Here is a 136,582-nt window from a genome sequence, read left to right on the forward strand (position 1 = left end):
TCAATTTCTCCTCAGGACTATGTAAAGCCTCTACAAATGTCATCTAAGATTACAATGGCCTTTAACCTATTAGTCAACATCTAGTTGAGTTCCTTCAAATCCATAATTCTTAAGCGTGTTAAGCTTAACTTCAGTACTCTGAACATATTTATCACAAAAAAACCTGGCAGAATACTATACAAAATTCACAGTAAAAGCACTTCAGAAGTATTATGCCCTACTGCAATAACTTTTCGGGGAGGACCTGCAACTCTGAAGGCCTTCAAGGTTTCCTTTTTCTGCAGAATTGCCTGCGCAAGAACAGGAAGAGCATATACAAGTGGATGGCCATGACAAGAAGGACCTGGTCACAACATTAACTATATTCTGAACTGGCATTACGCATGGTGCAATTAATGACAAGTGTGCAACTGAAAACAAAGAGTTTAGCCACCTTTGTTCCATCACTGCCTTGTTTGATTACATATGAAAAGAAAGAATGGTTGTACTGTCAGATTAAGCTTGTGGGTACTTTATCTGAAACAGAATTAATAGGTTTAATTTTACATATGTGACATGTCAGTTGAGAAAAAAAATTGAAATTTAGGTAGCTGATGTCCCTTCTGTCTTTGATGAAGAAATGATCATCAAAAATAAGAAATCATTTAGTGCATATAATGAGGTTGGAAATTCTTGTTTCTTAATTACTTTGATGCCGTCTCAATCCGACTAGTATACAACTATTCGTTGCAAATGAACTGATTAAAAGAAAGAACATTATTAGAAAAAAATAAAAAGATATTGACCATAGTTCCTTTTTGCCACATTAGTATCCAATTCTCAATTGACTAGAAGTATCATCAATGAGATATGTAATTAAACATCCATTAGATTACAAATCAATTGTCCAAAAGGAAGCGGAGGAGACGATAAATCTTTTATTAGCTTTAATTACGGTATTGAGTTTGGATTTTTATATGTATAACCATTTTAAAATTTTAAAAAGTTATTGACACCAGTAAATTTCATATGCTCTAAATTAATTAAACTGATTTTGAATACGAAACCAAAACTTTATTATATTTGTTAACTTTCTAAGGAAAAAATTTCAAATAATGTTTTGCATTACTGAATTAGGTGTATATATATAGTAGATGATACGTCACAAATGATGTAAAGGGGAGACATTGTATACAATAATAATGGTGAGATGGTGGAGGGGAGGAGAAAAAGAAAAGGATATCCCTGGAGAAGCCAAGCCAAGGTATTGGTCCCACCGTGAGAGCGCTCTTGCATGTGATCCCCCACTTTGCATGCTTATTGCTTCCCCGTATAAAAAGATGGTGGCTACATTGTAATTGTATTGTAGCGTAGGAAATAAGAAACGTTTCAGACATGCATTTCTAGAATGCCCACTCAACCTAACTAATGCACTTCTGGTATGCCATTTTCCACCTTGCATTCATACTGCCAGCTCTCATGCAGAATCGATTTATACAGTTCTTCCTGTGACCTGCATTCTAAATGTCTGAGGCTTAAATGAATCGAATCTCCCATTTCAAGTTTCGGGTTATAAACAACTCGACTTTGTTGATAGTGCTCGCTATTATCAATAAATCAAACTCAAATTTCTTAATACTTGCTCGTCGTCGACTCAAGAGCTGTCTCGTTTACTTTATTACATGTTTATGATTCTATTTGTAAGCTAGCTAGTCGTTAATGGTCTTATTAATAGGTTCTTAAAAGAATGAAAAATCTATTTCTTATATTATAATTATTATTATATATAATATTTATATTATTTATATAAATTAATGTATATTTCTTTATTATAATTTATAATTAACTTGTGTAAAATTAAGTGTTTAGTATTAATCAATTTAATAAATTATATTATTAAATAAAATAATAAAATTCAAATTAAATTATTTTTTAAAAATAAGTTTAAAATAAAATTTAATGTGTCAAATTTCATATAAATTCAAATTGATTCGAATTTATTATTATTATTCATTTTCAGCTCGAATCAAATTCGTAGAAAATAGTAATGATCAAAGATGGACTTGACTCTATCCATTTACAAATCCCAAGAAAAGCTATACTGTTTTTCTCCAAATTTCCTCAGGAAGAAACACTCTGCTCAAAGAACCAGACATGCAAAGGAACTCAGAAAGGAGAGATGGATACAGAGAGTGAGAACTGTGAAGACGAAGCAATTGCCGCGAAAGAAATTGACTTAGGGGAATGTAAAATTTTGGTGTTCTTCTTCTTCTTTTTCTTTTTCTTTTTCTTTTTTTCCCATTATCGAGTAGATCCCACTAGCTGAGTAGTTCTGGAACTGATTTTCAAGGTGTCTAATGACATGACACACACAATTCATTATAAGAGAATTGTTAATTATCTGATTAGCATTAGCAGTGTTCATCATCATTGAATTATGGTGGGCGACCACCTTAATTTGCAATAAGATTCATTGCATAATTTAATAACCACTATCAAAATTCTAACTTGGAATTTCTTATACGGCAAGATTGTTCTTATTTTTCATTAAATATTTATCCGATCTTATCAAATGAGTAATTTTTACTTACAAAATTTATATATACTATAATAAATAGAAAAATAACATGTATACATTTTACCATTAGATGATCTCTACAGAAAAATAACACAAATTCTACTACTAAAAACCCATTTTGAATATGTCATTAAAGTGAAAATAAACACACACAAGCAGAGCAAATAAAAAGATATTGATCAACAAGCTATCTTATAGGCATACCTATGAGCTACATATATATAACAATAACCACTTTGGAGCTTGGTTTGATGGCACCAACTTTCAAATACCATAATGAGTATATCACATGGAGGCTACTTTTCCATGTACCTAAAAGGTGAGAAGAAAAAATATTATGAAGATTGAAGCGAGTGGCATAATAAAATAAGTGTGATAAGTCTACTAATCTTGATCACATTTTTTATTATTTTGTGAAGAAATTTTTATCATGAAATAATTCTGCCAATACAAAAGCAATTATCCATCGAGATAAGCAAGTGGACTTGGAGAATGCAATGTACGAATACAAGCTAACAGGATTAATCCTACTCAGAATGTGTGGTCCTAATCAGCTAATTAATTAATTAATACATGGATTTAACTATTTTAAGAAATTTTAACATCACTTTTGTTTTATGTATTAAATGCAAGAAGATCATACTTTTATAGAACTTGCTCAGCTGCTGGTGCCTTTGTTCAGTTCATCACAGATGGTTCAGTGCCAGCTATGTAAAGCACGTAATCTATGGGCCGGAAAAGACTTATTCAGGTGTATATCTTAAGATTATAATGTATAAATGAGATATATATTTACAGGATACATTCTATAAGTATATATCACTATCATCTGTGGTTATTCTCGTTTCATGACTTATACTGCAATTAATTAATGCTTTTCCTTTATTATCTTCTCAAAACTTTTAAGCAGGCTTAAAACACCGTGTGGATATGAAACTTAAAAGATCTTAGAAATCTCAAGTCTGATCCTACTGAAACGTCCCTATGGATGGTCTAGTGCATCTTCATATACAGAGATCTTCCATGCACTACCGAGATATAAATGGTATTAGTTGCATGGTATGAAAAAAATAAAAAAAAAAAAGGAAATCTCCACAGTGACACTGAAATGTCAGCAGCTATTCTTATATATATTTCAAACAGTTGTATTTGTAATACGAGTATGGCCCAAAGATTATCAATACTATTGAAATCTTTGCTCACCAATGCATAATCTTCATATTCAATCATAATACCACAAGCACACTTCCCTATCGATTATATCTAAGGAGGATTTTGAACAGAAAGACCCACTAATCTCAGATATAGTTGTTAGAGAAAGTAAAAAGATTTCGTAATATTTGCTACAATTGACACTTGGAAATTTGTTGTTGCTTTTTTATTTATTTATCTCCAGATGAATTAAACAGCCATTGGGTTATCAACTATATCATTGCTACTGCTCCATTTGTTTCACAAGTATTGATAATTAAATGGCTTATGGACGGAACAGTGTAACAAGCAACAATATTATATGGATTAATTGATGAAAAATGGATCCATTATATCTGAGTCGGATATCACTGGAGGATAAAATAAAATAAAATAATGTCCAATAAGGGACTGCTAAATTAGCCGAACAAATTTACATGAAATGTTGGGCACAGCAAAAGCACACTAGTGGGTGTCCTAGTGTTAGTGTACATCTGTTGGACCACTTTCTGGGGCCACCAAACCAACATCCAATTTCATGTACCTTCAACCACTACAAGTAAAGAAAAACGCGCATTTGGACCCAGTACCATCCTTATAAATACCCTTCCTTCCGCATGCATTTCCAAACAAAATTTATCGCTTTCAAAATACCATCTCATGTCTACCCAGAAAATTCTTCCAGCACTTCTCCTTTTGTTATTAGGTTTAGGGATATGTTCTGCCAAAAGATCACTCCTTACTCTTGATGCACATATTTATGGTGGTGTAAGTGGAGGAGGTGGAGGTGGCTCGGGTGGTGGTGGTGGTTCCGGATATGCAGCTGGAGGGGAACATGGTGATGCTGTTTATGCAGGCGGTGCTGGTAGTGGAGAAGGTGGTGGTGCTGGCTATGGTGGTGTAGCAGGAATTGGCGGTGGGGGCGGAGGTGGTAGTGGCGGCGGCGGCGGTGCAGCCCATGCAGGAGGAGCTAGTGGTGCTGGATATGGAGCTGGTAGTGGTGAAGGAGGTGGTGCTGGCTATGGTGGTGCTGCAGGAATTGGTGGAGGTGGTGGAAAAGGAGGTGGGGGTGGTGCTGCCTCTGCTGGAGGAGCTGGCGGTGCTGGATATGGAGCTGGTGGTGGTGAAGGAGGTGGCGCTGGTTATGGTGGTGCTGGAGGGATTGGTGGAGGTAGTGGTGGAGGCGGCGGAAAAGGAGGTGGGGGCGGTGCTGCCTCTGCTGGAGGAGCTGGCGGTGCTGGATATGGCAGTGGTGGTGGGGAAGGAGGTGGTGCTGGCTACGGAGGTGCTGGAATAGCTGGAGGTAGTGGTGGAGGTGGGGGAAAAGGAGGTGGCGGCGGTGCTGCCTCTGCTGGAGGAGCTGGCGGTGCTGGATATGGCAGTGGTGGCGGCGAAGGCGGTGGTGCTGGTGGACATACTAGTGGTGGCGGAGGAGGAAGTGGTGGTGGTGCTGGTGCTGGTTATGCTGGATCAGGTGCAGGTGGCTACGGTGGAGGTGAAGGAGCTGGTTCTGGTGGAGGCTATGGTGCTGGTGGTGCAGGAGTTGGAGGTGGCGGGGGTGGTGGCAGTGGCGGAGGTGGTGGAGCCGGTTATGCTGGAGGAGCCCATGGAGGTGGATACGGTAGTGGTGGAGGAGAAGGAGCAGGTCATGGAGGTGGTGCAGGTATTGGCGCAGGAGGTGGTGGAGGCGGTGGCTCTGGCGGTGGCGGTGGCGGTGGATATGGTGCACATGGAGGTGGATATGGAGCGGGTGGTGGAAGCGGAGAGGGTGGTGGGCATGGAGGTGGGTATGCTCCTTAGAAGTAAATTACTACGACGTTGTTATTGTGTAGACGCAAAATCCATCCTGAATAGTATTGATACAGAGAAGGTCAGTACAAATAAGGGGATGTGCTTATAGCTTTATATGTCCTACGTGAAACCCAAATGGTTGTTTCCGATAATTGTCTCCTTTCCTAAGTAATATGAATCTCTCTATTTATGCTTTTGTGCAACAACAGCTTTCTTTTAGTGGCTAGCCTACGTGCATGGCAATGTTGCATTCTTTCTTTCTTTTTAATTACATTTTTTAAAGAAGATAATAAGAGATTAAATTTTCAAAAACATGAAATCTCACTGGCAGGCATGCTGTGGAGAACCGTCATTAGTTGTCTAAAGGGAAAGAAAGAGTACAGATGCAAGTAGAGAATGTCTTCTTCTGCTTTCTCCATCTGTCATCACAAAATGCTGCTGTCTCCTTCGTTCAATTCCTCAAAACAGTGATCACTTTTTCAAGAAAGTGATAATGCAAATCTAACTAATTAAAGAGATGGGTCTTTTTGGGTTTTTCTAATATGATAGAGACCCAAACCCATTTTCCTAAAACAAAGCTTACATTATGGAGTCAAAGGCCATATTTTAACTGTAAAAAAATCCTGTATGCGAATTGTACTAATTAAAGACACACCATCAAATGACTGTAAAGACATGAGCCGTCTTCTTCTAAAGAAGAAAAGAAAGCACTGTTAGCAAGTCCACTGCTTCAGATTAATGAGAAACGTCCGATTTTGATCCAATAGTTCCATGCATAAATACTACGATAAACCACTGCAGTTCATGATATCAAAAATGCTCTAACCGTCAATATGTTTCCACGTAGTTACTTCTATTTGGTACGATCTTTTTTATAACATAGAATATCTCGCACTCTTGAATATTATGGACAATATTTAACTGTTGAATAAAACTAATATTCACAATCAGCATCAACGTATTTACTCATACCGCCACAGATTTCCTTATACTTTTATAATAGCCGTTGATATCGTGCTATAAAATAAGGTTAATTTGGCCTCCTAACTTTATCACTGCGGCCCGTATCAATTTGCCATTTATAGCTTAAATATATGTGAATTTTATATTAAAAAAAGGAGGAGCAAGCAGGGGTAGGACAAGGTTAATCGCAAGAAGGAAAAAGCAAGTGCAGTTTCTCTCCTTTCAAAACCAACCGCTCTTTCCTTAAACTCTCGCTCGAAAACTTGAGGAGATGGTTAGACTTCTAATTAAATGAATGATATGCGGGACCGTAAATTGCACTCGAAATCCTTGTTGTGATAGGGGTACTGGGTTTTCATTCCCACATGATAAAAAGCGACGCTTGAGCGGCCAGCTCCGATTTGACTTGCCCAGCTTATTACTAGCACATTCAAAGAGAGGAATACATATAACTAAAAGCCTAAACAATAAGAATTTAAGATATTTATCAAGAATTAAAATTATTCTTTAATATTCAATTCGTTCTACATGTAAGATTATATAAATAACGGTATATATTAGTGATATATTTTTATTTTAAAGTAGCAAGATGAAAAATATATCAATTATCTTTCTTTTTTTATGGCTTTTCAATTTTTAGAATAATTTTATATTATAAATTTCAACAATCAAATATTTTGAATTCATATATTAGGAATTCTTTTATATTTTACATGATTATTATATTCCTTACTGTTCCTCCTCGTGCATGCTGGTTGGGATGGTTTTTGGTGGCTTTTCTCTCCGATGTCACTTCTTCTGATGAGCGGTGCAACTTTATTAAGTTAAGTCTCCGTTGGAGCGACAGCGACAACAATGGTGAGAGGCTCTGGTGCATCAAATATTTATCTACAAGGACTATTTTGTAATTTACCTTTGATCGTAGGCCATTGAGCCGTTTATCTGTTACGCCATAAGCCTGCCTTCCAACAGCTTCTATCTGAACCCTTTTACCTACTCTCCTGGTGTTTTTCTTTTAATGTTTAAGGTTGTTGACCCACTTCTCAGGTGTGTGTCCATGCCTAGTTTAAACTTCTTTGTATCTTTACTTACTCACTTTGGCACCCTCTTATAGTTTTTCTTAAAGTTTGTTGAAGAAACTAACTTTTTTAAGGGAATTTTTAGAAACATTCTAAAATTAATAGAAAAATATTGTTTTATTATGTAATTTTTTTAAAGAATACTATTTTTCTAACTTTTTTAAATACGATATGATTATTTTTTAGTTTTTTTTAGTTGTTTTACTAAAATATAAAAAGAAAATAAAATTATATTTTTTTATATTTTCATACATTAAAAATAAAAAAATGTAGCACCGTATTTTTTATAAAAAATAGAGAATATAGATATTTTTATTATTTTTTCTTCTTTTTAATGCTAATAACATCATCCATTTATGACTACAGTAATTATTTTAACAAATCTTTTTATTCATTTACTAATATAAACTGATTTAGAGCGTGTTTTATAAAATTTTCGACAACAGCATTATGTTAAGAGTTTTAATGCTTTCTTACCTCCTTGCTAGTGGGTAACAAGCTCATTTTTCATATATTGATGATCTCCCAATAATGTCAAAAACTCATCACTATAGGCATCCTTAGCTTCTCTAAATCTAATTTCATATGAACCCAAAATTTGCAGGAAAGCTATATAAAAAACTTCCATCATGTACCTCTAACTTGTTCATAAGTCTCTAGCTTGTTGATAAAAAAAAAAAAAACCCTTATTTTCTGACTCTTCTCTTTGGTTATCAAGAACACTTCATATTTCTGTTTCAGCATTTATTTTAGTAGCTAGAAGAGAGAAAGCAGAACATAACAGTACAGTGACTTTATACCTTCAAATAGTGGAAGTATGTCAAATGTCTGTGCCGTATTAAATTACTGAACACTTTGCTTACTGTTATTTTAGCCCTGGTATAAACTTTTCCAAAATAATACTATTGTTTTCTTCATTTAAATTAATTAAGCCTTGTTGAACCAAAATAATGGTTTACCAACCATTTATTTAACTATAATCTAATGTATAGCAAAAGCTTGGAAACAGAAAATGAAAACAAAATGTTCTACTCAACAAATTAACTATAATTTGAATGAATGTATATGTTTTTCAAATAACCAAATTTATATATTAAAGCAAACCATCAATAACTATGGCAAATAAAAGTAAAAAAAAAATTATTCACCTCACTATCCACTAGTATAACCTTCTATTACTCCTATTTTAAGTATCAAATTTTTTGTACTCCCATCCTTTTTGTACAAGAATGAGTTTACAGATCTAAACAAAATCGAGATGGTATTTTATTGTTAGACATGATAATTAATCTTTTTCCTACACTCAGACATAAAAATATTGTACATTATTTCTAAGTATATGAAGTAATTAAGATTAATAAAGATAATTACAGAAAAAATATTGTAAAAACCATATTAAAACCTTTATTTATAGTGATTGAGAATGTCTTTTCTTATATATATAACTATTTTTTTCTTTTTTTATAGTGAATGTAAAAGAATAATATTATAGTAGATAAAGATTCATTTGGGTTTTATATAAATAAAAAAAAAGTAAAATAAAAACATAAAAATCTAATTAGAAAAGACATCTTGTAATTTTAAAATACTAATTAAATCTTTTTGTTTAACTTCAAAATTTTAAGAAATGATAAGGGCATTTCTGTCTATATAGAATTTGCATGCCCTGTTATATTAATATATTACAGTTGATCTTTTAAAAGTTAAAAGGTTTACTTATATAAGCCTGGGGCTTAATTATATATTTCCCAATTCTTTCAGGGGCTTTTTTGTTAACCCTTTTGCCTAGTTTATACAACAGATATAAGCCTCAGCAAAAAGGGTTCCATCGAACTTCACCAAATCATCCCCGCGCGTGTAGCGCGTTTCATCACTTTATTCTCCCCCTCGACGTCTAATAACACACCCCAACCAGAGCTCTCTCTCTCTCTCTCTGACTCTTTAATTTCTTTCGCTTACCAAACCCTAACCCTAAAATTTTCTAATTCTACTTTTTAAAACCCCTGAGAGAAAACCTAATACAATCAATCAATCTATCAATTTATCTAATAATCTCCAATGGACTCTGAGCAGAGCAACCTGTACGAAACGGCGTCGCAGCCAGACACGGGAACAGACGCATACACATTTCTCGAATTCAACACACAAGGCGAATCTGACTTTGATTATCCAGAATTCCGTTCTCCCGTAGCATGGCCAACGCCGTCGGATTCTCTAGCGGCTGCGACTTCCTCTTCCTCCGCCGTGGACCCTACCGCGTCAGACCACAGAGGCGCAGCTGCGGCGGCGACATCCTCGGATCACCACTCTGCTGATTCTGCAGCAGCAGCTTCTTCACCCGTGTCGTCTTCGTCTTCATCGAAAGCGATGCGAGGCGGCAGCAATAGTCAAGGGGTGGTGGAAGGGATAGTGAGTGCAATGGGAGGGTTGAATTTCGAGGAGACGGGAGATGAGGACGGATATGAGTTTGGAAAAGGGGATTTTACAGAGCATGCTTGTCGGTATTGTGGGGTTTCCAATCCTGCTTGTGTTGTTCGATGCAATATTCCTTCTTGTAGGAAGTGGTTTTGTAATTCCAGAGGCAATACTTCTGGCTCCCATATTGTTAATCACCTGGTCAGTTTCTTTTTCCTTTTTCGTTTTTCTCTTTTATTTTTCTTTTGCTGCTTGTGTAAAATGTTAGTACTTTTCTAGAATGTCTTGTTGTGACTGGAGTGATTAGTTTGTGATTATAGTTGAATTGATGGAAGGCATCTAAGGGTGTTGTGAAAGAGGTGCTAAACCATGTAAATGCAAGATCTAGGAGTGTGTTAGGTTTTATTTTCCTATATTCACTTTATAGGGGCAAGTTGTTTTTGAATTTTTGCATTATTTGTGGGTCTTTTAGTTTCTGTATTTTTTTGGGGGCAATAATTAATGTTTACAAGTGGAAATTTTAGGGACCTTGTTTTTATAGGCTTGAAATTGCTGGCTGGCAGATTGTTGAACTATAAACAACCTTTCTCAGACTTAATGAAGGGCAGTGAATGTTCAAAACTTGAAACGTTGTGTAGACATTTAGAAGTCTAGACTAGAAATCTTGAGGTGCCTATTGATATATTATTGACATTGGGTCATAAGCGCATTGCAAATAGTGTTTAAACCTTCTTTTCCTAATACAGCAACCTATCCATGTATTAATTTCACAGTTGGGATACGGTGGCATACAATGCCAGTTTCTGTATACTGTTTAAAGTGATAAAAGTTACCATGTAGCACTATTTCTTAATCTACTCTGGCTGGATCAGTTATAATGAGGTTTTCTTTTTCTTTGGCAATAAAGTTTGTTTGGCTGGATCTTTGCAGGTTCGTGCAAAACATAAAGAAGTCTGTCTTCATAAAGACAGTCCTTTAGGAGAAACAATACTTGAATGTTACAACTGTGGATGCCGAAATGTCTTCCTTCTTGGATTTATATCAGCAAAGACAGAAAGTGTTGTTGTTCTCCTATGTAGGGAACCTTGCTTGAATGTCAATGCATTGAAGGACATGAACTGGGATTTGAGCCAGTGGTGCCCCCTTATTGATGATAGATGTTTTCTACAGTGGCTTGTTAAGGTTGGTGGCAGTATTATTTCTTGCTTAATGATCTATAGCTGCAAAATGTTCTAAATGTATTGTGTGTTACACTTGTACGTTGCAGATACCTTCTGAACAGGAGCAGCTGAGGGCACGCCAAATTAGCGCTCAGCAAATAAATAAAGTAGAAGAACTTTGGAAAACAAATCCTGATGCTACCCTAGAAGATCTTGAGAAACCTGGCATTGATGATGAGCCTCAGTCTGTAGCATTGAAGTATGAAGATGCATATCAGGTGTCTGTTCTAGTGATTATTATGAAACTCTGGACGTAACATTTAGTATATGTCTGCTTCCTTACACGATTATGATTTCTTGTGTTGCAGTATCAAAATGTTTTTGCTCCATTGATTAAGCTTGAGGCCGATTATGATAAAGTATGCATCACAACTTTGAAGCTCTTTTCTATGTATTAGCCTTTTCTTAGGGAGATATTTTTCATGATATTTTCCTAATGAGAGAAAAAGTTATTCATTTTTCTTATGTTGCTTTTTCTTCATATATGGAGCTGTTTATTATTTTAATTTCTTATAGATGATGAAAGAATCTCAAAGCAAGGACAATGTTACTATTCGATGGGATATTGGCCTTAACAAGAAGCGAATTGCTTATTTTGTTTTTCCGAAGGTGCGTTACTCTTGTTTCCTTTTTACTCATTTCCTAGATTTTTTCTGTTCCCACTGTATTATTTCCGGTTGCTGTTTACTCTTTGTTCATCACATGTTTCTAGAAGAATCCTTCATTTCATAAATGAACTAATTATTCTCGACATTCTAGGAGGACAATGAGTTGCGTCTTGTACCTGGTGATGAGTTACGGTTGCGTTATTCTGGAGATGCTGCCCATCCAGCATGGCAGTCAGTTGGGCATGTGGTATTCCCTCTCTTCTTATGTGAAAATTTATTGCTTTATCTTTTCTGAATCTGCATTATTTATACTTGATGGATATTTGTTTTATTTTTATTTTTGTGTTTTATTTTTGCTGTGTCTCTATTAGGAAACATGTTGCAAGTACCCACATGCTGAGTTCTTTTTTTTCTTCTTATTATTTCAGATCAAGTTAACTGCACAGGAGGAGGTAGCACTTGAGCTTCGTGCTAGTCAGGTACTAATCCTAGCATATGCTTGATTACTCGCATCTGGTTATTAGAAGTGAATTGATATTAGTGCTAACCATTACTGTTGTATGCAGGGAGTTCCTGTAGATATAAACCATGGCTTCAGTGTTGATTTTGTGTGGAAGAGTACAAGCTTTGATCGGATGCAAGGTGCAATGAAAACTTTTGCAGTCGATGAAACAAGTGTCAGTGGGTAGGCAGCCTACCCAACTTTATTTGCACCTATTTAAACATAATTTAATGAGAAGTAGCTTATTATCTTGTCTGCACATAGTTTAGAACAATAATAGCTGAGATGTAACCCATGCAAGCAACTCAATGTGACATGCACTAAATATTTATAAGAACATAATTTCCGGCCTTAGTTGCTATTATTCTATTTGAGATGAGACTGGAATTGCTGTTTAGAATTAAACTCACCATATTCTGCAAGCTAATGGTTGAATTTAATTTGGTTTATGTATGATATGATATTACCTGAATCTTTTCCATGTTATGTGGTAATTTAAAGTAGAAATTGACATTGGATCTGAAATTGGGTGCATTGAAAGACAGTGGGTCAGGGCAGGGCCAGTTTAGCTTTCTCCTTCCCACCTTTTAGGAAGAAAAAAATAATTTGCTGGTGGGTATCCCCCTTTTTTAGAAATATTTTTTAAAATTATCATTTGTTAATGCATGTATTATTATATGCATACTTACATTTTTGACTTGCTTTATGCATGGATTATAGTTAACATTTGATAGTTAACATTTGAAAAAGAAAGACTGGAATTAAGTAATTAATGGAATATTCTCAAAACCAAACATGGTTTTACATATTGATAGAATCAAATTTTGAGTAAAAAATATATTTTAAAAGTAGGGGAAACATCAGTTTGGAGCAGGGCTGTGATTCCATGTTGCTTTAATCTGGGGCTGATATAGCTTAATTGAGGGAGAACGGGGAAGGGGGGCTTGAGTTTCATCTCTTAGCTTGCCAAATGGCTTGTACAGTAGGTTACTGTAGCCACTTTAGTTTTTCATTTCTTCCATTGAGGTGGGAGTTCAATTTACATATTGTGAATTTGAACAAAAAATTGTTGGGGTTTCTTTACAATGCTGCTTTGCATGCAGGTACATATACCACCATCTGTTGGGCCACGAGGTTGAAAATCAAAATGTTCGTAATACACTTCCACGTCGTTTTGGTGCTCCTGGTCTCCCAGAGCTGAATGCATCTCAAGTATGCTATCTTCACTGCCCATGATGGTGCTTATTTTGTCTCAGGAGACGGAGTTAATTGAAATTTTTTATTATGCCATAATAGACTTCTTGAATGTTAATACATTTATAAGTACTGTAGTGGCATTCTCCTATTTGTTTGGCTGGTGTATGTAAACTCTCTAATCCTTTTCTACTTTCCTTGTTAACAAATGCAAAACTTCTTCTGCAATGATATGAATAATTTTGATGGACGTTTTGTCCTAATGTACAAGTCTGATACCTCTGAGACTATGTTGGAGAATTTAAATATCTGTCTCTAAAAAAATTTAAATTGCTGTCAATATATACGCCCATGTTTGAATTTCATTGCCTCAGTTATGCTTACCTTTCGCCATTAATAGGTGTTTGCTGTAAAGAGTGTTCTTCAAAGACCTATAAGCTTGATTCAAGGGCCACCTGGCACTGGAAAAACTGTCACTTCTGCTGCCATTGTTTATCACATGGCCAAGCAGGGCCAGGGACAGGTATGTTCTCTAAAATGTATTATGTAATTCATATTTTGAAACTTGATCTCCCTTCCTGATGATACACGCACTCTTTTATCAGGTTTTGGTATGTGCTCCAAGTAATGTGGCTGTAGACCAACTAGCTGAGAAGATCAGTGCTACTGGTTTAAAGGTAAAACAGCATAGATTTGGCACATGAGAAGGAAAGAGTAGTGTTTTCCTGAAGGCTTGTTGCAATGTTCTTTTGCTTCCAAGCTATAATTGTTTCCTAATAGGGTTGCTCTGATTTATTCATTGTCTTAATGCTGGCTACTTGATGAATATGAATTTCTTGTTTTCTTTTACATCATTGAGAACTTGGTATAGTTGGTAACTTGGCACTATGATCATATTTGTCTTCTTACCGAGCACCGTTTCATTTATTCCATTTTTTTCTTCCAGAAATGCAACACCAAGTATGAGTTGTTGTACATTGGAAAGATTTCTAGCTGCTCAATTTGAGCCTTATATATTTCCTAAGTTTTAAATCAGTGAAGAAAATTAGTATCATTAATTTTGTTTATAAAACATTAATGTCATTAATTTTTTTTTTTTATTTGAATTTTATATTTGTCTCCATCTAAGGTTGTTCGGCTATGTGCAAAATCAAGGGAAGCTGTAAGTTCCCCCGTTGAGCATCTAACCCTTCACTATCAGGTTTGTTAACAAGTTTCATCTTACTCTTTCTCATTGCTGTCTTGTTTTCATTGTTCTTACCATTGATGATTCACATCACTTTTCTTTTGCAGGTTAGACATCTTGACACTTCTGAAAAGAGCGAACTTCACAAGTTGCAACAATTGAAAGATGAACAAGGTGTGTTATTTTCTGTTCTCGTAGTTAAATCTTTGTGCGGCTATGATCTTGGCTTTAAGATAATTTACAAGTTGTTAACAGGCTGATGTTTGATTTGGTTCCTCTTTGACTATGGATGATATTGATAAATATTAATTCTTGATAGTTGACGATTTGGCTCCTGGCTTTGTTGATATTATGCACCGATCTTTTAGACATCTTTCATTTATTCTGGTTGGAAATGCGAGTTTAAATCAAAAGTTTCAAGCGAGTGTATTGTTCTAATGGTTTTCTTTTGCTCCATCTTTCTTCTCTCTATTCTTTCTACACTAACAGGGGAACTGTCCAGCAGTGATGAGAAAAAATACAAAGCACTGAAGCGAGCAACAGAGAGGGAGATTTCACAAAGTGCCGATGTCATTTGTTGCACCTGTGTTGGTGCTGGAGATCCCCGTCTAGCAAATTTTAGGTTCCGCCAGGTTGAAATGCGTTTTTTGTGAACCTTTTGACTATTTGAGCATTCAGAAACTTACACCTTGTACCCTGTTTTAGGTGCTCATTGATGAGTCTACGCAGGCAACAGAGCCTGAGTGCCTTATTCCTTTAGTTCTTGGGGCAAAGCAGGTAATTTAGATCAAACTCGAACTTGCTAGCATGCATTACCATAACATGCTCTTTCTCTTAATGAATGTTCTCTATTTAGGTCATTCTTGTTGGAGACCATTGCCAGCTTGGTCCGGTCATTATGTGCAAGAAAGCAGCTCGTGCTGGGCTGGCTCAGTCCCTTTTTGAACGTCTTGTTTTACTTGGTGTTAAACCAATTAGGTTGCAGGTATTGATTACGTCTCGTCATCTATATCTATTAATGTCCTTGCACTTGTGCATTTCTGTCTACAGATGTAACATCCTGAGACTTTTATGGTTGTTTCTAGTTTGTATATATATTGTTGGAGAAAATACATTTGAACTACAAGTGAGACTTTTTTGTATGACAATTCAGTTTAGATAGTGAAGGAAATGTTAAAATCAGTGAAAATTCTGATCTAGATGCTAATACAAATGTTGAAGTTGATAAAAATTTCAATTTAGCTGCAGATGCATAAACCAGATGTTATGATGCAAAAGTTAATAGTATTTGAGATGAAGGTGGTGGTTTTTTTTTTAAATACTGGTGATAGTTAACCCAAAGGATATATGTGATATCCTGTGTGTTAGTGGTCATGTTTCTAACTAAATTTTCTGTCAGTGATATGCCCACATATTTAACAATTGTGCCAATTGTCTCCTTTCTCTTCATTTATGTGGCAAAGAAACTTCAAGGATGGAGAACTTTCATAGTTTTCATTAGCCAAGTTTGTTAAAATTGTTTGTTGAAGAATGCTGCAATTCTGACATGTTATGCTCTCTTAATTTCAGGTTCAATACCGTATGCATCCATCCCTTTCAGAATTTCCATCTAACAGCTTTTATGAAGGTACGCTTCAAAATGGTGTGACTGTCAATGAGAGGCAATCATCAGGAATCGATTTTCCTTGGCCTGTGCCTAATCGTCCTATGTTCTTCTATGTCCAGGTATAGTAGCTGCATATCATCTTTTTTATGTTACAGCTGACGTAAACTTTTGGAGTGAGAAACCAATTGTACTAACTGCAAGTGTATTAAGCTTGGCCGGCTTTTTTCTTGCGGATGATAACACATTTGTTTGTGCCCACAAAGTGAATGTTTTTCAGATCTAGTCGATGGCTTATTAGTTCAGGTGCCTCAAGCCTAAGTGCTTGAGAATAGTTGGATCAAATTCTTAGGTCTGCAGCTGTCTTATAGATAAGAGGCTTATTTTCTTTGCTGAATTTGGGTCATTGGGTGTTTTGGGGATTGGGGAGGAGAGCTACCTGCCATTCTGTAGACCATGGCCTATGGGCCTCCCAATGGATCAAGGAAAAGGTTTATGAGTTTTTAGTGATTTAATGTTAGAAAGAAACTATTCTGATAATATTATATTCTGAAATACATGAATGGCCTTTAACAATGTATGAGTAATTGCTTTTGTTCTGATACCAGTTAAGCTTTCTTTTTCTTCTATCCTTCTCTTATATTTTCAAAGAATGTATATTCTAACTTGATGGCTCCTCTTTAGATGGGACAAGAGGAAATAAGTGCCAGTGGAACATCTTATCTAAATCGTACTGAGGCAGCAAACGTTGAAAAAATTGTAACTACTTTCTTGAGAAGTGGTGTGGTCCCTAGCCAGGTATTTCTTTTCTTCAGTTCAATTATTAGTGCAGTTCTATTTTATGTTCTATATAATTGACCATGTTAAACATTTAACAGATTGGTGTGATTACACCATATGAGGGGCAGAGAGCGTATATTGTGAACTATATGTCAAGAAATGGTGCTCTTAGACAGCAATTGTACAAAGAAATTGAGGTGATGTTAGATTTTCAGATCTGGATTCTATTTGAGCTTTAGTTGCAATTGTTTTATGGTTTTTGTTTGTACAGGTCGCAAGTGTTGATTCATTTCAAGGAAGGGAAAAAGACTACATTATTTTGTCCTGTGTTAGGAGTAATGAACATCAGGTGTGTTTTCCGTAACTGTTGTTTAAAAGAACTTGTAAAACCGAAAATTTAAACAAGTTATGTTTGGTTTCAGCACCAAGTCTGAATGTTTAAGCTCAACCCAGAGCCTGAGTTTTGAAAACATTTATTGGTAGTCTTGCATTTATTCTCCGTGTGAGAATGTATTGCCATATTGCAAGCTTGTTCAATTATCATTACATGACACCTGTGCATGTGGAAATAGTCTATTAATATTAAGGGAAGAAAGTCATATATGTTGGACTTATATCATGATTAAATATATTTCTGATTGTCAAGAGCTAGAATAGACATTTTGTTTTTTGATGGTCAACTCTGAAGTCCTTGTTAGACTTGCATATGCCAAATTTTGAAATGTTGATAATTTAAATATTCTTTTGCTATCATTGGCGATGTTGGCATTTATCTTCTAGTATTTATGCAATTATGACTTCTTGCATCCATTAGAACCTCCTGCACGATGCTTTTTGATATGTTCTTCAGTCATGTATACTGTTTCTGTTATCTGTGGAAGTGCCAAGTTGTTGGAGTTATGCTTTTGTTCACTTACTTGCTTATAAGAGTCTCTTATGAAATACATTGTTGCTGGATTGCTGGACTTGTTCTTTTCAGGGTATTGGATTTCTTAATGATCCACGGAGGCTGAATGTTGCTCTAACACGTGCTAGATATGGAATTGTCATTTTGGGAAATCCTAAAGTTCTGAGCAAACAACCTTTGTGGAACAGCCTACTTACACACTACAAGGTATATCTCTATTGTCAGCTGCATTTGGTCTTTTTAAGATATTTGCAGTTTCTTTTATCCAAGATAGTTGAACGTATCACGGGATTGATTCCATCATTATGGTTTACTTTGTCAGATAAAAATCACTAAATCTCAATTCATATTGAGATGAAGTAATTTCAACTATATTTTAATGCAAATTCTGTTAAATCTGGGATATGATAGTTAAATAACTTACTTTAACCTAGTTTTAAAATTGTGCATAAGAATGATGGGACCTAGGAAGGCTGAGGAAAGAGTTCCTTTTTGGAGAGTGAGTTTATTCACTGAATGATGGGACAAAAGTTTTTGAGAGGTGCAAAGAGGTGTTTGTAGTGACAATAGAGTTATTGGTCGCCATTGATGTGATGTCCTTGGCATCATCTCAGGTGAAAGGATGCAAAGGTTCTACAATTCCAAAAGGAAGATCATGTGGGCCCAAGTCCTGTTGGTGAACCCCACTTTAAGCTCCCAAGCTAAACCTATATTTCTTTTTTTAAAAGAAAACCTTTGATTAACCTACTGGTACCCAATCTACAAGTAATTTTACTTATGTTAAGCCTAATATGAGCTTTCTATTCGAATCAGGTTCTGCATAATGTTGGAAGTTAATCATGGAACTTCTTGTTATGAGATGATTTACAGCACTAAGAAGTTGTCTTTAGAAGTGTTTACGAAACATTTACCGTTATCATTTGTTATTTCTGGTGTTTGCTACCTTGCATATTAAATAAATCTGCTCATTTCCATAAAATGTTTCATCAGGAGCACGAGTGCTTGGTTGAAGGACCTTTAAATAACTTGAAGCAAAGTATGGTTCAATTTCAAAAGCCCAAGAAGGTATGGTGTTTAAAGAAAAATAGTAGTTGTTGACCTGTGATAATTCTAATTTATTCATTTTGCTACTCTTGTTTTTTATTTATTTTCTGGTTCTCAACTATAACATTCTTGAGTACAGATGTGAATTAATTGGGGTTGGCAATATGATTTCACAGATCTATAACGATAGGAGACTCTTCTTTGGTGGTGGCCCTGGAATTGTCTCTAATGACAATTTTGGTTCTGGTGCATCATCCAGCCCAAACTCTGATAGAAGAAGCTCTCGTGGCAGGGGTATGCTTATTAGATATGGCAGACGTTTCAGAAGTCTATTGAGTCTCATGATTACTGTTGACTAAAATTACAGCAGGATTTATTCACTAATGCAATGTTGATATGTTGTTTTGACACTGGTGTAGTCTTGATTTATATTATTAAATGAGCCAACATCCACTCTATCCCATGTACAGGTTCGTATATGCCACCTGGGCCACCCAATGGTACCCATAAGCCCAGTGTCCACCCTACTGGCTTCCCAATGCCTCGGGTTCCTGTTCCTCCATTTCATGGTGGTCCACCTTCCCAACCATATGCTATTCCAACTCGTGGGGCTGTGCACGGGCCTGTTGGAGCTGTTCCTCATGTTCCTTCACCAGGAAGTCGGGGTTTTGGTGCAGGGCGGGGGAATGCTGGTGCTCCTATTGGCAGTCATCTTTCCCACCAGCAAAGCACACAGCAAACTATTGGAAATATGGGATCCACATTCAACTTTCCTGCTCTGGAGAATCCAAACAGCCAGCCATCTGTGGGTGGTCCATTATCTCAGCCGGGATACGTGAATAATGTATGTAATATCATTTCATTTTAATTAGTCTAATTCTGCTTTATATTGGCCAATCCTTTTTCTTTTACGATGATCAAAATAACCCCAACGAATTGCCGTATGTAAGTTTTGGGTGTTGTGAGATCTTTCTTTTTAATTGATTAAAAGCTGTTAAATATATGATACAAAATATGATAAATACATGTGTAGTATTCATGCTAAATTAGTCCAGTACTGGATACTTTATATCAGAAATAAATCCAATGCTCTCTTTTTCCAACTCTCTCTCTCTCTTGTGCACTCGCTCTAATTTCTTTTTCTCTTTCATTTTAAACTTTGGCACCGTTATGTGCTGAGGGTAGATGCCTGTGTAGTTTTATTGCCAACTGATTGTGCCTCCTGGTTGTTTATGTAGATGCCAGTCCAAGGTCCAAGTCAATCATTTCGTGATGGATTTTCTGTGGGAGGCATGTCTCAGGTATGTTTCTTATCTTCATGCACAAGAAGTTGATTCTGTGGATGCTATTGTTGGTATTAATTTCTGAGCTTTATTGCCATTAAATCAGGACTTCCTGGGTGATGATTTCAAAAGCCAGGGATCTCATGTTCCTTATAATGTTGCTGACTTCTCCACTCAGGTATGACAACAAAATACAGCATAATGCAATACAGTGCAAATGGCCAGATTAAATTTATGCATCATAAACATAAGTCTATTGGCAAACTTTTAGGTCTTGTTAGCTCTTCTATTGGAGTTATGATGGTATTTTAATCATACGCATTCTGCTGATATATAACTAGTAGCATTATATCATTTGGGCAACCTGTCTAATGCATTAGCCTCTATGTTGGTTTGGAAAAATTTATACTTGTGATTGGAGAATTTTTTACTTATTTTGGATATTTCATTCTTTTATGAACCTTAGGCTTGTTATCATATGCTGAATCCATAGGATCAGTATGGGTATGAATCTATGTTGGTTGATTGGGAAGTAAATGAGCCCAAATAGAGGGCTTTCAGCATTTTGGAATTGAACAAAGAAAATTGGCTGGATGAGGGAATTTGTGTGCCATTATGTGCTTTTTGTATTCCAAGCTTGCTGTAATTGATAGAGATTTGCTAAGGTCTCTAACATGAAGAAACTGCGTTGCAGGCATCACAAAGTGGATATGCTGTTGACTATGTTACACAAGGAGTGCAGGGTGGGTTCCCCGGCAACTTTATGAATCAGAATTCTCAAGCTGGATTTTCTCGTTTTGGTTCTGGAAATGATTTCATGTCTCAGGTATGCTCATCGAAGACACCATTAGTTTTGTTATGTCTTCAGTGCTGTTTATCTGTCCTCAACATGTATTATTTTTGTAGGATTACATGACTCATGGATCACAGGGGCTGTTCACTCAGATTGGCTTCAATGATGCCTCGCAGGATGATGTGTCACAGAACCACTTTGGCATAGCCAATCCAAACCCTCTTCAGTCTCAGGTTTTTATTATACCACTGTAGCTCTCGGAGGAAAAAAAGTAATGGAAAAAATTGTGAACATAGCAAAAATGTAGAAACATTTGGCTTAGGGTATATATGCATTGCGTGCAGCATAATGTTTAATTTGACGGTTTTGTCAAATTTTCATGCTTGTCATTAGTTTGATAGGTGGTTTCCCTAGTCCATTATTTTAAAACTGGTGAATTCATATGCAGGGTTTGATGAACTCTCTTTATTCTCAGCCCTTTGCCCACTACAACACACAGCCTCTAAATATGCAGTCTACACAGCAGCCTCAGCAGGGTCAAGGCTCCCAGAACCAGAAAATCCACTACAATGGTTGAGGGGCCATGGAAGTTTTTTGGCTGTGTTGGGTTATGATCTTTGCATTCAGCATCTTGGTTTCTGCTGTCATGTGTGCCCAGATTTATCTGCCAAAAGTGCGGACAAAGTTTGCCATCTTTTTAAGGTCGATTTATACTCTTCATAATCTAAAGAAGACCTTGGATGATGAGAATAAAGATGACAAGTTTGCAGTGGCTACGGTAAGGGGTCCATGAGCAGACGGAGGCAGCACATCCAAGTCTGAGAAAGAAACAGATAACCCCAATTGCCTGCTTAAAGTTATGTTTTGAAATGGTAATATTGTCCCAAAGGAGAGCATTACATGACTTGGTTCTGCCGAAAGGGTTCGGACTTGAAGATATGGGAATTATAGTATTTGATTCACAGGGAAACCCCGTTTGATTTACACACAAGCAACTACCAGAGAATCTGTACTGCATGACAGGGAAAGTCCACCTAACCCTTTCAGCTCCTCCTGACATGTAATTATACTCTTTTATAATTGGTTAGATGATGAAGATTTCTTAGGGATGTTCAACTGTGCAATCACTGATATGTTACAGTTAGATGGAGTTGGTGTAAGTGTGGAATTGGTTTTCATGCAAGTTGGGTTCCTATTTAAATGATTAGTCAGTCCCATTGTTTTATTGGGACTTTTGAGGTCAAGAATTGTACTATTGAGAGCCCGAGTATGTATATTATAATATGATATGATGGTGGTGATGGATTGAGCTCTTTATAGTTCTACTGTTGCATAACTTTCAGGTGTGAAGTGTTTAAAATTGCTACTTCTGAGACTAAAGTGTAGGCCAAGTTGATTATACTTGGCCTTGAAAGTGATCGACATGGGATGTTTACTTGAACCTAACTTTTGGTCTTTCCTGACCTGACCTTGTGCATGTGTACAAGTTAAAGTCCCTTCCCAGGTTGTTGTACTGTCAGTTTCTTTCTTCAGATGAAGTCAAATGGAAATCCTCTTCCTGAGTTTGTCACGCTCAAACCTTTGCATAATTAAGATGCCAATTTGGCCATTAAATTTGGAGTCAATTCCAAATAAACGGCTAGTTCAGTTTATTTTCTCACCCCGAAAAATGGGTGTTCCACAATCACTTTTGAACAAACAGCTGAATGTCGGTTTGCTCCTTGAATTTAGAGCAATAGACAATTAGCCTAGTTTATTAGTTATTTTCTTTTGATTAAGCAAAATGGATAGCTCTTATAGAATAGTCTTTAGATTTTGATTCTGTTAAATATTACCTTCTTTTATTAGTTTTTTGGAGTTAGTGGATTAAAAATATTTTAAGTTCGTTATCAAGCATTAAACTCAACTCAACTTAAGATAATTTCATGTAATTACATTTAATTTTACATAATTTAATTATAATGTTTAGCAACAAATAATTAAAAATACTTTTTAATTAATTTTTTATCTTATTAGAATAAAATATTGAAATTTAAAATAAATAAAAAAACATTTGTACCGCCACATTTTTAAAAGTTTAAGCTATTTTATTTTTAAGAATTACTATGAATTCATGATTGCTTTTCAAAACAATTTGTTATATATTTAAACAATTGGATTTATTAGTTTATCACTCAACTATTTCTCCAGAGTTTTCCAAAACTCCCTCCATATACATTTACGATTCAACTATATTATTATTAAATCAAAATATGTTCATCTTCTACGTTGCAATTCTCCGCCACCAGTTGAATCAAACAATACACCGCAAACACAGCTTCTCCTTCTCCACTTTCTCCTTCCATTTCCGATCCACCCATCATCCCCAACTCGTTCAAACACTCACTTGTCCAAGCCCTAACCTCACTCGCTGCCAACACTCTCCTCTCCTCTCCTCCCCACACACCCTCTTCAACGTTTCCCCTAATGCCTCCATTTGCTCTCTATCGTAGTGCACATCACTCATCAACACGACGTCGAACTGACCGTTTCCTTTTTCGCTTAATCCCCAAACTAGCTCTCTCACTTCCACCCGATCACCTAACCCGTTCTCTTCCACGTTCTTCATCAAGCCAAGAAGGACCGAAAAGACGTCGGTTAATGGAACTCGGCTAGGGCCGAGCTTGGCTGATGTTATGCCAGGAAGGCTAGTCCGGCTCCAAGCTCGAGGACTGACTTGCGTTGAAAATCTATGTTAGAAGTTGCGATCGCTGAGTCCCAGAGCCATGAACCGGTATATGCAGAGCCCGTGGTTGAGTCGCAGAGGCTGTCGTGTTCGTGGATTGTTATGTCTAGGCCGGCGACTTGGAATTGCCGTACGCCCATATATTCATGTAATATGACTTGGGGCTTCTCTTTCTCTCCGGGCAATGAGGTGCAGTGTTTTTGGTCTTTTCGGCTTCGGGGAAATACTTCGGGTACGTTTCATTGGCTTTTATACATATATTAAAAGAAATTAACAAATAACAATTTATTATTTTAAAATAGTAATAATGCATTAATTATATTCGTTATAATATTAAAAAAGATATTTATTAACTTTCACGTCTTTTTCTTTATATATTCATATATTCTTATTACATCGGATGACACAAGGAAATAAATATATAATATTTAAAAAATATGTAAATAATTGAGAATAAACAACATTTGATTTTGGTACACCATTCAATGTTTGATTTGGTCAAAGTTTTGGTGGTATTAAACAGTGTAAAATAAATTGGAAAGAAAAAGAATAAAATTGAGATGTTCCATATGTCTGTATGCATGACTGCTTATTGTTGCTATTATCTTAAAAACTATTAAAAATCAGTTGAACTGATCTCAGCTCTTTTCTCAATGCATTCTCTACTGACAGCCCTTTTTCTTAACCTTAGAGTAGACTTCTTTATATTTTTCTATAAATATATAATGTATTATTCTTAGCAGTTGTGTTTTAATTATGAATGATTAATTAAATCTATTTTATTATGTCATCATATTAATTTTTAATATGCAATAAAATTAAGATGTGTGATTTCTTCCATTAGCGAAGATAGAGATATCACACTTGTACGTGGCATCTTAATATTAAATAAGAAGATCCAAAGGCCCATGCAGTAAACCAAAATATAAGCAACCATTTTTTTGCTGCCCTGGTCAAAAGCTGATAAAATATAATTGGTTACTATTTCTAATTATTTTGAAATATAAATTTTCTACGGTTAAAAAGTAAAACTTTTATGTTTCTTTTCTTAAAACAAGTTCAAAATCGACATGGACTTTTTTAGCCTACAATAGACTCGGCTCTTCGCCCTACAAAGATTGGAAAAATACGAACTGGTCCTTGCACAAACCTATGTGTTTGTTTTTCTCTATAAAATACATGGACACCCAAGACCAACAAACCCTATTCCACATCTCTTGCTGCATTAAATCTCTAAACGACTATTGAATCCAAACAACATATATAAAAAATACAAAATCGGACTGATAAAGAATGTCCGATGCATCATCACTAGCCCAATCAAATGTCTGTAGTTTGATATTTAAGAGCTGAATCATATATAAAAATTTTAAATCTTTTTAGTTTTTTCATAATTTAAGCAATTGAATACAATTTTAACAAAATTAGAATTTTCATTAAAATTAAAAAGATATGGCAATGAAATCTACTATTTCTTTTAAGATGACATTGCACATTAAGCCATTTGATTACGACTGAGATTTCAATGTAGCTAAAATTGCATTTACTGATTTAAGTTTAGGAGGGTATTAACTATGCAAAATTCATACTCATCATTAAGAAAAGAAAATAAAAAATAACTTCATTTTTGTTTTATTATTATACAATTTATTTTCTCTGTTCCACTAAATCCATTTCTTAAATTTCTATAAATGTAACCTATCTTAAAAATGTAATAATATATAGATCTATTTTTATATCAATTAATTTAATGAATATATTTATCAAATGTTCAAAAGAGCTGGTTCAATATTAAGAAACATAAATCCTTTTAACACTCAAATATTAATTTATTTAGAAAATACTCATAATAAAATACTTTTAACTTTAATTAATTCTTTAACTTGCATAGTCTGACTGTGTTAAGTCTAAATTGATTGAAAGTTAAAAATGATTTTTAAAATTTAGAAACTTAAGAAATATACAGGTACCAAAATATAAAACTTAAACAGATGAGATAGTATTCACGTAATCTTTCCATAACAAGTCAAAGTTATTACAAACTTTTTTATTTTTATAAAAACTTGTCTTCAGTGCTGTGGACACATCTAGGTGACCAGCTGTAACTGCAAACATAAGCATAATGGCAACTCCGTAATTCAAGGCAAACGTTATGGGCAATTCCTAGTCAGGATCCCGCTCGTTACCGAAATAAAAAAAACACGTGGAAATCTTTGGAGTCCAGCAACGCAAAAACGTAGCTTGTTGGACTGGTAAAAAGACTTTCTCTTCTCTTCTCTACTCCAACTGTGTAAGCCGCAGACACACTGTCTCAAAATTGTATTATTAATGCTAAATAATTACCCAAATAAAATAAACAACAAAAGAAAGCGAAAGAAAGCAAAGAGACAAAGGAGAAAGTAGAAACGGTTTTTCCTCTTAAAAAAGAGAAAGGAAAAGAAAAGAGAAAAGGCGAAGCTTCATTGTTTAGATTCACTATCATTTCTACTCATTTTCTCTCTCCAAACAGTACTTTCCTCTCTTTGTCTATCAATTTATCCGACTTTCAGTTCGCTTTTTTTTTTTGTGAGGTGCTGTGTGTAAGTATTTTTTAGCTGATTGTTAATTTTGATGTCTCGGTTTTTGATTTTTTGGAAATGTGAATTTGGGACGAAATCGGTTGCCTTTTAAAAAAAAAAAATGTGTATCAGTAGAAATCGTGTTTGTTTCACAATGCTCTGTTTTGAGCTCAGTAAGAAGTGTATATATGTATGTCTCTGTGTGTGTATTTGTTGTTTGTATGTGTTTGTATTTATGTATTTGTATGAAACGGTGCAGTAGTTGATTTGCGAGATCTTTGTAGATTTTGCATGTTTGATGAAGTGCAGTGAAGTGAAGTGAATTTATGCAATGCTGTGTCTATATAGTACTGATCATACATATAATACACAGGGGGCGTTGATTAATAATTATTGAATTGTGGTTGCTGTTGTGAGAATAGTGACAAAAGGTGAGAAATTGCCGTGGGATTAGTTTTTTTTTTTTTTTTTTTTTTTAATTTGAGCAAGTTATTTGCATTGCGATGTACGGATGAAATGTAATGTTGTAGAACGTTTACATAACTGACTGTAATATTTGAATTCTGTTTTTATAAGTGCAAACGTATGTGATTGAACTGGTATACTGAAATTGATCAAGATTTACTTATTGCATGTGCATCGTAGCTGTCTACATAGGATTTTGTTAAACAATGGACTTGACACATAGATTATGAAAGATGGAAGAGTGGACAGGAAATTAATGTGTTAAAGCTGTATATCAACAAGGTGTTATTTTGCTGGCATAACAATACTGATGGATAAGATCTGTAGTTCCTGTTTCATAAGAATGCTGAATTGCTTAAATGCCGGCAAAACTTTCTTGCAATGCTGTGACAGATGTTACTTATGTTGGGACTTTTTACTCCATCTCACATAATCTTTCTTTCTAATATCATCAGCAATTTATTGAGTTCGTTTTAGTTTCAGACTTCAATTTGCTAAGTTTGAAATTACATTCTGTAGACTTGTCTGTGTATCAATTATTTTTCTCTTGATCTTTCATTTTAACAAGTTCAGTTTAAGTTTAAACTGTTGGCATTATTAACAGGTTATTATTCACAAGACATAGGCTATAGGCTCGGCTCTGCTGAAACAAACTCATAATTCTGGACAGCCGGGGGCATTAATGACTGTGCTAGACCTGTATGACCATAGAGAATCACTTGGGGCCTTGGAACCTAAGATCTATGTATAGGTGACAAGTCCCTGTACTCAGGTTATTGTGGGTGGTAATGTGTCCTTTCTTAGTGCAAGGGTGCCTTTGCTGGTGCATTCTTTTGGGACAATTCTGTACATCCACTCTTTCTCTTGGTTCACAGCTGTATCGAGGTGGGAGTATTTGGTCTCTAAATTGGCTACATAATTCTGGATCAGGTTTAAGTAATGATTCTAGAAGTGGCATGTTCAACTATGCCGAACCAATGGAATTTTCATTCCCATCAAAAAGTTATGTTTCTTGCGAGGACCTAGAAGGAGTTGGGTCATTTAATACCACTTGCTTGCTCAAGTCAAACCTGCATTTGAATTCTGATATTTACATATATGGTACAGGAAACCTGAAAATACTGTCCCATGTTTCAATTGCGTGCCCTATAGAAGGCTGTATGATTACACTCAATATGACTGGCAATGTCAACATTGGTCAATATGCATCTATTGTTGCTGGTTCGGTTGTTTTTGCTGCTGCCAACCTGACGATGGAGCATTTCTCTTCTATAAATACCACTGCCTTAGGGGGGGCACCACCTCCTCAAACTAGCGGTACACCAGTTGGGTATGATGGAGCTGGTGGAGGTCATGGTGGCCGAGGTGCTTCCTGTCTAACAAAGAATAAGACAAATAATTGGGGAGGTGATGTTTATGCTTGGTCAACTTTGGCTAAGCCATGGAGCTATGGAAGTAAGGGTGGAGGCACATCTCCTGAGCATAAGTTAGGAGGAAATGGCGGAGGACGTGTTAAGCTTCAAGTGAAGGAGATACTATACTTGAATGGATCTATCACTGCAGAAGGCGGGGAAGGCGGACTGAATGGAGGAGGTGGTTCTGGTGGAAGTATCTTTGTGCATGCTGTAAAGCTGTGAGTACATACTACTTGAATGGACAAATTATATGTGTTACAACTATTTTATATTAATTAGGAGTGTACAACTCTACATAATAGAAGAATAATTAGGGATTTGCTTAGGAATTAGTATTTGATTTGAATTCCTATATTAGAGATATAACTTGTATATATAGGTGTAACAATCGTTGATGAATATACGGAGAGAATTACTTTTTACATTGAATATCTAAGGTTAGTTCACATGGTATCAGAGGAATTCAAAATATTTGTAGACACTACACCTTACAAGACTTATGCTCACTACACTCTTGATCAGAAATTCAACAACTCCTCACAAGTTATACAACTCTAAAGACGAAACTAAAAACTTTCAACTACGAAGTGAGGGGTGACGTAGATGAGCACACAAATTAGCCTAGAAATCAAATTGGGAATTTAGGGATTTTTCTTGGTTTAGCAGTAGGGTGTTTGTTGTTTTGGTCTTGTCTACCAAAGGTCAGTCTGTTTCACCGCCTGCAACAAAAGGAGCGCCACCTTCCGATCGACATTTTTGGAGATTCCGGTCACCTGAGTCCAAGCGCGTGAGCCACACATGCCGCCACAAGTTTTCGGAATGTGGAGGCGCGTGAGAGCGCGTCTGTCACTGTAATTTGGTCATTTTTGCATCTATCTGCTCCTCTCAACTTCCACGACACATTACTCTACCTGTTTGGATCAGCATCTATTCGGTGTGGGATCTATTTTGGGACAGGTTTGATTTCTCAAAACAAATTGCGGCTGTCTTGTGGTTTTTTATTCTATTATTAGGTTGATTTTTTAATATGGAGGAGAAAAAGTCAGTTGTTGTGTCTAATTTCGTTCTTGTGATGTCTAAAATCATAGAACATAAACTTAATATATCTAATTATTTATATTGGAGTGAATCTGTTCGGCTTAATTGGTGGAGTATTTCTATGGATAATCACTTAACTGATGACTCACCTAATGTTGATTCAAAAGCCTCATGGTTGCAAGATGATGCTCGTTTAATTTTGCAAATATGTAATTCTATTGATAGTGAGGTGGTTGGGCTAATTAATCATTGTGAATTTGTGAAAGAACTGATAAATTATTTGGAGTTTGTATAATCTGGCAAAGGAAATATCAAATGCACTTATGAGGTATATCAAGCCTTTTATCACACAGAAAAAGGTGATAGAATTCTCACTGACTATTTTATGGATTTTAAGAAGACTCACAAGAAACTTAATATGTTACTTCCATTTAGTAGTGATGTGAGAGTTCAACATGCTCAGAGAGAAAAGATGGCAGTTATGAGCTTCTTAGCTAGCCTTCCTTCTGAGTTTAAGGGTGCCAAATCTCAAACTTGTCTAGCCTTGAGATATCTTCGTTGGAAGAAATTTTCAGTAGGGTACTTTGCATAGAAAATTTAGCACCCGTTCAATCTAATAATGCTCTTGTGAGCCGCACCTCTGAATCTGGGAGACAACAATATAAGAAAGGGGGAGACTCTGGTGATTCTGGTACTCAAGGACAGGATTCTGGAAGTGTTGTCTATTACTATTGTCATGAACCAGGACATGTTAAAAAGGATTGTAGAAGGTTGCAGCGCAAGAATCAGCCAAACCAGTCAAACTAGTCAGCACATGTTGCATCTACTAATGATGCTTCTGAGTCTATTCTAGTATCTGTGGATGAGTATGCCAAGTTTCACAATACCAGAAATCTCTCAAGTCTTCATCTATTTTTATTACTGCTACCGCTGATTCAGGTAAAATAAACACATGTCTTGTTTCCTCATTTTCTAAATGGGTCATTGATTCTGGTGCCATAGATCACATGACAAGTAACTCTAATCTATTTTCTTTCTTTAAATCACATACTCCTAGCACTATAGTTCTAGGGTTTGGCACAATTATTCAAACACCTCCAATTCCTTTGCAATCTGTTCTAAATTTACCTGATTTGTCTTTTAATTTAGTCTCTGTCAGTAAACTCACTCGTTCTTTTAACTGTTGTGTTGCATTTTTTCCTGATTTCTGCCTATTCCAGGATCTTATGACGAAGAAGATTATTGGTAAAAGATATGAATCAGGAGGTCTTTACATTCTTGAGACACAAGTACCAAAGTCTAGCATATTCTGGAGACATTACTCTATTTGAAGCATATTGTCTGTTGGGTCATCCCTCATTACATATATTAAAGATATTTTGCCTTCAATTTTCTAGTTTGTCTTCATTATATTTTGAATCTTGCCAATTTGCTAAACACCATCGTCAGAGTTTTAGTCCTAGAGTCAATGAACGAGCTAGTGCTCCTTTTGAGTTAGTCCATTCGAATGTTTGGGGACCTTGTCTAGTTATGTCTAAAACTGGGTTTAAGTATTTTGTTTCATTTGTTGATAATTATTCTTGAATGACATGGTTATATTTGATAAAAAATCATTCAGAATTGTTCTCTCTTTACCGCTTTTTATGCTGAGAACAAAACACAATTTAATGTGTCTGTTCAAATTTTGCAAAGTGATAATGCTAAAGAATACTTATCAGAATGCTTCCAAAATTATATGATTCAACATGGCATTATTCATCAAACGTCTTGTGTAGATACATCGTCTCAGAATGGGGTTGCTGAAAGAAAAAATAGACATCTTCTTGAGCTTGCTAGAGCTTTGTTGTTTCAAATGCATGTCCTTAAACAATTTTGGGCTGATGCAGTTTCTAGAACCTGTTTTTTGATTAATCGTATGTCCTCATCTATTCTTTCGAGTAAGCCTCTTCATGTTCTCTTTCCTAACAAGTCATTATTTTCTATTGAACCTAGGATATTTGGTTGTACTTGTTTTGTTCGGGATGTTCGACCTCAGGTTACAAAACTTGATCCAAAATCTCTCAAATGTATCTTTCTTGGGTACTCTCGTATACAATATTATTGTCCTAGTCTTAATAAATATCTTGTGTCGGTTGATGTTTACTTTCTAGAACAAATACCATTTGCCTCATCTTCAGGTTTTGTCCATAAGGGGGAGGATGATGATTTACTAATTTACACTGTTAATGATCTTCCTCCTTCTGTTCCGATTAAGCCTCCTAAAACACAAGTTTATTCTTGTCGTTAACAACCTCCTAATCCTGTTCTGGATCCTGTTCCTGCTCTTGTTCTAAGTCCTCTTGCTCCATGTCTTGTGCTAGTTCCTTCGTCATCAGTTCCGACTTCCAGTTCTAGTGATGATCTTCCTATTGCCCTATATAAAAGTAAACATCAATGCACTTATCCGGTATCCTATTTTGTGTCATATAATCATTGGTCGAAATCCTCTTGTTCTTTTATTGCTTCTCTTGATTCTGTTTCTATTCCTAAAATTGTTCATGAAGCTCTATCTCACCTTGGATGGCGTAATATGATTGGAGAGATGAATGCTTTAGATGAAAATGGTACTTGGACCTTGGTAAATTTGCCTGCAAGTAAAAAGACTATTGGATATAAATGGGTATTTGCAGTTAAAGTTAATCCAGATGGGACTGTTGCTAGATTAAAGACTCGACTTGTTGCTAAGGGATATGCTCAAACATATGGAATTGGTTATTCTGACACTTTTTATCCTGTTGCTAAACTTACTTATGTTAGGTTATTCATTTCTCTAGCAGCCACATATAATTGCCCCCCTTAATCAGTTAGATATTAAAAATGCATTTCTTCATGATGGCCTTCAGGAGGAAGTTTATAATGGTTGCTAGCAACCACCTGGCTTTGTTGCTCAGGGGGAGTATGGGAAAGTTTGTCGTCTTTATAAATCCTTGTATGGATTGAAACAAAGTCCCCGAGCCTGGTTTGAAAGGTTTAGTCAAACTATTGAAAAGTTTGGCATGAAGAAAAGCAAGTCGGATCATTCTGTTTTTTATAAGCAGTCTGCAGCTGGTATTATCTTATTGGTTGTTTATGTTGATGACATTGTCATTACTGGAAGTGATAGCAATAGGATTTCATCACTCAAATCTTTTCTTCATGGTCGATTTCATACAAAGGATTTAGGGGCTTTAATGTATTTTTTAGATGTTGAAGTAATGAGGAGTAAGAAAGGGATTTTCTTATCTCAATGGAAATATGTACTTGACTTATTATTCGAGATAGGGAAATTGGAGGTTAAGTCATGTAATACTGCAATGGTTCCAAATTTGCAGCTTACAAAAGATGGTGAATTGTTTGAAGATCCTGAGAGATACAAAAGATTAGTTGGGAAGTTAAACTATCTTACTATGACTCGTCTTGATATTGCCTATTTTGTCAGCTGGTAAGTCAGTATATGTTTTCTCCAACTGTCAATCACTGGAAAGCTGTAGTGAAAATTTTGTATTACTTGAAAGGAGCACTTGGGCGAGGAATCCTGAATAGCAACCATGGTCATGCCAGGATTAAATGTTTTTCAGATGCTGACTGGCCAAGGTGCAAAGAAGATTGAAGATCTATTTAGGCTATTGTGTGTTTGTTGGAGGAAATTCGGTTTCATGGAAAAGCAAGAAGCAAAACATTATCTCGTGTTCGAGTGCAGAGTCAGAGCATAGAGCCATGACCAAGTTTGTGTGTGAGATAATGTGGATATATCAGCTCCTAACTGAAGTGGGCCTTAAGATCTCAGTACCAGCTAAGTTATGGTGTGACAACCAAGCTGCACTTTATGTTGCATCTAATCCAGTCTTTCATGAACGAACTAAGCATATTGAGATTTATTGTCATTTTGTGCGTGGAAGAATTCAATAGGGATTGGTTTCTACAAGTATGTGAAAACAGGAGAACAGTTGGGAGATATCTTTACAAAGGCCCTGAATGTGGTTAGGGTTGATTTGGAATCCATTCTAACTAAGGATTCTTGTGATTCCGGAGGATCCAGCTACAGGAAAACCAAGAACGGAGAGCTTATCCCCCTCTTCCTGCCCACTCTTTGGTCTTAAGAATGCTGGTTTTAAGAATGAGTGATTGCCCTTCTTTGATCCTTACTGCCCAACCTAAGAGCGAACAACTAATGCATTCCACTTATTGAACAATGTTCAATGGTCGGTCTGCGACCCCTGGATGATCATCTCTGTAACAAGCTGGGCATGATCAATATCTATGCTCTAGCTTGAGAGGGAGTGTTACAACTATTTCATATTAATTAAGGGTGCACTGCTATACATAATAGGAGAATAATTGGGGATTTACTTAGGGGTTAGTATTTGATTTGAATTCCTATATTAGAGATATAACTTGTATATATAGGTGTAACAATCGTTGATGAATATACAGAGAAAATTACTTTTCACATTGAATATCTAAGGTTAGTTCACAATCTGCTTTCTTTCTTTTTATTCTTGGTAATTTATGTAGTTGTTTGGATGTTAATGTTTGCTAATAAAACATCTATGCAAGAATCATGGATAGGGTTTAGCAGTTCTTTCAATATCAGAACAATACTTGTTCAAATTTCCCAATAAGTTTGTTGAGGTAGGAGTCTGGGGCTTTTCCTGTTGGATGAAGCATATATTGACACCATATTGCTTTTTAACATCAATTGATTATGTAGGTTATTTGTTTAATGAATCTCATAGCACTCGCTCGAACTTAGCTGGTCTCAAAAAGTACCCTCACAAAACTTATTGGATAGAGAGAATTTTTATTCTTCATTCAAATTAAGAGAGAGAGATATGATGGTTGTTGATCACATTGACTTGCTGGAAGTGCATTTTTTGGTGAAGTGCATACTAATGACTTGTTGCAGAAGGCAGGCTTTATTTCCTAATGGATGCATCATGTCTTGCGATTATAATGATTCTCATTCACTCTTACTAATATATTTTGGAGGGGTTGTGGATTTTCAAACCACCTTCGATATTTACAAGGAGAAATCGAGTTCATCTACATTCATTAGAGACTTTTTTAGTTTAAATGGAAAATATTCAGGTAGAAAAGATGCTAAAACTCTTTATAGTTGTGCTTTTTTTTTTTCTCACTATGCTTGGATTGCAAGGAATGCACTTGTTTCCAAAAACCAGATGTTGCCCTTCATCTGCTTTGGGCTAAAATAGTTTTCTTAGCTTCTTTAATGGGTTATACGTCAAGGGCTTCTGATGGAGTGTCACAAATTTTATCTAACTTTATTTGAGGGCGTTAAATTCTTTACTATTATCTGGTATTTTGTGTTGGGCAGGATTGGAGGATATCTTATTCTCTACTTCTAAACCAGCTCTCTTTCTTTCTTAGTGAATTTTTTTCTTCTAAGAAACGACCTTATTTGGAATTTAGCTCTGACTTTCCTTGCCCAGTGCAATTGATTTTCAGACTCTCTAGAGTGACCATCAGTAAAAAAAAGAAGGAAGGAAAAAATAAAGAAACCCAAAATCAAAAAGAAAAGAGAGAAATTTGGCCATTTATCCCAAGAGGCCACTTTTTCTCTAGTCATCAGTCTTCCACTTCTTGTTTGGCTGCTGTTGCACAATCCAAAGGCTCCTACAAAGATGCTAGTGAACTTACAACTTCATTTATGTTATTGTAATGTGTAAAGTAGTAAAATTTTTTTGTTTCAATTGTATACCTCCACATTCAGAAATATCTCAACCACTTTATATCGCACGAAAATCTCCAAAAGTTGAATAATAAAATATTTCGAATAGACATTATAGTATATTGGTATTCCTGCTTGCATAGTAGTATAAACTTTAATGCACTGCATGCTATATTGCTAGGATTATACATTAGATTTACTGATGCTATTTGTCTAATGTTGAATGCATAGGAAGGGATATGGTATTGTCAGCGCAGCAGGTGGGAGGGGAAGAGGTGGAGGTGGCGGTGGAAGAATATCTCTTGATTGTTACAGCATACAAGAAGATGTAAAGGTTACTGTTCATGGTCTGTACTGATTATACATCTGTATCTTTAGTAGAAATAGCATTCAAGTAACTGCTAAACATTTTATTCTTATGTAGATGCTTAGACATGATTTATACATATTTAAGTTACATGCTAAAACTTTTTGTTGAAGGGGAAAAATCATTTCCTAAATTCTTAGAACCAGTGATTTGGGTTGCACATGTCCTTTTAATAGACGAGGACTAGTCCTGGTCGTTTTGACTGTTGTCCGCATGCAATCACGGGTTGTGCAGTTTGACTTTAAATTTTTTTAGCGTTTTATTTGTTTAGGTATCTGTTTGCTATGACAGCAAACGCCATTTTGTAACTACACTGAGGCCAGTATTCTATTTTCCTTGAAATTGAGCAGAACTATATCATTTTATCTTCTCCTGATTTAGATTTCTACTGACTGTCCAGTCAGTATGTCTTTTATTTGTAATTCTTTTTAATGTCTTTTATTTGTAAGCTTTCTCTTCTGTTCTTCGTAAAATGCATGATTTTGGGTTTTATCAATTTGACAACAAAATATCTAACTTTACATACTGTCATTGTACAGATCTTTTGTTTTTCTTTTTTTGCAGAACTGGCACTTCTATAGCTGTCTTTTGAGCTAATATATTCTTTTCTTGAGGCAGGTGGCGCTAGTATTAATTGTCCTGCAAATGCTGGTGCTGCTGGTACATTCTTTAATGCAGATTTACTAAGTTTAAGAGTTGGCAATGATAATGTGACAACAGAAACGGAGACCCCTTTACTTGATTTTCCTACTACACCTCTTTGGTCAAATGTTTTTGTGGAGAATAATGCAAAAGTTCTGGTCCCGCTGCTTTGGACTAGAGTGCAGGTTTCCCAATTCTTTTCTTCCTCAAAAATTATTATATTTGCATGAAATGATGAAGTTCATTTATATATAAGATTTTTAACATATGAATATGTTATTTTCTCCATGAATGCATACAATCTCTCAAGTGAAGCTGCATGCAAGATCTAACTCTTAGAAATGGAGCTTCTCATGTCATCATTCCTCATATGAGTCATTGACGGCATTTGTTCCTTTTGATAGATTCTGTAGGAGTGTAATGGGAATTTCTCATCTTGACATCACATGCTTGATGAGACATTTATTTGTTTGATTGGTGAAGTTTAGTTTAGTTTGTATCATATACTGGTGTTACCATCTTCCCTTTTGAATGTGTAGCTAGGACATGTCTCTCTCTCTCATCATTTTATTTGGGTAGAGACTTTTAGATGTCTTCACTGTGAAAGAATGTGGTAAACTAAGTGAAGTTTTTCTGTTGGCTGGGCTGATAAGACTTTCGGATAGTTATTCTTCTACACTTTCCCAAGTATACAGTTGTTTCAACTAATTTTCTTCTTACATCATTTTCAGCAGCTTCTCTCATGAAATCTCCTCATGCATATTCTTCGTTACTTTTCTTATCTGAAGTAGTGTTTTTGTTCTTTGCTGGTTAACAAATTTCTTAGCCTGAAGCATAAAACTTAAAATTCATCTTTTACAATGTGAAGGTCAGAGGCCAAATTGGCGTATATCGTGGAGGCAGCATTGCCTTTGGATTGTCTGCATACCCAGTATCAGAATTTGAGCTTGTGGCAGAAGAACTTCTGATGAGTGATTCCATTATAAAGGCATGTTTGCTGGAGAATTGTGACTTTTTCTGCTGATTGTCTGTTAAGTGCAATTCATTTATTCTTTTCTATTTTGTTTCACAACTATCACTGGTGCTGGATAGTGCAGAATGGACATCTGATATATTAGGATGCATTTAACTATTTTCAAGTGGTTAATAAAATGGAAAAGACATAACATCATTAATGTGAAAAAAATAGACTGAAATTACTTGCACATTGATGTGGAACCACAACACACAGACAAATCCAAAGCACACAGCTATGGGAAAGCACAAAGCTTAAGGTAAGAAATATCTTTAATTTTGCAGAAATTATAACTTGCCATAGCATAACCTAATAAAATAGTTAGCCTAATTGAGTATACATAGTATTTAAGACTAAGCCTAACACTATAAAGCTTGGAAAGTCTAAACTCGGAAAATTCTAAACCAATAAGAACTAGGAAAATAATAATCCAATAACAAATAACCAAAAAAGGTAACTTTTAATCCTTCTAATGATAACAAAGTTCCTAAATGATACCAAATCCTAAACTTCCTAAGTAGATAGTTACAAAAAAAACATGAATTTCATAATTAGTGATTAAATCAAAATAATTCCAATATGACAGCATATTGAAATTACATTAAGAAATTTTATATCTTGTAAAATAGATAACAGTTTTACTATTTTAGATTGCAAATTGTTTCTTGCAGTCATATTTAGCACATGCAAAAGCTAACTTTCTATGAAGAATGCGTGTGTAGAGTTCGATGCTTTAACTTAACAAAGTTATGTGCCATTTTTCATTGATGATATGTGATGCTTCACTTCCAAAATTGAAGGTTTTCGGTGCATTTAGAGTTGCTGTTAAAATGTTACTCATGTGGAACTCCATAATTGAAATTGATGGAGGAGGAAATACCATTGTTACTGCTTCCATCCTTGAAGTCAGAAATCTGATTGTTTTACGGGTATGAGGTTTCAAAAGCATCCTGTAGCACCAACTTCTGTTCTCCGTTAAACATATACCATGCCTTTTTTGATTTCATTTCATCTTTGCAGGCTAACTCTGTCGTTAGCTCAAATGCAAATTTGGGTGTATATGGGCAGGGGCTACTAAAGTTGACAGGTCACGGTGATGCAATCAAGAGCCAGCGACTTTCCCTTTCTCTTTTTTATAATATAACTGTAAGCCATTATTACTATATGGAGGTGTTTCAATTACTTTGATTTTAACTCTTGTTCTTGCCTGTTATTTGTGTTTCTCTTTCTTTTTATTTCCTTTTTTTTTTTTTTGTGTTTTAATTACATTCTTCTCTCCTGTATTAAAACCATTATAGTAGAATGCTAATGGCTTGATCTTGGTTTATCTTTATTTAAGTATGGTTCTTCTCTAAGAGATAGCTGCAGATTATAGTAAATTAGTGCAATAGTTTTGTCATAAGCATAAATTGAATATAAACCCTTAGGATTGATCCAAGAGACGTGTGAATGGTTGGGCCTTGGACATCATAGATTGTAACACTTTGGTGACTATCCACTCTCTCTTTTGGCTGCTTTTGAGCATAGTAACATTTTTTGGGAGGATAAAAGTGGAAGGATTTGATTTTCAAAGATTGTGACTAGGCACGAAATAGGAGGGAAATAACTAGAATATATTGTTTCCAAAATTCAATCCCTCCATTTCTCCATCCTCTCGAACTAACATAGTGGTGGTCTTGCCCTAGGATACACAATCTTCCCTTCTCCTCGAGAATTGGACATCACAGATTGTAACACTTTTATTTACTACTCTCTTTTTTTTATTCTGCTTTCAAGCATAGCAATCAAAACCTAAATTCCATGGTTGGGCTGCCCTAGGATATACAATTCTCCCCCTCTCCAGAGGATCTGTAATTTCACTCATTCAGATTTAAATCACTATTAATCTATGGATTGATCTTCTCAAATCTTTGAATTCTCTTTAAGACAAATGAATATGCTACTGACGCAAAGCTAGCTGCATATGAACTTATATTTTCAGCTCTAGAATCATTAAAATTGTTGAATTGGCCTAACAACATTGTATGTACCAGGCCCACCTTTGCTAAAAGAAAAGAGAGGAGCCTAGTCCCTACTTCTATTTTCTCCTAAAGTTGGAATTCTTCTCTCTTCCCAATTGTTGCCACTCTAGTGATGTTTAATGATATGCAACACCACTTTCCTCTTTTTTCTTTTTCTATTTTAAGCTATAAGAAAAATATCAGTTTTCAATAATTAGCAATGAGAATAAACATAAAGAGAAAATGAGTTTCATGTGAAGTTCTGCTTGATCACATATGGATTTCAAAGGTTAAATAAGCACGGTTATACTCTTATGTATAACACTTTGGACATCAAACTATTTTAAAAGCTGACGTGCTATAGGTCCCAGCTATACTACTATTTTCTATATTATGAATTTGTTAGAGTTAGAAAAACCATGAGAAGTGTTATGTTTCTTGCTTTGGATGATGGGGATGAGAACTTGATGGATGTTCTGGTATTTCTGTTTGGCATCAAAAGAAATAATACTAGTCTCATGGATGCATCTTTTTGTTTTTGGGGAATAATTAGCACATAATCATGTTGATTACAGTGGCTTCATATTGTTTATGCTTGCTTTTCTTAAACTTTCTTTAAGCCTAATTTTCTTAAACTCAAGATGGTTTTACCTAGTCCTACTATTGTATTGTTGGCAATGCCAATTTTAGTATTACATTCTTGAAGTCTGCTTAACAAGAACTAATTGCAAACCTAATATGCATCACAGGTTGGACCAGGTTCTTTATTACAGGCTCCACTTGGTGATGATGCTAGCCGAAGCGTGTGAGTAGGAACTTCTTTTTGAGGCTTTAGGATATGCTTTTGAGTTTAAGTAAATTATGAGATTTCCTTTTATCTTTGCATTCCTTTTTCTTTTGCTGCAGGGTTACGCAACCACTATGTCAGAGTCGGGCATGTCCAATGGATTTGATAACTCCTCCAGATGACTGCCATTTCAATTATACGCTATCCTTTTCACTTCAAGTAAGTGTTTCACTTAAAGTAGGAGTGTTTCCAGATATATTTTTGTGTCTCAGTAAATGAAAGAGCTACACTATGTTGAATGCTAACCTTGCTTATAGTCAATTACAAACTACCACAATCTCCTCCTAGTCCCCAAACAGTTTAGGACTTATTTGTTATGTGAATTTAGATCCATGGGTTTTATTTCAGTATTCTTCTTTCTTGGGATCTAGAAACACAATAGTCTTACTACCTTTAGACCAACTAGAATATGTCATGAGCATCACATTGATTGAAAATGGGCTTTTAGATGGCAAGAATTTCATTTTCTAAAGCATGCGGCTTGAAGTATTTGCTACACGTTGCTTATATGAATTTCCTCAATTTGTCTTGGAAGATTTGCTCCCATAGTATTGAGTATTTTCGATTCCTAATTGGAATGAAGAAGATGAATTCATTGATTTATTTCTCTCCTAAGCTCTATACTAAGATATGCCAAAATGGCAAAAGGAAAAGACATTCACATTGTTGTTGGATTTGTCTCATTTATGAAAAGGTTGATGTGTGGTCATGGGTTTTAATAGCAAAATCAGGTTGCTTCCTCCACCTCTCCATACCACCCCTACTACTAAAATTCATGGTTATCCTTGGTTGAAGGCAGTAAACTGTTGTCAGATAGTGTTGCATTTCTAGTACTCTTGGGTGATAAATTTGATGCATCTACAACAAGAGGCAAAGGAATAATCAGCAAGAAATCCCCTTCCTCGTCTTTGGATGCCTAGGGTATCCATCGTAAGCCTTTCCATGGTTGAACCCCGCCCTTATCTTTAAGACTTGTTGCTGCTGTCGAATCAAAAAGATAATTTAAAAAAGAAGGCACCTTTTTATCTTTAGATTTGCTCTTTAGAAGAAAATATATCAATTTTGAATGATCTACTTTATGTTTGATGCTTCATGTTCTATTTCACCCTCTAATGGGGTTCTTTTCACCCTTCCCTCACAGTACTATTTTCCTATCGGTCACCCATAAGTATTTAGCCTTATAAGGTGGTCCTTGTTCTAGTAATCTTGAATAATAATTTGGTGCGTCTACAAAAAGGAATAGTCAAGAAGAAATCCCCTCGAAATTAGGGCATAATTTCAAGTCTCCGCTTTTTGAATATTAAGACGTTGGTTCTTACTGTTAAAGTCTAACTTAACAAAAATGGCATAAAGTGAAGTGCGTTTACATTTGAAGAATGAAACTAATCACAACTAATGTTCATGAATTTTTGTAATTGTTCTATTTTAAAATAAGATAACTTGGCCTACTTTCACTTGATAGATTACTAATGTTACTAACATTTGCTGGATAGCAAGGGTACAAATAGGCTCTTTATGGCTGCAAAATGAAATTTATCTTTTGATGGTAGTCAGACAATTGAATATAGATTTAAGTAAATCTTACTATTTAAAAATCATCTTGTAACAAATTTCAAATTAAATTGGAGAGTGGCACGAACTAATTCGGGAAAATGTTAGAGGTATACAACTATTTTGACCCTTAACCTTCAAGCTATAACTTTTAGATTGAGCGGTTCTTTTAAATGTTATAGTAGCCTCTTTGACCTTCTAGCTCGGAGTTCACATCTTAGATTTCCTTATATTATTTAATTATAATGTAGTGCAAGTTGAAGGTGGTCCCTTCATATGACAGATATCAAACTATTTTAAGGTCTTCATCTTTTAGATTCACTGGTTCTTCGCCAGTGAGCATGTGTGTGCTTCCACCTAGGCATGACAAAAATTAGAGTAAAAATTTTTCAAACATAATACAAGTATAAGAAATTTAATTAAATAACACATATCCTAATGATCTGACACCAATCTCAAGTTGTGGAAAACTTTTATTTTTCCCGTCAAATTTCTGATTTTTAGACTCTTATCTCATTTTCATTCACTTAAGCCTTCTTTTCCACTAAATTCTAACTTTAGATGTGTGTCTTAATAAAGAGCAAAGAGTTCACGTATCTATTCCATACGTGAGAAATTTTGAATATGCTACATGTCAATATCTAATTTTCTTTTAACATGGAACCTTATTTTTTATATCTTAGACTCTAATTTTCCATGTCTTGTTCTGAATGTGGCATTGTCTTGGCTTTTCTACTACATCCTTATTATTCATGCATAACTATATTCTTAATATTGTTTAGACTCGAGACATCTCTACAGGTGTCATTTCTTCCCTTGAAGTTCTTATAATCTGTTATTTATATTTTTGGTGTTGTTAAAACATAATTGTCCACTTCACTTTTGGCAGATATGTCGTGTTGAGGATCTCCTTGTGAGTGGTATTGTTAAGGGAAGTATTATCCACATCCACCGAGCAAGAACTATAATTGTTGATGCTAGTGGAATGATAAATGCATCAGGATTAGGTACTGCAGTGTTTTCCCAGCACTGTGCTCTCTTCTTTATCTTATTCTTCTTCTCAAGTCTCATCACTTTTGTATCTTTGGGTTCTTTGCAGGTCATTGTTAGCTAGTGTTCTTTTAGGGAATATTTACGGTTTTCTGTTTATGCTTTGACTATCCAAAGTTCTTACATTGCAGGTTGCAGTGAAGGTATTGGAAGAGGAAATTATTCCAATGGAGTTGGCAGTGGTGCTGGGCATGGGGGACGAGGGGGCTCCGGATATTTCAATGGAATTGTGAGTGATGGTGGTAATAGGTATGGTGATGCTGATCTACCTTGTGAATTGGGAAGTGGAACTGAGGGTCCTGATCGATCCTATGGATATGTGATTGGAGGGGGAATGATTGGTAATGTTTCCAAATCACAAGCTTAGTAAAAATAATTTCCTTCTGTCCTATTATTCCTTTTCTATTTCTGTCTTCTTTGGACATATGTTGGACACTTGAATTGAATGCTTCTAGACAATAGCTGACATCTCTACAAATATTTGCCATCACATGCTTTTTCTTCAAGTCTTTCTTCCAAGCTGCATACTGACATAATTCTCACTCATGCCTAACATTTTGTTTTCTTGTTGGTCAGTGATGGGCTCCATTCAATGGCCATTGTTAAGGCTTGATCTCTATGGATCTTTGAAGGCTGATGGTCAAAGTTTTGATAATGCATTAGTAAACAGTAATGGTCCTTTGATTGGTGGGATTGGTGGAGGTTCAGGTGGGACGGTCCTTCTTTTTCTTCAGGAACTTGTGCTTGCAGAGAACTCATGCTTATCTGTCTTAGGCGGGAGTGGTGGCCCTCTTGGTGGTGGTGGAGGTGGAGGTGGGAGAGTTCACTTTCATTGGTCTAAGATAGATAGCGGGGATGAATATGTTTCAGTTGCAAGTATAAGTGGTTCAATCAACAGTAGGTATGTCTTTTTAGAAATATGAATAGCTTAAATTTCTTAAAAGTGAAATGCATTTAGAACAAAGACATCCAATGAAGAGTTTAACTTTTAACTTAACAATATTCTTGATCGATATCTCTTGAACTGATATTATGGACCATTGTTGATGTCTTAACTTCTGATATTCTTAAATTTTATGATTTTTCCAAAATAGTATGCATCCACTCAGTAGTAGGCATATTATCCGATATGAGATCTCGTAAAGTGTATTTCAGCAACTAATGCACATGCACTTTCTTGGTTTAAAGATTGAAATACTTTCTACTTCTACTTTCTACATCTTATCCACATATTCAGAGAAATGCCTTCAAATGCTGCATATAACTGTCAAGATATCGCTTTATATCAGTACTTCTTACTTCTTTTTGTTTACAGTGGAGGTGCTGGTGATAATGGTGGTCTTTTTGGGGAACAAGGCACTGTTACTGGGAAAAGATGCCCAAAAGGTCTTTATGGTATATTTTGCAAGGTACATAGTATGCACATTGTTTTCTTATGCCGCCATGATGTGATTGTTTCTCTTACTTCTAAACTTGATAGATTATGGGCTGTAAGGGAAGATATGCAATCTATGATTCGTTCATACTTTATATTTTTTTATTTGGTGAATAGTTGAGTCTAGAATCTCTTAGAAATGTCAAAAAGTTTAGGGTTTTTTTTTCCCTTACCTCTCTTTCTAATATTCCTAATCCAAATAGGAAAAGGAAGAATCATATACTTCAATCCTGCTGCAACTGCTTCTTTACACTAGTTGGGAGTGGTACGTCTTTACATCAACCCCAGTCTTGGATTTTACATCCTAAAACCATATCAAAATTAACTAAAACTATTCTCTGTCAACCAGCCAAGTCAGTATCTTTGGCTTTTCAAATTCAAACAGTTGACCCCATTTTGCTGTTTTGCAGCTTACCTTGTGCTGTGGCAATCTTTTTCTTAAGTTTCTTCTGCCAAGCCTCCTTGCTTGAATTGTTCATAAAACAAACCTTGTTCATTATGTAGGCTTCAGACCATTTCTGCAACAAGCTGAAGTCCTCAGTTACCAGACTCTGATCCATTGTAAAAAAATGAACATAGGCTTAACTGTCCAAATTATTTGTCTTTTGGCAATTCATTTTGGTGTAGTGCAGAAGCTTGATATAAAAAATAAATTCTAGAGATACTGCCTTTGCTTGCATTGTTTAACAAGTGGTAATTAGCAAGAACTTATTGATCTCTTCCTAAGATTTTGAGAGATTCTTACGTTGATATCTGAAAACCCTCCTTAAAACAGTTTTATGGGAGTATTACTTATGACACATCTATGTAAGGTCATTCTGTTGACATTGATATTTTAGCACAACTTTTCCCATTCCCTTGCAATTTGAAAATCATTTTATTTATCAATGAATATTTAATTCCGAGTTTTAACTCTTATTATCTTTTTCTTTTTCCTTTTTCTTTTTTGTTTCTTTTTCCCTTTTTCTTTTCCATAGCTTCATGTCTTGAGAAGTAAAATTTTCAAGATGTGTGTCTAAATAAGCTCTAAGAACTGTCGTGCAACTAAGAGTTTCAAATCAATGATAAAGAGGAACCCACTCATAGTTTATGGAAGGACCAACTAGTAAGGTAGAAAGCTGCTTCGTTGATAGCTTTCTCCCTCAATTTGATCTATGGGGTTCCTTGTTCCTAGAAATTCTGTCAGAGTGCTTCTGTGGCTTCTCCTCCTTACTCTGTTTATGGTTTTGACACTATTTCCTGGGTTGAAAACTTAGAGCTGATGTTGCAAGCACTCTGCAAGCTTTTTAAGCTTGCACTCATTGACACATTACATAACTATTATTTTTGCTTGGACGATTAGAGTAACAATAAACGAAGTAAAAATGATTTTGGAGGATTACTCTTACTTTTAATAAATAAATCTAAAAGTCAGCTGAGCATTACTGTTAATGATATAGCAGTAAATTCTTAGTGCCAAGTAAAGTCTGAAGCTATATAAGAGCAAGGCTACTCTGATGTTATTGTTCAACTGTATAAAACTAGCTATTTTCTTTTCACCATTGGTAATTATTATGTTCACCAAAGCAAGACAGATTATAATATTATCTATTGCAATGTAGAGAGATGTTCCATTTAGTTTTCTGATGCTGCTTTTTCATGAAATATTGGAAGTTTGGTTGCATCAAGATATCATTACATTGTGCAAAGTAAGATGCATCCAAATGGGAAGAAATCAACTGTGACAGGATTGCAATTTCTCATGCTAGCTTAAATGCTTAACTAATTTGTGCAACTTAACTTAAGGTCTTCTTGCTTGGCCTATGTATTGAATGTTTACCGGAAACATGATTACTCAAAAGTATTGATGACAACTAGAAGAGACTTCAAGGGAAATTATAAAGTCGTAGTTCCGTCCATTAAGCATAAACTGATCAAGTGAAATTTGTTGGAAGTTGTGAGAAATTTGTTGATGTAAATTATTACCGAGTATGTGTTACGAGGATTTTGGTACATATGATGTCTACTTGAAAGTTTGTGAGGTAGTTCTAAATCTTGTTGGACATAAACCTTTCTTAAACTTTTAGTCTTCTGATGGAATCTGGCAGATTTATATGTGGAGATTGAGACGACGCTGGCCCCATCCCGCCTTTTTTTTCTTTTTCTGTTTTACACATAGTTGAGTAGATCTATTGTCTTCTTATTAGTGCATATATCAACAGGAATGCCCTGTTGGCACTTACAAAGATGTCGAAGGCTCCGATGAAAGTCTTTGCACTCCTTGCTCACTTGAGCTTCTTCCTAACCGTGCAAATTTCATATATGTGCGAGGTACAGTGTCATATTGCTTCTGGACTGGAGTTTCTCTCTGTCTATCTGTTCCTCCCTCCCTATCTCTCTCCCCCCCTTTTTTAGCTTATGTAGGCTGAAGTTGAATCACTGCAGGGGGAGTTAGCCAGCCATCTTGTCCTTATAAATGCATATCCGACAAATACAGGATGCCAAATTGCTATACTCCTCTTGAGGAGCTGATGTATACATTTGGGGGCCCTTGGCCTTTCTCCCTTCTTCTGTCTTGCTTCTTGGTGCTTGTAGCTGTGATGTTGAGTACGCTGAGAGTAAAATTGGTTGGCTCAGGTTCTTCTTACAGTGCAAACTCAATCGAGCACCAGTCTCATCATCATTTTCCACATCTGCTTTCGTTATCAGAGGTATGATGTTGATAATAACTATTACTTGTTTCAACTTATGCTTTCTGCATTTATAACAGAATTAAGCTGTAATGCTTGCAGTGTTTTTAATATTTACACCTTTTACAACTCTAGGTGCGGGGAACTAGAGCTGAAGAAACTCAGAGCCATGTCTACAGGATGTACTTTATGGGTCCCAATACTTTTAGGGAACCCTGGCATCTTCCTTACTCGCCTCCCAATGCAATTATTGAGATTGTGTAAGTAAATTTTATGCCATGGCCATAAAGAGATGATCGTAATTGGTCATTATCATAATATGATGTGCGTGTTCCTCACGCAATCATTCTGGTTGAAACATCATTTTTCATTCAAAAAGCCTCGGTCATAGTAAATTCAACCCACTTTCTTGACCCTTTTGTAAACATTTTCTGGCATACCACTTCATTCCAGATGTTGTGCAAATTACATCTGTAATGGGCTATTACTTTTTGCTAATTTAACCATTTAGCTGCTGGAATGTGGCAGTGACAACCACATAAAAATTGCACTTTGGCTAAAACACACTGATACTACCACTATACTGCAACTGGCCTGTGATTTTGATCCTTGATCTAAAATTCACACCCTCTTTTTTCTTATCTTTGTTTTTTGTATTCCAGCGCTGTAATGATAATGTTTTATTAAGAAAATCAGTGGCTCTCATTACACTTGTTTGTGAAGTCCTCGCTGTGCATTCAAAAGCCAAAATTATAGAAGCTCAAAAGAGTATTAGCATTTCTTTTTCAATGTGATAAAATTCATTCATAATGGAGAATCATTTTGATCTGCAGGTATGAAGATGCTTTTAACAGATTTATTGACGAGATTAACTCTGTTGCTGCATATGATTGGTGGGAAGGTTCAGTCCACAGTATACTTTCAGTGCTTGCCTATCCTTGTGCCTGGTCCTGGAAACAGTGGCGGCGGAGAAATAAAGTTCATCGACTTCAGGAATATGTCAAATCCGAATATGACCATTCGTGTCTCCGTTCTTGCAGATCACGGGCCCTGTACAAAGGGATGAAGGTCCGACTTGTTTTGTTTTATACTTTTAGTTGCCACTTAACACGAACCAGTTCACTTTTCTAAAGTGGTAATTTTATTTTTGGCATAAATGGTAAACCTCTGGGATATAATTTTTATTTAAACCATCAAAGTATTCGTATCCTGGTTAGTAAAAAAAGATCATTTTCTAAAATGATATGTTGGTTCTGTCTTATTATTTTTCTTGGATTATTGGTGGTCACAACCCTCGAATGAAAGCATCTATCTTTCTTTCTTTTCTTTAACATTCTGGGGAGCTCATGCTTTTTTATCTGAAGGATGGAAAAAGATATCAATCATGTTAGAACTATACAGCTGGCACTTAGTAAATTTCCTGCATGAATTTAGACTATCTCATTGGTTTTAATTTATGTATAAACGTGGGCTAGTATACTCTTTTAAGTAAGGATTTCTTTATTTTATATTTTTTTGTTATTTGGTCTTTAAAGTTCCAGAAGATTTGCGTTCTGAATGGTAATACTTGATGCAGGTTGGAGCAACACCAGATTTAATGGTCGCATACATTGATTTTTTTCTTGGTGGTGATGAGAAGCGTTTGGATATTGTATCTATAATACAAAAAAGATTCCCCATGTGTATAATTTTTGGGGGGGATGGGAGCTATATGTCGCCTTATAGTCTTCACAGTGACACATTGCTGACTAATCTCCTTGGACAGGTATGAATGTGCACAATCTATCATCCTCTCTCTAAAATTCATCTGATACACATGCCTGTCATTTTCAGCACGTCCCAGCATCTGTCTGGAATCGTTTGGTGGCTGGATTAAATGCTCAATTGAGGACTGTGCGGCACGGGTCTATCCGCTCTGCACTACTTCCTGTCATTAATTGGATCAATAGTCATGCAAATCCCCAACTTGAGTTTCATGGGGTCAAGGTAGAGCTTGGATGGTTCCAAGCTACTGCCTCTGGTTACTATCAGTTGGGTATATTGGTTATGGTTGGTGAATATTCTCTCAGCAACTTGCATCAGTCTGATTTTTTTGATGGAAGCAATGGTGATTCCACAAGGTAGCTAACTCGTATCTATAATTGAATTGGCCTATCTATTTATGGTTCATAATAATAGCTGTCAATTCTAGAAATGAGTTCAATAGGTCATGGAGTTCTTGTTTTCGAGACTAAGAAATTATTACTTTTGCATGCTTTTTCAATTTAGTTAATCCTTTTTGTTTTACCAATTCTCTCCCCTTGAGCTTTGACAGTGATATAATTTTTGGCAATTTTATTGATCTTTCCTTTTTAAGTTCGTATGAAAGGTCATCCTTTGTTTTCTATCTATTATTGATGTTCAAGCCACACAAGCAATGGACTTATTAATGAGTTTTATGCATGAACTAATGGCTCCTGATAGCTACTTCCATAGGAGCCATTGGTGTTACTTGACTGATTTTGAATAACTTCTTAAAATTTTTCTTCAAAATTTACTTGACATTCTTGGAATCAGATTTACAACAAGAAGAACAATTGGAATAAGGTGTTGCATTTCAATGAGTGAAAAACAATGATAAAATGTTATTTAGTTGGGGGTGTAAAACTGTTGGGTTTGGCTAATTCTTATTATGACATGACCAGACCTTTCTTTTGGTTTAGAGAAACAAGAAACCAAATCAAGAAGTCGTTCATGTTGGATCAAGTTCTTTTTTTTTTAATGGTGAAAATGGGTCTATAATAGTTATGGGTTTTGACTTGACCTTATTTCTGATAGGTTTGGGTCACTTACAAACTTGTCTGTAGTAGTTTCTTAAAAATTCATGTTGTAAGCCCTTGATAATTGATACAAGTTGTAGTGACACTATTTAAATCAATTTTATGCTTCTTCATAGAACTACTACCGGCTTGTGTTTCATACATTTTATAAAGAAAGAAAATTCTAAATTCTTGTCATGTGGTGATTATATTAAGATTTTCTCTACTTATTTTAATCTAGGAAGAATGCCTCATGTACAAGCAGAAGTCTAAAGCAGCTGCAGCAGGATCGGCTTTACATGAGCCAAGTGTTATCTTGTAAAAAGATGACTGGAGGAATCAATGGAGGTCTCATTAATGATGCTACATTGAAATCTTTGGAATTTAAAAGGGACTTTCTCTTCCCATTTTCTCTCTTACTGCATAATACAAGACCTGTTGGGAGACAGGTAGTTACACACTGAGATTTGGCACCCATTACTAGACTGATTATATAGATATTTTAATTGTCTAATGCTTAAATATTTGTGTTTCAGGACGCTCTTCAGCTTTTTATAACTATCATGCTTTTGGCGGATATTTCCGTGACCGTTCTTACTTTGCTTCAGTTCTATTGGATTTCTCTTGGAGCTTTCCTTGCAATCCTGCTTATTCTTCCTCTATCCTTGCTTTCTCCATTTCCCGCGGGCTTGAATGCCTTATTCAGTAGAGAACCAAGAAGAGCTTTACTTTCTCGTATATATGCATTGTGGAATGCTACATCTCTGTCTAATATTGTAAGTTGTACTCACATGCATTATGGACTTCAAATTGAGTTCTCAGTTAGAATTTGGCAAGGCATTATTATCCTTAAAGTCAAAACAGAATTCAATAGTCTGATGATGCCCATAACCTGAAAGTTTGAGGAAGAAACTGGCATAATCCACATGTTTGTTTCAAGCGTTAATTTTTTGGTTGATGTCTTAAGCATTGACCCTTGATTTATTTCTGCAGGCTGTCACTTTCATCTGTGGTATTGTTCACTGTGGATTCTCTGCTTTCCAGCCACCTGGCAAGGAAAACACATGGAAGACTAGAAGGTGAAATTTTATAATTTAATTTGTGGAACATAAACTGTGCATGAGAAACCAAAAATGATAGTCAAAGTCACGCTTATAGATGTGCATGTGTATGTGCACTCACATGTGTGTGCTTGTTCCACTTGCTTATCATTAGCTTGCTGTTAACTAAATGGATATATGAAAATAATTTTTAATAAGAAATGGAATTTTATTGAGACAGGGAAGACAGTACACATAGTGGACAAGAAATCCTACTTTTATTACTATAAACTTTGTTGCATAATAAAAACAGCTGGTAATGCCCTCTAATAGAGTTGGATAACACTCAAAGCAACCCCTGAAAAAAGCTTCAGCAGCGAGGCAGAAGATCATTAGCCAAAGTAAATAGGTTCAGGGGAACAGAAGAATGTTCTATTGAGCAAGGGATTGTGTTCCAAGACAAAGTATAAAACTTGGCTTTGAGGGGACATCTGGAAGAATGAGGGATCACAAATTAGGAGATCCAGTTATGCTTGCTGCCTATCCACCTGGAGATTAAGAGGCACTGTGCAAGATTGGAAGTTATTCCTTATGCCTTTTGCTGTTTCTTTATAGATTTCTCTAGTTGGTGATCATTTGTGTTTGGCTTAGTCAATGAGTTCAATTGCCTGTGACTTTTGCTGCCCTCTTTTACCGCTAGTACTTTTGTAATTCCTAAACCCCCAACTGCCTAGTTGTTGCTCTCCTGTCAAAGATGACATTCATTTTCTTTTTTTTCACTTTCATAACCCATTTCTTAGAACTCCTCTCATTGAAAACAACTACTGGAGAGCATTATCATTACTAGGTAGGAAAGCAAAAAATCATTAATAGTTACGATTATTGTAAAGGAATTGCTTGTCCAACAATCACAATGTTAAGGGTGCAAGTTCTCAATAGCTCTATCTCAAATCTCCAACATTTGGAATACAAGGTCCCTCGCTAGAATCTATGTTTCACATTGTGGTGGATTGTCAAATATTGGATATCCTAGAAATCAAATTTATGTTGTTGTTCCAGTTTTTTCCACATTACCACCTTCAGAAAATGGATAATCTCTTGAGCAAATTGTTTCTTCCCATTAATTGGTTGCAAGAAATAATCTAGTCTGTCAAATAGTCATCATTCTTGTTTCTGTAAGCATGCCTGATCAGATAAACTGAATCCCATCTTGCAGAATATGCATAGTACATCTCACGAGTTCTTTTACTCATGCTGATTTGAGAAAAGCCTATCTTCATCCTTGATTTTCTTTGCAAATCGAAAGTTTTGCTTGTTATTCTTGGTCAGGTATAAAAGCTTTTTGATTTGATTTGCCAACAGGGAGGATGATAAGTGGTGGCTGCTGCCGACAATCCTTCTGCTACTCAAGTCAATTCAAGCTCGTATTGTGGATTGGCACATCGCCAATCTAGAAATGCAGGACTTTTCTTTATTCTGTCCAGATCCAGATGCTTTTTGGGCCCATGAATCTAGTTCTTGATCAAAGCTGAAACATCAGGACTCGCTATAAATGCTGAGCTTCTCTATTATGTCCAGAAGTCAGAGACTGAAGAGGCTTTGCCTTCAGCTTCAGCGCAGGTGCGATTGCTTTGTGTAAATTTGTTACCACTTGTGTAAACCATTGATGGTAACTGTGCAGTTCTTCTCCTTTTGTAAGTAAGATTGTGCAGGAATCAGTTAAAGAGAGTTATTTGAGCGGGGCAGTGTCTATGATATAGTAAATTTTGCTAGTTCACTGTATAGAAACTGTTCTAGATTGAGAATTCATTTCTGTAAGATAAACAATTTTTGTGTTGCTCTCCCAGTTAACTCATTATCTCCAATTTGGAAGCCAAGAATCAAAATTTTCATGATGTTACTTGATTAATGCTTGTAAATCCAGCAATCTTGTTCAGAGTATTGAAAATCTGTTATTTCAGGAGGAAGCAGTTGGCTTCATCCTTTTTTTTTTTTTTTTTTTTTGCCAAGGAACCTGGAGTTTTGCTTGACCTACATTAGGCACAATCTGCTTGCATATGATTTTTGGGAATGCATGCTGCAATCAGCTCCAAAAGCTTTTGAGTTCTGTTTTTGCTAGTGCCTAAATACTCCCAGAGTTGTAACAGAGTCTCGAGTAAAACTTACTACTAAAACTCGATTTCTCGCTCGATTTTGGAGCTTGATTATCAACATGAAAATTTTCAGTGCTATTTTCATCTCATACATGCAAGAGCCTAGGGCACCCATCTTTTTCACATTTACAAACCAGCCACTAAGCCCTTGGTTCCAATGCTAAAGCCTCCTCGAGTTGCACAGCATTTACAAAGCTCCCATAAGTAGCATTTTCTATTTCTTTCATGTGAACAAATACAAACCTAGTTGTCAATTTGATTTCAATTCAACAGTGACTTTATTTAATGGTTGTTAACTATTTTTCCAGTTCAAGTATAGTTATTTGAGCTTTCACTTATTGATTTATTTATCAAATTAATTCTTTTTTAAAAAGGGACCTATCAAATTATGATTTTTTTGAATCAACAAGATTAGTATCTATTGACCCTTAACTTGGAATTTTTAGAATAAAAATGAAAATTAAGGCATAAGAAAAATGAAGGGTTTTCTATTCTCATTGAAAGAGAGATTTTGAATATCAACGTGCGTTTTTTAGACTTCATCATACTCTGATCACATGCTTACTAACGAAAAATTAAATTCAAGTATGTGCATCATCATACACTAATTGCATGTTTATTAAGTTCTCAAAAAAAGAAAAAATCATATTTATTAATGAAAAATTAAATTTAAGGGTGTGATTGGTAAAATATGAAGTCGAGGCACGAAATTGACTACTAAGTAAAATTTCAGGGACATAAATATTGCATCTAAAATTGAACATTTATTATAATAACCATTCTCACTATCTATCACTGACGAAACTCCGATTCCATTTCCAACCACATCGAATAGCCTCAAAAGCCGCCGCCGCCACTCACCAGAACCATGTTGAGGCAAACATCCCGCCTTTTTGGCAGATCCCTTACTCAACAGCCAAAGATGATGATGGGTCGAGCCATGTCAACAGAGGTGCCAGCCACGGCCTCCGTCGATTCCGACTTCGTAGAATCGTGGAGAAAGGTGGTTCCAAATATGGACCCACCCAAGACTCCAGCGGCTTTCATGCAACCTCGCCCGTCTACTCCCTCTACTATTCCATCTAAGCTCACTGTTAATTTTGTGCTTCCTTATGCATCTGAGCTTTCCACCAAAGAGGTTTGATTTCTTGTTTAGCTATTTGTTTTTAGCCTTTATGTTCGGTGTTTTCTTTTATCTGGGTTTTGCTTGAATTCTAAGATTATGGTATTTGATTTCTGTAAATGTGCTTCCTTGGTATGTCTTAATGTTGATCCATTTCTATTTACTGTTTTGTTAATGTAATTGAGGTTTGATTTCATTAGGTTTTGGATTGACAGTGTGATTAGTTATTGATATACATACCATTGTCAATTTATGATTTGTTTTATCAGTTTCATATTTGCAGGATTTGGATTATTTCACATCTTGTTCTAGTTTGCATGTAACTTCTCTTAGGTTATTCTAGTCATGCCCATCTAGGTCAAGTTTTTAAAAATGTGATTTTATACCTCTGGCCATTCTAAAAACATGTTATAAGCGTAATATTTATGTGTGGAGTGTTTGCTTCCAATTTTATACCTTGTATCAGTTGATATCTGCTTATCTTTTTATCTTGGTTTTTCTTTTTAAAATGTACACCAAAGGGTCTTTCAAATTTTCTTGTTACTGTCTGGAGGGGTTAATTTCGTGCTATTTCAAGTTCACTTTTTGGCTTTGTTTGGGTGATTTTGCTCACATTTGAGCCGTATATGAAGTCAAGTTTTAGTTAATTAAGCTCCAAAATGGATGGGTTTTGGAGTAGTTATTCTCTGTGAACAACATAGCATTAAAGTGTCTTGAAACAGCCCAATTAAGTAAATGTTTTTGCTTATTTGGATTTTTGATCTCCCAATGTAAGGTCTCCTGTTGGCTCAGTTCTTGATGCGATATTGGTAACTGTATGCACTTCCAACTTTCGCGCTGAGTCTCCACTACTATCTTTTCCAATAAGATTCTTCTTTCACACCATTTGCTTTATGTTCCCATGATGGTTAAAGAGTAAATCAGGTACTGACCTCTTATATGTCTGTGTCTTTACTTTGAGTTCATCCTGTCTAGAAATGAAATGGTTTTGCTATCACACAATATAGGAAAAGTAAGAAAGTTTTGGTCCTGCTGATAGTTTCTGATCTTTGCATCTGAAGTTTCAGGTTTTAACAATTTATTACATGTTTGCTTCTGGTGCTTACATCTGAGTTAATATATCACATTAGTGACGAGGGGTTGATTATTGAGCATATCTAGCTAAGTAGCTATGGGTATATAACAGGTATTGTGATGGATTTTCTTATGAGTTGAACCACGTCATCCTTTACCATACATGATTAATGAATAGCTTTTAGACTTTTAGTTTTTGATCTACATGGTCACAAAGCAAATGGTATTGAGGTGTGGTGTATAGGATGTGAAGCAAAAGACATTCTACCCTAGTGCTAACCTAAAAGAAAAAAGTTTCTTTTCACAGCATTGTTTCGAGCTCAAGTAATTGGAAACATAGTTGAAGCCTGCTGGAAAGAATTGATGAGTATTATAGATGGAAGCATTCTCAGTAGTGCCATCTATGTGTTTCGAAATTAAATAAAATTGATGCAATGGTTAAATAGAATTGGCAGTAAACATTGATAATTAGCAGAGCTAAATCAGTTCACATATCATTTAAAATCCTTAGGAGAATATGGTCAATCAAGTCAGTTCCAACTCCCAAACAGACTAGTCTATCCTGTATGGGTCTCTATTTGGTATTTGATATCGTTGTCTGTAGCATGTCTTCTCCGTCGCTTGAAAGGAAAATGTAGGGGAGAGAGAGAGAGAGAGAGAGAGAGAGAGGAAAGGGGGGTGGGGAGAGGTGGAGGTGGTTTGTGAGGGGAGGAGTAGGTAAGAGCTTCAGTGAGAGGAGGATTGAATTTGAGAGGTCTTTGGAAGAGCATATTCTTATCCTGTTGTACGACCCAAATTTTCCCTTTTAGTGAAGTCAGGACAAGCAACATTTGGCTGCACCACAATTAACAAATCTATCTGCATTTCTTTGTGGTTGATTTTTTTCACCTGCTATTTAACTTGTAAGTTTTTAATCACATCAAAACTCTGGGGCCCTTTGATTTCTGAAGTGTTTAAACTGAATTTTAGAAGTCCTTGTCCATTTATATTTCTTGATGAAATGGTTTCTCCTCTAGCATAAGAAATAATCAGATATGATTTGTGATCCTTACATCAATAGTAACTGCTGTTATCATCAAGATTCCTTGGGCTGGTGGAGGATAGATGGCCTTATGGTTTTCAATGGGATGCTATCATATTATAAAAATTCCTGATTGATAAGACCCTATACTGGATACAAGATTGTGGAATTCTTAAATTAGCAGCAGTCTCATTACCTCTATGGAGCTATTGTATACAGCTCTTACATTTTTCAGTGATCATGTATGCTATATATCTACTATGTCTCAGGTTGACATGGTCATCATGCCTGCAACAACTGGGCAAATGGGTGTTTTGCCAGGACACGTACCCACAATTGCTGAACTGAAGCCTGGAATCTTATCAGTTCATGAAGGAAATGATGTCACCAAATATTTTCTAAGCAGTGGATTTGCTTTCATCCACGCGAACTCTGTCGCTGATATAATTGCTGTTGAGGCTGTGCCAGTTGACCACATTGACCCAAGTTTAGTGCAAAAGGGGCTTGCAGAGTTCACTCAGAAGCTCAGCTCAGCTACAACTGACTTGGAGAAAGCTGAGGCCCAGATTGGAGTTGATGTACACAGTGCTCTCAACTCTGCTCTCACAGGCTAATTGTCCCCTGCATACTTGCTCAAATTTTCTTTTTCACCTGGCTTCCTTTTTATGGTTGATTGGCTGTTTAAATTTTCCCATCATAAGCTGTAAACTGCATACTGCATAGGCTTGTCTTTGCTCTGATTCTCAGAAAGGTAAATAAAGTCTCCAGAAACAAGACTTTGTTCTAGAAACCTCTTTGGCTTGGGAGGTTTGCTTGTTACGATTATTGGTTTCTCAGAGAATTTGGTCTAGTTAAAAACCAGATCAGCCGGCACATTTAAATGAGGTGCCATGGTTTTGCTAGTAGTCTTAACCGTGATTAATCATAGTGCATGCCTTGATAGCATAGGTTCGATGTTAAACAGGAGGAGCACAGGGAGGGGATCAAAGGACATCCATTTTTAACAAAACGGATTTGCAGTTCTTTTTGGGTTGACCTTCTTTATCTCCTTTTTCTGTATAACTTTATCTCGTTTTGGGCAAAGTAAGCTAAGCGACGTGAAGTGATATGATACGATACGAGCACCCTATGGATAGGATAGAAGTCTGATACAGAGGATAGAGATATGGATGTATCATGTAATTGCAAGTTGACGATGACCCCTCTATCAGATCTTTTAACCTAGCAAGATCATCTGCTTAACTGATTGCAATCAATTTGCAGGAAGCATGACTTCTTCACTTGCCAAATAAAGGCCGTCTGGTTCACACGTCGGAATCGCACTCAAAATTGGATGAATGGAGGGTAATCCTCTCGGAGGAGAATGAAGATTATAATAAGTACCCGTTTGGTTGGTTCAAGGTTATAAATGGGTCTTTTCCATTCTTGGGGATATTGGATTCCCATTCTCATTTCTAGACTAGTTTTTATTAACCAAACAAAAAACAATTGAAGTGGGCCGTTCCAATTCTGGACCTGAACCAAGCGGATCCTGTTGTTTGGCTAAGTAAGGAATTGGGACCAATTTCTTAAATTGCAATGTGGTCATCATACGTATACTGGCACATAAAATTCTCAATACATTAAAGAAACAACTAATAAAATCTTTAAAAGAATACATTAGTAACAATTATTTATTTATTTAATGATTTAATATTATAGTTCAGTTGTCATTAAGTTCTAAAAAAAATTATTTCACATAGAAAGCTTACTTTTATTTAAATAATAAAAATAATATTAAAATGGTTAAAAAATTATATGATCTTTTGAAATATTTATCTTTTTAGATTGCTCGTCTTTGCTTATTAAATATATTTAATTCTCACATATAAAAAAGAATGTTTTGTAATTATTAGAAAACTTTATAATTGTTTATTTATTCCTTTTTAATTTTATTTATTGACCGACTATTATAATAGTTGGTTGTACTTCATTCCTATGAAACGGAAAGTTCATTTTCCAAAAAATCTCAATCCAATTGTATGAAATTCTAAATAAAACTAGATAGATATCACATCATTCATAACTGGGTCTGCTTTTAGCTTCTAAACAGTCTGTCTTTAAGCCTTTAAAATCTGGAATCAGATTATTGTATATTTAAAACAGAAATTTCCGCTTCTTGAATATACCTTAGATTAAGGCACCACTACACAGACGAGTTGTTATATATGTATGTTTGACAGTAGAGGAAGGACAATGATATACCAATGAGATATCACTCAATATTCAAAGAAAAACATAGAATTGTGTCATCATAAATCAAATAGCTAGCATTGCCTTTCTCAATTAAATAATAATAATAATAATAATAATAATAATAATAATAATACAAAATTTACAAATTGCTACATGATCACACAAAATGAGGGTAGGAAATGGGAGTGGAAGGGGGTGAGAAGGTCAGAGGGAGACACTGGCTTACCTGCCCACTATAAATACAGCCAGATACGATGACGATGACGATGACGATGACGATGACGGAAGTGGAAAACTATCCCATTGGAGAATAATATTTGGACGGATGGATATAATTCGTTGCCTTCTGCCTCAGCTGAGAACTCTTTTCTTCTTTGTTGGAACAAACCAGTTTTGAACTTCTTCTTACCATTTTGATCTTTGTTTGCTAGGCAGCAGCAGCAGCTATAAAATGAGATCTGTCTGCCTGGTGGATGTGGTGACAAGCCAAACAACCCACCCCATCACCAGAGATTTAGCTTGATTTTCACGCCCAGAGGATCTTGTCATAACTTTGAGTGTATTCTCCATGGGCAACCACCTTCAAACGCCTGCTCCAACACATCTTCCATCCGCTTAGCTAGTAGAATCTGTAAAAGGAATACAGCATATAAGTCGTGCCCCAATGATACAGCTTAATACAACACAAACAACAGCCTCAGCTTAACAATGAAAATTCAAGAAAGTGATTTGAGGCCAAATATATCAAAATTGATCCAATTTTTTATAAAGAGAAGGTAACAGATGAGAGATGAGAGAATATGACAATTCAGCCCTACAGTTATTTAAACCCAGCCATTAACAAGCAAGTTGGAACTTAATCACCTCAAGACTCCCAAGCACAGCTGCCGGTACTTCAACCAAGTCCTTCAAATTTCTCTCTGGTAATATTACTCTTTTGATACCATAACGATGTGCCGCCAATATCTGCAAGAAAACATTATTAAAATCCACATTTATGGTATAAGCAGGCCAAACCAAATGCGATAATACAAAACTGATATTCAACCATCCATGCATAGCAACAAACTTACCACTCATAAATTTCTATTCCACTTTTATTAATTATACATATTCTAGAATATAGGTGTCAAATTGGGAATGGAAATACTATTATGAATTGAGAATCTAAGTGAACCATAAGATACAATAATTTCTCGAATTAATTAAACATAATATGTAGTGATGGAAAATATATAAAATCACCCGACATACATACTAAATACATACATAGAGAGGGGGGAGGGGAAAGCGAATATTATATGGCCAATTGGAAATATATTTTCCAATAAAGCAAGAATGCAAATCCAAGACCCTACCATTATCAATACTTACAAAATTAATGCTTTATGTAAATTAAATACACATTCAAAAGTATAGCTCAAATTTGTTCTTTTACTCAAAATTGTTCTATCTATGTAAGTAGCCGTATGCAAAAATTACTTGAGCAACCAAACGGCCATTGCTCAGAAATCAACTCCATTTAATGGTGACACTAAATTCATGGCCATCAATACAATTTAACACAAGCACCATGTGTAAAACACCATATAATCTCATGTTCAAAATGAATGAATTGTCTTCCATTGCAAAAATGTTTTGACACAAAGTAAGGAGTTTATTGAGGTTAAAAAGATATATCAAATCTTTCATGATTCAACTTCACAAAATATAATGATAGCATGAATTGAAACCACAGGACTGATATGGTCCATGATTCCTAGATTCTTTCCTTGAGATGAAAGTAACAGAAGTAGCTAATGAGGTAAGTGAACATTACCTTATCCTTGATACCACCAACAGGAAGAACAAGGCCCCGCAAAGTCATCTCTCCAGTCATTGCTGTATCTGCTCTTACTCTTTTCCGGCTGAAGAGCGAAACAAGAGCTGTTACCAGTGTCACACCAGCTGAGGGCCCATCCTTGGGTACAGCCCCAGCAGGGAAATGAATATGAATATCCCGCCCCTCAAGGAGATTGATTTCGTGAGCAGCTGCAAACTGTAGATCTGTTGCCCTGGCTCGTACCTACAACATTTAAGCTAAATTTTCTGAGAGCAGAAAATGGTAGGCATGTTCACATGGCGCCTCACGTCATGAAACATTTCAGTCAAACAATTTAAATATCCACATCCTTGAACATAAAGTAGATTAGCAATCATCAAATCATCGACAGTTAAACATTTAAATATATCTTGTATTCTTTAATACAGGAAAATTTCAGTGGATTTCTTTAAGAAATGAAGAGAATAATACAGCTAAACATAAAATAATACTGCCTTTCTCTTTGGCTTGACGATATTACATTACTCCTGAACAAAAGAATAAAATTAATAGACATTAAATCTGAATCTGATTTCTTATATAGCTACTAATGAAAGCAACTTCTAGAGAACTATGTACATTTCCAATTGTATGATGTATAAGGTTCCAGAACATTATAAGCAGCTATAGCTTAGGAAACAATTTAAAATAGCACTAGTGATTAGGGAAGGATATAGACTTACCCATGTTAATGCTATTTGTGCTGATTCTTTAATAACATCACCAAGTTGCCCAGTGAGATGTAAATCACCCTTTCCTGCCATTGCTGTAGCCTCTACAAACTGAACCTCTCCACCAAAGGCAGTCCAAACCAGCCCAACTGATATACCAGGACTAGCAACGCGCTCTGCAGCTTCTTTATCATCAAATCTTGGAGGCTGCATTATTTTACAATTTAAATGAGCAAAACCCTCAGATTTGTTCAAAAGTAGGAATGTCTCAACCAAGTAATTGAGAACCAAAGCATTCTAATTACAGAGTTTGTTTTGGTTTCAAAAGCATGCACTAAAATCATCTAACCGCGTCAAAGAACCAGAAGTACAGGTTATAAGTCAAAACTGCAACTATAAGTTGTTAGGCTGAATCATAGGGTAGCATGACAATCCTGCACCACCCTCCAAATTCCCACCCCACAAAGAAAAAAAGAAACTGTTAAATAGAATAGTCTCTTTATAAGACTATTTATGAGGTTTATGAGAAGTCAAAATAGGTCAATTAAAACAAAAGAAATCCGCCAAAGAAAAAAAGTTGTTCTATACTGCTATGCATCACTTCTCCTGCAGAGAGTGCAAGAGAAATTCAAAATAATTTTTCAAAACAAAAATCTTTGTATGTACCATGGTGTTATCTGTCATTCACAAAGTATGGACCAAATGCACTTTCAGCTATTGTCTCTGCCAATTAAACAATATATTGAATTCTATAACAAAAAAGAACAACACAAAGTTGTGGGATTAAAAAGGTAGACAGTTATGCAATTTCTAGTAGCTTGTAATGAATTATTCTAACTATGTTCGACTTTGGACATATAAAAACAAATTTTTGCACAACGAAAAATCTTAAAAGAGATGGAGGTATCAGTGATGGAATCCCTTGATTCCTAAGCTACAGACCAGATGATAATAGTAAAAAATACAGTAAACATTAACAAGAAATACATTTCATCTGTATAACCTAACATCTTTTAAAGATCTTCCATGTGAGCATGGCAAGCAAGTGCTTCAACACGGAGTATCCTTAAGCATGAAGTTCAGCTAGATAAAGCTTAATCCAACCAAATGTAAAATCTTTTACCAACAAATGATAATTGCTAAAATGATGAGCATCATAACAAAGAAAATATTAAGCCATACTTCCATAGTGCACAAGGACTAAAGAACCAAAATCAAAGCATAATGTAGAAAAATGGAAAAGCCAATGAGCAGAATTATTACCCCTAGTACTTTTTCCAGCATGGCTTCATCCACAACCAAAGCCGAGGCAACCCTGAATGAGTTTGATAACTCATGATTATTATCACTCATTGGAATGACTTCCATTTCCACTTCAGCTCCATCAGCAAGCCTATTCTCCAATAGTGGTGAAGCCAAACGGTGCATATTTTTGCTCAATGGAAGAGCTTGTTCTTGCTCTGCAAGTCTTACAGCTGCAGCACGAGCCAATGCAGCTAAGCTCCTCTCCAGGTTCCGGACACCAGCCTCCCTAGTGTACCTCTGGATGACCAGTTTCACCATAGCCTACCACATTGAAAGGCATTCAGAACTAAATTCCAGTACAAAATTTGCATAAAATTGTAACACACAATGCAATAGACTGTCCACTCATAGTTCTCAACCAAGAACCTTTCTTTTCTCTCATTTTATGAACAGGGATGCAAGAGAAAGGACACATGAAAGTCAAAGAAGATGCTACCAGAAAAAGAAAAAGGAAGTCAAACACGCATCGCAGTTCAGGAAGAATGACATTAACCAGATAATCGAACTTAAGTCAGAAAATTCGCAGTTTAAATTCCATCCAGATTTACTAAAATTAAAGGGTAGAAGCTGGAAAATATAGCTTGGAGTTAATCTGATCCAGTTTTGGGAATGAAAGCAAGGGATTGGATGAACCATCTGGAAAGAAACTAATTCAGGAACTGGATGAGAGATTTGAGAAATACCAAAAGCCTCTCCAGTATCCAGCTCTTGGTTTCAAATAGTTCTGATGGAACTAAGAGAACAAACCTGATAATCGGCTCACTAACACAGCACAAGCACAGACCTTCTTACTGACTACTTCAACTTCAATATTAAAGTTGTAACAACAGGAACTTGAGCCAAAAAAAAAGGCATATAACTGATAGATGTATGCATAATTCACAGATACGGAGACCATTGAAAGTATTGAACAATCGCTTTCAAGGAAAAAATTATTAATGAAAAATAACATACACCAGGAAGAACTCAGCCAAAGGCCAAAAGGCATAATAATTCACACCCCAGCATAAATCCCCATAACTTTACTTGTATGACAGCAAGGGGCGAACTTGCCTTTATCATGAATTGACACAAAAATAATAATAATAATAATAAGTAATGACATTGTTCATGTTAGAATCTCCTACGTTATTATTTTCTACCTCTGGAATTTGAAGGAACTCAGAGCCCAATCCATGCTGGTCCAAAACTCTTGGAATCAAATGTCGCATGGCTATTCTAAGCTTTTCTTCAGGTGTATACCCAGGGAGCTCAATGACTTCCATCCTGTCTAAGAGTGGAGGAGGAATAGGCTGTGCCCTATTTGCAGTTGCCACAAAAATCACCTTAGAGAGGTCAAATGGAACATTCAAATAGCTATAGACCTTCAATTAAGGAATAACTACTCATAGTCGACGCATTCATGGGACTGTTAAGAGGTGATACTAGTGATTAATCCAAGCACACACATTATTTGCAAAATCAACACTGGAACCTTGTATACAAATGCTTCATCGGTTGGACATTAAAACTAAGCAGTATGCACATTTGATTGTCTCAAAATTTAACTAGCCACCCCAAATTAAATAACTTCTTCTATGTAACCCTATGTGTAGTCACATATATCTCCCTATACTCCAGGGGAGCAATTCAAATGCATTAGAACTTCTAAATCTGTACGAGAAATGCTAGTAGGACTAGAAGAATTAATAATCAGCCTTATGTAAAGCTAAAATGACAATGGATGAAAGAACGAGCTCAAAGGCCGAGTCTACCCTAACCAATTTTCTTTTTTCTTTTTTGAAAGACATCCTGAAAGAGAAAAGGATACTGATCATTAAATGTCTTGTTCTGTTCAGGGTCAAGAACCTCTAGCAGAGCTGAAGCTGGATCTCCACGCACATCAGAACCAGTCTTGTCAATCTCATCCAACAGCATGACTGGATTGCAAACACCTACTCTCTGAATGCCAAATATATTAGATCATAAGTCTGTCTTCAACCCAAATAATCGAGCATGTATAAAAACAAGGTAAAATCTTGCGTAAGAATCAGAATAGTAACTGAATAATATACATAATCATCATAAGCAGATCATTCAGAAAAATCTTTATATGTTCCGATATTTGCCCACATTATAGCATCCTAATCCAAAAAAAAAATGATTACTGAAGCAAGTCAGAGGAAAAACAACAACCCGATGATATTGGTTTATCCATAGTATATCTAGTACAACTCTAATGCACCTCATGGGCTGCTAACATGTCCATGAATACATGAAAGACTGGAAACCCCTACCCAATAATACATCATGATTATAAGGTTACACCTTATAGTATTACTAGTGATGCTCATTTACAAACACAAGCATTCTAAGGATAAGGGACAGGGAGACTAGCACCAGATATGGATATCCTAGACCATCAGCAGCACGACCTTAGCCCAAAGCAGGGATGGCAAGGTCGATCACAACACCATTATAACGACCACAAAGAATTTTCTTATTTCTGAATTTTCTAGAGAAAAACTATAGAATCTCATGTAACACAATCGCATATCTATGACCAATGGCCTGATGCAAGCACACAACATCACAGAAATAATGGAACAGAAAAAGCATGCACATGCCTTCTTGAATGAAGCATGCAAACAAATATGTGGAGAAAATACTGAAGAAATTGCAAACTTAAGACATGATCTATGACAATTCTTTCTACCTTTAGACCATCAATAAGACGCCCAGGCATGCTTCCAATGTATGTTCTCCTATGCCCCCTAATGTCCGCCTCATCCTTAACACCACCAAGGGATAATCGAACAAATTTTCTGCCCAGCGCGGTAGCAATAGATGATGCCAAAGATGTTTTCCCAACCCCTGGAGGACCAACAAAACACAAGACAGGACCTCTGGCATCTGGTTTAAGCTGCAGCACATAAATTTCAATTCATATATTTGTTCAGTTGAAGCTCAAACATTAAGGTCATGCAAGCCAACAGCTACTAGAAAAGAGGTCAACCTTGCGAACTGCTAGATATTCAATTATTCGTTGCTTGACTTTGACTAGGCCATAATGATCACTGTCAAGACGTTCTTTTGCAGCTTTTAAATCCAAATCATGTTCTTCACTATCCTTTTGCCAGGGAAGATCGGCAAGAAGCTCCAAGTAAACACGTGAACTATTATATCCCGGTTGCTGAGGTTGCATTTTCTTAAGCCTCCTGAGATGCAGGAAAATAATAGTTAGATTATACATATATGTCAGAAATTAAAAGAATTACTTCTGAAGAAATGAAGAATTTAAAGTTTGGATCCTTCACTTGATTAAAGCACAATGAGCAAAGCAACATTGAAGTGTGATAGAGATTAAGGCTCTCATTGCTTGGCATAAAATAACTTTTTTTTCGGGTCAATACCCAAAGAGATTTAATTAAGAGCAAAAACATCTTTACAACCATTATTCAATACGGATTGCCTAATCACACAATCATACAGACCAAATCAACAAACAAAAAAGTATCAACAAAAGAAATCACTTGCTGAATCCTTTCTTTGGAAATGCTTTTGTTGTTTTGTTGTAACACCAAAAGTTAAAAGGAAATTATCCTTAAATTACAGAAAATAGGTGAATCGTGATGATCTCCAGAGACCCACAGCAGCCCGTAGTGACTGGTGACTACCAATTGGATAGCCAATGGTTGGTAGACTAGAGACTATATGCCTGTGTAATCCTCTTATACCTTATTTCCCCTTCTATGAGGTTAGGAAGTCTAGAAAACAATTTCTAGTTCCTTAAAATCAACTAGTTTTCTCTTTGACCTACAACATCTTTTGTTAACCAATTTTCTTATATACACCAGACACTGGGAAAAGCATAATAATGTTTTCCAATAAAGTAGTTTCCACAAAAGAAAATAAGAGCCTAAGAATTCAGTAAAATTCTCCTTGATAAGTTTCAAGAATTGTGTCCATAATCATCTAAGATGGTATTCCTTCATATAAACCTCCCAAAAATGACAGTAGTTTACATCAATAGTTGGTCCATGTGAATCCACAGCTATATAAGGTTAAATAATCCCTAAAGACATCTATCATTTGTAACTCATCATCTTCTGTTGTTATCATCTAAAAAGGCATACCTTAGCTCCCTCTGGGCATGCTTCCAGATATTTGAAGGCATTCCTGCACTTTGCATCTTTCTTTCTAGCGCAGCAACATCATCCTCATCATCGTCATTGTCACCAAGCTCCTCTTTTATAGCTCTCATCTAAAACATGTCTCAAATGATTCAGCGCCAAAACTGAATAAGGTAGTTAAGTTTTAGAAAACAAAACGATCTTTGTGAATAAAGTAGCAGGAAACATCAAAAGAATAGTGACTTCAATAACCCTTTGAAATGTGCTTGACTGTATACTAGATATCCATTTTTCCAAAAATGAATGATGATAATAGCTTCAGTTTTTTACATCCCATGACAAAATGCACCTATTAAACGTCATTTCCAATACACAAAACTTAACCTTCAGTTAAGAAGCCATAATCCTCACCAATCACAACTCATATTAATGCAAGCAATTTAATGCACTTAATGAATAAAAAGCACTGCAGCCAGTTCCAGAGATAACAAGAGTCCCTTTTATTTTATGGTAAGCTAGTTTTGCTTCAAGAAATTATCCAAATTATACCAAGAAAAGAAAAAAAAAAAAACTTTCTAGACTGGCCAATTTCAACTAAGGTCCTTAAATTTAGATGCTGAAATTTGAGACCTGAACAATTTAAGCATTTATATACAACAACCATGACCAAATTTCTTTTAAGCTTACTCATTCTATTTTTTCTTTCAACAAATTTGGTTTTGTGCTTTAACACCCTCGTGGTTAGTTTCAATTTAACATATGGCTTGCATGAGTCAGTTAAGCACCATATATTTACAGATCTCATAACTCTTTAATCTAATAATAGTTCTTTATAAATCTGAGCTTTACGAATTTGTTTTGATTAATAAGAAACTTTTTTTTCTTAAGCAGCTTAATTGAAAGATCCCATGAATAAATTAGTCAGGTTGAGATGAAACAGAAATATGAAGATTTCAATTGAAACTCTTAAATTGTTCAAGCCTCAAAATGCAACATATGAAACATTAGGGCTTCAAATAAACAAACCCCTAAATACAGGGTATTTAATTCTAACCACCTGTCAAAAATTTAAAGGACATATAAACCAGTCAAACCCCCACTCCAACCCAAAAGGACAGTAGAAACAATAGTATTGATTATCTTTGCCAGAGGCATCCAACCCACTAATAAATTTATCCCAAATCTCAATTCCTGACTGATCTGGACAGCTAGGAATGCTGAAATATGTAGCCTATACACTATACTTCTCACAATATAAACAGACTACAATCAAACCTGCTGGCGCAGAAGAAACTCTTTCTGTGATTTTGATAATTGTCCCTCAACCTTTTGAGAAATTTTTTCTGCTACACGTATTGACTGCCACAAGTAAAATTTAGCTTAATCAATGAACGCCTTAGAAGCATATATAACTAGAAAAGTAAGCATGCCAGATGATAATTATCATTGAATAAATAATCACCTGTAAATGCCTGTCAACCAGCTCTGTAGCTTTTGAAAGCCTTATTTTCAGATCAATTGAATCTAACATAGATAGCTGCTCTTCAAAACTCATCTCAAAGCTAGCAACAAAAATATCTGCCAACTTGTGAATGGGGACTGTTTCCAACAAAACTTTTGTCCTTCCATCAGTTTTTTGCTTCTGTGAACATAGATGAAGAGAAGCATTACTGACAGCATCACTGTATGACTACAGCAGACATGTTATCAGTAAACATTTTCAAGTAACAAAAGAAAATTCTTCAGCAACCTTCATCCCATTCACCGATAATGTATCACAGGAATTGCATTTCGAAACACAAAATCAACTAACAAGTAAAATGATTTAAAACTTAAAAATCAGCCATGTTGCATCTGTCTCTAATGAGACTAAAGTTAAACTCATCGACACTGAAGGAAGAAAGATGAGATATACCACATTAATTCCAACTGCCAAAATGCAGGCACAAGCAAGTGGATCCTAATGATCATTACTGCATCTAGCAATTGAATAAAGTATTAATGATGACAAGTGATAGGTCAGTATTCCAAGCAATACTAACACAGTGCATGGAAACGTAATTTTTCAAAGGAAATCAAAAGGATAAGCTGTACAAGCACACAACGATAGAAAACATATAAAAACAGAACAAATAAGCTGCACAAATGTGCGGCAGTGAAAAACCATTAAAAACTGAACAAAAGAAATATTGATGACATGCCAGACTTGTATCATTCTGCTTCCAGAAAGCAATATTACATTGACTATTCTATCTACCAATAGCTTAATAAATGTGGACACAAAACAGACAGATGCATTTCCAAAATTTCTATTTCCAAAACACTTTAACAAAAGATGTACCTGTTCAAGAACTGAAATAAGTTCCATGGCTGTTGCTTTAAACTGGCGAGACAGTGATACAAAATCAGGATCTTGCTCCACTTGTTCCATCTCTAGTTAAGAAGAAACAAAATGAAATAATTCAGCCTTCATCATTTAAAAAAATCAACAATATATAAACAAATAAACTTAATTAAGAACTAACCAGCTTTTGTCATCTCAAGGGAAGATATGCGTGCAGTGTAGTACATCCCTCTTTTGCTAAGCTCCTGAACGCTGAATCTGCATAAACCTTCAAGAACAACTATGTATGTCACTCTCCCACTAGGTTTCTCCACTCCTCTTGATAGATGCAATGCACGAGCTGCCACTCCCCTGATATCATATACAAGAAAAAGGGGGGGGAACTATAATCAATCATAATAAGAAACAGAAAAATCTTCATATAAGGCCTAGTTTGGAACAAATCATGTGCAAGAGTTAAATTGATATGAAATGTTACAAAATAATAATTCATTTTTAAAAAAATGCCTTTTCTATTTTAAAGTTGAAAGAGATGAATTTTAGAAGCTACAAGCTTTCCAAACACAAGAATTGACTGAATAGAGTTTGATTGATTTGAATTGAACTCTTGCATTCTCAGACTTTCCCAAACACAGTCTAACAGAAAAGACCATAAAACAAAATAAAAAAATAACCTGTTATGCCAGCGAATAACTTCCTGCTGACTTTTGCCATCAAGTTTGAGATTATTATCAGAGTTATTAACTTGAATTTTCCCAGAATCATTTCCAACACCTAATAAAACAAAAAATTAAAAATCAAATATCAATTATAATAAAAGAACGTGCAATAATACGGCAAAGAAAAAACTCATAGATAGATTATACCTTGTGATAATACAGGAGGTGGACCCACAGAAGTAGTAGTTTCCTCAGCAGCTGAATCACGAACAGGTAAAATGCCTATCAGACCCTTCTCTTCACGCTGCCATAATTCTTGTTCCACCAATTTTACACTGTAATCGAATTACAATTAAAAAGAAAGACCGATGTAAAAAAAAAGCAGCTAATTAATTTATTGATTAATCATGAAGAATTGGAGAACAGGAAGCGTATAAGTAAACAGACCTGTTAGGAGAAGTGCAGCGAATACGAATTATGGCGCCAGGTAATAAGACCTTGTTTCTAAAAGGAAGGATCGCTAAACGACCTGGTAACTCCACCGATTCTGCCATAGCTGTCGAATTAAGAACCAAGAGAAAGGGATAGAGAGTTCTTATGATTGTAATTATTCGGAGAGAGAGACTCTGTTTTATACTTTATATATAGACAGAAAAGGGAAAAGAATCAAGTGGTGGTTAGTCTGGTTTTGATATTTTTTCCTTTCTACTGTTTGTTTATTATGCTTTTTCTTTTTTCTTTTCTTTTTTTTTTTCTCTCTCTCTCTCTCCGAAACGACGACGGCCTTTTAACGGACTCCTTAATAGTTTATGATTGGTACTGATGCTTTAAGTTGCATTAATTACAAAATTTTAATTAAAAGAGGTTTGTCGAATGTATAGCCATTCTTAAATTTAATTTTTATTATTTCTCTCATTTCATATAATTCTAAATATATCATTATTTTTATATATTAATATTTTATAATATTTATAAAATAATTGAATTTAATTTAAATAGCAAGTTAATAATTAAACTTAATAAATATTTTCTGAGCTGCTATAATTATCGTTAATATAAAATAAAGAGAAAAAATAATATTAACAATAAATAATAGTAATATACGTTCAATTAAATTAAATTATTTTAAGCTGAGTAGGATACATCATGCTCAAGGCATAAATAACTATGAAAAAAAGAGAATGTGACAAAATCTTTTTGACGATTTGAATTACATCTCCACAATAAGGGCTAGTTTAATATAATAAAATAATTTTTTTTATATTTATAAATATTAATTAATAATATATATTGAGCATTTTAACACACTGTAATTCTGAAATTTCTTTCTTAACTGATGTTGTATAATTCTTTATTTGATTAAAAAGTAATAACAATTGAAGATATTATTAATATGAAAGAGTCTGTGATGTTTTAGAATTCTACAATCGCAGTTATTAGAAAAAAAAAAAAAAAAAAACATTATTAATATTATCATGGATGATGCATGGGAAAAATCAGCCATGCACAAAGGGAAAAGAACAATTTCTTTTTTCTTTGAAAATACAATTATTTTAATGACAATAATATGGTGGCAGGTGGAATTCTTGCATTCACCTCATCCATAATTGCACTCTATTTTTACTTTTCCAAAAGTTAAATGATATGATTGTCCTTAGCTTCAAATCTTCACCTATAATGCACCTTTTAGTCATTTCATGATAGAATTAACAAAACTGTGATTTAGTCAAAGTTGGTATTTAACCAATTTAGACCTGTTGATACGCCACAATCAATTTGTCATTTAGTTTCCTTCAAAAGTTAAAATTTTACAATTACTATTATTATTATTATTGTTATTAATTTGATGAATTTAAATTTTGATATTTACTCTGAGATAATCTCACCTTACCACTATAATAAAATGAAATACAATTTCAATTAACCAATTAATCTAATTTGAAAATATTGGCATTTTTTAGAACTATAAAATAGTAGCTCGAAATTCATAGTTTTACTATTGCTTACTTTTATGGGTATAAACTATTAACAAAAGTGATTATTTATAAAATAAAAGTTTACTTTATAAAAATAAGATTATTTAAAATCTCTCAAATATTATATGAGGACTTTCGTACAAAATGATTTAACTAATTAGAGAAAAAATAAAATTTCCAAGAGAATCTCTCTGACAGACTTTTTTTGGATAAGATTACTCGTTGACTTAAAAAAGAATTTGAGAATATTTCTATAGGTGAGACATAAGATTACATCATCCCTTCATCTAAGAAAAAAATCATTTTTTAGATAATAATTTAATTATGTTATTAAATAAAAACCATTAGTAGACAGATAATTACTAATCATTACACTAAATAACAGTGAATTAATCTGAATTAATACTAAAATTGGGCGGGCCAACTGCCTGTATTTATTCTTACTTTTATTTTGTTTTTAAAAAAGAGGAACGACGACGACAATCCGTTCCCGGAAGGATTCTGAGCCGTCGGATCTGCGGATAAGGCGGGGGGGTAAACGTCACGCGAGAGGTGGAGGGGAGAGATGTCCAAACAGAATTAAAACAATAAAAACGACAAAAGAACAGTGCGTAGCTTGCGCGTGGGTTCGAGCGTGTGCGTGTGGGTGTGAGTGAAAGTGGATTGGATTTTGGGGCGAAGCGGAAGCACTTAAGACGGCAGGTCGGCATTGAGTTTTGGTGAGATGGTGTAGGACCCACATGGATCGAGAAAGTAAAATAAGAAAAACTAGAACGTATCTCTAAATGGAGAGCAAAATGAAGGAGGGCTAATAAATTTCTGGTGGTTACTTATGGGTCTACTTCTGCTCTTTTTCTCTTTTTATCTTCTTATTTCATAACATCTTTTAAACATTTTTTATTTATTTATTTGAGGTTCACTAATTTTAGTTGGACACCTATCACAAGGTTTGATCAAAGAGTTTGACTTTCATGTGATTTCTTCATTTAGAGATTTACCTAAAAAATAGATTTTCAACTTCTATTATCTAAATACATAAACTTTTAGCATTAACAAATTAATTTTGTTTGTTCATTAATCAAATATTTTAATATAAAATAAAATTGATGATTCAATAAGTGTGTAAATGAGATGGCAATAGTATTTTTTAACTTAATTAAAATTTTAAATTTAAATATTTAGTGCGGTTGTATTAAAAAAATTAATATAATATTTCATTATCCGTAAAAATCATTTCTGACGCGCTATAAATTAATTAAATTAATTATCAATATTAAATAAAAATTCATGAGCCTTAAAATTTTAAGTTTCATAAATTTCAAAAATATTTCGAATTATTTCTTATTTATTCTTAAAAAAATTAGAAAAAATCTTTCAATTTAATTAAATTTTCTATTTTGAGAAATTTTTTTAATATTTATATATTTATTTTACTTTATATTCATAGATAATTATTATCTCCTTTTTATTATATAAATATTATTAATTATTAATTATTTTATATTTAATAGTCTCTAGATTACATGTATATTTTTTCATATATTATTTTTCTCTTGGTTTATAGTAATTATATAATAAACATATGACTGATTATTTTAATTATATTTAATTTGTATATTTTATGATGATAAAAATAATATTGTAGAATATAAATAAATATATATATATATATATATATATATATATATATATATATATATAATGTTTTGTTTTCTAATTTTAAAAAAATATATATATTTTCATGTGTCTTTTTCGTGTTGTGCTGCAATTTTAGTTGAAGGTTTGTCACATCTATATTAATAAGAATGCCCGAGGACAAGATTTAGTATGATTGAAAGCCTGATTATTCATTGCAGGCAAATATGGTAATAATAAAAAGCCATAATCTCAACAATAATAAGAATGCCCGAGGACAGGAGGCTAGTAGTATTAATATGAACATAACCTAACTGTCCATTGAACCACGTAGCACACTAACACGATTAAAAGATTGCTAGTTGCTATGTTTCTCCTCGGCAAATTTGACACGGAGGCGATAGAATCAGTTGAAGCCTCCGCAAGAAGTTCTTTCCTTTTGGAGGAGCTTTGTAGTGCCATATGAAAATTCCACAACTTGTTATTAGGCAATTTGGATGAGCTGGGTCTATTCCAGACCAAAACCCTTGCTATATTAGAATACATGACTACAGGAAGGGAATACTCTATTTTATTACTTACTGCTAACTAAGGTTCAATCCTCTTTTTTAGCATATTGCATTATCAAAATTAAAAGTTTAATATAGAATTTGCATATCTCTCTTTTAATATTTTATCGTCTCTATTGTCTAATAAAATGCTGATGTTTAAATTGATAAAAAGTATAAAATTAACCAAGTTGAATCTAATATTTGGCTTTAGATAAAATAAAAATTCAAGAATTTGTAACCAAGTCAAATTTCCATTATGTGGACTCCTGGCAGGCCGACTCTTGAGCTGCCACTAAGACCATTAGGCGGGATAGAACTATAAATTTAGAGGGGAAAGAACCTTAGGCTGACGTGGGAAGGCTTATCTCATCAACCAATCGTCATTATTTATCTAGAAGTTAGGTCAATAATGGGGACCAAAAAAAGAATAAGAAAAATTATAATAATGGATGCATAAATTTCTAAATAGATTCAATATAACACGCAAATGTATTATCTTTTTAGATAAATAAATAAATAAATAAATAAATATGGGAAAATCCATTTTTGGCCCACTAAATTTTACTAATTTTTCTGTTAGACCCTTGAAATTTAATCGTATATAATGAGTTTCGCGACTTTTATTTTGAAACTAAAATTATAATAATAACTAAGAAAATGAAATAAATAGAAAAATACATTTTCAAAGATCAGAAGCATCTAAACAACTTATCTTACTCTCTAAGAAATTGTTCAGAAGCTAGAACAGATAAAAAGGTTTCCTAAAGGGCAAAAAGTGATAATGAGTTTACAAGAAGTGTAAATTAATTAAAGTTTTGAAAAAAATAAAATCTTTCCAAACCGACATGACCTTTTAATAATTCAACTAGAATTTTAATGTGTTTTACCAGTAGAATTTTTATAATTAAAAATATTTCTTATTAATATTATAATCTAAATAAATATGTATGTTTATAATTCAAGTGTTCTTGAATTTAAATTTACCCCATTAAATATATCTTTATATTACACAACACCTAATTTATTTTTTAAAAAGATGTGTAATAAAACTCATACCAAAAAATGTATTTAGTTTATAAATGTTTTATTTTAATAATATTGTTCCGGTTAAAAAGGAAACTTAATATATTAACTAATAAAATAAAATATAATGCTAATATTATTTTGTATTATCGATTACGGCCAATTATTATTATTTAACTATGATAAATACTTCCAATTAAATTTTAAGTCCCTTTCAAATTTAATATTCTGTTGATATACTAGTTATACTATTATGTTAATTGTTCGAGGAAGTTGTCTACATAAATGAAATTATTTATAAATAATAGAAGAAAAAAATGACAATTTTGTAAATAAAGATTGATTAAAACAAATAAGGAGTTTCAAAGGAGAACTTTTTGTATGAATTCAAATTTGGAGCCATGTAGAAATCATTGATGTTGAAAAATCCCAAACCATTAGGCAAATTCCAAATATTATCATCAAGTGGTTGACTCCAATTATTCATACATTTGTTTATATTATCTAATTTAATCACTTTCAACTTGTGCATTATTATCAATTCTATCAAATGTCTACACTTTTAATTATATAAAATTAATAAAACTTGATATTTTCATAATTTTGGACCACACTATATAGCAATTTGAAAAATAAAATTAATAAGAATAATTTACATAGGAAATGGAAACCTCTAAAGACATTCACTTTATCATTTCTACTTTAACCAACTGGGGCTAAAAAATGGCATTGGATCACATTTACTCTATTCAAGATTATTAAGTATATTTGATGTACAATGCACCTGAAATCTATATATATTAATTTTTGACACCTAAAATTTTTTTAATATGTATATTTAATTTTTGATAAATAATTTTTTTGATATATATATATTTATTTTTTATACAGGAAATTTAAATTTATAAATAATTTTATAATTTTTTATTAATTTATTAATTCATAAGTTATATTTTTTTAATTAAATACCAACTCTAATTATAAAAAATAGCATATCAATTATATTTTAATATTACATTGACTAATAAATAATTTTCTAATTAGATAATAATACTAATTCTATCATAAAAATAGCATATTAATTTATATCTTAATATGATATTAACCAATGAATTAATTTTTTAATTAGATAATAACTCTAATTATAGAAAGTTTAATATTATATTCAATAATAAATCAACTTCTTAACTATATAATAAATTTTTAATATTAAAATTAGTAATATTAATTATATTAATATATTAATATATATTTAAAACTATTTTTATTATCGTATTAATAAAATCTTAAATTTTTAAAAAATAAGAATATTTAAAAATAGTTATTTTTTAATTTTTCAAAATATTATAATTTAAAATTAGATATTAAATTTTTTATTAAATTATATCTATGAACTTAATTTATAATTAAAATAATAATAATAGTCGTGCAAGGCACGAGAAATTAAATAGTATTTTATTATATATTTGTTACTGCATAAAGAAAACTTTAAATATTCTATAATGTGATGTCTAATTTTTACATTTTCATGAATTTATATTAATACATTAATCACTATATTATTTTTCTAATTAATAATACATATAATTCCAAAGCATAGCATAATAAACTGTTAAGAATAAGTGGGCATGAAGTTTCACTGAAAGTATATATATTGGTACAATAAATCAAGTGTATTTAAGAGGAAACTAATACTTTTATAGAAAATTAAATTAATTATTAAAAAATATATTTATTTAAGGAGGCTTGGAGGCTCCAGTTATGCAATTTTTTATAGAAGCAATTATTGTTTAATTTTATCCACTTGCTCTAAGTCTAAATTGCTCGCTTTATCTTCCCTAAAGAATACATCTGTCCCTATGATAAAAGTCTATACACTATCAATAAAAAGAGCGGATTATGAATAATTCCCTGATTTTATCTTTTTATACAAGCCATATTTACAATCTTTTTTATTTTAAAATTAAATAAAATCATTCTTCAATATTCACTTTCTATATATTTTAAGCTCTCTAAGACTATATATTAATTTGCTATTTTTATTCTGAATACCATTTTCGTTCTTGAATTTTGTAAATAAATATTTTTTTAAATCTTTAAATTTTATTTTCTAATGGTATTGATTAATTTATTTATCAAAATTGAATGAGAGGTGACTTCGTAAATACTTTTTGACCAAGACAATATTGTATTATCAATTTCCTGATCATATTTATGAAATAATAACCATAAAAGAAAAAAGAAAAGAAAAGAAAAAAGCTCAGTCTAAATGATTCAAATTACAAGTTTATAACTAACACAGGAAAAATTGAAAACAAACTTCCAATTAAAAACAGAAAACAAAAGCCCAAAAACGAAACCAAGCAAAAGCCCCTTTTAATATCAAAGCAGCCCGTTTCTCCGCTGCCCTCTTCGCTCGACATATTCCTAAACTAAACCCCTCTCTTAACCTAGCCACCCAGCACCACTGGCCGGTTGTTTTTCGACGCCCACAGCCACCGTTGCAAACACCGCCATCGCCGCCGTAAACACGGACCTCATTCTGTTTAAATTCCTAACTGCCGTCAACGATCCCTAAAGAAAATATTTAAAGAAGAAGGACAATCGCATGTAACAGGTAATTGCAGGTGAAAAGATATATTTATGGCGGGGGCTCCGTCACCAGCTCTAAGCAATAACAGCTCCGACACCGGTCACACTGCCACCCTCCCTCATTCACTTCGTATGGACACGCCACCTAAGACTCTCCGGGGTCTTAACAAACCTAAATGTATCCAGTGCGGCAACGTTGCTCGCTCTAGGTAATACTTTACTTGCACATTGAAATATTGCGTGCTTGGGTCTGTTTTAGTAATTAGGTACTTTTTGTAATTCGCCAGTAAAATAGAAGAGGCATTTAGTTATTTATTTGTGGAAATTTAAGGGAAATTACAAAAGACATACTTGTGAACACTCTAAGGACGCGGTAACAAATCGGTGTATATGTTTTACTCCGGTAGCAAAATTAAGTATATTCTCATAGCATTGGCAATTTTCTGCTCACTGGCACGACACACTTTTCTCTATGTTATGGAAGCGCCACATCAGCAAACTAACTGTTTTATGATAATATATTGAATTTTGCTAACAGAGTAAACTACGTACACCTAAAGTTGAAAATGAACCAAACCACAAGCATGTTTTTTAAAAAATAACGGAACCCTAGCATTATTACGTTGTTGTTCAGGTGTTTATTTGTGCTAGTTTCATTTGTTTTATAATGGAATGGTATATGTAGTTAGTACTCTTTCTCCGCTTGTTTTATTTAATTGCTTATTTGTTTGTTTGGTGAATCAAATTAGAAATTAGAATAACAGAGTCTATGATGCAAGTTTAGTTGCTTAACCAAAAAATGTGTGGCTGTGGAGTTTTTGACAATTGAAGGTCATTTGATGATTTGAATTGTGTGTGATTAACTTTGCTCTTTCCTTTCACTAAATTATCCTTTTCAACCTCACATCTACTATTGTTTGAGATTGATAAATACTAGTTGTTATATTGTTGCTGTACTTTTATGCTTGAGCTGTTCAAGACTTGTTTATCCATATTGCTATTTAATTGGACATGGGGCAGCTGTAGAATGATTCAGTAGTCTATTTAGCTAACAGATCAACTTATTGGTGCCGTCAGTCAGTAATCTTAAGAACTTTATCGTTGGTATTAGGTTGAACTGCCCTTCCTTAGTCATAGTAGTCAGTGTCTATAGCAACCTAGCAAATGCCACTTGTTTTTTGGTTATATATAGTGGCTAATACTTGAAGTTATATCAGCACACTAAATTATGCGTTGCTGTGTGAATGTTGTAGATGTGGCTGGAAGTACGAGTTCATGCTACATGTCTTCATCATGTTGTCTCGATATTAGTTAACTTAGACTAGTCTACATTGTATTCTAGCATTTTGATGTTTTTCTTTTCCTTTCATTGATACCTACAATAAACTGAACTATCTATACAGGTGTCCGTACCAATCATGCAAAAGTTGCTGCTCAAAAGCTCAAAATCCATGCCATATTCATGGTATGTGACTTTTTTTTTTTTTTCCCAAAGATGGACTATATGTGACTATTTATTTGGTGCTAGTGTTTATTTTTGAAGATCGAATTCAACGTGAAGTTTCAGTAGTTGATTTGCGTCCAAGATGAATATAGTGGTTTAATCAATTTTGCAGAAAGAAGAGGGTAACTTTCACCCACTTACTGACGTTTTCAGGACCGTTCATTGGGTTTCATATGGCAAAAGTACCTTTTGGATGATTTGGCCATAAGTAGCTAAAAATGCTTTAAGGAGACTTGTTCTCTGTCCTAGGAATCTCAGAAGCATTTTATAGCTCCTTTTGGTCAAAAATCTTAAGAGGTAGTTTTACCAAAGCATCTGTAACTAGAATTGCAAACAACCCTTTTGCTCGAAAGTATTGGCTATAGGGTTTGAAGATTTCTAGATTCTATTGCATTAAAATTTCTGTGAATTATCTGGAGGGTTTCATTTATCATGTGAGCGGATCTGTTAGGTGTTTTTCTTGATCATAATAAAACTAAATTGACTCCTCAATTACTGGACGGTGTTTAGTTGAACCCAAAACTTCAATTCAGCTTACTTAGAAATCGGTGGTCAAATTTACCACCAATATTAATCTTAGGTTAGGATTTATGAAATCTGAGAATTAATAATCACGAATATTGTTGTTTTGTCTTTCTAGAAAGTTGAATATGCATACCTTCTTGCTAACTGATGAACATGGTAATATGTGATGGGAGCAGGGATGAACTAATTAGTGAAGACGGTATTTTATGATGATAATGGTAGTATTGGTAGTTGTGATGCTGTCATTATTGTGGCTGCCATGTTTAGTGTTAATAACCATGACTGTGCTGGTGGTGCTTATCCTAGTTCTGGCTGTGATGGTGAAGATAACTTTGGATGCTAATGGTGACTTCATTAGTGATAATGTCATGATAGCAAAAGAGGTGGTGGTGATGGTGATAGATTCTCTATTTGTAAGCAAACACAGGGGTTAACAATTGTAGCAATAATGAGAGTTATAGACTCGCAGTATTTAAGTATACTTTACATATGCAAAAAAATCCAGCTGGAAGTTGGGACGTACGGTCCCTTTTTCTCGGAAGAATTTTAAGTTTATGAGAATTAAAAGCAATTAGAAATTTGATATATTTTGCACCAGGGATTTCAGCAGGTCCTGCCACTGCTGATAACTGGACTTCTTCTATGGTTAATTATGTTTAACCTGATGAATTTGAACTGCGATGATATGAGTCAGTAGTTCTGTTTACTGAGGTGTCATAGATTTAGGTATACGTCCCTTGGATGATTCTATTTGGCAATATCCTTGTCTGCATACTATTCTTTATATTTGAAGTATGAAACTTCAGTTCGAAGATTCACACTGAATGTGCACTTATTGATATAGTTCTTATTATATGTCTCCTATTTTGTAAGTGCAGTTTTGAAAGCAAATGCAACTTTTCCAGACAAGACACCGACTTCGAGTACTCCTGTATCTGACCAGCAGCCAACTGAAGTATCTCCTGTAGCGTAAGTTACAACCCTGAGCCATGGGCTTATGTGCATCCGGCTTCCATTTCTGCCACTAAATTTTAGTTATTGTACTTGAGTAAACTGGGTATGCACCTCTACTAGTGACTTACCCATGAGAGGGATCTTGCTGAATTTTTATGTCAAACGTCACTTTCGGCATCTTAGGAGTTTGGTTTTGTGGTTATCTGACAAGCACATAACTATTTTTGACTTAATCCTTGATTGGATCTTACAACTTAGTGTCCCTTTCCTCTTCAGGAGTTCACTTCGAGTTGCATCACTTCGGCAACTTTCAAACCAATTTTCCCAATTTAACAATCTGCAAACTTCACGATCAAAGAAGCCATTGACCAGAAAGGTGCATTGTAATGATTTGATAAATTTCCATGATATGTTCTGTTTCTGTATTAGAATGATTTTCCTGATCTTGGGATTTATTGCAGGAAGCTGCAGCTATAAATGAATGGAGGTTTTCCAAGTTAAAAGAACACAGGGAAGGAAACATTGAAGTGGAAAATGAAGCATTTGATCGATACATGCAGAACATTAGCTTATTAGAGGAGGTTTTTTCTGTGAAATCTATTCTAGAGAGCTCCATAAAGGAATCCTCGGAAGGTGGTTCTCTTCCATTGAATCCGGAGCATGTGTCTACAGAAGATGACAGAGAGAAAGTGACCTCAGTGCAGAAGTTGAAGCTTAGATTGAATCCTACAAGAAGTGAAAATGTTCGAAAGAGGATACAGCAAATTGTCGATGTTGGGTTAAAGAAGCTTCAAAAGCTCGAGTTTGAAGACGGTGTTAATGATACGCACACTGATATTGAGCATGATAAACGGCCGGAAAAGAAAGAAAAATTGTGGGCTGAAAGGGCCTCAGCTTTAAGTGAACTTACTGAGAAATTGAATAAAGCCCGAAATGAAGAGGATCTAACATCATGCATGGAGATGAAGATGCAGCTCTACAGTCACCAAGGTCAAACAGAAACCAAAGATGAGGCATCCCATAAACAGACAGTCAAGAAAGAATTGGATTATCTTTCTCAAAAATTGTTTAGAACAGTAGAAATTGATCAGGAAGATCTCAACAAGATTGGTGCGCATTTCTCTTCCCTAGAAAAAGTAGCAAATTTGTGACGTGGTTAGATATCCAATAGGGAATGGAGATATAGGCTAGTGTAACTAGAAGATTGTAGCTATGCTCATATACTAATTATCCTGCTGTATTAGTCCCACCTCAGGTGCAATCCATTGCAGAAGTAATATTGCGCATAATGTTACAGTTGTGATTTCATGTTCTGTGATTGTATTTTAAGCAACCTATATTTTCTAGTGTCACTCATTCCGAATTACTGCTAACTGCACATTCTGAGGATGAAGCAACTTGGACTGACTGCTGAATTGTTTGCAACAGAATTGATATTTCTTGTAGAGCTAAAAGATTTCATCATCAGGATAACAGTTTCACTTGTCAATATTAGCAGTCAGTCTGTACAAGGACTTCGAAACTTTTCTGAAGTTTGACCTTCACAGGGCATTAGGCAAATTTAATAGAGAGGGAAAAATAATCTGAAGGTCTGCCAAGATACAAGAGCAGCCTCTTTTGGCTAACTTGGAAAAAGTTAAAAATAATGGGGTCAATACTCGATTGACAATAGCATTAGCAACAGGCAAGCTGTATGTATAGCATTGATTCTGTTTTTTTTTTTCTTAATTAATTTCTTATTATATTATTCCCTACTTCCTCAAGGAATCCTGATTTGGAATATGTGATTTTCAAGTGATATCATATCTCTAATCTCTTTGAAAGCTTCTTCACATAAATATTTGCTTTTGTATAAGTCATAATTTACGGTATGTTTGGATGCTCTCCATCGAATTGGAATTATGTACCTCTGCTTTCCACAGAATCTGATGGCTCAACTCCTTTTGAATTGAAAACATTAAAGTGGAACCCACTAACCAAAGGATTGGAAACATAGCATACAAACACCGCTATAACCATTCAACGCAGGCAGATGGCCTAATTTAAGTTAAGTTTGCTCATAATTACAGGACAACCAAACATGCCCTTGTCTATTATTTATCTTTGAATCAAAGTCAATTTAGTTCAGATAGGTTTGCTTGTGCTTCCAAGAAAATAATAAGAAAACTTTTAGGAAAAATAAAAAAAGAAGAATCCTAAATGGGTGCTAAAGTCACATTACCATTATGACAAAGAAATTCCATCTCTCTGAATTTTGCCTTTTATTATTATTTAAAAAAAAAAACCATTAAAGCTTTGTATGTATAGGTTTCTTTGTTGATGGGTTAGTGCCTTTACTTATTTCTTAGCTTTATTCTCCTATATACTTCACAACCCACAACGACCTTTCTTGGTGGATGGATATCAATATTTCTCCTTGAAACAGGGCTGGCTGTCACTTGCTTTCAATTTCTATGGCTCTACTCATCTCACCATCACCCTTTTTTTCTTCTCAAGGAAGGACCTTTTGTATTTTATCAACCCCATTATCATAGCCTACTTCTTCTCAACCAGTTAATCTTAATCATGATTCTCCCTTGTTGATTTTTGGTTTTATTTATATTACTAAATTATTAGGCCACCCAATAGAAGAAAAACAAATTGGAGCCTAGACTTTTTGCCTATGAGGATCTTCATATATAATGCCAATAGAGAATACATATATGTATCCATCAATTTCAATCCCAAGCTAAAAGAAAAATTAGTTTATTTGATATAAATGCCACTAATAAGTGGTGGAATTTCGATGGGGACAATCAAAGTAATCCAACTTTAAGGGCAAGTGTTTATATTTGTATTTGTATCTTATTTTATTTTTGTTTTTCTAGTTTTTTTATCCCTTGAATGATCACAATCCAACTAGGCCATGTCCTTGTCAATAACATAATTCTTAATGGAGACATGGATCCTGGCCTTGCAGAAGCAAAATCAATTGTATGTGAACTATTTCTTTTTCTTTGGTTCTCATTTTCTAACATGCTTTCCATCTGGATATTTCTTGATGCAGATCAACCTTGATTAGTTTAAGTAAAATTAAGGCCACGAAAAGACTCACAATAATCAATCATGTTGGTGATAATAATCAAAAGATTAAAAGAAAAGTTTATAGCCAATATCACATGTAAAAAGGTCATTTCCTAATCCAATATTGATTAAGACTTTAGAAGAGATATACATATCAAGAAAAGCTCCACAATGGTAAGGAAGCATCATTCTCTGTGCTGTTTGGTTATAATATAGATAATGTATACTCCTCCTTTTCTTTCAGAAGACAAAAGAAAAAAAGTCATTTCCCATGTGTATGTGCAGCCAAGAATCGTGGTTTCTCTATAATTGTGTATTGGATACTGTTAGGGTTGTGATTGATGCCATTCCAACGCCAATAAGTGTTTTTATTGTATGGTTTCTACTGTGCCACTAAAGGTTTCAAAAGGGTCTTGTTTTCTTGTCAATTCCAATAGGACCACACAGCTTTTTTCCATTACTATTCCAGATTTGGTGTTACCTATATAAACCACTTGCTTACACATATACTTTAATTAACTTGCATTAATCTTCTCCTATCATGTGTTAACCTAAAACCCTAATGGCATGTTTCAGAGCTTGATCAAATCTCTTTTAAAAGGAATAAGTTAATTTTAGTAGATATTATTGGGTTTGTGGCTTGTAAATTAAGTGCACTTAATAGCACCATGAGGGTTTGAAAAATTGGAGTTTTAGGTTCAAGAAAAAAAGAAAATATCTATATGATATAAATGTATAACCAAATCAGGATTCCTAACCCAAAACATAAAGGGAAACTTCAAAAAGCTGAGTTGGGATGTTGGCATGTTGCAAGTTCATGTCATAAAGCATCAGATTAACAAATCCAACTGTTTCTGGTCTAGTCCTTGTCATCTTGCACACAACATGGGCCTGAAAAATATTGACATAATAATATCTCTGAAGGCAATAACAGGTGAAAATGTACTAATACACAGTTAAAGTAAGAAAATTTTGCATTTATGTTTCAGGGTCAGACCTCTCTCAGACACACACCCACCAAATACATATATATATACAGTCAGTCTTATATCATGGTGACTTATTTTGTTTTACTTCTTCTGTTTTTCGAAATATTACTTTATAAGCAAACCCCCTCCTAATTTAACCCATCTAGTTTATAAATAGCTGATGAAAATGACCTAACAGTGACATATTAAGCAAACATGAAGACATGATCCAGATGAAAGGAAAATTATGTTCAAGATTTTAGCACCTTCTCATGGTCCCTACTGGAGGCTTAAAACTCCCTAAATAGCTGCAGTTTGTCTTTCTTGAACTGAATCATCCCCATCAACCTAACCTAACATATAATGATATATTCCAATTGAAGCAGCTAGCTTATCCTTTGGTTCAAGAAATGTTCAATCATCTGATCAATGTTTAATTAATTTATGACTTGGTTTCAAATGGGTTTAAGGGAATAGGTCAAGAGAAGTAGTTGAAACTCCAATCCATACAATTTGTCTACCTGTATTAATTAAATACACATTCCGTAGTGAATTAGAACAGACAACTCCAAACAAGAAACTCCAAACCCTAATTAAGGTTTTCGAAAGGTTACATTTTAACAGAAAAGTATATGCTGTGCGTGACTCAACGCCATTTACACCGCATAACAATGTTGGTATTCTTTTTATTTAATACTTCATTATGTTGATGAAGCCCAAGTTTTTATTGTTGCTTATCTTCACAATCAACATATTTTCTTTTAGTGGGTTTTTCTTTAAATAATTGTTTGTTTTACTTTTTAGTAATTGTTTGAAGTGTTTTAAATCATAGAATTGGGAAAACCCACTTACCAGTCACTAATGATTTTCTTAGTGTTTTAGTTATTTAGAAGAATAGGTAAGTAGATGAATAGACCCTCTCTATATAGAAGGAGAAAGTGTGTGTCTATATATATAAATGAGCTGTCCCACTAAAATATGTAAAGTAGAGGGGAGGTCATGAATCATGATTAAAGGAAATTATGGATATAAATAGGTAGTAATCAAGTGGCATATGCATGAAATTAGAGAAGAAAAATACAAGTTAATTAAAGGAGCGGGTGGGGTTGGATTGGCATATGGGATGGGAATTGAAGAGTGTCCTCTTTGGACAACATGCAATAAGTGAACATTGTCGGCATTTACTAATTGCAATAATATTCAAACATATTGGTTGAAAGACTTGGTACTAAGCCAAGAAAGCACTCCTTTTGTTTGCATCTCCTCTTCTTTTTTATAAAACAAAATTCTACAATTATTTCTTTTTATTTATAGAATCATCCATAATAACAAGGCAGAGCTTTTTATATGTTATTCTTCTATTAGTCTAAATCTTAAAAATATTTTACTGATCTTTAATAAAATAAATATTAAAAATCACATAATTTTAAGTAACCGTATCAAATCATAAACACAAAGATGTCACCATTAAGATTATGATATAAAGTGAATATGTGTGGAGAAAATCTGGTTGAAATCATGCTCACTCATAAAACTTTATTGTTTTTATCATAAATTATGGCATATAAATATTGAAATTAGTTAAAGAGTAGATCTATGTGACAAAGTATAGCTGCCATAATAAGAAGCCAAAGAGTAATTGAATCTAGTCCTATGCATTAGATTATTAGATGAAATAGTAATTAGATAGCCGACTTACAGATTTGATTATGACAAATTGTGACGGGTCCTTTAGCCTTAATTTTATATATTATTAGTTGTTACCATTATTATTATTTCAATTATAAAATTAATTTTATAAATATAATTTAATAAATTTTTTAATATTAAATATTAATTTATAATATTTTATAAAATAAAAATAAAAAAAATATTTTTAAATGTCCCAATTTTAGAATTTTATTAGTAAAATAATATAAAAATTATTGTAAAATATTTATTAATTTAATTCTAATATTATATAATTAAAAATATTAATTTATTAGTGAATATAACATTTAAAAATATTATTTTTTTATAATTAGAATTATTATCTAATTAGAAAATTATTTATTAATTAATATATTTATTAAAATATAATTAATATGTTTCTTAGATAATAATTATCTAATTAGAAAATTAATTATTATCTAATTAGAAATCTAACTAATTATTAATATATTATTTTTTAGAATTAGAATTAATGTTTAATTAGAAATATAACTTCTTAATCAATAAATTAATAGAAAAACTATAAAATTACACATAAATTTGAATCCCATGTGTGAAAATAAGTACACATATTGAAATAAAAAATTTATGTGTCAAAAATTAAACATACATGTCAAAAAAATTTAGATTTTAGAAATTAATATATATATAGATACATACAATATTTCTTTTTACATTTTTTTGTTAATCAATCATATGTCTAGAAAGGGTAAAAATATTTTAATGGTTAGTGAATTGTAAATCAACTTTTCTTTTGATCAAATTTGACCATAATACTTCAACTTATTGGCATGAAATTATTAATTTTAATGTAATGAAGATACTTTCAGTGGTTTTCATTTAAAAAAGAAACCCTTACGACAAATGTGATGTATAATGTCATTCAAGTTTAGGCTTTAGAAAAGAAAAAAGTTTGAGGTGTCATATTTGAATTGCTGTCTACATCTCATTTTTATATATTAAAATACATTGAATTGCATCTCAGGTTGAATATTTTGATGAAATTCTTGTTAGATTAATCATGTTGAGATGATGTGAAAATATAAAAATCTTGGAGTAAAGTTCCAATTTTCTTGTTTTGCTTCATAAGAACTTCAATATTCTTTCACATTCTTATATGTAAATGAATTGAATTTGTGTTAAAAGACACCTACTTTTAATTCTAATTTTATTTTTATAGACCTTCATTAAAATGTCCCCACTTATTAAACTCTCAGTTCTCTTCATTAATTTTCCTATCTTCTTAATTATTTTTATTATCTTCTTAATTAAGAGATCAAGCATTATGGTAAGTGAAAAGAAAATTGGTTAAAGAATTGATAACTGAATTTTGAGTTAGCAATAGCATTTGTTTTTTTAAATTGACTTGAGCTCTATAAGTTTTTAGAAAAATACTAGTAAGTATTGAATAATGTTGTGCGGTTACTTACTCCACTAGTTAATCAGTAAAAAACCCTTTAAAAAGATTAAATTACATAGAAATTGCATTCCTGTTGATTTTGTAGTGATACATTTATATGGGACTTTAAGATCTTTAATTGGTTATAATAAAAAAAAAAAATCAAACAATTTAAGCTTCCCAAAAACCAGTCCGTCAATGATCAATAACATAAATGTACATATTTATTGGCATCATCTCTTTCTATAAATCAAAGAGTTTATGGTCTTATCTTATTTTTAAATAAGAGATTCATTTAATTAATTATAATAAATTAAAAAAAAGAAAGAAATTGATGTAACAAATTCAAATTTAAGGGTTTAGAAATAAGATTATGCTAATTAGTATATAACAGTGTCAAGTGGAACAGTTAAATAAGTCATTACTGACTCCATAAATAAAAGTAAATGAGTTTAATATACCATTATTGAAATTCAAGTTTTAATAAAAATAAAGATTGATATAATATCTTATGACATTTACATTGGTGTGAACTCTCAGCCCACATGTGATGAGTTTATAAATATATATATATATATATATATATATATATATAATTTCTGATAGTATTTATTTGTTTAATGTCTTTCCACTTTTGTCTTGTGTGGATCAACTAAATATGGTTTCAAATAGAGAAATAATTGATCATTTTGAAATATAAGGTAATAGGAGTCCCATGTCAGTGTCTGTGTCAGTCCCACTTGAGGTAAATTATGTTATGTTTCTATTCCTCTTCTCCAATTATGTTTTGCTATGAGTTTGATAAATTACTGTATAATCAAATTAAAAAATAAATCAAATAAGGTATTTAGTAAATGTAAAATATATATATATATATTATGTGGAGAGAGTGAGTTGGAGGGACTCATTTGAAAACAAAGTTAAGTGGGTCTTTCAGAAATAGAAGTTGATTTTTTTTTTTTGGTTATAAATAAATAATTGTTAGTACAAAACAAAAGTAGAAGTGGAAAACAGAAGGATCGAAATGTACTAGATTTAGTACCAATACATAACACCTTAGTTTTTGGATGTGTCCCAAGTCACATGTAAAAGCACATGAAATGCTTTGCTTGGTTTCAATTGTCATTTACTTTTATAAATTGTTGAAAAAGATATATTTGTAAATCACAAATAAAATTACAAATTGCACTTAAACTGCCCCAACAATTTGGGTCCCTTTCCCTAACAAGACAATTTAGCACCTATATTAAATTATTAATGCTTCAAGTACTATTGAACCTTTTTCTATTATCTCAAAGCCCAAATATGATTTGAGTGGGCCCTTATATTTTTCTTTTTTACTTTCTTCCTCTTTCATAGGCTGCAATTAGTAAAACATGCAAGTTCAAAGTTCAAAGTTCAAAATGAAGATCACTACAAAAAAAAAAAAAAAAAAAGGAAGAAAAAACTAAATCCTGCCATTTTAAAATCTGGGTTCAAATTGTTTCCCTCTCTAATGTTGTAATTGATGATTTAATTTGCAAGTGTGTTTCACATAATAACTTTTTCATCCCTCTCATTTTCCCCTAAAAGCTAAGCAAAGCCCATTCAAATAATCATATAATACACAATATTATTGATAGATAGTAATTTGGTTCAATACATCAGACATTATTAATTTTGTGGACCAATCATTTAGGTCAAAAACACTGATAACCAAAGCATGCAGTCCTAGGCAGGAACAAGTGGTTGTTGGAGATATATATATCATGAAGAATGAATTGCTATTTTGTGGTTGATTCTCCAAAATTTAATATTCAAACTTATTGATTTAATAAAGTTTTGTGAAAAGATAAGAGGAGTAATTATAGGGGAAACACTTAGCAAGTAAATCATGGTGAAGGGATAGAAGAATTTTATAACAAGAAAACTAGAAGAAAAAGGATCTAACCAACAAACCTTTTAACAACAATTTCTGAAAACAAAAATCTAGTAAACTTTGTTACATATAGAAAATAACAAGTGCTTATAACTATGTCAATATGATAACAAAAATAAGAGATATTGACAGTTAAACTAGCTATGTGATATTACTATTCATATATCCCTCCTTTATTTTAAGTATTTAAACTAAATTAGCACTCTATACCAAATTAATACTAAGTATATGGCCACTACTCATAGGGTAAAAAGTAAAAGCACAATGAAGAATATTTTATACATTTTCCTTTTCCTTTCTTGTGAAACTATTAACAAACTCACTTTTTATTTTATATATTTATATATACAAAATTGGCCATGGCATAATATCCATACAATAATAACAAATAAACAAAATACTATTGTTGCATATGCATTGTTGTTATTGCTACATGTTCGTGCTTTAAATTCATCTTTACCTAATGGAATAAAGTAAACAAGTATATCAATTTGTCAATATATTGAAAAAGAGATGCATAATGTATGTGATGGGAGGCTTGGAGAAAAAACTTGCTTTGGAAAGGCTAAGAAAGTTGAAACATGAGAACCCATTTAATTAATTGATTAATGACCAATAAACAAGAGGATTATTATAAAAGCTAAAAAAAAGTTATTGTCATCTATCTTCACCACTAACCCTTCTCTTTTCTTAATTTTTAAAAGAAAATTTCTTCCTTGATTCTTTAACTAAGGTAAGTGAAGAAAGAAGAGTGATAGGTATGGGAAGAGATTCATTGAAATGGGAATATGTGCCAAAAAAGAAAAACAAGTGTGATGTATAGATATGAGAAGAAAGAAGGCATGAAATAATGGAGAATATGAAATGAAAGAAAGGGAGGGTCAAGAGAGGCAACAACGCAGCGTGGAGGTAAAGGAAAGAAACACTGACAACTTATATTTTGGGAAAGAGATGTGAGTGAGGTGGGGGATTTGTACTATAAGAGAAGATGACTTTCTTTTGATAGCCTCCTTTGGTTAATAATGTTTGTTGAGGTGTGTGTAAGAGATGTGCAATTTGACCCAACCGCACACACACACACCCATGCCTTTCCCACATCATTATCTTGTGTAGCTATCTCCCCAACACTCTATTTTCTTTTATTTATTTTTTTTATAATTGAAGTTTGCAAATTGGTTAAATAATAAGATTGCACAATGGTAAATTTTAATTATGAAAATAAAAATAAAAAATCTCACTATAAGATATTCGAATTCAAGATCTCTCCGATGCTTTATCTCTATTCTTAAAATCGTAGATCTACCTTTAGATTATCAACCCCAATATTGCAGCAGAATTAAATGTTAAAGAAACATCTTTGTCTCTTTAAAAGCTATATATGCCCACTTACATACCCTTTATTCATATCACTATGAATATGTCTTTTATTTGAAGTTTCTCTCCACTACTGCTGTACATACACTTATATATATATATATATATATATATATATTTATGTAAAATAAAAAGTTAAAGTTTCAATCTTTTCCTTGTCACAGTATAAATAAACTAGCACACGAGGAGATTCTCTCCTTCCTATGAGTATCAATGACAGCTCAAGAAATCAATCTTGTGTAATTCTTGATTCTTTTCTCTTCTTTTTTCCTTTTATATAAAGTTTCTTTACTACTATTCAAAGTCCAACTTCATCTACATGTAATTGAAGTTTCCCTATTTTTTTCCACAGTAGAATAGTTGTTCTAATAGTTGCTAATTATGACTAGAAAATGGAAACTCAATATCAATATATAATCTCATGGAAAAAGAACATAGAGATAAATACAAATGCCTTCTAGAGTTCACCTAATAAATTAATTGAAAGATAAAGGTTTCCTCTTTTTATTTGCTGTTTTTTTTTAGAATTCTTTTTGTTTTTATCTGCACAAACTGTGGTTTTATGCATTTGGGTTAGCTATTATTTTGATGATTTGGGTTCTCTTGTTAATGCCTTCCCCATTATTTGCTTAGTCTAGGTTGAGGGGTTTTTCACCATCTTAAAATTAGAGAACTTGCTTATTTAAAAAGAGAGAGAGAGAATGAAATATGGTAGCTAGCAAGTGGCTGATGCATCCATGATCATTTGGAGGTTTGAGACTTCTTTAAATTGACAATCTCAGTGTGTGGAGGTTTAGATTTTCTTCTAGTCTATGCCTAACACAATTTTTATTTTTATTTTTTTCCCCTAAAATGCAGAATTGGGAAATCTCCCGTTTCCACTAGATGGTTTGATTAGTCAAATTTGGGTGATCACTATTGATTGAAAATGAAATGACAATTGAGAACCATATATAAATTCATTGTTTTAATCTTCTGTTCTTCCCCAGAAAAATAATGCAATATAGAAACTTGGGTGTATATCTTCTTGGTTTGCATGACAATTGTACTGAAAGAAAGTTAAAGAAAAGTTTTCAAGGATGGCAGGAAAAACCACCACATGGCATATTTTAACATCAATATATAATGTTGAGTAATTAAAGGTGGGTGTCCATGTTTAAATCCCACCACACCTAAATGCTAAAAGAGAGAATGGGTTATTATGGAAAATGACCTAAACCAAACATGTCATCCTTTAACCCTCCTCCCCATCTTTGAAAATGACTTAACCTCTATGCATATGGTATAATATAATATTAAAACCATTTCCCAATCAAGCCAAAATTCATAGGACCAAATTAAATAGATTTTTATTCTTTTTCTTCTTTTCTTTTTTTAAAAAAAAAGAAAAAATATCCTCAACAAGAATCAAGAAGAAAGAAAGAAAAAAACAAGAAAAGAAAGAATGAACCCTAGCTTATTCCTTCATCTAAAACAACACCTACGATTCTTGACAAAGAGTGAGAAAGATTACCATATTCATGCCACAATATACACATTAAAAGAACATACACAATAACCATTCCCATTAAGTTTTATCTTTCAACATGCAAACTTATTGATTTTCAAGTAAAAAAATAATTAGAAATAAAAAGATGCCAAGATTTTCATCTAAGAAAAGTACCCTTTTTTTTTTCTTTTGCTTTATTTTATAATGACTTAAAGGCAGAGCTTTGACGGATTGTATAAAGAAAAAAGGTGAGAGAATGAAGTGAAGTGATTATTATTTATTATTTTGGGTTCGTTGTTTGAGTAAATGTTGTTTGGTAGTAGTAATATAATTGCATGTGTGTGTTTCTGACGCGTGAACCTTATAAATGCGTATCGTTTTCCTATCCATCCATTTACACATACAGAGACACAAAGTCTTCCCTGCCTTTGCCTTTCCAATATACTTATTTTTACTCTTCACACGTCTCTCTTCTTCTTCTTCTTCATTTTTCTTTTGTTTTCGTATGAGTTACACATTTCTCGTAAGGTCTCCCATCTTTTAACTTAATTTATTGCATGTCTCAAGCTTAAATAAAAAAATAATACAATAATACTAACATGTGGTTTTTCAGAATAATAATTTAATGTTAAAAAAAATAATAAAAATTTCGAACTTAATTGTTAAAATAGAATAATATGTGGGATTTATGGGGTTATATATTAAAATATATTTCCAATAGGTAGTTTTAATATTTTGGTTCAGGAATGCCATTACAGAATCTTCCTTAGTAGCAAGTAGATAGGCATGTGATATTTCCAGAATCTCATATATAAAGGTAATAGTGTGTGATTAGGGTTTTCGTACTATTCCCTGACTCTAGGAAGGAACACCTCCACCCAACTTCTACAAAATTAAACTTACCTCACTTTTATTGTATTCCATTTGCCATTATACAAAATTATTTATAGAAGTGGAATTTTAGAATTTATTTTTTAGGAGCTATTTGATTCAACTTTCACTTTGATAGTTCATGCATGTTTCTTTTTCTTTTTTTTTTTCTTCCACAATTTTGGCATGCAAATCCAATTTTGATTTCTTTTTCAATGGCAAGTGATGTGGAATCTTAGGATTTGATTTATCTTTTCTTTTATTCTTTTTTTTCATTTTGTGAGTGCCAAATTTTGAACAATGATCACTTAGAAACCCTACAAACTTTGCCAAAATATTCTTACAAGGCCAAGTTAAGAGAACATGAATTTTCTACCAAAACCCACTTCATATATATATATGCATGTGCTCAAGAATTATTCTATAATTTGCATGTTTAATTTTGAATTTCCCTTCTATGAAATTCTAAAGAAATACTAATTCGTTGAAAACTGGAAAACAAACAAAAAAAAAAAAACGAAAAATGATGCAAGGCTGCTTGATTTTTAGGCAATGATGAATTTAATTTTGTGGCTCTATAATTTATGTTTCTAATTTGCTTAGCTAATAAGATTTTCGGAAAAGCAATCTATACATATGTGATGACGCCTAGAAACACTTGTTCTATTCCTTCTGGTTCTTGCTTGGATATTAATTAGTAATTGGTCAGAGAACTAGCTAATGACAAAGATATATCCCTTACAAGTAATAATTTAAAATTAGTTAAAATTAATTCAAATTTTCAAACACTGAATTAGTTAAAATTAATTAAGTACCAATAATTAACACTCTGAAAATTAAAGGAGAAGGAGAAGGAGAAGAAGCTTCCCATTTTGGCATCAAGTCAATAATGTAGGTATATGCATATATATATATATAGACATAATGTCTATCAACAAACACTAAATGCCCATAAAAAAAGAAGAAAAATAGTGCCAACCCATTGTTTTGATTCTCCTCACCGTTGATCCTAAGCCATACATGCTACGTTACAGAGCTGGTCCCCATGATTGAGAAATACTCCAGTGATTTACTAAACAATTTTCGTGATTCTAATTAAATGGTCATGGCTCGTGGCTCGTGCCGTGCGATCACTTTGTAGCAATGGCTGCTTCAAATCGTAATCATAGTAGAGTAACTACAATTATTAATTATCTCAATTTTCCTTTTCTTTTCTATACGTGTAGTTCACTTATTGGCTTTGGCTATATCAACTTATTTTATTTTATCTTTTTCTTTCTAGCTAACTACATCACTTATTGTTTGTTTACCAAGAAAGCAATAGAAATAGACAAATCTTTTACACAAATCTAACTCTTAATGCAGTACTTATCCAAACTTATTTTAATCTATTTTTTCCTTTTTTTAAAAATGTATTTATAAAGTATATAATTTGCGGACCGACGATCATTTTGAAATTTCTCATCAATTTATTAATTCTTATCTATCATTCTCCAAATATTTGTTTGTCTTTGACAATAATTTGAATTTGTAATTTTACGATAAGCATCCAATCCACCTTATTCATCTTTCCAATATTGAAAATTTCCATTAACTTCAAACTGAATTTTTGTCAATTTCTTTTACTGTTAATTGAATTGGATTAACGTATATCAGATGGAAAGTGCCTAATATTACAACACAATAATTTCTTTATATATAAGGACAATATCCATCCACCATTTCTAATACTATAACGTAGCTATCAAAATTTAAATAAAGCTCGTCTCCTTTTATTTTTTTTTTCTAAAAAAGAAAAATAGAACAAATTGTTGACATCATTTTTAGTTTCGTTCCTTGCCAATCATCATTAGCCAATAATTTATCTTTTTATATTGCAATAAACAAGCAGTTCATTGATATTAGTGGGTGGTTTTCCCCTTTGCTCATCTTTTTTTCTTTCTTCAGTTTAACATATTTGGATCAGTTTCTATATGGTATTAATTGATGCTTTATTTTTTCTTATTAATTGAATCTTTTGAGAATTTAGAGATTTGAATTTGATACTACATAGATATCATAATCTTTTTCAATCAAACTCATCTAAATTTTAAAAATTAAAATTAGATTATATCCGACAATTTCGACCGGAGGTAATAGAGACTATAAAATATGGGTATGAGTTTATAAATAGATTATGCTAACAGAAAAATTGGTTAATCTCCTAGTTACATAAATATTACTTGAAATCTGACCATGAGTTCATGGAGTTGGCTTCCTGAATCTAGCAACTAGAAGGAGAAAAATAAAAAAAGAAGAAGTTTTTGGCCTAACCAAAGGACTAACAACTTGATGATTAAAAATTCTAACCTACAAGTTTCATTTCTTGTGAGTTTGATGTGATTATAAATTGGTGGTGTATTCAACTGTCAGTTGATGAAGTAGGGGCTATTGGAAAAGAAGATAAGAAATTGCTAACGTATCAGTTGTGTATTTGTGCCAACTTGATTCCATGGATTTGTTATTCATCATCAGAAAATCGAGCCATGGATTAATCAAATGGAAACTAGGTTAGTACGAGCTGATTAAATTATTATTTTTTCTATATCCTATGGTCAAAATTTATCTGTCACGTTTGTAAAGAGATTAGCAAATGGTGTTGCTCATACATTAGCAAAGGCAGCCCGTTTTCATGCTAGTGCCATGCTGTGGCAAGAAACACCACCCGTTATTGGTATCCTTGTTGCTAATGATCTGATTTCTTGATTAATAAAAGCTTTCTTTTTCTTTTCTGTAATATATATATATATACTGTGGAACAAAATAATCTGCAAAAGACAGATGAATAACCATCTCTATTGTGTGGTAAAAGTAATAGAGCCATTATTTTATAATGAATACTAATCATTAAAGGAAAGAGAAATAAAAGTCTAGTCATCTTTATTTATTATCAAAATTTCATTTTTTGACCTATTATTATTATCTTTTCCATCAATAGTGGTCCCTTTAATTCTTACTTTATATTAATTAATTTTAATTAATAAATATTAAAATAATTTTTAAAAGTTATATGGTCTCTTTATCATAGAGTGCTATTGTATAGAGCATACTTAGAGAAGAATTCTAATTGACTGCTCCCTTGATACAATTCATAGTTATTCAAAACAATTTTTTTACATGTATATTTTGTTCCAAGCATCTTTATTAGTTTTATTTTATAATAATAATAATAATAATAATAATAATAATAATATAATTAATTGTTCCTCAAAGAGTTGGTCCCAAAATACAAACCCTTAATTAGGGGTTACTTCCTGAATTGGCAGACCAAAGGGAGAAAGTGTCTGTATTCTTATGATATATGTATTTGGAAGATTGTACTGATGTGATGCCCACACTTTCAATTTATTTATTATTTTTGGTTGCCAACAGTTCTTTTTATTCTTCTGCTACATATATATAATCCCTTTGATTAAAGGACCACTTTATTTTAATTTTTTTCTTTGGAGTATTTATAGCTTTTGTTCTTAACCAAAATTGCTACAAGCTTCATCATGATGGTGTGCCATAATTTTGCCTGTTTCTATCCTTTTGAAAATACAAGGAATGTGATGCCTTTGGAGGTTTCAATTAAATTCCAATGGAGGAGATTTCTAGGGCTCTCTCCCTCCCTCTCTCTCTCTCTCTCTCTCTCTCTCTCTCTCTCTCTTTTCCCTTTTCTTTTTTACTGTTTTCATTTATGTTTGTCCTTATAGTTGGGAAGGAGATCTCTATAATTAGGATTTGGGTTTTGTGCATCACTTTGCATCAATAGCAATTGTTTCAATCATCCAACTGTGGGACCAAATCTTAAATCCAATTCAATTGGGACAATTTTGAGGTGTTTCTATTATTTCTTATTTATCTTGTAAATATGAACCTCACACTTTGACTGGTAGGCCTTTACCTAATAGCTAGTTTAATTGTGATATTAGACTCTTCATAAAGATGAATAAGATTAGTTCATAATCATAATCCCCATCTCAAAATGAGATTAAATCTCTATTTCTTATCATCCAAACTGTATTTAGTACCAGAAATTGTCCTATTTTTTCTGGTAAATTGAGAGACTTAGAAATTTGTGATGATTTTTCTACCAACACATAATTAAAAATAGGCACAATAAATACAACTTCAAGAGGTAATAAAACCACTGAAATTAAACTCAGTATGGAAACATTATTAAAGGAAAAGGTTAACTATGAAAAGTAGGAGTAACCAATAGATTGGTCCTAAAGACTAGATGACTCAAAAAGAGTGCCCACAATGAATAAGGATAAGAGGATGTTGGATTTGCAGTAAGAGCTTTGATTCTTTTGCAGCAATTTCAAAAGAAAGAAAAAAAGAAAAGAAAATAGAAACCCCACACACTCTGATGGTTGCTTCCCAATTACCTAATAGAGATCCTTTTTTCAAGGGTTCCTCATCAGCAAAATCTGCTGCCTCTTCTTGTGACTGCCATTATCATATCACAGGGAAAAAAAAAAAAAAGATGCCAAAGTACTATTTCTTGCATTACACATAGACATAGACATAGACTAGACCCAAATTTTTTGTTCCAAAATATACATATATATTATAGCACTTCACCAAACTATACCCACCCTCTTCTACTGACATTATCATTAAATATAATGTCTACCTCTTTCTCTTCCTTCATAATTTTCCTTTTTAAAAAAATGTGCACATTTCTTTAATTTTTTCTTACAAGGCCCTCTCCTTCTTTTTTTTTTTTTTTTGCCTATGTGATTCCTTTATTTTAATTGTCATGTCACTGTTCTCCTTGGGCTCTAAAACTAATCTATGATTCTTTACTTTCAAAAAACAAATAAAAAAAGTTTCATAAAAATATGTGTTTTTGAGATATATATTGACTCTTATTGATCATGAAAGAAATTGATTCTTTAAAAAAAAAAAAAAAAGAATATGTTCACATTTTCATGAAATGTACAACTTGTACATGTTCAGGTTCATAAGTATTACCAATACACTGGATGAATTCTTAAATGAGGAGCTAAAATTAAAAGCAGAAAAGAAAGAAAGTCAATATTCAGAGGACCACATATGCTAGTTGTATATTTGGTTTTTTCTATGCAAATTTACCTTGTTCCATATGTACATATATATAGTTGGAGGATGTGGTCATCCACCAAAAAGCCAGAGAAGGATGCTTGGTTTGGTTTTAAGTAATAGCACATCGCATTGCCCACAAAACAAAATGCACGTCAATAATTCTCCATTCTCTCCTTTAATTTGTTAGCTTACATTTTGCCCATGAAACAGAAGATAATATACTATATTACATGTCATGTATCATGTCCATTGTGTAATATACTCTTAATAATTAAGGTATAGGTTAATTTCCACCTATGCTTTTGTCTCTAGCATAATGAAAATCAAAGTTAAATATTCAAGTTACCTGCATAAACAATAATTAATAATGGGAAATGTCATTTTAGGGGCATGCTTCTAGTGTTATAGGAATGGTGATAAAAGAAAAAGGGATGTTGAAACTAATTGCTTGCTTCATTTTGTGGGTTGTAATTAGGGGTGGCTTTGGTGCGAGGAAAAGCAAAAGAATTGGTGGGTTAAGCATAGAGAAGTGGTGGTGGAGGTATGGAATGAGGATGGTGCCAGGTAAACCAAACAAAGTCCAAGGAAAAAAGAAAAGATTTATGGGTAAGGAAATAAAGAAAGAAAGAAAATAAATAGTAAATAATAGAAATGGAAGGAAGTTTTGGGAGTTTGTGGGTCATCAAGGGAATTGGTTGGATTAGGAATAAAGAAATGTCTTAAGTAAAGTTGGTATGTGTGTCTTCAACCCAAGGAAATGCGCCTGATTTCGTGACACCTCTTCGAAATGATGACTCCCAAACAATAGACTCCAATTTTTATAAAGAGAATCTGCTTCAATTTAATTAAAAGTTAATTTAGTAATTTTCCCAACAGATCAAAAACAACTATGATTACTTGAAAACTCTTTAAAGCTGTTTTTTTTTTTTTTTTTTTTTAAAGTTGTTCAATAACTTAGATGAGTTCAATAGATTACTTGATTCTCTTCAAAGTTATAATGACTACCTTTAAATAGTTCAAAACTATTATCATACTGCCAAACAATTCATTTTAAATATTTTTTCATATGATACAGTTTTTCCCTTATTTGGAGCTTTGTATGACTTATTAATTCATCTTTAATTATTTGAAAATTGAGTTTCGTAGGTTTCATTATCATGCCACCATTAGAAGTGAAAACAATGAGGTCAAATTACTTAAATTTTTAACAATATATATATATTATTACTATTTAAAAAATAAGGGTTGTGAATTCATGTTTTGCCATAATAAAATTAAGAAGTTTATCCCCTTTTTCTGATGCATGAACAATAAAACAAGATGGCTGCAAATAATAAGAAAAAGAAATATTAGGGCATCATTGTGATAAGAATAGGGCAAATTCATGAAGTTTCCAGGCAGTTTGACATGGATATATAAATCCAAAATCATAGCAAAAATAAATAAATAAATAAAAATGAAAATCCAATAATATTATTATAATGCCGCATGCCACGGGCAGAAGATCATTAGAATCCAGGAGACAGAACCGAAATTAAATTCAAAACTCATATAGAAAATAGCTCATAACTGGGTTGACTCGGCATCTTATGTATTGACTCGATATCTCATTGTTTCACACCAACATAAATAAATAAATAATATTTTCAGAATTAGACTGCTGATTTATTTAAATTTTATAACATATATTAAGTGTCGTAATTAGTGACGGTCTAATTTGGTTTAGCCACCCTCTATTGTATGAATGTTTTTGGATTATGCTAAAGCTAAGAAATAGATATCATTAATTTATATAGTAAAACTAGGTGTGTGGTCATAATATTTGATTCAATCTGCTTATTAGTTCACATAACCCCATCAAATTAATAGTCAATCTCAATATGTTTAAATTCTTACAATGCTTATCTCCTACAACTAATAATAATATATTTAGAGAAAAATGTCAGCTTAAAATTACGATTTAATATGTTTAGTTTTAATTGGATAACATAAATATAAATATTTATATGGCATTCTCTTGTTAGTTGTTGATGCATGGTTGAGATTAACTTAGTGTATGATTAGTAACAGATTGAAATATAAAAAAATAACAATATTAGGAAATTTTTGATTCGAAAAATAACATGTCAAACATTGAATCTTCCAACTTTTATATTAACAAAAATAAAAATAAAAAAGAGATGAACATTGGATTATCAAGTTACTAAATTCTTAGTCGTAGAAATTAATAATCAAGATGCTAATAAACAAATACAAGCATGCAAAGAAAGAATAGAAAATGGGAAGTAAAGCTTGTCTTTGAGCTAAGATAGGAGAAGAAAACAATGAGTTATGAGTTGGGAAGATCAATATGTGTGTAGTTAAAATTGTAACACAATAATAAAGATTGATTAGTGTTGATATAGAGATTAATTAATGACAATTATAGGATAAGAGAGTAACATTAGCAATAGCAACTAAGCCGACCCTTAATTAGTGGTGGGACATAAACAAAGACAAATTGCATGATGCCATTCCGAGTACTCTTTTTCACATTTTCCTCTCTTTTTTTCTTTTATTTATTTTGGAGGCTTCTCTTTCTTTGTCATCTCCATTAATTATAATATTTTTATTTTTATTTTTATTTTTGGTTTTGGTTTTGGGAAGATCACCAATACCGACTTCACTTTTCTTTACTTAATCTCTCTAATCTTTTTTATTTGTCTTGTTTAATTTTATCTCCAATTTTGTTTACTCTGAGAATGAAAATCAATCACTCCTTCACCACTACCAACTTTACTTTTCTTCTAAAACTCACTTAATCTCTTTAATTTTTTGTATTTCCCTTTTTTTGGTTTCATTTTCGACATAAAATGACGAAACAGAGAATTCAAAATTCTAAACTTAAAAGGGTTTAACCTTGAAAAGTATGGAGATAAGAAGGAAGAGATTTCATCATATCGATAGACAACATAACCAAGGATGAACGACAACATAACAAGGATAAACGACAACATAACAGGGATAAACATTCTACCTTTATAATCTTTCATATCTCTATCTCTATGTTTGTTGTATTTGCACAACTCACATTTCGATGAATCTTTGGATATAAAAAATAAATGCACGAACATGATTTCATTTATGGGTGAACTTTTGTAGGAAATAGAATTCTTATTATTATTGCCTTTCTAAAGTAAAATGATTATTCAAGAATTAATAAATCTATTAAAAAATCTTAATTATAATAAAAATATTTTAATATAGTTAAATTACTCTTTCACATTTACTAAAATATAGGATTAGATGTACAACTAGTAAAAGAGAAAAAAAGAAGAAATTATCAATTGAATTCAAACGTTCAAATTAGGATTTAAAAAGAAAAAAAAGAATTGTTGATTCGATTAGTGTTATATAAATCTCATCAAGCATTTAAAACTTAAACTTGAACTTTTTACCAATCAATCAATCAATTATTATTAGTTATTATTACCCATCAAGAAGAGGGAATTATTATTATTATTATTCTTAAAAACTGCACTGGGTGCTAACTAATATTTGTTATATATAGAATTGCGTCCTTAAAATAAGGCTACACTTGACTACATTAACCATTTGACAGAGTCTTGAGAGAGAAATCTTCATCAAACACTAAGATGGAGGGAAACAACTGAGCCAACAATTTATTTTTTTAACAAGTATAAGTGATTTTTCTTTTTTCATTCATAGACAAACTCTCTCTCTCTCTCTCTCTCTCTATATATATATATATATATATATATGACATCTACAAAAGAAATCATTCCAACATGAAATTGAACATTAATATTAATTTAAAAACTATTAAAAGAAAAAGATGCCCAAAAAAGAATAGAATGAAGACACTCACTTATTAAAAAGAATTTAAAAAAAAAAAAAAGTATGACCCATCAAAAAGAAGATCACAAAATTGGCACTAATTATACGTGCTTTGGTTGTAGACATAAGGATTGGAATGTATAAATAGAATGTGTGTTGAATCTAGAAAGAATGATGAGGGTGACAACTATATAATAGGACTCCTCCAAAAATAATCTGATCTGGAAACAGTAAATATTCAATCTCTTAAATCTATGAAGCCATCACATGAAGTGTAGTGCTCTCAATAATTCAAACCCATAAATTTCCGCATTATTTCAAAGGAAATTTAGTTTTTATATTAATAAATAAAATTGCTGAATTGTTCTTCCTTCTTTTTTTTTTTTTTTTTTCAAAAGAGAAAATAATTAAGGGTGAAAAAACAGAAAGAAAAGAAAAGTGGAGAAAGCTGGCGAGAGATGCATATGGGGCCATAATAGAAACAAACCGAGCGGCAGGCAGAAACCTGGCGCACACACACACACCCCTTACAACTTACAATACAACTGACTTCTTTTCTTTTATTTAACCAACGCCATCGATTTTCTCTATTTTTACACTTTTGTTTATTTTATTATTATTATTTTGCTAATTTTAATTTAATAAATTAAGAAAAAATGTGGGTGTGTATATAAGTATAAGGTTAAGGTTAAATAATTATGAATAATGAATAATAAATGATATTGATATAGTAGTGGGTTATATTAGGCTATAGAGTATTGGTGTTGTTGAAGATAACAAAAACGCGAGAGTCCTCCTCAAGAAAAGCCAATCCCACGAAACCAAAGAAAGAAAGAAGAGAGAAGAGAAAGCAAAGGCCACGAGAGAAAGAAAAGAGCAGAATAAGGTGTCTCTCTTGGACTGATTCGTTTCAATCGCATCTATCTTCCTTATATATATATATAAAGATAAAAGAAACAACCGCAACAGCACATATATATAATAGCGAAACAAGGAAAGAGTTTTAGTAAATATAATGAGAGAAGAAGAAAGGTGCTGCTGGTGATAAAAGAAGAGAACTGCTTGTTGCTGGTGTCGCTGGCCTCTCTACAGATATACATATATTTAATCCATTCGTCGATTCTTTCTTATTGATTTTCTTTTATTCTCTCTCACTCTTTAAGAAGAAGAAGAAGAAGAAGAAGACGACGAAGAAAAGCAGGAGTAGCTGTCTCATTCTTTTTCCTCTCATTGCAGAGTCCGCCTTATAATAGCTTTTGGGCATCTTCTCGATCATCATGCTTCTTATGTGCTAGCGTTTATTGCTTTCTCTCTCTCTCTCTTTTCTTCCGCATTTGCTCCATACCCTTTGTTTTCTTTTTATCTCATCCTTTCTTTACCATACACACATAACGCAAACCATATAAAGATTATATATTCATTTCTTACACCTTCAAATATACATATATACACACACATCTTTTCTCTGTAATGGCCGTTCAAGCTCAATACCCTTCTAATATTCTCCTTCTAAACAGGTTAATCTCCATTCTTTTTTAGCTAATCTTTATCTATCTTTTTGCATTTCCGAAAGAAAAAAAAAAAAAAAACACACACTCTTTAGCTTATCCTGTTTGTGTTGTTTTCTTGATATCTGCAGAAACGGCCAAGAGGGTGGCCATGATTACTCCTTGCAACCGCAACCAGGAGGATTTCTTGATCAATCCCATATCCTATTCACCAATGGAGGTTGGTGACACCTCTCTTTTTCTTTTACCGGTTTGTTCTAATTGTGTGTTTTTGGATGGTACTTAACGTTGAAATCTAAACAGGGACTCATAATAATAACAATAACACACGCAAAAGAGGAAGAGAAGTGGTAGCAGCCGGTGGTGGCATAACAACAACGACAACCGCAATCCATCAATTCTCATCTTCCATGCAGCCTCAAGCTCAGCCTCAACTCATAGAACTTTCTCAACTCCATAATAACCACCATCATCAGCCACCTCAACCCAATGTTGTCTCTACTGGTCTCCGATTATCTTTTGGTCATCACCAACAGCAGCAGCAGCATTATCAACAACAGCAGCAATCAAGTACTGCAACTCAATCCACTGCTTTCATTTCCTTATTATCAGAAGATTTTGCCACTCAAATTAAACGCCAACGTGATGAAATTGACCATTTCCTTCAAGCCCAGGTACCATTCCTCAATCGGTCTCTCTCTCTCTAAATTAGTACTTTTAAATGAAAAATGACTTTATTTTCCGTACAGGGCGAACAGCTGCGGCGTACATTAGCAGAAAAGAGGCAAAGGCACTATCGTGCACTTCTAAGCGCAGCGGAGGAATCAATATCTATGCGATTAAGTGAAAAAGAAGCCGAAGTTGAAAAGGCCACGCGCCGGAATTCCGAGTTAGAAGCACGCGCCGCCCAACTTAGCGTTGAGGCACAGGTTTGGCAAGCAAAAGCCAGGGCACAGGAGACGGCAGCGGCTTCGCTGCAAGCTCAACTGCAGCAAGCTATAATGAGCGGCGGCGGCGGCGGAGTGACGGCGGATAACCGGAGGGGGGATGATGGATTAGGTTGCTCCGGCGGTGGTGGTATCGAGGGGCAGGCGGAGGATGCGGAGTCTGCTTACGTGGATCCAGAGCGGGTGACTGTATCGGGCGGGCCGACCTGTAAGGGTTGCCGAAAAAGGGCGGCTACAGTGGTGGTGCTGCCGTGTCGGCATTTATGCATGTGTACAGAATGTGACCAAGTAGCCCAAGCCTGCCCTCTTTGCCTCCAAGTAAGAAATTCTAGCGTTGAGGTTTTTCTGTATTAAAAGGCCCAGGCCCATGAAGTGGCCGAGCCCAGCCTATTTGAGATTTAAAAGGGGGAAAAAGATTAAATAATGGTAAGATAATAAAATTCAGAAATTTATTTTGTTTTTCATTTTCATTTTTGGGGGTAAGATATTATTAGCTCACTGAAGACTGAATTTTAGTTTTGTGAATTTTGTTTTTGGTTCCCACCCTCTTGGAATGAAGTACCATAGAGGTAATGTACATGGCCACATGGGTAGTGGTATTTCTTTTTTATGATTTAATTCATATATAAATTCTTTTATTTGATAACTTTGTTCTTTTTTTCCTTGTCTTGGCAAGTTTTACTTGACCACTGAAGAATGCAATAAAATGTTAGTGTCAATTACTTTTCAGGTTGCTAGGAGGTCACCCAATTTGTAATCAATCAAACCACTGAACCATTTTCAGGGTTTTAAAAATATTTTAATGGATACATTATAAAGTATATTAGTTTCTTTATTTATATTTTACAAATACTATTAAAAGTATTATTATTGGTAGGGCCTTTTCTTTTTTTCTTTTCATTTGAAATAATAGTAAGACCATCTTTCTAATTTCCTAAATTGCTGTAATCTCAAATTTCCATCCTAAGCAATGCTGACTCCTTTGTTCATTATCGTAAATTTGGGTACCATAGTTTAAGTGATATTTATTGCATATTCTACATTTTATCAATATATTATGTACATCTCATAGATATGAAAGTGGTTCGAAAAGAAAATTTGTCATTTGAGAAATATATTTGGCCTGGTGGCTTAGTATCCATGAATTTATTGCCTAAAAATTCCAAAGAAGTCCCTCTACAATAGACCTCATCATTGTCTCATCCAATTTTGATTCCAATCAATTAATTAAAGCATATCCATACTAATTAATTTTATTGTGATTACATTTTTATTTTAACTCATTTTCCTCTCTTCTCCATTTCTTATTTATTTCTCTTCCCTTCCCCTCCTTACCTCTCATCTCTTTCCCAACCAGTGTCTCTCACTATTTCTCTTTAATAATTTTAATTCTTTTTATAAAGATATCAAAACTTGCTCATTTATTTACTTAAATAATCAGAATTGTTTCCTTTGTTTCTCTTTATTATTTTTCATTTCTTTTCTCTTCTTTTTATCATTGAAGATATGATAAAATACAATAATAATAATAAAAAGAATTTCTTGCAAAAACAATATTTTATTGAAATTACACCAAGGCTTTGAAAAGAGTCTATTGTAAGAGAATAAGAAGCAAGTTAGTATTAATACTTAAAATCTCAAATTCAATAAATAAAAAACAAACCCTACCAAATTAAAAAAAAGCACAAACTTGAATACAAGATACAGCCTTATGATATAATAAGGACACGTTTGTATAATAATTTTAAAAATTTTAAGGAACATATTAATTAAAATACATATATTATTGTATATTAACATAAAATATATGCTCATTTAAATTTAGATAATACATTATTAAAAGTAATATATCTCTCACATATATAGTTTAATTTATTCTTAATAATACCTTCTATACATATTTAAAATAATATATGCCTTACATTCTTTCAATTCTTTCATACTTTGGATATAACTAAATATCTTATAAAAATAAGGCTAATTAGATTAGGAAAAATAACATTTGGGGTTACGTGCTATTTAATTTGTTTTTTTTTTTAAGAAAAATAATAAATTTGACCTAAACCATGTTATCGTTTGTTGATGCAATATTATATTTTAAAAATACTAAAATATATATTCTTTATTTATTAGAAGACCAATAAATTATATACTATACAACATGAGTTAGTTATTTTTTTAAATTCACCGTAAAAGTAAAAGCTCATTTAATATGAAAAAGAAGTCTTTATTTCAAAAATAAACACCATTTCCATTTGAGTTAGATCTCAAATATAAATATTAACATATTTAAATGCATACAAACATGTGTTAGATATGTATTAAATAATTGTTGTATATATGTGTATGTGTCCGACATAATATTTTTTTCACGTTATATATATATATATATATATATATATATATATATATATATATATATACTTACATGCCTGTGAAAAGAGTCAAAACCCACATTAATCTGGAATCTAATACAAGGGGAAAAAGGTGATAGATAATGATAAATTAATGAGAAATACTAAAAATATTTTATATTTTATATTTATATTATTATTAAATTTATATTTTTTATTTTATTTTTAGTGTTAGAATATTAAAAAAATGATATTTTATTCTTTCTTTTTTCTTTTTAGGTAAAAGAATTGAAAAGCCTTGAAAAATAGTGACACTGTAAATTGTAAAAAAAATGATATTTAAAGAAAGGAATTTAGACAATTAAAACGATATCTTTTTATTAATTTTATGATATTTAAAAAAAAAAATCCTCATTAATTAATGTTGGTCTTAGGAGAAAAATTAGAAAAATAATATACTTTTTAAAAAAATTTAAGTATAAAAATGATATCTTTTATTAATTTTAATTTAAAAAAAATCTAAATAATGTTGAACTTTAAAAAATATCAAATAAAAACCCAACAACAAAAGAATGTGCAAAAAAGAAAAAAAAAAAATGCATGCGAGACATTATATAATTGTAAGTGAAAAGGAAAGTGAATGATCAGAAGGCAGTGCCTGAATGATTGCAAATATTTCTCTACTGTGCGGCAGCGTTTTGTGTGTGAGAAAGCATCACTTAACCAAGTGGGTGAAGGACCAAAAGTATGGAAAGGCATCTCCAGGTTTCAATTTCTTGTTTAATCTAAAACTTATAATTCTCTTTTCTTGCCGTAGAAACTCTAAAACATTTCATAGTCCATTCCCTTTCTTTTTTTCGGGTATCCAAGTTCTCCAAAACCATAGCATAATTAAGGATAATATGAGGCCAATACTGTTTTTCTTTTCTTCTATTTTTAATGATTTTTTAATTCGGGTCGGATAATAATTCTATAAAAAAAAAAACACTAAAAATATTATGTCAAAAATCAAATTTTACTCACTGAGAATTTATTGAGATTCACATAGTTGCCACATTTAATAATTAGTGATTAATGGGAAGAAAAAGTTGCAACAATGAGATTCACAAGTGTTTTTTTTTTTTTTTTGGATCTAGAGATGTTTACTAAAATATAGAACAAGACTTGGTAATTAATTAGTAGAAGCCTACAAATAAAAAATAAAATAAAAATGCAATGTCCAAAGCAAATATATATGGCTAAGAAATTGATATCATTTGTATCTCAAATCTCAAATCTCACATCACATGCTGTTTCCTTCCTCAGCCACAAGTTCTATGTATTTAGCACATTCAATTATATGGCCATCATCTTTAATCACTGCAGCTAAGTCCTCTGTTGAATGGTACTTGCAGCCTCGAAAATGCCCCTTAAATCTCTCAATTAAAACTTCCTTTTCTTTACTTTGCTAAAATACATGCAAACATAGTTTATGATTCAGTTAAACCCACATTCAAGATTGAAACCCTAAAATCTAAAACATGGTAAGATGAAGTACAATGAATAAATTGAACAGATTAGATCCCGAGCATGTTTAGTTAATCACATTTTATTAATCTAGAATCTTTACTTGTAATGTAATCACATGGCCATTAATCACACCTCCTTGTTCAATGCACCTAAATTAAACTGTTTGAAGATCTAAAGAAGAAAAAAAATAATCAAAGGTTCATAGTCATGTATATATGTATGTAATGGAGGCTTTAGCATTGTCTAGTGGAGTTGTCTCATAAAGTAGAAACTCTTACATCTTTAGCTGTCATGTTTGAGAACTTCTTCAACTCTGTTGTATTAGGACAACCAGAAATTCTAGTAACCTAATATTGCTCATAAGGCCCTTTTAAGTGCTTCTTTTCCATGTTTTATTTATTGTTTTTTTATAATATATCCTTTCTCCAAATTATTTTGGTGCCTAAAATATTGATTAATTCATGAGTCTGATAATTAGTTTCCATTAATTAACCTGTGCAATCTAATGGCTGAGAGTTACATTGAAGTTCTTGAAGTTTACACTGAATTATTTTTCTAAAAATGATTTAAAAAATCAAATGATATAATGCATATCTAAAATGACCAATAATTTCATGATTAACCCACTATGCCTTAAAAAAAAAAACTAATATTGAAATAAAATTAAGAGATCCTCATAAATTAAGTGGACAAAGCTTAGTGATGGGTAAATCTTATTAAAAAAAAATAATCTAAAAGATCAAAGATAAAAGAACAAAAATTAAGAAGTGATAGTCATGAAACAGCATTGCCGGCCAAGTTTTTGAAAGTAAAATAAGATAATGAAAAAGGGGCTTTTGACGTGTGACCTACGATCTCATTAGCACTGCCACAGAGCAAAACAACACCATTAATGGCTACCATTTATGCTTTTCAATCAAAAATATAATTACTAATCTCAATTCTCTGAATAATAATTATATTCCTATGAACATAATATGCAACTAATAAAGTAGTTGTGCAAAATGGAACCTTATATTATATTAATATCAATGGTTTTAATTTCTTAAGTATATTTTTTATTACTCTCTTTCTATATAAATAAAATCGATTTATAGCTCACCCACTAAAGAGAAAAGAAAGAATAATCAATGAGATTATAATTGACTATAGAAACAAATAAAACAAAGGAAGCCAAAACGCTTGTTTTGCCCAAAGAAAATCATGGAAGCTTATCGACCCAAGTATCCAAAATGATCAGAAAAGCACGAGGGAGGAGTACTCTTTTCATTCCTAACATGCATGCCTTTTCAGTACAAATTTTTGGCTTCTTTTCTTCTATTTCTGTTAGGTGAGAAGCCACATTACACTTTCCTCTTGTTATGATCTTTTGTCAACACATTTTCTAAGAAAATGCCATGTTCATTGCCATGTTTTTCTTGGATGAAACAAAGATAAGACCAAAACAAATCATATTTTTGTTTTTTGTTTTTTTTTCACAAAGCTTTTCACTTGATGGCTTTGATATTATGGTTCTTTCTTTTGTTCAATATTTACTAATCTGATATTCTTTTCCATCCGATAGACAAACACATTAGAGGGTTAAACATTTCTTTGTTTAAAAAAGGAAAGAAAAAACTGAGCATGAGAGCTTTGAAACAAGGAAAAAGCTTATGCTGGGTTTTTCATGATAAAATTAGGGATAAAATGGCAACTGCCAAAAATCATAGCAAGAGGTTTCTGACAGTTGCCCATTAATGATAAAACGAAAGTAATAATGGAATTGTGAGGGTTGATGCTGATGGGGTCGAGAAGATGGGCCTTTGTTTGAATCAAATATTATTTAGGTAATAAGGCTAAGGTTAAACCCAAATTGTAATATAGAAGGTGCAGAAGAAAGTGTCATAAGGAAAGAGGCCCACACTGGACCAGTTTGCAGCATGACAAAACAACTTTATCATTCTGAAATTATTGAAAAATCCCAAAGTTTATCACTTTCCTTCCCTTTTGCCTATTCTGTTCAATTTATGTAGAATAATTATCACACTTGTGACTCAACAAAAACAAAATAGAAATATTCAGTATTTTAGTAGGTAAGAGGAAATTCTTTTTAATATATCAGAGTTCAAATCTCAATAATTTGAAATTGCAAGGACTCAAGTGTACATATCAATAAATCTCAAAATAAATTATTTCTCTTTTCTCTTAAAAATGGTAAAACACTAGCAAATCAGGTGGAATCTTAATGGGGATAGCTGAAAAATCCCCCACCCCCTTAACCTACAAATGAAGGAGACAAGGACATGTATGTTAGAAGGGTGGAAAGTTCTGCTCTTCCATTGTGGGGGTTGTGGGAAATCTTGGTCACTTTCTTCGTACAAAATTAAAGTAATTATTATTGAATTCACGTTAGTAGGTACAATGTTTCATTGCCGAGTCCCTCTCCTGTTCCTGTTCCTTTTCTTTTTCTTTTCTCTCAGCCTGAATCACAAAGACTTCACCTACAAGGAAGCAGCAGGAGCATTAAAATGGACAAGAAAATAAGGTTAGAATAGGTTAGTGGAAGGACCCTCTTGTCTTCAACTCATCGCCATTCAACAACTGCCTAACCATATGACTTTGTGGGTCATTGATATTAAGAACCCCAAAAGAAATTTGATTTTTAAGTTGCAAAGGCAAACATCTATGATCTATCCAGTACACTTCAATGAAAGACTAAGGACTGATATCCCATTTCCTTTCCAAAGGGAAGATATGAATTTTTTTTATTTATAGTGGTAATTAAGTACATTTTGATATAAATAATAAAAATTAACTGCAATTTAAGGAATATATATAAATAATTTGATAATTAATCATTTGACAAAAGTGATTATGTATTGCAACTCGGTATTTGAAATTTAGTTGACCTGGATTTAATACGGCGATTCAGTGGTATCAAGACAACAAAAATATTTTATTCAAAGTTTAATTTTAAAATTTTAAAAGGTTACATTTTTTAATAATAGCCAATAAATGTTTTAGAGCAGTCCCCCTAACATTGCAACAGAAGTTCCAGCTTCAAACAGACATGTCATTTCAGAGACTTGAAAGAAAGCAGGAAATCAACCCAATGGATTGATCCTTACTTGACTCCAACAGCTTCAAAAGGGTCCAACAAACAATTTCTTGCTTTTTCAAATTCAAAAATTATGAAAGTTGTCAGAGGATTCAAGCATAAATGCAGTTGAATTTTACAAAGTTAGATTTGTACAGTTGGGAATTGAAGTCTTGAATTGTCTTGTAAGGAAAATTTCAACCTTGATATGATGCAATATGCAGTAGAGGTGCTTCCCTTTTTCCACTTGCAACTTTTATTTGTGTCTTTCATTAACAATTGCCATTTGGTTACTCAGCAAGTTAAATGAATGATGTCCCTTTAGGCCGGTTGTTTGGCTACCAATGCCAAGGGGCCACCCCTTCTTTTCATATATTGGACATTTTGGGGTAATAAATCCACCAAGTACTTTAATTTTAAAAGATATTTATAAATCAAATAGATGTTTAAAAATTATTTAGAAAAATTTAATTAAAATTTTGAATTTGAGGTATATAACTGTATTAAAAATCTTGAGATAATATTTTATTAGATAATATTTTATTATTCGTAAGAGTTCTATCTGACATGTTTTAAATTAGTTCAACTAACTCTCAAATACTAAATTCGACATAAAAAATCATCTAGAGAAATCTGTAAGTTGAAATTATAAATCTAGTTACAAAAGATTGACCTTTTAACTTAATTAAAATAACAATTAAAGTAATAATAACAACAATAACAGCCTCAATATAACAATACCAACAATAATGTATATAATACATAGATGTTTGAATAGCTTAATCTTACTCTTATTATAATCTTCACAATATGAGAGCCCATTTTGGGACTATTACAGATTGATCATGAGAGGGCATCTTGGAGACAAATTGAATCCATCAAGCTTCCAATAAATGATGGAAGCTCATTTCAGAGACAAATTGAAGCCAATCTTTAATGGGCTTATATTTTAGCAATTATATGTCCAAGGTGAGAACTCTGCACTGTATGAAGCAAATTTTGGGCATATGTGGCTTACAGATTTTACACTACAATGGGCAATTGGTAACCTGGGCTCAATTGAGCATTGAGCTTCTACAATAATTTAAAATTCACCTAAAGGAGAATTTCAAAACTTGAACATTTGATTTTGTATTCTTTTTAGGGGAAATGTTAGTTTTGTATTATGAAGTAAATACTATATTATTCAATTACTGATGTAATTATACCAAAATAAACTTTTCAGTCAGTCTTGATAAAGAACCAAACTCTTGTATTAGATTAACTAAAATTCAAGCTAAGATGAACTTTCTTTTATATCCTTTCATTAATAAGGAGAGAAAAAAAAAAAAAGAGAACAAAATGGAAGAATTTCTATTACTTTCTTCTAAAAAAATGTATTTAACTTAAATATTAAGATACATAATTATTTCTTACACTACGATTTCTTTTTCATTTAAATCCGTTGAAGTTTTGATATGTAATAAGTAGGAATAGTCCTCAATTTTAAAATGGATCAGAGTAACCGATTTTAAGAAATCTGATCATTCTCTAAGTATTTTATCTGCTCCATATCTGATATTCACTTTGTGGCTTTTTTGCTCTAATTTTTGCAGGCTATCCATTTTGGATTTTCATCCTGGCGGGTCTGTCTTAATTTTTGTCTAAGTCACCTTTTAGTATTTTCAACTTAACAGACTTGCTTTTACTCTTTGTATTCATTCATCATCATTTATTTTTTGTTTTATATATGATTGCAGGAGAAATTGAGCCTCGTTGACGTTCTGTGCGTAAACTCTATTGAAGTATAGTGCTCAATACTTCATGAGTCGTGCGCGCCAATAACCTGCCAATAACTATGTTGAATGGCGAGAGTGATCGAGTACTTTCCCCAATGAGGAGGTGTGTTAGATGTGCCCCTGGTGGCACCTTACTGAAATCATCCTGCCGACATATACGTCTTGCGTTGTACTGTCATGACAGGATTTCAACTCTTTTTATACTCTGTACTCATCCATCAATATGGAGGACTACAAAGGATGGAACTGCTAGAGTTCGAGCCAGGGCTTTTTTTCGCTCAGTTCCTAGACCATGTTCACAGCACTTGAAACCCTTAAACTCTTGTAAATACAAATACAAATCAAATCACTTCCAAATTCATCCATAATATAGTATTTCATGGAGCTAGTGAAAGGAACAGTGAAATAGATCATATCATAAAACCAAAAATTTGGATGATCTTAAGTAATATTCTCTTTTTCTGCAGTCTCTTTCTATGCATGAAAGTGGAATGCAACTCAATTGTAAAGATTAGAAAAGAGAGAAAAAAAAAGGAGAAAAGGACTTCTTTTGTTATGTATCTTTTCTGCCTGACCTTTTTCAACAAACTCAATTAAAAAAATTAAACACTATCATCCGCGTGATGTTAAAAGTTCATCTGTCAGTTTTGGACACTAATACTGTAATCATTAATTGAACACATGAAGGAGTGAAGTTACTTTTCTAATTAAAGTTCTTCCAACACTGCTGATTTCTAGTTTTAAAATTAAATCAATATCAAGTTCAATTGTTGTGAAATCTTCTTTACATAACAGGAATATGAATTGGCAGTTCAATTTAGCCAACCACCAATGAATCAATGGGGGAGGAGCGAAGCCTTGTTTCAATATTCAATATCCGGGTATAGATATATCCAGTTTCTTCTCTTTTTTCTTTTCTTGTTTTACTTTCAATTTAAGTTAAAATTATATATAAAAATTTAAAATTTTAATACTTGTCATAAATACTCGCCTATCTTAAATCAAGCATTGCCGATAACTATCGACGGCTACTCAAATTATAGATTGTCCTAATGGGCTATTGATTCGGCGTCATATCACACCAATGTTACAAATATTATTATCTACGGTATCAGGTAAAACGGATAATAAAACATCTTAACCTTGCATGAGATAAATTCTATTTATATGTAATATCAACTAAAATTATTAAAAAATTAAATTTGATTAATTATAAAATGCTTTTATTTTTTTTAAGATTTTTGTTTAATTTATAAAATATTATATATTTTAATCAATTTAAGCCTATTAGCAATTTACTTTTTATTTCATTACCATCTCTAAGTAATAATAAAAAAATAAAATCTTAATTTAATCCTTAATTGCATGATATAAAAAAGATCTAATGCTAACTTTCCAATAATTGTAATTTTATGTACGTTTTTGTTAATTTATAAATTCATGACTGTAATTTTATTTTTTCAAATTCAATTGATTCATTATCATAACTGATTTGATATAATTTATAAAATAGAATTTTGTTATTGAAATCATAGAAATTAATAAAAGTGTATAAAAAATACATACTGCAAATAAAAATAAAATGGTATAGATGTATAATTTGTAAAGAAATAATGTGACAACAAATCTTAGAGGGAATAAAAGAAAAAAATCTGTAATTTGAACATTTATTTTTTATATTTTCTTATAATTAAAAAAAAATGAACCTTAAGGTTTAGGAATTAATCACGTAGCCAATACTTTTTGTTTTTCTACTATAAAATGTTGAAAATTAAAAATCACTTTTATAGTAAAGAAATTTATAATCAAATTTATTAATTGCAAAAATTAACAAAAGAAAATATAAAATTTTAATTATATACGTAATTAAAATTGATATTTATTTATTAATTATATCTTATAATATATACTTAATGTTATTTTAACTAGTTGTTTAAGTTACTGATTATTTATTAAATAATTAAAATTTAAATTAACAAATCTAACCATTAAAAATAAATATGATACTGATATCACCTTGACGCCCAATAATGAGTTAACCTCGAAAATGCAGGAGTTGGGAATACCGCACGGGGAAGGGCACTGCGTGATAACTCTAAGCTCTAAAACCACAACAATTGACATATGATATTTAGAAAACTCTAAACCCTTCACAATTGTCCAGTTTTATATTTGTGTTACAACAATCAATTCTTCATATTTTAAAACTATTTTACACCAGGAGAGAAACTGCTCTAGAAGAAAGAAAAAAAAAAAAAAAAGAGTAGGATCCAAGGTTTTCCAATTCAAAAGAAATTTTAAAAATAAATACCAATATATACAATACAACTTTATTAAAATAATAACAAGTCCTTTAAAGAATATAACACAATTACTCCCTCAATTTCTTTTTATTTTATAATTCTTAGTGTTGCATAAGAATTAAGATATTATTTTTTAAGAAAGAAAAAAAAAATGACTAAACCATCCTCTTCTTTCTTTAATATAAGCACTTGGACCAAATACGTTAATTTAATAAGGATAGAACTGAAATTATTAATAAGAATAGGACTGGAAAGGAAAGATTTAACTCTTATTGGGATTCTAAAATAATACATAATTTTTGAAATAAATTCTTCAAAAAACGTCACTTAAATTTTACACTTTGGTCCCATCAAAATTTAAATTCAATTCCATCCCGCTGACATCGATTGAGAGTAGAAAGAAGTTTACCTCACATACCATCCCCCTCTTAAAAATTAATTACAAAGTTGTAAGACTATAAATTGAAGAAATGGATAACAAGTTAATTACGTTAGTTAATATACAATTCCAGTTGAAAAGAACAAAAATTTATCTATTTATTGCTTTGTGCTATAAATAATAATAAAATTATTATTAACAATAATAATAAATAATATCTCAATTTCAATATTAAATAATGACCGTTCAAACAATATATGGTGGTTATAAGTCTACAACATTTATTTCATGTTATTTAAAAAAATTATACACGTTTATAATACTATTTATAAAGTGTTACAAAATTTAGATCTCATTTTATTTTATATTATTTAATTTTTTTTATGTCTATATAGAAATAATTTTTAACTAATTATAAAAAAATTTATTTTAATTCGAGTCAATTGTAAATATAAATAAATTATATATTATAATAAGATAAATTTATTGAGTCCCAACTTAATAAAATATTCCTTTATATGCTAATATTTATATTTTTTTTAAATATATATTTTATTATATTTTATCTTTATCATATCATTACTTTATCTTTTATATTTTATTTGTATAACGTGATAAAATAATAATGTCTCTTATATCTAATTATTGTTATTTTACCAATAAAGCTAAAAGTATTAAATTAAAAAAGTATTTTAATATTTAAATTTGTATTAAATTATAATATTTTTACAATAATAAATGTTTAAATATATGGCTATACTAACAAACTTTGTGAAGTCAAATGACCTATGATATAAAGAAATTACGAATTTAACTCTTAGTAATACCTATTTTTACACGTTAATTTATTGTTTTTAATCAACTGAATAAGTGGATCAGTCTTACCGAATTTAAATACAGGAATTAAAATTTTTAAACTCATTTTATATAAAATAAACATTTTTTAAAAATTTATAAGGCTTAAATTATAATCTCCACTTAATATATAATGTGTTTAAATAAGATATTTTTGCACATCTAGGACAAAAAGAAGCCTATTTTTAAATCTTGAATTATTAGATAATCCAAGAACATAGTTATCAACTCTTTTATTGTCCTTTTATCGTTATCAAATTTTTTATTTCCTTTTTGTGCCTTTAAAAATGTCTAAAAAAAAAATTTATATAAAAAGGTTTGTTGGTTACAACTTCCTTTCTTTTATATCAGAGAGTCTCATTGTATTATATAATTATTCTATCTATAAATTATTTTTAATGTCCAAATATACTATATGTTATTAGTAAAAAAATAATGCTATAAGAATTAAGATTTATATTAAATTATTAAATACTAATACAATATTGGTAGAAATTCTTACATTTAGAATTAGAAGTACCTTTGAACTCTTTTTATTTTTTGTTGGATTAATTTATCATACAATAAGAATAAAAAATAAGTGTAAAATACAAGTGACCCACTAAAAATTTACATATCTTTTAACACTAATAATTAACACATACAAATTATATCTCTAATTAAAAAAATATTAAATTAAAACAGTTTAACTTTTAACACACTCTTAGTCATATATCTCAATACTAACAGATTATATATATAAAAAGCAAAATATGTATATACCCAGCTTAAATAGCATACTGTAGTTACATGTAAACAAAACATATTCACGAGTTAAATACAAAACTGTTTGCAGAAAGCATACGTCGAAGCACGCAAACTGTTTGACATAAATACCCAGAAAAGACACCCATTAAACTTTGGCATTATTACAGGGCTATTCGTCAGATTGTCAAAAAGTTCTTGACGATTCTGAAGATTATTCTGGGCGAAAATCCTTTTTTTCTTTTTTTTTTTTCTGTAATTTCTGTAACAAAAAAATATATAAAACAAAAGAGGAAATAAATCGAGAAACCCTTTAACACTTATTCCTTGGTTTCCAGGAAAATGAAACCAGAATTGATGTGGAGACCTACCATTTTTGAAAATGAAACGAAGCCCACAGCAAAGCAAAGCGGCATCGCTTTCCTATATTGCTGGCTTTTTCCAACAACTGGAGAAATTAATAATAAGAAAACTCTTCCTTCTTCTTCCTTTTTCTCTTCAATTATAAATGAGAAATTAATTATAGTACCTTTAGAAAAAGAAAAAAGAAAACAAAAAAAAACTTATACTACAAGTTGATTTTTATAATAATTGAGTGGACCATGCCCCAAACCAACGGGTCGTTCACTTCCTACTTGCTCCAACTCAAGAATGAGAAATGTCTTCACTCTCTTCATTACGTCCCTATCAATTTCTCCTTTCTACATTGACAAATTGGTCCCTATAAGAAGTGTCCATGGAAAATGAAAAGAAAAACAACAAAAGGAAAAATGACTTTCAAGGCTTCTCTTTTTCTTTTTCTTTTTCTTTTTCTGAAAAAACAAAATCTCAAGAACCACATATCTAAATCTGTTGGAGAGGAAGAAGTCTGTACTCCCAGGATTCTTGAAAAATACAAAATTGAAGTTAAACAGTGAGAAAGATGTTTTTGATCAGGAGAGTCGACATACTCTCATAAAATTTGAAAAGTAAGCATATATTTAATAGTAATTACAAAGGACTTTTTAAAAATTATCGAATATTCAATACGAGTTTTTATAAATTTTTTTAAAATATGTAAAAGTTAATAAATATTTAAATATAATTTTATAAAGTTTATATAAATAAATCAGTATTTAAAAGGTCGTCGATTGTTATAAATAGATTTTTGTATATATTTTGATACTGAAAAATATTTTGATTTACTTTAAAAATTAATTAATTTTTTAGTGTTTATATTAAAATTATTCTTTTTTTTTTATTTTATGTGCATTTTTAGTTGATATATATTTGATCGTTATTTGGCAAAATAAATATAGCAAAGGGGATTAGCGTTTTAAGTTTTGAATTTTAAATTTTAAATTTTAAATTGACATGGCGAGCGACGTTAAGGTGAGTGAATTTTAGGTGGTTTATTTTTTCCTTTTCTTTTCTTTAGGGGCTATAAGTTAATTAGTTGATAGATGTAGAATTTAATGCGAAGAAAGCTGTAACACAAACTAGGTGATTAGATGGGTCTCACTAAGGTTACAGGATGGTTACACTTGTTAAACGACATGTCATTATTTTATAGTTTATCAAAACGAAAAGGACGCCGCTGGAGAAAGTCTTTGATTAATTAAAATATGGACATTGTCACCCCCAAAGTACAAAAATTTCCTGAGAATCAAATCGCACTTTATTTCTACTTTTTGTGATTACATTTTTATTTCTTTTTCCTAAGTCGGTGATTTTATATATATATATATATATATATAATATAAATTTTTAATTCAGCAGGACAAATTTCGCTCTTCTTCCTAAATCCTAAACCCTAATTTTGATGATTTACTAGCATAACATTTTTAATAAATTTAATTTATATGTTGTTAGGTATATTTTAAGATATATTAACTCACACCGCAAGTAATTAGCAAATGACGAGAAAGATTTTTTAAATTTTATATTTAAAAAATAAAAAAAAATTGAAAAAATTCGTATTCAGAAAATCCATAAACATTTCATACAACTAAAAGGTAAATGAAAGAGTTGATTAGATTTATAGATTTTCTTCCAGAAAATTCATCAAAGAAAAAGGAACATTTCTTAAAGAGACTATTGGAGTGTGCAGGGAGAGCAGCAGTAGGGCTGTGGTTGTTTCTCAAATAGAATCTGCAAATAGGGACCCTACCCTTTTATTAAGCTCGTTCAACAATTACCCCATCACGGCATTTAATTAACCTACCTGCCGCACAAGCACATAATAAATAAATAAATATATATTTAATTCTCTTTTTCTAATATTTTTTAATTTAAATTTGTGTCTAAAATAACAGTCTACCCATATTATAACTAGTTTAATTATACATATTTTTAATTTAGATTTTAAATAAAAGAATATAATCTAAATCTTTTTTTAGCTCGTGATAAATTTACTTTTTATAAGTTTGATTTATATAATAATTAATAATTAATAATAATAATTTAAGATAAATCAATAAAACTCCTTTCTAAAATAATAGTATGCAATCCTTTGTCAATTAAAATTTAGTTAGTTAAATTGTTCTTTCTTTTTTAAAAGATTTCAATACGCTATTAATTACATGTATAGTGATAATAATAATAAATAAATAAAAAATAGAATTTTATAAGGTACAACTTAGCCCATACTTTGAAGAAAATAAAGTTTTTGTTTTGCCTGGCAGTTGCCTCCATTATAATTAGATTTTCTAGATCCAAATGTGTTGAAGATAATAATATAAGCATTTATACTTCCAAACCAAACCACAAAAGAAAAGTGTATTGAAGTTGAAACAGTAGTGAAATTAAGACTGAACCAAGTGGTCTGGGATTGGGAATTCACCAACTCTCTCTCTCTCTCTCTCTCTCTCTCTATATCTCATCTTCAATTTGAAATCCCCTTTAAAATTAGAGTCTGGGAATATCAGTAAGATTTGCCCCCCTCCAACACTGCAGATTTTGCCCCCTAACTTCACCCCATAGCCAACCCCTCTTCTTTCATTTCAATTTATTGACTGCACCCGTTTCTTCCCAACTGCTTTTCTCATTCTAAATTAATTGCTTTTCTTTTCTTTTTTAAAGAAATTGGATGCAGTATGAGAAATATATATATATATATATATAAGTTTCAAGTTTTAAATCATTATTTACTTTAATACAAATGAAAGAAATAAATATAATTGAAAATTTGTCAATAGCTCGTGGATTGAAAGTCTAAAACAATTTAAACTACTCAAATGTAGCTCAATTTTGGAATAAATAAGCCACATTTTATTGTATTAATATTTATTTATTTGGATAAAATAATATTAAACTCTTATAAGCTTTTTTATGGAAGGTTATACATGTAAAATATTACTAAATATTTTATTTTTATATACTTATTTAAATAAATATTATGTTTTAGTTTAATATTATATTTTAAAACGGTATTATCAATTACAATATTAAAATTTTAAAATGTGACCGTTGACTTATAAAACTAGTTCGTCTCTGCTCGCATTTTCTAATATATCAATTATTTATTAAAATTATTTCTAAAAAATAATTATATAATTTAAATTTAATAGCATAACAATAATAATATTGTAATATGGGTGATAATATATTTTAAAAACGTTAACATGATGGTCCAATATAGTAAGGTCAACCCTATTTAAAATTAAATTTTTTAAGGAAAATAATGACTATCACGCAAATATTATTAATTTCATCAACTTAATAAATGCCAGTTAGGAAAACCCCAATTTCAATTCTTTTGCCTCAAAATTATAAATTTTTGGTTTAATACATTTCTGAGTTACTGATACTTTACAATAACAACAAATAAAAGACAAAAATTATATTTGGAATATTTAATAAATTAATTATTCTTTTTACGGGACAGAAAAGGTATTTCGTGAGATCAACGGAAACTATGTTATATACAATTTCCACACAATCAGACCTTATTTGCACGTTACAAATAAAAAAAATATTATAAACCAATAAAACAAATAATTATGAAAATGAAAAGAAAGAAAATCTTTCGATGGGTGTGAGTGTCACGTGTCATAATAGCAAGAGTCTAGGTGGTGCCGTGGTGCAAAAAGAAACAGCACACGTGTACAGCGAATAATCTAAAGTACTGGCAGATTGGGCAGTTGTGGAGGCTGACCGCGATTCACGGGCAGAGCTTGTGGTTGGGGAAACAAAATCCTCGTAACATGAGCTTTGCTTTCTTTAAGACTTTTGTTAGTTATTATGCGCTACTGCTTGCTTTTGTCGTTTTCTTTCTTTTCTCTATTCTCTTAAAATAAAAAATAAAAAATATTTAATTAATTAAAGTAAATTACATTAGAAAAAGATTAATCATAAATTAGCATGATGATCTAGGGTTTAGGGACAGCACACTGCTTGCCATATGCCAAGCAATCTTACTCTCCACAATATGGAGAATCTTCTTAGATACTTAATTGATTAAATCAACTAATTAAGTGTACTTGTTTCCATATGGGGATTTTAATTCTTTATTATGCATGTCCTTAGTTGGCGATTCTTTTATTTTCTGGCCCTTTCTTTTTTCTTTTCTTTTACCAATTCACACCCTGTACTTTCCCTTTATATCTTTTAGTGTCTCTTCTATAAAAGCATTTTAAAATATTTTTTATATAAATTAAACTCTTTATTATAAAGCTATTCAATAAAATAAATTTCTAACACATTCTTTATTAAATAAAAATAGCATCGTAAATACTCTTTAACAATTAAACACTTATATTTATATTTCACCCAAAACAAGCGATGACAATTGAACTCCAATTATTTGAGATTTTTTTATTATTCATTGTAATTCCTTATATCTAATTTGAACGATGGAACTTTATTTTTAATTTCATAAGTCATATGCTAATTTAATAACGTTTTCCAACTTTTTCTTATCCTTTTCAAAAGAATAATCAAATGAAAAAACTATTCCTAATCTTTTAATTTTGTTTTGTTTAACATCTTATTTTGTACCTCCCCTTTATGGTCTATCATTTTGCTGCATTTTCATTTCTTAACACTCCAAATCACTTCTCAATTATAAAAGTTTTCATTTAAAAGACCCTACTCTTTATTGAAGTATTTTCAATTAGCAATAAATAATTAAGAACATTAGAGAAAATTTATATTTTCTCTTTATGCCCATCATTTTTTTTTTCAAATGTTAGAAAGACGTGTTGATGATTCTTAACTCATCTCATACAAAGACGTGTTGCTCCAATTATGTTGATAGACATATTTAATCTTGTAATTTATAAAAGCAAAATTACAAATTATTGATGACAATAAAAAAAAAAAAAAATTGTTGCCAGTAAGCAAAATATACCAGTAAAAAGGTAAAATTTATTAGTGATGTTGTTTAGAGATAAATTACCAGCACAAGATCGCTAATCGGTTAACAGTGATAAATCTTTATTTACAATAGGACTTTACGACGACCTACTGTCGCTAATTAATGGCACGACGACATGACATTTGACGATGTATAGAATTAATTCACAGTATTTGCATTGGTAAAGTCCATTGCTAAATAAACAAGAAATTACTTCATTTAGCAACAAGATTGTAGTTGGTTGCTAAGAGGAGCCGAAACGAGAGCATATCTTTTGCTAAGCTCTCACTATTTAGCGACGAATAAAATTTTGTTATAAAAATATAAGAAATTTAATAACGGTTAATAATTTATCGTCAAAATTATGTCTATATGTACATATCACTACTAGTTTACTATATATATATATATATAATATTTTGATATGTTTAAATGTTAATGATATTTTAGTCAAAAAATTATTTTTATTTATTTTTCAAACCTCATATATATATAAATGAAGAATAAAATTTGTATATGTGTGCCTTATAATTTATCAGGACTAGTATATATGGAGCTCTAATATATCTAAGTTTTTAAAATTTTATTTATTCTTAGAAATATTTATGTATATATGGAGTCTTGTATTTTTCTAGAGCTCTCTCTATATGAAAACATTTATACAAGGCCACCCGGCCTCAATGCGAAAAGCGAAGGAAGTGGCTATGAAGTAAAAATGGCATATGGAATGGATGGTGGTGCTAATGGTAACGGTGATGGGAAATATACTGATTCCGTGACCGTTGATTCGTTTAGTAAAAGTTAATTAGGTCGATTCAATATATTTAGATTTATTGCACTTTAGGTTTATAAAACAAGCCTCTGCTTCAAACGAGAAAAGAAAATAAAAGAAAAGCCGATAAAAAAGTGAAATGTTTAAGCGTATATATATTAGTGTCTTTTAATTATGAATTAATTTATAATATGTCTCAATTTCTATTCTAACTTTTTACACATATATTTATATTATACAGAATATAAATACATATATTATAAACAAAAATAAAACATATAAATCTAAAAAATAACAGAATAAAATTAATTAACTTAAAAGTATGCATTAAGAGCATATATAAAAATACACTTAAATTTTATAAAATAAATATATAGATAAAATAGTAAGAATTTTTTATAATTTAATTATATTCTAGTTATAAATATATAAATATATTAAAATTTTTAAGATAGTAAAATTTATATTCGACGGATTTTAAATTAATTATATAATAAAATTTTTTATTTATTTTTATTATTTACTCCTTGTATATATTACTCAGAATGATTTTTGAAGAGAGAAAATAGTATTTTGAAGATAATAGGAAGCCTAATATAATAAAAGGACACTAGTCTAGAAATTTAAATGGTAACTACCTCAGAAGAAGTAATGGATTGGCTAAAAGGAATAATTGTTTCGACTTTCAAGCAAATGCAATTACATGAGAATACTCAATTGCCTGAATTTGAGGCGTTGTCGTTTATACAAACCTAGAAAAAGCATTTGTCGTCTAATACTGAAAAGTGCTTAAAGAAAGAAACAAAAACACCTATTGAGGCGGTCGAACACAAATGAATATCACATTTGTCGTCACCCGCTAAATGAAAAAAGCCAAGAAAACAGCATCACCACCGTAATCATCATCATAGAAAGCTAAAAAAAAACTGAAATCATGGGCTAGAGAGTAGAGGAGGAGGGTATGTGGGGTCCACTTTTCTTCTTTTCTTTATTTTAGGATGGTGGGGCTAACATATGGGTCCCACGAAACAATAAGAGTGGGCAAAAAGGACAATACAAATTAGGAAAAGAGATTAGTGGGAAAAGGTGATGTAATAATAATGGGTATGTATGTGTGCTTTGAGTGAATAAGAAGAAGAAGAAGAAGAACCCATGACCCATGGTTTTGGAAGTAACAAAGTAATATGGTACTACAAATGTCTTTCGCTACTCTTACTTTCACCCACGGCGCGTGCACCTAACTCTGATGTGCAATTTGATTAAATATTTTTTTATACGTAATTAACTCAGACCATAATAAATATTAAAAAATGACGAACAAAAATATTAAGAATTTAATTTTTTAATATATATAAATAAAAATATCAACTAAATTAATTAAAAAATATATTTTATGAGATTTGATTTTTAAAAAGCTGAAAAGTAAAAATAATTTTAATATTTATTTTTTAATAGTATTTTAAAATTTTAAAATTTGAAAAGACCGAAAATATCTATTTAAGTATGTTGTTATAAATTTTTAATTAGTTTTATATATTTATTTATTACAAAAAAATATAAATAATAATCTTTTAGTACTTAAAGAATTAATTTAGAGAGTGTATTAGAAATAAATAATTTAAAATTTTAAATGTAAATACTAAATTTTAATTTTAATTCTTTAAGTGAATAATAAATTTTAATTGCTATTTTTAAAATCAGAAAAGTTGGTTAACCAAAATGATTTCTGTAACTAATTCTCAAAAAAGAAAAAAAAAATTCTGTAACTACAAGCTGGTACTTACAACAACAAAACAAAAATTAAAAATATAACCATCAAATGAAAAAGAAAATTAAAAAAGAAAAAGACAAACAAACCCCTTGACTTAGGGGGGGTGAACGTTACAGTAGACGCGCAAATGTACGAGCGTAGCCTCCTAAATATTGACGTTATTTTCTCTCTAGTGGGGTTAGTGGAATAAAGATCTAGCGTCGAAAAAGCCAGAATATATCACAAACAATTACCCCTTAACACTCACAAAATTACTCAGTTGCCATCCAATTAAATTAGTCGGTAGTAACGGTGAGTAGTGGTCATTTCGTAGTTTATGAATAAAAGCAATGGCAAATACGTCATAGTGGGATTGCAGGGGTTTTCTTTCTTTCTTGAAGCCAATGGATTCACTTGCACGGATTCTTGATACCTGCCGTTGTTTATGGTTCTCTCTCTATAAGATTTGATCTTTTTGCTATAAAAACTTGGCTATTTCTTTTCACTTCTTTAAGCCTTTCTCTCTCAGTTTCTTGGTTTTCTTCACTCGAGAATAATCAAAGAAAAGCAGGCAAGAATCCAATAACCTAAGCAAGAAAAGAAAGAGCCTTCAAGAAGTTGTTAAAGGAAGAGAATTGATGGAATCATTTTCAGGGACAAGAAGAGTGCCTTATTTTATAGAGGAAGATGATGGGTTGGTTTCTCTTGCAGATATGGAAGCTGGGTTTTCAGGAAACCAACAGCAACAACAACAGAAACATCAGCACCCATTCTTCTCTAGATCACTTTGTTATGGGAAGGAGGGTAGTATGAGGACTATATCATCATCTATTTCTTCTCCAAGATCTGCAAGGTTTTATGATGCAAGATTTGAAGATCATCAACCTCATTTCTTGGAAGCTTGTTTTCTTTGCAAGAAACCACTTGGTGATAATAGAGACATCTTCATGTATAGGTAAGTTAATTATTTTTGAAATTACTTTACTGTTCATGTCTTATATGAACATGGTATTGTGGTCCTAGATGTTGAACTTTTTTGTTACATATGTTTTTAGAATTTAAATTCTTTAATCTGAACTAAAGAAAATAAGAACCTCTGATGGGAAAAATTGAAAGCAATGTTTTTATCTTTTTCTATAATTGGAAAAACAACCAAGTAGTGAACAAGAGGACTTCTTTTCAGTAGTTTGTATGTTTTATGGTTGTTGTAATTTTGAGTGTTTTTAGATTGCTGGATTTCTTATGGGAAATTTTGAATTGTGAAATAAATGCAGAGGGGATACTCCATTCTGCAGTGAAGAGTGCAGACAAGAGCAAATAGAGATAGATGAAGCCAAAGACAAGAATTGGAATCTCTCTTCAATGAAGAAGTTAAGAAAAAAAGACAAGAAGAGATCATCCATATCTCCTACTAAAGCCCAGGATTATCCTTCCAGAACAGGCGCTGTAGCTGCAGCTTAAGCTTAAACAGACCTAAACACCCACAAAAAAACACAAATATATATGTTACATATATAAAGAGAGATACTTTTTCTTTAATATATAAATATTTTCCACTTGAAAGAAAAAAAGAGAGATATTAGAGGACGTAATATATGGTTTAATGATGGTTTTTCTCCACCAAGTTGAAAGGGCCAAGGATACGGATGGAGGAGGACAAGAAGAACCATTTTGAGGTTTTCTTTTTTTTTTTTGAGTAGTTTGCTTTTTTGGGTTTTTGTTTCTCTTTTTTCTAACTTCTATATTGTGAATGGTACATGTATGGGAATTGAGAGGTGCTTGTATCTGGCTCTATTTTGGTTTTTCTTGCCCCTCTGAATAAAAAGGTTTTTCTTTTTATTTTTTCCTATGCTGTTACTAGATATGTTTCAATGGAAAATGAAGATGAAAGGAATCTCTTTCTCCGAGTCTTTGTTGCAAATTTTTACTGCAACTTTGCTTTCTTTCTTTGGATGTTCATTTTCCTTAAATTTACTTGTACTGGAGTCTATTTGGTCTTGTGGAGACAAGGTTCAAGAGAAAGATGAGTGAGAGTGAGTGACCTTCCCGGTAAGCAGGAGGAAAGTGGTGAAATTTGAGCAATAATTACAATGTCATTTCTTTATGGTAAAATAATTAAAAGAAGTTTTGATTAGTCTCTGTTGAACGTGGTCAGTGCTCTCCACTAGAGAAGTAGCTGTTTCCCATGACAGTTCAAATTCATCTCAGAGAGGGCTTTTTCTTTTTCCCCCTTTGTGTGGGTGATAAATACTCCATCATCATCATCATCATCATCATCATACATATTGGGTTGAAAAACTTGTGAGTAAAAATTGACCATATCATCAACCAAGGTTTTTATTTTTCCTTTGAAATTTGACATATTTTTCTTTTTCTATAAATCTTATTGGTTAATGATTCGATGCGAGTTAAGTGGCTCATTTGTTTTCTGTGAATCGATTTATGATGCTATATGCTTTTGATTCCTGTGATTTTATTTATGATGCTACAGGAGCCTAGTACTTTTTGACTTGTGGAAAATAAATCTCCTTCAGGAATTGCACTTGGGCTATTGACATTTGTTTCTTATGATGTTTCTTTCTTTTCTTTTCTTCCAAGTATGGTAGAAGTGTTATTTTTAAAGTGATATTTATGTATATTAAGAAATGTAGTTCGAATATATGTGTAATTCTTGCAATTTGGTATCTTACACAGCTGAAATTGCTTTTCTTGTAAACGATTATTAATTGTTTTTCTTTTTGTGAAAGAAAAACAATATTAATTTTAAAAGAGGAAAATCTAAAGAAAGATCATTATCGAAAACATACACTTAAAAATCAAGTGGAGGAAGGAACACATTCAAAGTAAGAAAGGGCTTAAGCAATACTTAGTGTTGAAGGGAGGGTATCCCACATGGGCTAACAACCCTTTTTATGTTCTGAACATTAGATTGATTTGGATTCTTTCCTGACTATTCCCATTGTTCCTGAGCTTGGTAGGGACCAATAAAGTTGACTTGGAAAGCCACCAGCTAGCTAACTAACTATTTACCTATGGCCACTGTTCCTATTCACCCGGAAATGCTGACATTTTAGCTTAAATTTGCTTCAATTATTAGTTGAAACATGTGCCTGCGTCGACTTCAATAAAGGAGAAGAAGAATATGGTTTGTGATATGCCTGCCTCTTTAGGGCTGAGCTCACTTTTGGGTTGGACTGGCGACATAACACTTAGGACCTTTATGGGAAGATGGGCATTCCTGTTGGATGTAGTTTAGTAGATGAAAAATTTACTAAAAATTTATGATAATAGAAGAAAAAAATAATAATAATCATAAAATAAATTAGCTATTATAGAAGCAAATGATTGTGTAATCATAAATCTATCTGTTGCTCTCAGAATAATTAATTGCATATTAAATTTCAAGAAATGTTCTGAATCTTATAATAGTAGCACCACATACGAGTTGCATTATTACTATTTCAAATCTCCACCTCCACCGTGACGATGCGATGTGTTCAACATAAATCCCAATTCTTGATTTTAGATTTCAAGTCTTTTACTTGAGCCAATGGGTATATACTTTTAACAGTAAAACAATTGATTCTTCTTTCTTCAAAAGATTCAATTCTGTATTACCCATTCGCTCAAGTGTTACTCGTTGATCAATCAGAGGTTACCAAACGTATATCCATTGGGTCAAGTGTTACTCGCTAATCAGCAGATCTGCCATACCAAACGATAGCTGGCCATCTTTACCAAACGATATCAGTGTTGCATTCATTAAAGCAAGCAACTGCACCGAGTAGCTTTTCAACCGGCTCCGTTCAGCAGAGCTACTTCCGTTTATTCTAATGTTTAATAGTTTTAAGAATCATTCAAATGGAGATCACAAAACAATTCAGGCAATACTCAGAAAACAAAAGCCACCACAGAGAAAACAATAGAACCCAAACTCTGCAATCAGTCTCCCACAAGAAAATTGCAATTACTTCAATGCTACAGTATGAATGCCAAAGTTCACAAAACAAAAACCACTAATTTCAAGCTGCAAAAAATTACCAGTCTTCGTCACTGAAGGGATCATACAAGAAAAAGTCCCAAAACTCCAATAGAATAATATACCAGACAGCCTAGTTCATCCTCCTGATTAGCTCATTGATATAATCTTCTCGGTTTCCAGCATCACCGCCTTCTACATAGTGATTTCTCTTCTTCTTCAAACCTTCCAAAGGAGCCTTGAGCTGGAATGGCCATAGGAAGTTGTTTGCCTCCTTGAAGTGGGGTCCAACAGTCAGAATTTCATGGATAAGATCCTCCATGCAGATGATTCCATGTTTGCCCAGAACCTGAAATTGTGAGTTCAAAGGATGAGAGCATTGATCTTCATCAGCAAATAGATCCCAAATAATCAATATTACTGATTGAAAACACATTCAGATTACAAACCTGCTCAACAATTGAATTGTCAGTCAATGCAATTCTCTGCTGGTTCACTTTTCCATAGCCCCTCTTGTAAATCAATTCTTTGACACTCTTCAAATTAGGGTATCTAAAATACAAGTTATAAGTTTGAGAAATCACAGAGTGCACGTATTAAAGGTGAACTATTACACAAACACACACACAGAAAGAGAGAGCGCACCCATATGTCACATAGGGCTCAACTCTATGCAGCATGTTCACAGTTGCCTTGTTAACTTTTAGGAAAACGCCATTGAATATCTGAAACCACAAAACCAGCATGTTCAATTAACATATTATTGATAATTAGAGGCACGAGAACTAAGCACAAGGAAGAAAAAACATGAAAATGATGCAAAAATTGTCCAAAGCACACAGACTCTACATATGCTAACTGAGACAGGAACAGGATTCTTACTTCATTAAGGCATTAACTATATCATGATTACTGTGAGGACTGCTATGGGTTATCACAGAAAACTTTCAAGCAGAAGTGCTTATAGAAATAATTTTCCTTAAAACCGCATGTCAATGAAAAAAAAAAAAAAAAAACTGAAACTGCAACCAGTATCCAGGGGCCTGGAATTCAATGTGGTTACTACTCAACATTCGAGACATGAGACAGACTCTCTAACTTCATTTAGTACTTCCAGCAAGGCACGAAACCTACTTGGTGTCTCATAAGCACAAAATATTCCATAAATTCAAGAGATACACAGCCTCATACATGCCTCGGCATGCAGGAACGAGGGACCACAACTTACAGAGATGTAACAGCATCAGTCATTGACCTCATTATTTGTTCGACCAAATCTCAATCAGACATGAGATAGTTGCATGCTTCAAATATAAGATTCTTAGAAGTTCAACAGAAAGTGCAATAAACAAATTAGGATTCAACCTTACAGGTACTGCAATAAGTTCTAAGCTGCGCTGAGAGTTTAGGGAAAAAACCCATTCAGAATTCCCAAAAGCCATTCACATACTTGCATTCTTAAAACATGATTCTTCTATTAATCCCATTACCGACCACAACAACCCTCAATCTCCAACCCAAATATAGAACAAGATAGCATCCAAAGTTATCCAGCATATATGATCCATAGAAAAGAAGTTATATTATCTAAAGTAGGGCCAGAAACACAGGGGATAGGTAAATATTAGGCCAATCCACTCTATGAATTAGACAAACTCAACAAGATAATTAACACTTGGATAAAATGGTCAAAATTTCAAAGGAAGTCCAGTCACTTTCTTAAACATTAAAAGTATAGAAAATACATCAAAATACAGAATGGTAAAAAAAAAAACAATAACATTGCCAAAAACAAATAGACATTCTTGAGCAAATCAACTTCCCTCATCCCATTGCCACAATCCTCAAACAGACTGAAAGATTCGAAGTTTACCACAGAAATGCAGTTTGAATACAATTTCATATGAAAATAAAAAACATACAAATAAAGAAATACGATGCACCAATATAGACATGTCAACATAACATGTATAAAAGTTAAAATAAAACCAAATGTTATCAAATAAAATTGCACAACACCAATGAGAATGTTAGATATTCACCTGTCTCAAACGCAACAGCTGCAAAATCTTCCTGGTCTTTGGGTCAATAGCATTAATACTGAAAGTTTCAGCATAGGAATGTCAATCAAAATCTCACAAAATAAGATAGTAAAACAATAAAAGAAAAAGAAAAAGAGAACATACCCACGAATCCGGATGATAAACAAAAGCTTAGCTTCAGGGTTAACATAAAACCCTCCTTTCAACTTAGCCTCACGCTTAAGCTGAATCAGCTCCTTTTGCTATATCAAAAAGAAAATGCGATATTTAAGTCAGCAAAAGCGCAACAATAGAAGCCCAAATCGAAATAACATTATTAAAGAGAAACGATGATTGCTTTGTCAAAACAATCAAAGTATAAGACCTGCTGATCATACTCCTTGGCATATAGCTTAGCTCTGTTAAAAATCAACTTCCGGCTTTCCTTAGCTTTCTTTTTTGAGGCTTCTAATTCTTGCTTCTTAGCCAATGCCCACTCCTCATTTCTCTTTGTTTTCTTTAAAACGGATTCTGGCACCATTTTGACTTCCTCACTCCCCATTTCGGTCTCTCTTCTGATTCGTGTTTCTTTGTTTCTTTGAGATCTCTGTAGGTTATATTGAGAGAGGGCGAGCCGCTAAACCTTCTAACAGAGACTAAAATATAGTGAAACTAGGGTTTTTTTTGTTATGAAATGGACGGCCGATAGTTGCTCTGTGTCTTTAGGACTAATCCTAGCCTTTTGTTTATAACAATGTAGTTTTCTAGCATTATGGACTTTCCTTTGGCGGGCTTTGGCCCTAAAAATCTTAAAACCTGTTTGGGTCTTCAGGATCGTTTCTTTACAGGAACTACTGTAATTCGTATATTTTGTGACAGTAGAAAAATTCTGAATATAATAATAACATATATAAATACAGAATTATGGTTGTGATTCTCTCAATTTAAAAAAGATAATAATCTAAATGACATAGGAGTTGGCGCAATATGTGGATACAATTATATATATATATATATATATATATATATATATATATATATATATATATATATATATATATATATATATATATATATATATATATATATATATATATATATATATATATATATATATATATATATATATATATTATTAATTTTAAAATTTTAATTTTTTTTGCCATGTATTCTTAATTTTTGACACGTAAGATTTTTATTTTAATATATATACTATGTTTGACACATGAGATTCAAGCTTATGTTCAATTTTGTGATTATTTTCTATTAATTTATTGATTAATAAGTTATAAACTTAAAAGAATTTAACACGTATGTTTAATTTTTGACACATAAAACTTTTATTTTGATACGTGAGATTCAAGTTTATGTGTAATTTTATGGTATTTTCTACTAATTTATTGATTAATAAGTTATATTCTTAATTAAATACTCATTCTAATCCAAAAGTATATATATTAATAATAAATTAATTTTCTAATTAAATAATAATCAGTTTTCTAAGTAGATAATGATTGGTCTTCTAATTAGATAACAATTATTCTAAAAAATATCATACTAATATATTTTAATATTATATTAACTAATAAATTATCTTTCTAATTTGATAATAATTTTAATTATAGAAAATAATATTTTTAAATATTATATTTACTAATAAATTAATCTTTAATTATCTAATAATTTCTAGTTCTAAAAAAATAGTGATACCAATTATATTGATGATTTATATGATATTATAATTAATAAATACATATTTTAAAAAATAGTTTTTATATTGTCTTACTAATAAAAATTTAAAGAAAGTTAAGAAAAGTTAAAAATAGTTACTTTGCTATTATTTTTTAAAATATTATATATAAATATTAATATTAATATTTTATTAAATTATGTCTATAAATTTAATTTTATAATTAAACGACTAATATCCTTAAATTTATTTTTACATACTATAAAATTAGTTTGATGTTAACATCTCCTCTTAGAAAGTTAATATATGTTTTCTATCAATAAAAAATAAAATCTTTTTAATAAAATAAAGAAAAAAACAGGAAATATTATTATTAAGATACACACTTCCACCAGCAAGTAAAATAAATTTAGAAAGCTTGGATTTATATATTTAACTTTATCTATAGATAATTTTTTATTTTTTATTTTTGTGGATAAAAACAACAATAATTTTAAAAGTAGAAAAAGAATCTTGAGAAAGATCATTATTGAAAAATACACTTAAAAATCAAGTGAATGGAAGAATACATTCAAAATAAGGAAGAGTTTAAGCAATACTTAGGCTAATTAAGTAACAAAATTAAAGAAGTAATGGAATGCAATGTATTCATCATTTCATTATCATAAATTATAACAAAAAATATATGTAATGTAATTATAATTTTTCTTTTAATATTTAATAAGTTATAATAATTAGTGTAGAAATAAAATAATAAGATAATTTATATTTAAAAATAATATTAAAATTATTTTAAGAAAGTAATCACAGGAATCCAGTTATAAGTCGCCAAAATTTAATCGCAGATCGTCAAAAATTTATCATTCATCAATGGAATTCGATAATTGAATGTGTTTAATTGATAAAAAATAAATAAAATAAAATAAAAATAAATATATCACAAGTAATTATGATTACATAAATTTTATGTGTTTTGAGCATTACATCAAATTATGAAAAATTGATTACATTACATCAAAAAAATAGTAACCAAATAGAATAATAAAGTATGTAATGTAATTAATTAAAATAGTTTTTCAATTACGTGCTTCATTATATCTTATCAAACATAGCCTTAGAGTCGAAAGGAGAGTAAGAAAGAAATGAAAAAATAATAAAGTTGTATGAATTCACAAAAGCTATATGGATAAAAACTAAAAAATATATATCGAAGTAGTTTTTAGAATTACATAATCGTACCAATGAGCTCTACATAAAAGCAACCAGACTCCTATTGTCATGGTTCCAAGGCTCTCTGGTTGTGCATAATGAGAATGAAACATATAATCATTTCTTTCCATTATGAATAGAAAACTTCCAAGACTGAGATTCACAATAGATTGGGGGGGGGGGAGGAGAATTGGCTGACAAAGGCTAGGCTATACGGCAGACGAAAAGAAGGCTTCCTGTGATATAAGTTAAATGATATCCTTTCCATATCTTTTATATGTAATTTTAGTATTTTTTTTGATAAAATTAAATAAATTTATTATTTTTATTTTATATTATTATATTTGGTACAGAGCTAGATCTGTAAATAAATTTATTATTTTTATTTTATATTATTATATTTGATATTCATGGTTTGATGATATTATATATATATTTTTTATAGTAACTAGTGTTTTTTTTAATAAAGTGTAGATATATGTTTAAAAAAATCAAAAGTTTAAATTATTTACTTACTTCTTCTCTTTTACTTCTTCTCTTTTCTCTTCTTTTATTATAAACTATTTCTCTATTATTCGAACCTGCTCCGCATATGGTATCAGAGCCTAGTTATTAAACTCGTGATATTGTTTAAGGTAGCGTCGGTCAGCCTGATTTTCCGTTGGTCAGCCCGTCTTCCCAATTATCAGTCAGGGTGGTCCCGGTAGGTAGTCCCACTATCCTAAACATTATTTACTTGTTTATTGTCTTTGGTAATGACATCGTTGTTTCGCAGTTTTAGTAGTCGAGAAATAGTTTCTCCTTCTTCTTCTTCTACTCTTTCTGATTTAAATTCTGAAGAATTTACTATTCAAGGGTCTAATATCTCAGAAATAGAAAATCAGTTACATAATTGGTCCATCCCTAAACAAAATGTTAATAGCATTTATCGAATTGGAACTTTTGATTTTGCACAAAATTATTCTATTAAACAAACTGAACAAACTATTGCTTTAAATAAATCTCATGAAAATTTACATTTACTTTCGTCTTCTGCATTGCATGAACATATTAAAAAGAAATTTAAATTTTTACATATAGGCATGGTTCAAATTCTTTGTTAAACCTTTATTTAGAATTGGATTGGACATACCTATTTTCCTTTGTTTAAGAGATGCAAGACATTTGAATTTTTCAAATTCACTTTTGGCTATGGTACGAATCAAATTTAGCCAATGGTCCTGTCTATTTTAATTGTTATCCAAATTTTTCAATTTCATTATTTCATTCAAATATTTTAGACACTTTAATTTTAACTGTTAAAACAAAAATATGGATTTCTTTGAAAATTCTAGATCTATACCGCTCATTTATAGGATCTACTATAAAGTAATGACAACAACTATAGATCCTAGAGCAAGACATTCTTTAACAAGAAATGAAACGGTTTTATTTGAAGCTAATCCTTTACATTCTAAAATACAAGTCCCCGAAAAGACTAAAATGGAATGAATTATCGCGGTACGGAACTTGGGATTTACAAGAAATTAATAAGCCTCAGTCTATAGAAAATAATTCTAGAGTTTCACAAATTTTAGAGCAATCAAATGGTTCTGTTCAAATAAGTTTTTCACCTACTTTTGTACCTTCATCTAGATTGTCTACTTTTGAAAATTCTAGACCTTCCACACACACAACACGTTTTCCAAATTCTAATACAAATTTACAAGGAGTTGATTTTGAAAATAGGATTCCTCAACCTTTTACACTGATTCGTTAATATAGAACAAGATAAAAATTCCGATGAACTGTTTTGTCACCTTCTAGATCAACTATGGAAAATTTTTCAACTTTAAATATGATTTTTACACCTTTTGAAATAGATAAACCTTTTTACGATCCGATTATTACCATATAAGAAATCGTGAAAAGTTTTATGGTTTCAAAATCATTTTTCAAAGGGGGAGAGAGAGACTATTCAAGAGAAATTTTATGAATATTTGAATTCTGTTAAGGTAAATGTTCCGTTTTTTATCTGGTTTGAAATTTATTGTAACAATAATGATATAGAATTTCCTTTTAAAAATATTTTTACAAATGATAGAGTTTCTAAAACTTGGAATACAACTAGTAGGAAATAAACAAATTATTTCTGTTCATCCACCTTTAGAAGAAGTTAAAATAAATGTTCATAATCAGGAAATAATTGCTTCACCCTTTAAAAAGATAAGCTCTGAGAATGACGACAAACTCCCTTTACTAAAAGATATTAGAAATGTTCAAAATCAAAATAATTATACAAATCAAATTCTTTTTACAATTGCTTCACAACTTGATAGGATAGAGACATCTAGCCTAAATAATCATGCACCTAGGCCGGGTGGTATACCTATGAAACCTATTTTTCAACCCCATGAGATTCCCCGAACAACAATTAATTAAATTAAATGATAAAGATGATATTTTGAACCAAATAAATTTAAAATTAGCTAGTCCGGCCTTAAAAGATAAACCTTCACATTAGTGTACTTAATTCCGATAATCTTGAACAAAATGAAGTTAAAAATTTAGAGAGTCAATTTATTAACGATAAAATTGAAATAAATAAAATATACCATAATAAAGGTTTTGACAAACCTAGGACTAGACATTATTATCCTAGACCTACTCCTCCAGGATGTCTTGTTTGAGGAAAGAGTTAGCTTTACTCGAAGCAAAATATGATGGAGATTCACATTTATGAATGGAACTTAGATGGTCTGAATATCGGATTTTAAATATGTTACAGGGAAATGACCATGGCACACTTGTCTGCATGAGCGATCGTAAATAATCTTGATAAAAAATAGCTCGATGTTAATATCCCGCTTCCAGTCAATTAAAAGGATGGTGGGATAATTACACCTCCTTAGAAGATAA

At 32.3% G+C, this 136,582-nt stretch overlaps 10 protein-coding genes across 18 annotated transcripts; 7 read left to right on the forward strand and 3 right to left on the reverse strand.

Moving 5' to 3' along the window:
- The first annotated feature begins 4,363 nt into the window (after positions 1-4,363).
- LOC8263715 (glycine-rich cell wall structural protein 1.8) lies at positions 4,364-5,742 on the forward strand. Of its 2 annotated transcripts, XM_048374749.1 has the most exons (2): positions 4,364-4,775; positions 4,821-5,742. In XM_048374749.1, exons 1-2 carry the CDS (start codon positions 4,409-4,411, stop codon positions 5,546-5,548), a joined length of 1,095 nt encoding a protein of 364 aa, XP_048230706.1. In that variant the 5' UTR covers positions 4,364-4,408; the 3' UTR covers positions 5,549-5,742. The 2 variants fall into 2 exon arrangements, with proteins under 2 accessions (XP_048230706.1, XP_015580617.2); XM_015725131.3 differs by having other exon boundaries at positions 4,365-5,742.
- Positions 5,743-9,391: 3,649 nt separating this feature from the next.
- On the forward strand, positions 9,392-22,435 carry LOC8263716 (regulator of nonsense transcripts 1 homolog). 2 transcript variants are annotated; one of them, XM_048373791.1, is made up of 29 exons: positions 9,392-10,197; positions 10,927-11,178; positions 11,264-11,434; positions 11,525-11,575; positions 11,733-11,825; positions 11,976-12,071; positions 12,253-12,303; positions 12,391-12,509; positions 13,430-13,538; positions 13,921-14,043; positions 14,126-14,197; positions 14,650-14,721; positions 14,814-14,880; positions 15,196-15,338; positions 15,412-15,483; positions 15,563-15,691; positions 16,276-16,431; positions 16,994-17,107; positions 17,188-17,286; positions 17,361-17,438; positions 18,069-18,203; positions 18,987-19,061; positions 19,217-19,334; positions 19,511-19,884; positions 20,279-20,341; positions 20,430-20,501; positions 21,018-21,149; positions 21,230-21,349; positions 21,592-22,435. In XM_048373791.1, exons 1-29 carry the CDS (start codon positions 9,640-9,642, stop codon positions 21,691-21,693), a joined length of 3,816 nt encoding a protein of 1,271 aa, XP_048229748.1. In that variant the 5' UTR covers positions 9,392-9,639; the 3' UTR covers positions 21,694-22,435. The 2 variants fall into 2 exon arrangements, with proteins under 2 accessions (XP_048229748.1, XP_002528794.1); XM_002528748.4 differs by having other exon boundaries at positions 9,394-10,197; positions 21,565-22,435.
- Positions 22,436-23,233: 798 nt separating this feature from the next.
- Positions 23,234-23,981, reverse strand: LOC125370136 (EEF1A lysine methyltransferase 3-like). The gene is given in 2 exon segments (XM_048374651.1): positions 23,234-23,807; positions 23,810-23,981. Coding segments are annotated over 2 exon segments (489 nt in total). The 3' UTR covers positions 23,234-23,490.
- Positions 23,978-52,347, forward strand: LOC8263719. Of its 6 annotated transcripts, none has more exons than XM_015725123.3 (24): positions 26,123-26,420; positions 26,773-26,830; positions 27,469-28,497; positions 35,256-35,371; positions 36,010-36,218; positions 36,902-37,021; positions 37,849-37,977; positions 38,069-38,194; positions 39,798-39,853; positions 39,955-40,054; positions 42,336-42,453; positions 42,628-42,837; positions 43,073-43,397; positions 43,812-43,905; positions 46,133-46,241; positions 46,356-46,621; positions 46,736-46,860; positions 47,434-47,668; positions 48,177-48,365; positions 48,434-48,720; positions 49,640-49,847; positions 49,935-50,174; positions 50,392-50,477; positions 51,801-52,347. In XM_015725123.3, exons 3-24 carry the CDS (start codon positions 27,653-27,655, stop codon positions 51,958-51,960), a joined length of 4,353 nt encoding a protein of 1,450 aa, XP_015580609.1. In that variant the 5' UTR covers positions 26,123-26,420; positions 26,773-26,830; positions 27,469-27,652; the 3' UTR covers positions 51,961-52,347. The 6 variants fall into 6 exon arrangements, with proteins under 6 accessions (XP_048230606.1, XP_015580609.1, XP_015580611.1 ...); XM_015725125.3 differs by having other exon boundaries at positions 26,123-26,349; XM_048374649.1 differs by lacking the exons at positions 26,123-26,420; positions 26,773-26,830 and adding an exon at positions 23,978-24,073.
- Positions 52,348-53,373: 1,026 nt separating this feature from the next.
- Positions 53,374-56,599, forward strand: LOC8263720 (ATP synthase subunit delta', mitochondrial). The gene is made up of 2 exons (XM_002528752.4): positions 53,374-53,729; positions 56,079-56,599. Exons 1-2 carry the CDS (start codon positions 53,460-53,462, stop codon positions 56,421-56,423), a joined length of 615 nt encoding a protein of 204 aa, XP_002528798.1. The 5' UTR covers positions 53,374-53,459; the 3' UTR covers positions 56,424-56,599.
- A 1,504-nt stretch (positions 56,600-58,103) lies between these two features.
- LOC8263721 (lon protease homolog 2, peroxisomal) lies at positions 58,104-69,869 on the reverse strand. Of its 2 annotated transcripts, none has more exons than XM_048374162.1 (17): positions 69,444-69,869; positions 69,204-69,331; positions 69,012-69,111; positions 68,519-68,688; positions 68,335-68,426; positions 67,456-67,683; positions 67,269-67,352; positions 65,997-66,124; positions 64,877-65,078; positions 64,577-64,783; positions 63,692-63,822; positions 63,024-63,237; positions 61,840-62,142; positions 60,589-60,783; positions 59,864-60,109; positions 58,909-59,010; positions 58,104-58,673 (listed from the first exon to the last, which is right to left on the reverse strand). In XM_048374162.1, the coding sequence occupies exons 1-17, from the start codon at positions 69,548-69,550 to the stop codon at positions 58,590-58,592; spliced, it is 2,721 nt and encodes a 906-aa protein (XP_048230119.1). In that variant the 5' UTR covers positions 69,551-69,869; the 3' UTR covers positions 58,104-58,589. The 2 variants fall into 2 exon arrangements, with proteins under 2 accessions (XP_048230119.1, XP_002528799.1); XM_002528753.4 differs by having other exon boundaries at positions 67,456-67,635; positions 69,444-69,865.
- A 6,642-nt stretch (positions 69,870-76,511) lies between these two features.
- On the forward strand, positions 76,512-81,108 carry LOC8263722. The gene is made up of 5 exons (XM_002528754.4): positions 76,512-76,982; positions 78,177-78,238; positions 79,681-79,771; positions 80,033-80,132; positions 80,218-81,108. The coding sequence occupies exons 1-5, from the start codon at positions 76,825-76,827 to the stop codon at positions 80,905-80,907; spliced, it is 1,101 nt and encodes a 366-aa protein (XP_002528800.2). The 5' UTR covers positions 76,512-76,824; the 3' UTR covers positions 80,908-81,108.
- Positions 81,109-102,198: 21,090 nt separating this feature from the next.
- Positions 102,199-104,576, forward strand: LOC8263723 (E3 ubiquitin-protein ligase BOI). Its single transcript, XM_048374636.1, has 4 exons — positions 102,199-102,992; positions 103,115-103,203; positions 103,287-103,657; positions 103,733-104,576. The coding sequence occupies exons 1-4, from the start codon at positions 102,946-102,948 to the stop codon at positions 104,282-104,284; spliced, it is 1,059 nt and encodes a 352-aa protein (XP_048230593.1). The 5' UTR covers positions 102,199-102,945; the 3' UTR covers positions 104,285-104,576.
- Positions 104,577-125,185: 20,609 nt separating this feature from the next.
- Positions 125,186-126,629, forward strand: LOC8271325 (FCS-Like Zinc finger 2). The gene is made up of 2 exons (XM_002517471.4): positions 125,186-125,740; positions 126,060-126,629. Exons 1-2 carry the CDS (start codon positions 125,424-125,426, stop codon positions 126,244-126,246), a joined length of 504 nt encoding a protein of 167 aa, XP_002517517.1. The 5' UTR covers positions 125,186-125,423; the 3' UTR covers positions 126,247-126,629.
- Positions 126,630-128,720: 2,091 nt separating this feature from the next.
- LOC8271324 (60S ribosomal protein L7-4) lies at positions 128,721-131,483 on the reverse strand. The gene is made up of 6 exons (XM_002517470.4): positions 131,171-131,483; positions 130,951-131,048; positions 130,807-130,864; positions 129,410-129,489; positions 129,214-129,316; positions 128,721-129,113 (listed from the first exon to the last, which is right to left on the reverse strand). Exons 1-6 carry the CDS (start codon positions 131,345-131,347, stop codon positions 128,898-128,900), a joined length of 732 nt encoding a protein of 243 aa, XP_002517516.1. The 5' UTR covers positions 131,348-131,483; the 3' UTR covers positions 128,721-128,897.
- Positions 131,484-136,582: the final 5,099 nt, after the last annotated feature.

This window comes from Ricinus communis, chromosome 5 (genome assembly GCF_019578655.1).
Source record: "Ricinus communis isolate WT05 ecotype wild-type chromosome 5, ASM1957865v1, whole genome shotgun sequence".
Lineage (NCBI taxonomy): Eukaryota > Viridiplantae > Streptophyta > Magnoliopsida > Malpighiales > Euphorbiaceae > Ricinus > Ricinus communis.

Excerpts from the sequence above, each read along its gene's own strand:
- LOC8263720 (XM_002528752.4), top strand. The coding sequence starts at position 53,460 with ATGTTGAGGCAAACATCCCGCCTTTTTGGCAGATCCCTTACTCAACAG. Across the intron at positions 53,730-56,078 it reads CTGAGCTTTCCACCAAAGAG|GTTGACATGGTCATCATGCC; the intron begins GTTTGATTTCTT and ends ACTATGTCTCAG.
- LOC8263716 (XM_002528748.4), top strand. The coding sequence starts at position 9,640 with ATGGACTCTGAGCAGAGCAACCTGTACGAAACGGCGTCGCAGCCAGAC. Across the intron at positions 11,435-11,524 it reads AGTATGAAGATGCATATCAG|TATCAAAATGTTTTTGCTCC; the intron begins GTGTCTGTTCTA and ends CTTGTGTTGCAG. Across the intron at positions 11,576-11,732 it reads TTGAGGCCGATTATGATAAA|ATGATGAAAGAATCTCAAAG; the intron begins GTATGCATCACA and ends AATTTCTTATAG.
- LOC8263723 (XM_048374636.1), top strand. The coding sequence starts at position 102,946 with ATGGCCGTTCAAGCTCAATACCCTTCTAATATTCTCCTTCTAAACAG. Across the intron at positions 102,993-103,114 it reads AATATTCTCCTTCTAAACAG|AAACGGCCAAGAGGGTGGCC; the intron begins GTTAATCTCCAT and ends TGATATCTGCAG. Across the intron at positions 103,204-103,286 it reads TATCCTATTCACCAATGGAG|GGACTCATAATAATAACAAT; the intron begins GTTGGTGACACC and ends AAATCTAAACAG.
- LOC8263715 (XM_015725131.3), top strand. The coding sequence starts at position 4,409 with ATGTCTACCCAGAAAATTCTTCCAGCACTTCTCCTTTTGTTATTAGGT.
- LOC8263719 (XM_048374649.1), top strand. The coding sequence starts at position 27,653 with ATGTGTCCTTTCTTAGTGCAAGGGTGCCTTTGCTGGTGCATTCTTTTG. Across the intron at positions 38,195-39,797 it reads CTCTTTTTTATAATATAACT|GTTGGACCAGGTTCTTTATT; the intron begins GTAAGCCATTAT and ends TATGCATCACAG. Across the intron at positions 49,848-49,934 it reads CAAGACCTGTTGGGAGACAG|GACGCTCTTCAGCTTTTTAT; the intron begins GTAGTTACACAC and ends TTTGTGTTTCAG.
- LOC8271324 (XM_002517470.4), bottom strand. The coding sequence starts at position 131,347 with ATGGGGAGTGAGGAAGTCAAAATGGTGCCAGAATCCGTTTTAAAGAAA. Across the intron at positions 129,317-129,409 it reads GAGCCCTATGTGACATATGG|ATACCCTAATTTGAAGAGTG; the intron begins GTGCGCTCTCTC and ends CTTGTATTTTAG. Across the intron at positions 129,114-129,213 it reads ACAATTCAATTGTTGAGCAG|GTTCTGGGCAAACATGGAAT; the intron begins GTTTGTAATCTG and ends TCACAATTTCAG.
- LOC8271325 (XM_002517471.4), top strand. The coding sequence starts at position 125,424 with ATGGAATCATTTTCAGGGACAAGAAGAGTGCCTTATTTTATAGAGGAA. Across the intron at positions 125,741-126,059 it reads AGAGACATCTTCATGTATAG|AGGGGATACTCCATTCTGCA; the intron begins GTAAGTTAATTA and ends AAATAAATGCAG.
- LOC8263721 (XM_048374162.1), bottom strand. The coding sequence starts at position 69,550 with ATGGCAGAATCGGTGGAGTTACCAGGTCGTTTAGCGATCCTTCCTTTT. Across the intron at positions 63,238-63,691 it reads AACAAGACATTTAATGATCA|CTATTTGAATGTTCCATTTG; the intron begins GTATCCTTTTCT and ends GAAGGTCTATAG. Across the intron at positions 60,784-61,839 it reads TGCTGGAAAAAGTACTAGGG|CCTCCAAGATTTGATGATAA; the intron begins GTAATAATTCTG and ends AAAATAATGCAG.
- LOC8263722 (XM_002528754.4), top strand. The coding sequence starts at position 76,825 with ATGGCGGGGGCTCCGTCACCAGCTCTAAGCAATAACAGCTCCGACACC. Across the intron at positions 76,983-78,176 it reads GGCAACGTTGCTCGCTCTAG|GTGTCCGTACCAATCATGCA; the intron begins GTAATACTTTAC and ends CTATCTATACAG. Across the intron at positions 78,239-79,680 it reads AAATCCATGCCATATTCATG|TTTTGAAAGCAAATGCAACT; the intron begins GTATGTGACTTT and ends TTGTAAGTGCAG.